The 138,986-nt window shown below is 44.1% G+C and overlaps 8 protein-coding genes, 2 non-coding genes and 1 pseudogene across 10 annotated transcripts; 5 read left to right on the top strand and 6 right to left on the bottom strand.

The window, feature by feature from the left end:
- Window positions 1-15,118: 15,118 nt before the first annotated feature.
- LOC127772336 (F-box/FBD/LRR-repeat protein At5g22660-like) lies at window positions 15,119-16,746 on the bottom strand. The gene is made up of 2 exons (XM_052298366.1): window positions 15,777-16,746; window positions 15,119-15,744 (listed from the first exon to the last, which is right to left on the bottom strand). Exons 1-2 carry the CDS (start codon window positions 16,744-16,746, stop codon window positions 15,119-15,121), a joined length of 1,596 nt encoding a protein of 531 aa, XP_052154326.1.
- A 21,741-nt stretch (window positions 16,747-38,487) lies between these two features.
- On the bottom strand, window positions 38,488-40,638 carry LOC127770141 (uncharacterized). The gene is made up of 3 exons (XM_052295809.1): window positions 40,561-40,638; window positions 38,994-39,597; window positions 38,488-38,747 (listed from the first exon to the last, which is right to left on the bottom strand). The coding sequence occupies exons 1-3, from the start codon at window positions 40,636-40,638 to the stop codon at window positions 38,488-38,490; spliced, it is 942 nt and encodes a 313-aa protein (XP_052151769.1).
- A 5,908-nt stretch (window positions 40,639-46,546) lies between these two features.
- Window positions 46,547-47,914, top strand: LOC127770740 (uncharacterized; annotated as a pseudogene).
- On the bottom strand, window positions 47,699-49,541 carry LOC127771918 (F-box/LRR-repeat protein At3g03030-like). The gene has a single exon (XM_052297863.1). It carries the CDS (start codon window positions 49,503-49,505, stop codon window positions 47,928-47,930), a length of 1,578 nt encoding a protein of 525 aa, XP_052153823.1. The 5' UTR covers window positions 49,506-49,541; the 3' UTR covers window positions 47,699-47,927.
- Window positions 49,542-49,951: 410 nt separating this feature from the next.
- LOC127771799 (putative FBD-associated F-box protein At1g55030) lies at window positions 49,952-51,635 on the top strand. Its single transcript, XM_052297735.1, has one exon. It carries the CDS (start codon window positions 50,006-50,008, stop codon window positions 51,509-51,511), a length of 1,506 nt encoding a protein of 501 aa, XP_052153695.1. The 5' UTR covers window positions 49,952-50,005; the 3' UTR covers window positions 51,512-51,635.
- An 8,186-nt stretch (window positions 51,636-59,821) lies between these two features.
- Window positions 59,822-59,893, top strand: TRNAT-GGU (transfer RNA threonine (anticodon GGU)). Its single transcript has one exon. It is a non-coding gene; the product is annotated as a tRNA-Thr (tRNA).
- Window positions 59,894-60,471: 578 nt separating this feature from the next.
- On the bottom strand, window positions 60,472-60,542 carry TRNAC-GCA (transfer RNA cysteine (anticodon GCA)). Its single transcript has one exon. It is a non-coding gene; the product is annotated as a tRNA-Cys (tRNA).
- Window positions 60,543-77,073: 16,531 nt separating this feature from the next.
- LOC127771854 (putative FBD-associated F-box protein At1g55030) lies at window positions 77,074-78,774 on the top strand. The gene has a single exon (XM_052297794.1). The coding sequence runs from the start codon at window positions 77,218-77,220 to the stop codon at window positions 78,673-78,675; it is 1,458 nt and encodes a 485-aa protein (XP_052153754.1). The 5' UTR covers window positions 77,074-77,217; the 3' UTR covers window positions 78,676-78,774.
- A 743-nt stretch (window positions 78,775-79,517) lies between these two features.
- LOC127771853 (transketolase, chloroplastic-like) lies at window positions 79,518-85,425 on the bottom strand. The gene is made up of 7 exons (XM_052297793.1): window positions 84,977-85,425; window positions 83,157-83,247; window positions 82,954-83,059; window positions 82,590-82,872; window positions 82,356-82,504; window positions 80,830-80,983; window positions 79,518-80,728 (listed from the first exon to the last, which is right to left on the bottom strand). Exons 1-7 carry the CDS (start codon window positions 85,379-85,381, stop codon window positions 79,772-79,774), a joined length of 2,145 nt encoding a protein of 714 aa, XP_052153753.1. The 5' UTR covers window positions 85,382-85,425; the 3' UTR covers window positions 79,518-79,771.
- A 5,598-nt stretch (window positions 85,426-91,023) lies between these two features.
- LOC127771019 (uncharacterized) lies at window positions 91,024-102,623 on the top strand. The gene is made up of 10 exons (XM_052296817.1): window positions 91,024-91,409; window positions 92,506-92,728; window positions 92,845-92,970; window positions 93,055-93,132; window positions 94,544-94,669; window positions 94,749-94,847; window positions 94,948-95,094; window positions 95,959-96,067; window positions 98,802-99,002; window positions 101,949-102,623. Exons 1-10 carry the CDS (start codon window positions 91,024-91,026, stop codon window positions 102,404-102,406), a joined length of 1,953 nt encoding a protein of 650 aa, XP_052152777.1. The 3' UTR covers window positions 102,407-102,623.
- A 22,885-nt stretch (window positions 102,624-125,508) lies between these two features.
- LOC127770143 (uncharacterized) lies at window positions 125,509-126,166 on the bottom strand. The gene is made up of 3 exons (XM_052295810.1): window positions 125,993-126,166; window positions 125,719-125,841; window positions 125,509-125,637 (listed from the first exon to the last, which is right to left on the bottom strand). The coding sequence occupies exons 1-3, from the start codon at window positions 126,164-126,166 to the stop codon at window positions 125,509-125,511; spliced, it is 426 nt and encodes a 141-aa protein (XP_052151770.1).
- Window positions 126,167-138,986: the final 12,820 nt, after the last annotated feature.

Genomic DNA, 138,986 nt, shown 5'->3' with positions numbered 1-138,986 from the left:
CCTTAAAGGTACAAACAGTAGAACAATAGTCAAGATGTCTATCTCCAACTGCACACTTGGGGACATATCACTATCATGAGCATTGGGTGCTTCAAGTAGTAGCTGAATAGGACTAGAAGGGGCATTTTCTGAGATCTGAACTTCACTCTTAATGGTTAATGGTTTTGGATCAGAGGTGGAAGCTACTTTCTGAGACTTGGTTGACCTTTCCCACAAAGACTTCAAATTTATTGTCTTCTTCTTCTTCATTTTTCAAATTTCAAGACCTACAGTTCAAATTTGTGACTAATTTAACTTCTAAGCAATAGCAATTAAGCAATGGCCAATCGCTTGGGGAATTTGACAAGAGGATTTATTTTACCAGTGCCAGTCCACTGTCCAGCTGTCTAGGGACCAAGGGGACGCGCCGACGCGGGGGTGCGTCACCGCAACCGGCTGCCGCCGTGCGCCGCAGCGCCACCGCCGTCCGTGCGAACCTCAGCTGCTCAGCGTCGCCTGTCCCCGAGGAGGCGGCGGCGTCGTCGCAGGCCACGCCGCCTCCGCAGCAGCAGGCCCAGGGACCAGGGTCCAGGGAGATGAGGCTGGTGGCGATTCTGGCGACGCACCGAGCCGGCGGCCGGCGCCGCCGAGCGTCGAGCTCTCGATGCCCCGTCGCCCGTTGGTGGGGATGAGTGGAGGCGCGGCGGATTGGGGCTGGGACGACAGAAGGGGTGAGGACTGGCTGACCGGGGGATAGGGACTAGGGTTTTGTTCGTTTTTGGGCCAATGGGCCTATTCGTTGGGCCAAGATGGGGAGGAATGTATGGTCTGCTGCGAATAAATGAGCTTCTTTTCATTTGGGTATACATGCTGTACTTCCTTCTAATTTCTCATGTTTATATGCATAACATACCTATATATAGTTATTTTCTTTTAAATTCTATGGGTATTCAGGTGAATACCCATGAATCACATGGGATTCGCCCCTGGCGTGGGTTATAGTGTGGTGTACTCATAATAGATCCGTCTCTATACCAGTTTGAGCGTACACGCACGGATGTGTGATGGTGTATGCATATTCGTATTTATTTATGTAATTTTTAACTTAGAAAGGAAGACAGGAGACTACATAGTGGTCTACAGCTACAAAATTAACACTATATAAGAGTACTTTCAAATGAGAATATAATGATATATATTAAATGCGTCACACTAAATATATATATTATTTATTAGTTCAATTACTGGTCAAAATTACATTTGTTAATTAGAAATCTGCATGATGGAAGGCTTAAAAATCTGTCACATGATGTATAAGCAGTTCCTTGTTAATTTTACATAGAACATCAGTTAAGGACACATTATATTTTGGGCGGGATAGAGCAAGTATAATCTCTATTATTTTGGTAAAAATATATGATATGGGTGATAAAAGAAAGATTGGGAGCCTCGATTATTTTACATTAATTACGTTAGACCAACAAAAACGTGCATACTTACAGCTGCAATTTCATTTTTCTATGTAAAATTTATACTTTCGGAAATTAAGATAACTGATTAATATTCTATTTCCGGACTGTCATGCACTTCGGTTTCTTTTTGACTTTAGATATGGCCGTGCCTTCGCTTTCAACTGAATGTATAATTTTCGTGCTAAAGGTCAACCCTTCCGAAAGTAGGATAAAAAATTATCCGCATATATATTAACAAAGTCAGATACAAGAGTTCGACGTTCAACTGACTAAGAAAACAATCTTCTGCCAAGTTTTCCCTATAATTTGCCTTTTCCGCATTTTCTCGCGCAGATTATATCTTCGTTTGACCTTACGAACCCGATTTGTTCCAAACAGTTATATGTACGTATCAATTTTCGATGAAACTTATGAAGCATATATATATATATATATAATAGTATGGTCCAAATTAAGAAAGATGAACTACTGTTCAGACACCTTTCTGTGAACATTGTTTGTTTATATACTATAAAGGCTGTGAGGTTTAGAATCTCTACCTAATTAACCAGCTTCCAGATGGATATATTTTGTACTTTCCACGGACCAAACTTTTGACCGTCGATTTTACCAACTACCTGCACTGAAACTGAAGATGGCTGTGAAACTGAAGAAACAGGAAGCCAATGAGGGCAGAGAGAGAGAGAAATGCCCAGGGGTTTTTCGGCTAGCTCCACAAGGTGGTGGGCTAGACGACCTGGGTTCAAAGCCTCACCCCTTCTAATTATTTGATATTAGATCCTTCCCTAATATTCGAGTTTTAACGAGGGCAGAGAGGGGACAACAATGGAAACTCTTTCAATCACCCAGGAAAACGTCCACCCTTTTATTGTAAATATATCATCTAAATCTCTACTATTATAAAAATTGAAGATGTTTTTACCGGTGTTTTGGTAGGCCATCCGTATACGAGAAGGTTTTAAGTTCGTTCGCTTTTGGAAATACAGATCCGTATTTGAGTTGGGTTTTAAATCCGTTCGCTTTTGGAAATATAGAAGGAGCCGTATCAGAAATCTCTTTAAAAAAATTGCATACTAACTTGATATGATTTTCTGGAAAAATATATATCCAAGCGAATTCTCACAGTGAACAATAATAATAAGATTAAAACAGCCTTCACCTATTGCAACGCATAGGTATTTTTTCTAATAGTTATAAAAAGAAAAAAATAACAATAAGATGGATCAATATGTAATATATCACTCCGCAGAGATGTAGCTTAAAATTCAACTTGTATAAATTGTAACAAAAATAATAAATAAACTCAAATTATTATACTTATATTTACAGCTAAATTTATCATTTTTTTATAACTTGTACAAGTTAAATTTAAACTTTCATGTTTGTGAAGTATTATATTACATATTTATTGATCATGTTAATATTTTTTAAGAAAATTTATAACTATTTAATTAACATATAATAAACGGATGAACATCGACGTAATTAGAACCATCTTGGGGACAACAGGACGAGGAGACGCCGTCTTGTCAGCAATTCGAGTCGGCTCAAGTCACTCAACAGTCAACACATGCGAGCACAAATTGGACGAACACCTAGTCGGCTATGCGAGGAAACAAAGCAAGAACAAAGACATGGTTTATGCTGCCGAACACATCGCAGCTTGCTCCGTGCCGAACAGAGACATAGGCGTGTGAAACAAACACATAAACACGGCGGTTAAGCCACTCTAATAATCGTGCGCCATGACCGTCCATTGTCCGCACGGACCGCACAATCACAACACGCACGTATGAAAAAACAGGAAAACATGAAAAAGTTGAATTTGTTGAGATTATAGGCATATAATGATTTAATCTATTCTATAAATAAATCATGACATTACAGACGAAAACTAGCATGAACGCATCATTAGATCTACACATGTAAACTACACAGTATAACATGAACAGATCAAATATGTGCAACATATTGAACACGTACCGAGGTGGCGGAAAGACCGGCTGCTCGGTCGAAACTTTTTGCAGGCGTCTACGAAAGCACGCAGCACGCAAGCGAAGAGGAAGACGAGCCGTCGCAGACGAACAGGGAGCAGTCGCGCAAAGCGCTTCCCAAAAACCTTATTGCCACCTTCTCCCGGTGCAGGAGTCGAAGGCAGAGGTTCCGCAGACCTGCTCTCCCGATCGCAGGTGCACGAGCGACGGTGCAGCACAGAGTAGGAGGCAAACCCTAGATTGATTTCGCGTGTGTTGCGTAAAGATGGCGGGTCGGTTTATATAGAGAAGGGTCGCTTGATCAGGGCGCTCGCACGATCTTCACTGCGCGTAACCGTACCGGATAAGTCGCGCGTAACTTATCCGAACTCCACGCCCCGCGCAAGGGGAGGAACCAATTTTGGCGGTCCATTCGACGCGTACGTCGTGCACGCGCGCCGCCTGCCAGGCGAGGCGAGCGAGCGCGCGTGTGTTCCCCCTCTTCTCTCTACCACACATGCTTCAAGTGGCTAGGAGGGTATCCTCCCTTTTAAGGTGGTCCCCCTCTCCTAGAATAAGCAAGGTGGTACTAAACTCCACATGCATGCCATCCCATGAGGTGGGCTTTTGTGATTTTCCAAAGAATTAATCTTCGAGTGGGCTAAGGCCCATTCATTAATTCCAACAATCCCCCACCAAATCTCAAAACCCACTGAGATTTGCCTTTTCCAATGTACTGTTTATATACCAGCGGTTCAATGGAGACCGATTAAGGTTGAACATCCACCTAGAACTCCAAGCTACACTTACTCACAACTTGAACAATGGACTATGCCTTGAATTGCAAGTCTTGTGCAAGCAAGTTTCACTCAGAGTCTTATCTGGTACTAAACCGTCTGTAGACTACCCCTCGGGTGGAGCATATAAGTCATACTCCTAGGTCTATAGTAAGCTTCCTAGAAGATTCACCCAAAATCTCCATAGACTGCGACTAACAGACAAGCTCACAAAGGTGAGTTCTTTCAAGAATACTCTGCAGGACAACATCTTCGCTAATTAAAGCCAACAGAACTCATTAAGGCATAGCCAACCTGCCTTGTAGCTCACGAGAATACATGCATCTTCACTTAGAGAGGGTATAGATTGGTACTCTCCTTTAGTTTACTAATGGTTTGTTCTTCCCAGATTCTAATTCACGGGATCTTCGATCACATAGACTGGGTTACCACCATAATATAACTCACATGGGTCTCAAACCCATCTCCTTCGATGCATTGTCTATCACATTTCATGATAGTCCCTTCGTGAAGGGATCTGCCAGGTTTCTAGCTGTTTGGATGTAATCCAACGTTATAACTCCAGAGTTTCTTAATTTCCTGACAGACTTCAATCGTCTTTTCACATGTCTAGACGATTTCATATTATCCTTAGAACTATTCACTTTGACAATTACCGTTTGATTGTCACAGTTCATAAGGATAGCCGGCACCGGTTTTTCAACAATAGGTAGATCCATTAATAGATCATGCAGCCATTCTGCCTCAACAGTAGCAGTATCCAGTGCCATCAGCTCTGCTTCTATGGTTGACCTCGTCAAAATGGTCTGTTTGCAAGACCTCCAGTAAACAGCACCACCATCCAGTGTGAAGACATATCCACTAGTTGCTTTGATCTCATCCACATCAAACATCCAGTTAGAATCACTATAACCCTCCAGTACCGCAGGATACCCAGTATAGTGAAGCCCCAATTCCACAGTACCTTTCAGATAGCGCATTACTCGCTCAAGCGCACACCAGTGATCATCTCCCGGATTACAGGTAAATCGGTTCAACTTGCTCACAGCAAAGGAGATATCAGGCCTAGTTGCACTAGCCAAGTACATCAACGAGCCAATGATTTGGGAGTATTCCAGTTGATTCCTAGCAATTCTCTTGTTCTTGCGAAGCAACAAGCTAGGATCATCAGGTGTTGGAGAAGGCTTAGTATCAATGTAGCCAAAGCGATTCAAGATCTTCTCCACATAATGGGACTGCAAGAGTGTAATCTCATTCTCACCTCTAATTAGCTTAATGTTTAAGATAACATCAGCTACTCCCAAATCCTTCATATCAAAATTTTGAGACAAGAATGATTTAACCTCATTTATCACCTCAAGATTTGTCCCAAATATCAGTATGTCATCAACATACAAGCATAAAATAACTCCCTCACCCCCACCATGGCGATAGTACACACATCTATCTGCCTCATTGACTGCGAAGCCTGTAGATGTCAATGTTTTGTCAAATTTCTCATGCCATTGCTTAGGAGCTTGTTTCAGACCATACAAAGACTTCAACAATTTGCACACCTTGCCTTCTTGACCTTCAACTACAAACCCATCAGGCTGATCCATATATATCTCCTCATCCAGCTCTCCATTAAGAAAAGTTGTCTTAACATCCATTTGATGAACGAGAAGACCATGTGAGGCTGCTAGGGAAAGTAGCACACGAATTGTGGTCAATCTAGCAACAGGTGAGTAAGTGTCAAAGAAATCTCCGCCTTCTTTCTGAGTATAGCCCTTAGCAATAAGCCGAGCCTTGTACTTTTCAATAGTACTGTCAGGCCTAAGCTTCTTTTTGAACACCCACTTGCATCCCACAGGTTTACACCCATAGGGTCGCTCTGTCACCTCCCAAGTCCCGTTAGCGATAATAGAATCCATTTCACTACGGACAGCCTCCTTCCAGTAGTTTGCATTAGGAGATGCATATGCTTCTGAAATTGACTTAGGAGTGTCATCCACGAGGTACAAAGTAAAATCATCACCAAAAGACTTAGCCGTCCTTTGTCTCTTACTCCTTCGTGGAGCTACACTGTCATCCTCCTCAGTGACATGTTCATTTGTATGTTCAGTTTGTTCTGGTGGTGTGATTGAACTGGGAATTATTTTAGATGATTGGCTCGAACTACTATGTGTATCCTTCATTGGGAAAAAGCTTTCAAAGAAGATAGCATCACGAGACTCCATAATTGTACCAACATGCATGTCAGGTATCTCAGATTTAACTATTAAAAATCTATAGGCAATGCTGTGATAAGCATATCCCAGAAAGACACAGTCCACAGTCTTAGGTACAAGTTTGCGCTTCTTCGTTATTGGTACATTGACTTTCGCTAAGCACCCCATGTGCGCAAGTAAGAAAGTGATGGTTTTCTCCCAATCCATATCTCATATGGTGTTTTGTCCTTATTTCTGTTAGGAACTCTGTTTAACACATGATTCAAGGTCAACAATGCCTCCCCCCACCATGCCTTAGGTAGTCCCACAGTGTCCAACATGGCATTCACCAAGTCAGTCAGTATGCGGTTCTTCCTTTCAGCAATCCCATTAGACTTGGGAGAATAGGGAGGCATCCTCTCATGTATGATGCCATGTTTCTCACAGAATAAGTCAAACTCGTTTGAGAAAAACTCTCCACCACGATCAGACCTAAGTCTTTTTATTTTTCTGTCAAGTTGATTTTCAACTTCTACCTTATAAATTTTAAAATAGTCTAGAGCTTCGTCTTTCGTTTTCAACAAGTACACATAGCAAAATCTAGTAGCATCATCAATCAAAGTCATGAAATATCGTTTTCCACCCTTTGTCAACATCCCATTCATTTCACAAAGATCTGAATGTAGGAGTTCTAGTGGTGCCAAGTTTCTTTCCTCGGCAGCCTTGTGAGGCTTGCGAGGTTGCTTTGATTGCACACAACTATGGCACTTAGAACCTTTGACAATGGAAAACTTAGAAATTAAACACATGCTGGAAAGCCGAGACATCAAGCCAAAATTAATATGACATAAACGTGAGTGCCAAACATTAGCCTCATCATCCACACTGCCACAAATATGGTTCACAGACTTATTGCAGAAATCAGAAAGGAAAAGCGGAACAGGCCTCCGCACTCATAACCTTTACCAATAAAATATCCATGTTTAGACACGACTACTTTATTAGACTCAAAAACCAACTTAAATCCGTCTCTAGTCAGACGGGAGCCACTAACAAGATTTCTGTCGATAGAAGAGACATGCTGCACGTTCTTCAGCTGCACGATCTTTCCCGAAGTAAACTTCAGATCTACCGTGCCAACACCATGAACAGAAGCATGTGACCCATTCCCCATTAGGACGGTGGAACCCCGTGCGACCTGATAAGAAGAAAACAATGAGATGTCAGCACAAACATGTACATTGCCCTAGTATCAACCCACCAATTAGTAGACTGATTAACTGAAAAAACAGTAGGTAAATTACCATACCCGCTTCCATCTCTAGTGTTGCCAATAGTCACATTAGTAGACTTAGAAGTCTGCCCTGCAGGTGCCTTCATCCCCTTGCGCTGTGGACACTTACTAGCCAGATGACCAAGTTGGCCACACACAAAGCAAGTCCATTCATCCTGATTAGGATTGTTGTTGTTCTTCTTCTGCTTCTTGAAGTTGGTGGTCTGTTGAGCTTTGTATTTCCCCTTGCTATTGTTCTGGGCCTTGTGCACAACATTGGCACTGGACTACCCACCATCGCCCTTAGACGCGGCATCTTTTTCCCGAGCTTTCTCCTCAACATCAAGAGACGCTATCAACCCCTCAACGGAGTATTCCTGTCTCTTGTGTTTGAGTGCAGTACCGAAACTTCTCCAAGATGGAGTTAGTTTCGCAATAATGCACCCGGCCACAAATTTGTCGGGTAAGACACACTTAAGGAGTTCGAGTTCCTTAGCCATGGTTTGTATCTCATGAGCCTGTTCGACTACAGAACGGTTATCAGCCATCTTGTAGTCATGAAACTGCTCCATGATATACAGATCATTGTTAGCATCAGTAGCACCAAATTGCTCTATGATATAAAGAGAGTAGTGGCTTCCTCGAATTGCTTCTGTTGTTCAGCAGTAAGAACTCCTTCAGGTTTGCCAGTACTCACCCAGAAGCATTTCATAGCTGTCAGCCACAGAGTAACCCTGATCTGCCATCTCTTAAAATGCACACCGGTGAATTTATCCGTCCTCAGTGCATCGGCAAAACCAGCCATAGTAAAATCAAAGTTTTTGTATTGTTGAGATTATAAGCATATAATGATTTAATCTATTTCATAAATAAATCATGACATTACAGACGAAAACTAGCATGAACGCATCATTAGATCTACACATGTAAACTACACAGTATAACATGAACAGATCAAATATGCGCAACATATTGAACACGTACCGAGGTGGCGGAAAGACCGGCTGCTCGGTCGAAACGTTTCGCAGGCGTCTACGAAGGCACGCAGCATGCAAGAGAAGAGGAAGACGAGCCGTCGCGGACGAACAGGGAGCAGTCGCGCAAAGCGCTTCCCAAAAACCTTATTGCCACCTTCTCCCGGTGCAGGACGTCGAAGGCAGAGGTTCCGGAGACCTGCTCTCCTGATCGCAGGTGCACGCCGGCGAGCGGGATGGAGTAATCTACGAGCGACGGCGCATCACAGAGTAGGAGGCAAACCCTAGATTGATTTCACGTGTGTTGCGTGAAGACGACGGGTCGGTTTATATAGAGAAGGGTCGCTTGATCAGGGCGCCCGCACGATCTCCACTGCGCGTAACCGTACCGGATAAGTCGCACGTAACTTATCCGGACTGCACGCCGTTTGCACGCACCGGATTTTGGCGGACCATTCGACGCGTACGTCGTGCACGCGCACTGCCTGCCCTGCCCTGCCCTGCCCTGCCAGGCCAGGCGAGCGAGCGCGCGCATGTGTTCCCCCTCTTCTCTCCACCACACATGCTTCAAGTGGCTAGGAGGGCATCCTCCCTTTTAAGGAGGTCCCCCTCTCCTAGAATAAGCAAGGTGGTACTAAACTCCACATGCATGCCATCCCATGAGGTGGGCTTTTGTGATTTTCCAAAGAATTAATCTTCGAGTAGGCGAAGGCCCATTCATTAATTCCAACAGAATTAACCCCTCGTTTTTTATACACCCTTCCTCCCAAAATATAAGGCACAACCACTTTTCTCTCATGTCTCATAAATATAATGCATGCATACATTAACTAGCACCTCTTAATCCTATAAAATTGATTTATTTTAAATCCTATACCATCAAACCTCCCAATCATATTGTTTGCACGAGTCAAGGTGATCCAACCAAGAAGGCGATTAAACATTTTCTTGGTTTTTTATTACGAGTGGTTGAGCCTTCTTATATTGTAGGATAGAGAGAGTATATCTATATGTCTACTATCATAAAAATTGAAAATTATTTCGTCAAAATTTTGGTACGTCATCTGTATATAAATTGGTTTTTAGATGTTTATAAGGGCATCTCTAGTGTGAGTTCAACTGTACCATCCATTTTTAGATTATGGAAATGGGTTACATCTCCGGCCTCTGCCCGTAGGCACACAGCCAAAAAGTCCAGAAGTGAACAGAAAAGAGTTTAAAAAAAGGCGAGATGGGACAAACCCACTACTTCTGCCAATAATATGATCTAGTAAAATAATGTTTTTAAAATCACGTAGATTCTATCACAAAATTCTGTAGGTATTACGCCATCCAAACAGGAATGAAAGTTCCTTGGCTACCAATTCCAACCATAGTATCCTGTTGTTCCTGTGAAAGCATCATACATCAAGAGTGGAGCCAATTTGAACACATGAAGATAACCTACATGATGTTAGGCATTTTTTTATGATTAAAAACTATATCATTATGGCAACGCCAAATTGACCAACATAGAGCACTAGCTCCAAATAAGATTATTTTTTGTCTAGGCACTCCCCTTAGCCAGTTACCAAAAATAACATTGTGGGGAGGGGAATATTGAAGGCAAAGAAGACATATTGCTAAGTAAAACGTGCGACATGACAGTCAAAGAAAAGATGTTGGATGGTCTCTTGTGTATTAAAAAACAACATTGCTTGTTTACCCTACATCTTTTTTATGAGGTTATCTTTCGGTAGATCATTTTTTTAAGAAACCACATAAATACTTTGATTTTTAACTGTATCATCCATAAAAGCGAATTTCACTTCTACTCGGTGCATGCAGTGTTAAAAGTCGATCTGCAGGACCTATGTATAAAATTTAAAAATGGGCAAAGATCGACTTCAGCCGAGACATCGATTTTCATTCTGACAAATAACAACCGACTCTCACAACGTGCATGGTTCAGTTTTTTTTGTTGCAAGTGTCGATTTAACATCACGCTGGAGTTGCTCTAAGACGTCTCTATCTAATTCAACATGAGTCTAGAATAACTATTATGGATCCTTCTCCCATCCCAGCCCAACGGACCAACACCTTCCAATGCGCCTCCACTCCGCGCTGCACGCGCCCCTCCCCTGATCGACGTCTTTTTTTCTTTCCCTTGTTTTGTTTTCTTTTTCTTCTTTTCTTTTCTCACAGCCATACTGATCCCTTCTAATCTTCTCTCTTTTCTCTTTTTCCTTTTGAAATTATTATTGTTTAAGGTGTATATGAGACAAGTTTGTTATTTGCAATTGCTTTCCATTTACAGTAAAAAAATTCACTAACTGAATAATCAAAATTTCAATCTTTGGTCAACTTATGGAATTGTCACAGAATCGATTTGTGAAGCTATGGAAAGGTATACATAAAAATCATGTGATGATGCATGAAGTGAATGCAACTGGATTCAATGCTATATATGATTTCTGACTTTGTTTTGCCATTGTTTTGTTTTGTTTTGTTTCAATTTGTCATTTAAATTGACAGAGTTTTATCAATCATGAAAATTGTCTTCACCTGTTGCAACACACACCTATTTTTCTAGTCACCTAAAAGTCATAAAAAACTTGTAAAAAATTGGTAGGACAAATTACGTGATACATCACTACAAAAATATATAAGTGCAAATTCAACTTATATAAAAAAAATATGCACATCTCTATGGATTTGTATGACAACCACCATTGTCCACGCCATATTTCATAAAGAAGAGGTTTTCCATTACCATTCTTTTCTTACAACAAAATAACTTTTAATTATATATACTTGAGTGAAGGCAAAACTAGCGCACAAAAAATCATCAATATAATGGAAATAGAAGCATGATGCAAGGACTGAACCGAAAGTTTTAGTTGTTTACATGAGTGTGTAAATTAAATTTTCTTTTAGATTTTTAAACCCAACACAAGTTTTAATTATTTAGCAACCAAAAGCAAATCTTTAACTGGTTAATCAAATCTACTAAAAATGGCATTGCCATTTAGAACTTGGATTATCTACTGCCTGCTTTGATACCATCGTATCAATTGTAGTGCCGAGTGCTAGGGCGCTACCCAACGTAAAAATCCGGACAGAGCCTTCTAGTATATATGGGATCCATTAGTGACTGTCTACATGAATTTTAAGCACATTAGCCATAAGCAGGAAATTAATGAGTGTGTCCGCTTATTGTGAGTGCTGACGTTTGTAATATGTTTAAAAAACGGTTTGGCTATTTATATTGAGGGTACAGAGAGGGCTGAAATTTCTGAAATTTTAGATATTTTTTTTTAGGGAAGACACTGTAGGGGAAGCCCCCACACTTAAATAGCTTTATTATAGAAAATAAATTACAAAAGATATAACCAATTCAAAAGGGACTGTCTCTCAGAAACATTTAATCTAAAAACTAAAAGGGAAAGATCACTCTTAAAGAGAGCTTTTCAAGAAGAAATTGAGGGTGCTAAATTCTAGAAAATCAGAGAGTTCCTCTGTTTCCAAATATTCCAGGCTGCATAAAGAATTTGTAGCGAGGTGGTGTGGCCTTTGTGCTTGCAAGCTGGAGGTACCAAATTTTAGATATTTCAGTATGAAATAATTTGAAATGTTTTAAAAAATGGTCGAATTTGATTTTATTTAATAAATTCACAAAAATTTGAAAAAATCCTCAAATTTTGGGCAAAATAGTTTACTATCGATTTTGGAAATTCCACTCCAAAATATTGAACCTTGCCTTTTGAATGAATGAATGACCCCTGGAGGGGCAAAAATACACCTTCGATTAATGATATTGCTTTAGAGTTTCTTAAGTGTGGTTTTAATTTTGATATCTCCTCATTCTTTTCATCTCATCTAAATAGTCACTAAAAAGTTATAAAAAAAGTTAACAACATAGAATATGAGATATACCATGACACAAACATATAAGTTTAAATTCGAATTTTGATATATTAAAAAATAACAAATTAAGCTATTATATGTACTTTTTAAAATTTTTCTTAGGACTTGTAAAAAGTAAATTTTGACTTGTATGTTTGTGCAGTGATATATCTTATATTAATATATCTTTTTATTTTTTAAAATAATATATATGATTATTTATGTGACATAAATATAGAGGATATGTCTTCTTGATAGCAACACTTTTTTTTTTCAATTGTAGCATTTTGGAGCAGGCAATTGGCTCAACCATTAAAGAAAAACTAGATGATGCCACGCTCTTTAATGTGGGATATTTCGATAAATATATGTTAAATGATGGATGAATTTGCGAAACGATTACAGATCAGGCACCCGATTTTTTCCCAAAAATCGGGCGCTATTTCATGATCTTTTTATGAAAATGTTTCAATACTTGAAAAAAATGTGTCAGCATTTGAAATGATGAAACATAACCAAATCATTCTTGAAACATTGGGCTAAAACATATGAAACATTGATTTCGAACCATTGAAACATTAAAAAACCCATGTGCATCAAAGATGAAAATATGAAACACTATCAAAATATCCACTGCAACATTTAATCCAAACAAAAAGAAACATCACAAGTACAATAGCTGAAACACACAAAAAAAAATATACCCGGTCTGTACTACATCTTCCTCCCCTCTTGCTAAAACAGGCTTGCTGAGGGCCACTGGTTTTGTGCTCTCCTCCGATCTTCGCTGGAGATACACGCCGAGACGCTACAACACACTCCTGCTACGCTGAGGTGAGCAACCGCCGCTTCCCTATCGCTGCTGCTACTGGGAACTCGGTATGCCATCATTGTCGCTTGGGCAAAACGGAATCCACGCCACCACCAGATCCTCACAGGGTTCGTCATCTTCCTCCCAGCTCCTGGCCTAGCTAGAGCTATGCTGATGTGCACCGGCACGCCACTGCAACCGCGAGGAACCCTCTCCGGCCACGACAACCATGGCCTGGCCGCTGCCATGGAGCCCATGCAGTGATGCTTGGTCACCATGAGCTCGTACATGTGAGAGATAAAGGTGGCTGAGAAGGAAGCGATTACGTGGCGATATGGAATAGGTGGCTGAGAAGGCGCCTGATGTTTAGTTAGCCATCAGGCGCCCAAGCCTAATCGTTTTCGATGAATTTAGATCGTGAAAATGATGAGAAATGATGATTTAGCATGCTTATATGTTGAGCTTTAAAATGTAATAATTTGTAGATGATAGACGTAATTAAAGTTAAGTTTTTGTATGTACTATGGTGGTGTTTGAATCTCTTGAAGATAAAGATGAAGATTAAGTGTTTCACGCAAAACGATGTGGTAATAATGTGTGATTAATTGAGTTTTAATTATTACAAACTTGAAAAATGGATTAATCTGATATTTTAGAACAACTTTCATATAGAAAGTTTTCGCACCAAACACACCATTTAGCAGTTTGAAAAGCGTGCCATTTTAATCCAAAATTTAATCCACTCTTTTAAGTGGATTCAAACGGGGCGTGTTGATCTTTTAGTGCTTAGTGGGTTGATGTGACCTACTTGCATGTTACTAATTATAATTGCTATGCTTACATATTGTGTTTTACATGTTTAGTAGGTTGTAACTTCGTAGAAATGTATAAATTCACACATCAACAATCATATGCTCAAGCAGATCAATATATTTCACCAGGACAGGGGTAAATAAATTAAAACTTCACATAGATTGCTCCAACTTTAGGATGATTTCAGCGCAATTCCTAATTCGCGCATATGCGCCCGCTGCGTCCACTTCCAGCCCACATGACCCATGCGGCACCGCAGAAGCTTGGCGCTAGTTTCTTTCTTTTTTTTTCTGAAATCAGGCGCTAGTTTTTTTTTGGGAAATCGCCTCTTTTTTTCTCTCCACACTCACGCGTGTTTTGCGATATTTTATAAATTCAATATTTCACCTTCAATATCCATTTAGAGTTTTGAATTTGAGTTGAAAGTTTCTTAAATTAAAGTTGAATGTTTTGAATTTTGCGATGAAAGTTTTCAAATTTAAATTGAGTTTTTTGAATTTCGAAGTGGGAGTTTTTAAATTTGAGTTAAAAGTTTTTCAAACGTGAGTTAAGTTTTCAAATTTTGAGTTAAATGTTTTCAAATCCAAGTTGAATGTTTTTCAAGTCTGAATTGAAAGTTTTCGAATCCGAGTTGAAAGTTTTTAAATCCAAATTGAAAGTTTTTAAATCTTAACTTAAAAGTTTTCAAATTTAAGTTAACAATTTCAAAAAATCTTAACTTAAAATTTCAAACCTTTGTTGAAAGTTTATTGCAGCTAAACCTCCATACTTGTTCCAATTTTTCGCGTGCTAAAAAAATAACTGATCAGAGTAATTAACACTGATGATAGTAATTAGTGGGATCCGATCAACTAATCAGGGGGACGTGGGGAGGGGGGCACCCATTAGGAACCCCCTGATTTTAGACAAATGAGGGGACATCTCCTCGAGATATCAGATTCCCCTCCAAAATTTACAAGAACACGGCCTTCGCTGACCTGCTCATCATCCACCTTTTAATTTTCCTTTTCTTACGCATCTGCATCCCAATTCTACCCCTCGTCAGCACGACGCACACGCGTTGGAGCACTAGTGCGTTGCTGAGCAGCAGCCTGGCCACTGTCGCCTGCCCGTCATCACCCTCGTAGTGCACCAGGTTGATCTCCTTCACCCGACGCCGCAGGCACCGGATCGCCGAGAAGCTCGCGATACCAGGGGAGCTGTCTTCTTCGCTGTCGTCGCCATCTTCTTCGCTGTGGCTGTTGTAACCGATGTTGCTGCCGTAGTCATCACCGTCGGTGTCGTCGTCGTCGTCGCTGTGGCTGATGTAGCCACTGTCACTGCTGCCGTCGCTCTCGCTCTCACTATCACAGTTCGTCGGATTACATTTTTCTGGTTTCAAGAACAGGGTGAGAGACTCCAGGTTTGGGGTCATCTCCAGGATCCTCCTCATGGCGATGGCTACGCCGCAATCTGGGACGTGCCCGGTGAGTTCCAGCCGTCGGAGGTTCGTGAACGTCCGGAAGCCGGCGGCCGGGAAGAGGTCACTATCGATGCACGAACCGAGACGATCAAACTTGAGGTGGAGGTGCGTCGAGCCTGCAAACATCGCGAGAAATCTTTTTGCATACTGTCGAATTCCTCCTCCGAGGTGATGAGTTCCTCGCTGCAGAAATCCACAGTGCAGGAGGATATTGCCAGTGAGCCTTGCATCGAAAGAGTATACGACGGATCGTCCGACACGGCGCCCCTGTACGCAATTGTTGTGAGCTCCGACGCGTCGATGGCGACGTTGTCGACGTTGTGGCAGCACCGGAGGGCGAAGCTGCGGAGGCGCTTGTCAAGTAGGGAGAGGGTCAGCTGGCGGAGGGCTTCGAGCGTCAGGTCGGCGAGGCGCGGGCAGCTCGAGATCAACCGTTGGATTCTGCTCCTGGAGCCGTGGATGCCAGTCAAGCGCATTGTCTTCAACAACGACAGGTCGATGGATTCCGGCAGGTTCAGGTCGCAGTAGCTTAGGCACAGGGTCTGCAAGGCGACGCAGGAGTAGAGCGACCGTGGAAGCTCATAATGGCGCCCAGGGAAAACAGGGGGCTCGCTGTCGACGATGGTGGAGAGTCTGTCCCTTTCGCCGCCGGCGCAGATCGGGCCGATCCAGAAGCGCAGGTCGAGGTGGAGCTCCTGCGAGCTATGGCACACGACATAGGTGACCCACGCGTCGACGATGACCCTGTCCCAGACGTGGTAGCTGTCGCAGGCGAAGTGGAAGCTGCGCAGTGGCACGTGGCGGCCGGCGCAGCGGCGGCGGCAGAGGAGCGCGGCGTTCATCCGGTCGAGGAGCTTCCAGCTCATGCTCTTCTTCTCCTCGGCTTGGAAGCACATGGTTATCCAATCGTCCTCCCTCTCGCCCTCCTCCTCGAAGGAGATGGTGTGGACGTAGCCGAAGATGTATCGCCACCGGCGGGACAGCACGGCGGTGCGGGCGGCCAGGTTGTTGGGGAGGAAGGAGAGAATGTGGCCGAGCAGGTCGTCGGGGAGCTCACTGATCCGATCTTCTCCGTCCCCGCCGCCGGTGATGCGCCTCTTCTTGCTTTGAGAAGCCATCGGTCGTCGACTCGTCGGTTGTGGCCCTAGGTTCGTGTCGAAACAAGATTTCGGCAATAATAAAAGAGGGTGGCTATCAAGCTAGGAAAGTGGATGGGTTTGGAGACAAGGAATTTTATATAGGTTCAGGCCTTTTTATTCAAGAAGTAATACCCTACTCTTGTCCGGGGATGATTCCGCCGAGTGTGTTATTGATCGTTTGATTTGGGAAAAAAGAAATTGTCCCGAGAGGAACCCGGACCCCTCCTTATATAGGAGAAGAGATCCGTATTACAAAATACAGTCCATATCCCTAACGGAATATGTGATTACAGATAAAATACAATCTTACCCGACTAAGATCTCGGGTATTTCTTTGACATACAAGTTAGAAACTAACCCGAGTCCTCATAAAGATATTCTATCTATATTTGGTACCGTATATCCGACTAAATTATAACTGTCATGTAAATATGGGGTATCCATAATCTCCACAGTAGCCCCCGAGACCTTCGCAGTTGACAAAATAGCCTTCTCGAAGCAAAAAACAGTAATCCGAGTGCTTCAATTCAACTTGCTCCAGCTTGCCGAGTGTTAAAATCAAAGACTATGAAGGGCGAAAATAAAACATGGTGCATCGAGTAGATGCACCTAATTAGGTGTAGCCCCCCGACTATGTGATTAGTTGAAAAACTAAACATGTAGTCAAGAACCGAGTGGTTTTATAGCGAAGTATGCATGGTACTCAGTAAAATACCCAGCCGACAACTTCTGAACTTGAACATATCAAGGATAAAAAATACGAAAAGGGCCGAGTGATAAACACTCAAAAGGTCTAAAAATAGACATATTTGATAGGAATCTGAGTAAGAAATTCTTAAAATGATCCACCAAACATGATAAAAATCATGGTAATCAACGAGTCTAATAGCCTAAGCTATGACTCTCACCATAACCAAATTAAGCATATAACATGCTAAGAGAATGACTCTTAATAAATTAGTCATCTCGAATCAACCCAAACAGCTTTTGCAGCCTAATAAGGCTTACAAAAATAGTATAAAACCTTCCTGTCAGGCACCTTTTGTTTGCATCGTGTTAATTCCAAAGAATTATCAAACCGCATTAAAAAGGATTTTAACAGCATTAGGCCACATCATTGTGAGCACAAATTGCCAAAGCAAAAAGCACCTAAGTCCCTAGGGATCACAACGGGCCACGCTGAAAATAAAATTGGGCTGAAGTACTGTGTTTAGGCTAATAACACCGAAGTGAAATAAAACGTCTCTTTGTCTTCCCCGCCGAGACTCGCCATTTTCCCCATTTCCTGCTATAGTACAAAACTGCGCCGGCAATTCATCAATCCGCTCCAATCCATCCTCAAAAACTTCACGAAATTTCACCCCGCGTCCACCACTTCAATTCCCCATCCCTTTCCAGCCATATCTCAGATCAAATTAAACCATCCAGTTCACATTCATGGCGGAAGAAAGAGAAAGCTTCGAGAGTCAGTGGGCGCCCTCTGATGTGACGGAAGGTAATCTGAAGGAGATGGTGGCGCACGGCGTTCTTCCGGCGAAGGAGATTATCGGGTGGCGACCGGCATTCGGCGAAGCATTCCCGACCCCCGATATGCATGAAGTCGTGGTATTTGCTCATTTCTTCTATGGCGGTTTCTCCCTTCCAACCTCAACATTTTTTCGGGGAATTCTGAATTTCTATGGAATCAGCCTGCATCATCTAAACCCGAACTCCATAGTTCACATCACCAATTTTATTCATGCCTGCGAAGCTTTTCTGGGCATTAGGCCTCATTTCGCCTTGTTCCGCCGCATCTTCTTCCTCAAGCCCTAGCCAAACAAGAGCAAACCATGCGTTGTTGGGTGCGCTGGTTTCCAACTCAGGGGAACACTAAGCCAAAAATACTTCTCCATGCCCTTGAAGACCTCAAACAAAGGCTGGCATGCCAACTGGTTCTACGTTCAAAATCCTGAACCTGCCCTTCCCGAGTACTCTTGTCTCCCTCCAGTCTACCAAGACACATGGAATTCATTGCCTATAGGAGATGAAGCTGCCCAAGCAGTGGAACTGATGGAGCGCATGATAAAGCTGAAGGAGCAGGGTTTGCAGGGAGAACAAATCACTCGGCACTTCATAAAAAGCCGGTTAGCTCCAATCAAAGAGAGATCCCGCACAGCTTTTGAGTTTGACGGCAAACATGATCCAAATCGTGAAGATCCAGACTCTCTTGACTTTAAGGTCATGAAGGAAAGGATGTACAAGATCTTCTCAAATGCTATCGTCGTCAGTTATTCGCACTTGCTGCCAGTCGTGCCATTCAATGCCTTCAATCCTCCTCCACCAGTATGTAATCAAACACTTCAACCTTTCACAAAATATGGTCTTGTCTTTTTGTTGAATCAGTTAACAATGAAGGATATTACGCCTAGGAATTTGCTTTGATGAAGTCGGATCCCCCAATCACTCAACGCCGATCACCCCACCACCAAACCGGTCAAGGGAGCGGGGGTCCCAAAATCCGTTCCGAAGCCCGGCCAAATACCTCCAATCCAGCCGGCCAGCCAGATTCACGCAAAAGGAAGTTGGTGTCGAGTGACGACGAAGGCGATACCGCTAGAAAGCCTAGAGACCGAGAAACAACCAAGAAACTGCCGAAGCAGGCTACTCCAAGGAAAAAAACATCCAGTCGTCCAGTGCCAAAGATCAGGAAGTCTTCCAGGTACAAACCATATAACGATCTTCCTTGCATTGATGTGTACCCAGTGTAGTAATAATAAGGATAACCAAACTTGTAGGAAACCATCTGATATAGACCCTTCTGGAAAAGACTCTGACCCGACCAGCACAGGAACAAACTTAAAAGAAACCGAGCCAACCGTTGAGGATCATCCGAGTGATAACCAGCCAGCAACCGATAATGTAGGATCTGGTGATCAACCCCCAACCGGAAACGAGTCGGCCGAAGCTGGAGCCGGGGTTAATCAGGAGGCCCCGACTAAAAACCAGTCGGGCACTGGGCCAAGCCAAGAGATTCCAGAAGTTGGAGCTCAGGCAGACAGCCCTCGTAAACAAGACACCAGCAGTGACCCGACGCCAGGATCTCCCATTAAGACGCAAGAATCGACTCATCCCCGTCCGGAAATCATCACGGGTAAACACCTTGCCCGAAACCGTGTTGATCCAAATGACTCTAACCAATCGTCTAACCTTTATACGTGGATACATTGGGACCAATGATTGGTGATGAAGAAGAAATTCCCCGTATACAGGTGGCTGAAGACTCACGCCCTCCCATCCTAGTTAAGTGGTGGGACGATGATATGCAACCTCAAGGAATCGTGATAAGCAAGCAGAAAGAAGATGAAGAAGTATGCTTGCTGAAAAAGGCACTCAGCCAGGCCACTCGTATTGTAAATGTAAGTCCATTTGTGCATAGCTTTAATTGTCCCCTTTCATATCTTGCTGAAACGCCGATAAATTCATATTGCAGAGAATTCATCTTAGGAATGAGGCGAAAACCACAACTCTGGAGAAATTAGTTCCCCATCTTGGAACCCTCGAAGCTACTAAAAACCAGCTACATGAGGTCAAAGAGCTCGCGAGAAAAACTGAGCATGATCTGAGGAATAGAATCTCCGAGCTTCAAGAATCCAACTATGAATTGAGTGGTTCGTCCAAAGGTAAATACCATATCTGCTGACGTATTCGCGAAGCCTTCCTTGTCATATCAATTAACCGAAAAGCATTACAGTACAAGCTGCCAGGATTTTCGACCTAGAGAAGCAGGTCGAGGCCCTGGAGAAGGACAAGGCCGAATTAGCAAAGCAGAGGGACTCGACCTTAAAAGATGTTGAAGGTAATGATAATTGATTCCCCATGTTCTTATAGCCGCTCGCTGATATGAATCTATTGATGAAGATCACAAAATCAAGTCCCAGGCACAGTTTGATGTCTTAGTTGACAAGATCAATAGGCTTGAAGGGGCCAGGGATAAAGTCGCTAATGCCGCTACCCCACTCATCCAAGCCATGTTCTTCAATAACACCGGTCCAAGTGCACTTGACACTTCCGAGATCTTTGACAAGCTAAGAGTCGCTCCGGATACTTACTTCAAGAATATCAGGGAGGCTGGGAGTATGGGAGCAAGCCTGGCGTTGGCGATGACCAAGTCCTTGTACCCGAAGATTGATATTGACGCCATTGACGGCTTTGCAGACGGGACAAGTGAAGAAACAGCCCTCGACCTCATCAATGATGCGCAAAAAGCCGCTGACAAGATTGCTGCTGACGTAGTTGAGAGATTCCAAGATGTCGACCTTCGGCCGACTGGGTCTGATAATTCCAATGATGAAAGAACTGACACTGATTAGTAACAGTGATTCTGATTATGATGGAAGATCAATTTGTACAATACTGATGAATTTATACTGTGCTAGACATTTCTAACTTAGCCTCTGATTTCTTAAAAGTTTTTGTCAAACCTTATTGAGCCTAAAACTCGCAAAAGTTATTAAAAAACTTTCAGTCCTCATTGACTAAGCCAAAAAATCAAGCAGGGCAATGATAAATTAAGTAAGCAAATTGAATTGATAAAAATCATGTTCCATTATTATTATAGTAGCCCCCGACTGATAACTCAAGAAAAGGCTTGATGTTAGCAGTAAAAGAGGAAAATACAGAAGTAATGTCTAAGCATAAAAACGACGAAGATGTTCAATATTCCAAGAATTGTTGATAAGAGTACCATCTTCGCGCTTGAGTCGATAAGAACCTGGCCGAGTGACTTCAGCAATTATGAACGGTCCTTCCCACAAGGGAGATAATTTATGCCGATCCTGTGTGGTTTGAATTTTCCTCAGAACCAGGTTGCCGACTGAAAAGGCTCACGATCGTACATTGCGATTATGATAACGGCGCAACCCTTGTAAGTACCGAGCCGACTGGATTAGGGCTTCGCGGGCTTCTTCCAGTCGGTTGATATCGTCTGCTCGATCTTCCTCATAGCGCTCCTCCCGGAAGTTGCGAAATCGAAGGGATTCAAAATCTACCTCACTTGGCAACATTGCTTCTGCGCCATAAACCAAGAGAACGGCGACTGGCCGGTAGCCCGACTAGGAGTAGTGCGCAAAGACCAAAGTATGGACGGCAGCTGTTCTACCCACTTGCCAGCATAGGGACGCAGTCGGTCGAAAACTCGTGCTTTGATCCCTTGAAGTACCATGCCATTAGTGCGCTCGACTTGTCCGTTACTCATGGGGTGTGCCACGGAGGCGTAACAAATTTTAATGCCAAAGTCTTCACAAAAGTCTTTAAATACTCCGCCAGTGAATTGAGTGCCGTTATCAGTGATGATATGATTTGGTACTCCAAACCGATGTATAATATTGATGAAGAAATCTTTAGCTTTTTCTGCGGTGATTGTAATGACCAGTTTAGCTTCAATCCACTTGGAAAATTTATCCACAGCTACAAAGAGATGAGTATAACCACCGACCGCCTTTTTGAATGGGCCGACCATATCAAGCCCCTAAACTGCGAACGGCCAAGACAGCGGGATGGTTTGCAGCTCCTGAGCTGGTAAATGAGTTTGTCGGGCAAAGAATTGACAACCCTCACATGTTCGCACAATTTTGTCGGCGTCGGAGACAGCTGTGGGCCAGAAAAAACCCTGCCGATAAGCCTTGCCGACAATGGTTCGTGCGGCAGCGTGATTACCACAGATGCCTGAATGAATATCTTTTAGCAATTGTCTTCCCTCTTCCAAAGATACGCAGCGCTGCAGAATTCCTGATGGACTTTTCTTGTTCAAATCGGTCTCGTGAATGACATAGAGTCTGCTGCGCCTGGAAATCTGCTCGGCTTCATTTTTGTCTTGAGGGAGTTCTTGTTTGGTCAAAAATCTTATGAGAGGTTCTCTCCAGTCGGCTTCAATCATGCTTACGCCTTGAGTATCCATGGCTTCAATTGTTTCTTTTCTAGGCACGGTTGGTTCGTAAAGATGTTCGACGAACACATCTGAAGGAGCTGCTTCCCGTTTTGAACCAAAATTGGCCAGTCTGTCTGTTGCCTCATTATTATGTCGGAGGACATGGGTGAGCTCGAGTCCATCGATTTTATCTTCCAACTTGCGTACCTCTTGTCGATAAGCGGTCATATTATCATCTAGACAGGACCACTCTTTCATGACTTGATTAACAACCAACTGAGAGTCTCCATGGACGATTAATCGGCGAATGCCTAGAGAGATGACAATCCTTAATCCATCGAGCAGTGCCTCGTATTCCGCCACGTTATGGGACGCAGAAAAATGTATCCACAATACGTAGCTCAATCTTTCTCCAGTCGGGGAAATTAAAACAACCCCAGCTCCAGTGCCTGTAAGCCTGCTCGACCCATCAAAATGCATAGTCCAATATTCCATCTTTTCCTCTAGCATGTCTTCTTGGCACTCGGTCCACTCGGCGAGGAAATCAGCTAAAGCTTGTGACTTGATTGAAGTTCGTGGCTTGAAAGATATGTCCAAAGACATCAATTCTAAGGCCCACTTCGCAATCCGTCCGTTTGCTTCGCAGTTATGAAGTATATCCCCGAGTGGAAACGATGTGACCACCGTGACCGAGTGACTTTGAAAGTAGTGAGATAATTTCCTGACGGTAATTAAGACACCATATAGTAACTTTTGAACCTGAGGATATATTGTCTTGGAGTCGGCCAAAACCTCGCTAACGAAATAAATTGGTCGTTGAACTTTTTGAATATGGCCTTCCTCTTCACGCTCAACAACCAGTACCATGCTCACAACCTGGGAGGTCGTCGACACATATAACAGTAGCGGCTCTTGCGGATGTGGCGAGGCCAAAACTGGTGGAGTAGTAAGAAGTTTCTTGAAGTCTTCTAAGGCTTTTTGTGCTTCGGGTCCCCACTGGAAATTGTCGGTTTTCTTCAGCAGCTTGAAAAAGGGCATCCCCCGCTCGCCGAGTCATGAGACGAACCGGCTGAGCGCCACCATGCAACCAATCAGCTTTTGGACAACTTTCTAGGAGCTTGGCGGTTTCATGTTGAGGATGGCGTTGATTTTCTCCGGGTTGGCCTGTATGCCTCTACGAGACACCATAAATCCAAGCAGCTTCCCTGACGGTACTCCGAAGATGCACTTTTCAGGGTTTAGTTTCATCCTGAAAGCGCGGATGCTCGCAAAAGTTTCTTCTAAGTCCGCAATCAGATCATCCTTCTGCTTGGTCTTGATGACTACATCATCAACATAAGCTTCAACATTGTGGCCGATCTGAGTTGAAAAACACCTCTGAATCATGCGTTGGTAGGTTGCTCCTGCGTTCTTTAGTCCAAAGGGCATGGTGATGTAGTAGTAGGCCCCAAAAGGCGTAATAAATGAGGTCTTCAAGCAGTCAAATTCTTTTAGTCGGATCTGATGATATCCCGAGTAGCAGTCCAAAAAACTGAGTAGCTCGCAGCCGGCCGTTGAGTCAACTACCTGCTCAATGCGAGGTAACCCAAAAGGATCTTTGGGACAAGACTTGTTGAGGTCGGTATAATCGACACACATGCGTCATTGCCCCGTCTTTTTCCGAACCAGGACTGGGTTAGCCAGCCAGTCGGGATGAAGAACTTCTTTAATGAAGCCCGCTGCTAACAGCTTGGTTAATTCCTCCTTGATCGCATCCTTCCTGTCCTGTGCAAAATGGCAGAGTCGTTGCTTGATGGGTTTGGCGTCTTCCTTAACATGTAAAGAGTGCTCAATCACCTCTCTAGGAATACCAGGCATATCGGATGGTTTCCATGCAAAGATATCTTTATTATTTTGAAGAAAGGTGATGAGCGCGCTTTCCTATTTACAATCTAACTCAGCGCCTATTACAACAGTCTTATTAGGATCAGAGGGATCTAAAGGAATCTTTTTGGTCTTGGCATCGCTTTCTCCGCTTTTGGGCATCTTGGTTGCGGGCACTTCTCCTTCGCTTGCCATGGTCGCAGCCAGTCGGATCTCTTCTTGGGCGAGTGTGATCTCGCGGGTCTGGGCCATCTCGCAACTTTCTTTATCACATGTGACGGCTTGCTTGATGTCGCTCCGTAGGGATATGACTCCTCGAGGACCAGGCATCTTCATCATCATGTAGGTGTAGTGTGGGACAGCCATGAATTTGGCTAGGGCTGGTCATCCGAGTATGGCATGATACGCTGTCTCAAAATCAGCAACATCGAAACAAACGTTTTCTGTGCGAAAATTCTCCCGAGTGCCGAAAGTAACCGGAAGAGTGATCTGGCCGAGTGGTGTAGCGGATAATCCTGGGATGACACCGTGGAAGGGTGCATTACTCGGCTTTAATTCCGTTCGAGGAATCTGCATAACATCCAGGGTCTTGGCGAAAAGAATGTTGAGTGCACTGCCACCATCGATGAGAGTTCTTCAGAGCTTGACGTTACGAACCACTGGGTCTAGTACCAGGGGGTACCGCCCCGGGTGGACCACTGGGTCTATCTCTGACCACCGAAGGTATTGGGGAGTGTTAGGCTGAACCGCATTGATCTCCCGTTCTGTTAACTTCTGCTTTCTCTTAGATTCATAAGCCAGGGGTCCGCCAAAGATGTGATTGAGTTCTTTGCGATGGTCTTGAAAGCCAGTCGGGGCATCGTCTTCGTCATCTTTCTTCTTTGATGTGCCTTGATCTCCGTCTGAAGGCTTACGTGCATTCTTAGCATATTGTTCCGCAAATTGCTTGTAGACGAAGCAATCTTTGGCCGCATGGTTGGAGTTGGGATGATGCGGACATTGGGAGTTCATTATCTTGTCGAAGGTGTTGACGCGGGAACGTTGTCGGGAAGATGGAGTAGTTGTCGCCACAAGTTCTTCGGGCTTACGCTTGCGATCCTTGTGATTGTTACTTCCACACTCTCCTGCGGCCGGCATGTCTTTCTTCGGTTTCCAAGTTGTGCCCGACTGTTTGGATGCAGTAATAGCATCTTCAGCTTTGGCATAGTCGTTGGCTTTTTCAAACATCTGCTTAACCGTCTTGGGAGGTTTGTGTCCGAACTTGCCGACTAGGTCCTCGTGGCGAATGCCTTTAGTAAAGGCGGCGATGATGACGTCGTCGGTTATGTCGGAGATCTTGTTGCGTTGCTCGGAGAAGCGTCGGATGTAATCTCGAAGGGATTCTCCAGACTTCTGAATGACGTTGTAGAGATCAAACTGTGTGCCGGGGCGTTCAAAGGTGCCCTGGAAGTTGGCGATGAAGTGATCACGAAGTTTTGCCCATGATCCGATCGTGCCACGGGGTAGTCCATGGAGCCAGGATCGGGCGGAATCTGCTAGGGCCACAGGTAGATAGTTTGCCATGGCCTTGCTGTCTCCTCCTGCTGCACGGATTGCGAGTCCGTAGACGGTGAGCCAAGACTCCGGATTAGTGGTGCCGTCATACTTCTCGATTCCAGTCGGCTTGAAGCCGGCTGGCCAATCCACTCGACGCAGGTCATTAGTGAAGGCAGCTACTCCATCCACGTCGTCGTCGTAGCGATCTGGTGAATTGCGGTGACCTCATGCTGCACGGCGCTAGTTGATCATGTCGCGAAGATCGACGGGACGCTGGCGAGGTGGAGAGCGAGGCCGTTCGACTCGGCGTTCCCTGTGACATTCGAGAGGCGAGTGAACAGATCGTTCGTCGTGGCCCCTGCTCCTGCGACTGGATCCTGTGCCGATGATGCTGAGGCTTGGCTGATGATAATCATGAGATCGGAGATGGGGAACCCGGCTACCAGTCGGCATGCGAACGCTGCCGGAGTTAACCGGAACTCAAGCGGCGATCATGGTCTTGGTCTGGTTCAAGATGTTGACGACGTGATCGGCTTGATTGAGTGCGTCTTCCTTGAGGAGGGTGTCGAGAAGGGTGATCGCAGCGACAGCGTTCTGTTGGGGGGTGCGGAAGACCGCTGTCCCCTCAACGTCTTCTTGCCCGATGAGTTCTCTCGCTCGTCGCCCGGATTCCAAGGCGCGCTGCCGTCGATCTTCAGCCTCCTTTGCAATCCGTTCGCGATCTTGTTGCTCACGCTGTAGTCGTTCTCGCTCCTGTCGTTGTCATTCTTCTTCCAGTCAGCGACGTTCAGTTTCTTGCCATGTGCGCTCTTCCTCCACTTCTCGGGCTCGGCGCTGTTCCTCCGTTTCGTTGTCAGCCATGAATACGCCGAAAAAGAGAGGCGTGTAGTTATCTTCGTAGCTGTCGTCGAAGTCGTCGAAGTCGCCGTGGTCGTAGTGGTAGCCGAAGTCGTCGTAGTCGAGGATCTTGGTTGGTCGTGAACTGACGCTAGGGGAGCTGAGGTAGCCATCCAATTCTTCCGTCGAGACTGTCCCAAGAGGTTGGAGTATAACGCCAACCTCCCTAGAGCTAGATTGGATCGGGGCCGAAGCCGGATCTCGCCTAGATCGTCGGGTGGGGAGATGCCTTGGTGGTGAAGACAGCGGCTAGATCATCAGGAAGTCTCATCAGGATTGAGGGATAGGACCCGTCGTCTTGATCTGGTCGCGGAGGAGTAGATTGGATCTCGTCCGAGTGGTTTGAAGCCGACTCGGGAGAGATGATCTTGGAGTAGGCCTCGGCCGAGTTCGGAATACCGAACGGCGCGGGGACCTGGTCTCTCCCCAACTGGTTCGAATCCGAGTCAAGGAGAGAGATCCTGCCAAGGTCGTTGGTGATGAAGTTGAGGCTGCTGAACCAGAACGCCTGCCCGGGAGGGAAGGCGAAGTCGTCGATGCCGGAGACGAAACCCATCGCACTTAGTCGGCAAAAACTTGATGCTGCCCCTACCTGGCGTGCCAACTGCCGAAACAAGATTTCGGCAATAATAAAAGGGGGTGGCTATCAAGCTAGGAAAGTGGATGGGTTTGGAGACAAGAAATTTTATACAGGTTCAGGCCTTCTTATTCAAGAAGTAATACCCTACTCCTATTCGGGGATGATTCCGCCGAGTGTGTTATTGATCGTATGATCTGGGAAAAAAGAAATTGTCCTGAGAGGAACCCGGACCCCTCCTTATATAGGGGAAGAGATCCGTATTACAAAATACAGTCCATATCCCTAACGGAATATGTGATTACAGATAAAATACAATCGTAACCGAGTAAGATCTCGGGTATTTCCTTGACATACATGTTAGAAACTAACCCGAGTCCTCATAAAGATATTCTATCTATATTTGGTACCGTATATCCGACTAAATTATAACTGTCATGTAGATATGGGGTATCCATAATCTCCACAGTTCGTGTGATATGGCGTGTTATGACGAGCAGAAGGGTTTTGTTTGTATACCCGAATCCATAGTGGATTACCCTTGTCGCGCGCGGAAAAGGAAAAGCTAGTTAGCTTTTTGGGAGTTAACGTAGTTAGTTACTCAGTTAAGGATAATGACAAAATTAAGAGAATACTTCCTTTTTTTTGAGTTTTTTTACTAACAAATTGAAAACTTTCAAGTTAGATTTGAAAATTTTCGACTTAAAATTTAAACTTTAAAGTCAAATTTTGAAAACTTTCAACTCAAACTTTGAAAATATTCAACTCAAAATTTAAATTTGTAAGACATTTTGAAAATTTTCAACTCAAGATTTGAAAACTTTCAACTTGAGATTTGAAAACTTTTACCTCAGATTTGAAAATTTTCAACTCAAGATTTGAAAACTTTTGACTCCAGATTTAAAAACTTTCAACCCAAAGATTTGAAAATACGTGGGTTGAAGATTAAAAAAAAAACGAAAAAAGAAAAAATGACAAAAAATAAGAAAATCGCAAAAAGAAAAAAAAACAGCGCTGGAGGTGCTAGCTGGCGCGTGCGACAGCAACGGAGGTCGCACGCGCCAATTAGCAATCCCCGATAACAATACGTATGTTTGGCCGTTTGTTCAGCCTTGCCCCGTCCGGGTAGGAGAACTGTACCGATGACTCGTGGTGCTATAGCTCTGCTTAATGCTCATGGCTACTTCCTCCGTTTTATAATGTAAGACTTTCTAGCATTGCCCACATTCAAATAGATGTTAAATGATATCATTTAACATCTATTTGAATGTGGGCAATGCTAGAAAGTCTTACATTATGAAACGGAGGGAGTATTAGCTAATTTAAATATTCTCCTAGTTGTGTAAGTATTTTCCATTGCCAAATGACAATTTGAATGTGCTGCTCGTAGTGTGTAGAATACTAATCCCTCATGCTTAATAATACTTGTTGTTTACATAAGACTAATATGAAACTTTAAAATCTTTAACCATAGATAATTTTCAAAATATCTTTTCATAAATATAGAGATCATATGTAAAGTTTAGTCTTAAAAAATACTTTAATAAAACCATATATTTGTGAGAATTACTGTACAACGTGTTGTTTACTAAACAACGCTTTTCACCGCCCTATTCCCTTGCCCCGTGCGGTACCACCAGTTGTCGAAGTGACAACCGCGCACGTCGAAGGACGTGGTTACTCAACAGTGTTGGAAACAGTAAATGTATTTAGTAGTTAAAATTTTTCGGGATCCCCCTTTACACGGCCCTAGGGGGCTATTTATAATCCTATTACATAGGGGGCTATTTATAATCCTATTACAGGTTCCCCATTAGGGTTTAGGTTTTACAGGGAAATTTACATGGTTGCCCTTATGAAAACGATGTTTATACGGGTACACAGTGTAATTTGGATACATAGGCCTTCTATGGGCCGACTGGCGAACGTTAGTGAAACGACCCACATATTCCACAACAAGAGTAGAATATAAGTCTATAGCATATATCTTCATAAACATCGTTTACTCAGAGATATGCACATCAGAGTTGCATAGCAGAAACATCGCATTGGTTTCAGTTATTACAGTACCATAGATACAGCTCAAGACAAGCCTCGAGCGATAACAGCAAAATAATATACAAACCCCAAAAGCTCAGCAAATATACAACACACTAGAAAATTCACAAGTACCGCTACAGATATTACTTCTATTCATATTAATGTTACTGCTACTAGTACAAATACTACCGCTGCCACTGCTACTACCATCACCACTACAGCAACTATATGAACCATGCATATTATACACTAATTATCATAGTCAATCTCAGCATCATCGTAGAGTCCTTCTGGTTGTCATCCATAACATGAGTTCCTTCACTTCCAGCCATATATTCTTGTTCAACAGATTCTAATGATTCAACATCTATATACAAGGAATTAACATAGGGGATGAGTACAAATGGTACTCAACAAGCCCATCAATAGCAAGAAAATGTGTGAATGCAACTATCTCTAGAATCCAAGATTCTTCAAAGAATTCATAATGTTTTTGACAAATATTTGTTGCAAAAATTCAAATTTTAATTATAAAACACTACTGCATATAAAGTACCACAGGGTAGAATCTCCGATAGATCCCTTTCCTGCCGCGTTCGCAATTTCTATCCGAAACAGGGAGTGACATATCACAATTCATACACTCTGCAGAGGTGTGTCGCTGTACCCACTGACGCCTTAAACCTTTTAATGCCCACGCCCGTCGGCGCTTGAAGCACACTTCATGGTGTATGCCGGCAAGGCTAAGGTCACAAGCTTTTCATCAATCCCATCTGTTAATTATCTCTGCGGGTGATTCCCGCAACAACAGCGAATCATTGGATCCTGCAACAATGGCGATCCACATCATCTAATCGGATTCTGCAACAACAGCAACCCTCATCGCTAGGCCACGCTCACGGGATTCGCAGAAGTCCTTATGCCCGCAGGATAAAGCCATTAAGAAAGAACTAATAAGCTAGCACGTCCCATTCCAAGTCATATGGTCGACACGATCGCTAGGCGCTTGCATACCTTACAGCAGTTGTTAATTAACCTTATGATGTTAAGCATATACAGCTGACTACACAATAACCAAGTTCAGACTGCCAATTATTAAGATCACCAAAGAACTGATCCACAGATCCACATGCACAATATTAACATTCAGAAATAAATTTCTGGTTTACTATGCAATGGTGAGAGTCATATAGGTTGCAAATATTTGAAATAACTAAGCAATATGATCAAGAGATGGACTTGCCTGGATAAAAAACACCACGAATACCCTCAGATTCAATCGAAATGAATGATTCCTCAGGAACTCGAACTTCTGAAAAAAAAATACGAAAGTCCGAATAAGGACATATTCCGAACGCATAATTTACCGCATGCAATGCATATGAATGATGTATTATGAATGGCAAATATAATGATCAGGTGCTGCTTTATAAATTTATTTTGCTCTGTTCAGATTTTATTTTAACACTCATATCAAGAATTTAGAATCATCAATTTATATGACATAAAAACTTGCTCACATTCTGTTCTAAATCTAAATCTAATTTCCTGGAGACTATATATGATCAATTTAGTCCAGCCCACAAAACCAAAGCCCAACCAGCCCACTTTCTTTCTTCTCATCTTCTTCTGTCGCTATCTCCTTCTCTCCCTCACGCCTTCTCTCCTGTGCCGCCATCCCCAAACAGCGCCGCCAACACCGACGCTCTCCCTCAGGCCGGCTGCCACGCCCCACTCCGGCGATCTCCCTAGCAACTACCCCTGCAGTGATTTGATCCCCCTAGTTCCCACGAACTCATATCCTGCTTCACCTCTATCCTCTACTACCACCTCTCCTCTCTCAAGTAATTTGAGCATTGCTGTCCTCCATGGCTATTGGTACCCAACTCCTGTGATGGTCGCTGCGGAGACGGCCAATGCCTCCAATGGCAACTCTGCCGGCCACAACCCTCACCAGTAACTCCATATCCCTTTTCCCCCTTCTATTTCTCTGTTCTATTTCTCATAATGTCTCACAATAGAAGTATTGGTTAGATGTGTGCCACTGTAACCTTGTAATGCAAATAATATGGTCTCTAGATTCTTGATTTGTAAATAATCTGACTTCTAATCATGATTATATGCCATGGATGATGCTCTTAATCTAGTTTACCTCTTTGTTGATTATTCAGTGGTTGTGAAAATATCTAGTTGAACTCCTCTTTTGCTTCTACTGCAGCTTCTATTGGTTGGTTGATTCTACTGAATCAGCGTCTCCTCCTTGAGCTGGGGTACCTGCTCCTAATGGGCTGGAGCCCCTGCTCCACCTGATGTTGGGTGATTTTGCCCTCTTGTATTTTTCTTTTCTTCTCTAACTCTCTGGTTATGGTGGTTCTTCTTGCTAACTGGTTTTGGTCTCTACGAGGAAAATGAGGCTCGGTCAGGATGGAGTTCACACTGATATGGTTTTTGTGACAGGACATGGTTGACTACTAGGTGACTCACCTACCTAAGCATGGTTTATTCGGTGGAGGCTCAGCATAATTTTTCACAGATTTGCAATTAAATAAAAACCTAGTGAAAAATATAATATTTGTAACTTTTGCATTATAGTACCATAGACTTTAAAAATATGGAGATTACTTTGAGTTTAGGGACTGATTTTCAATTGCCCAAAAACTCAGAGTTTACCTAAGAAATAAACAGTTTTGGAAGCTACTAAGAGATGGCTAATGTTACTAATTTTGTGCCCCGAAATGGTTTGGTTGCAAAATATGTGACATCAAGCAACTCTAAATTTTCTCTTTTGCCTAAATCTTATATTTGAAATCTCCTAAAGCAATTAGGTGTGGTCACAGATCACACCAATATTTTTATTTAATTTTCACTATTTCTATTTTAGATGAATAATGTATGAGATGCATTATTTGATGTATGCAACAACACTGTATAATGTATATGTGAAGAAATAAAGAATTTACTTATGTGTCTAATTTGTGTTTTCATCTGTGATATATGCATATGAATCGATCCTCTAATGCAAAAAAAAAAATCCAAGCCAATCGCGTGACACGACTAGTCGTTCAGCTCAACACAGTGAGCATACTATAACTAGGTTGCCAACGGCGCGGCGAAGCAAATTAAAATTTTAGGGTCGTTACAGTTAGCCCATTAGCGAATAACCCTAAGAGGCCGGGATGGCCCATTGGGCTTCCCTGGTGCCGAACCTGCTAAACCGAAGTCTACACCCTTCGCCACATATGACTGGTCCTGCGAGGTACCCACACAGCTTTTTGGCCTTAGCCGTCTTTGTTCCACAGCCTTCGCCATGGAGGCTTCGCCTAGGTACACTTGACGTCTTTGGCTTGAATCCTTGTTGGTATCATGGTTTCGGTAGGTCTGGTCGAAGGGTCTCATGCCATACCGCCAACAAGCCCCTCACAGGCGAGGGTGAGTAAGGAGCTTCGGCCGAGACCGTGCAAATTATGTGCTATGGTATGAGGTGCCCCCATTCCGATGTTCCTGCCGAAACCCATAGTGGAGTCCTGCAAGAAATTTTGAACGCATTCATTTATATTTTTATGGTTAGCATTGTTTTGAATAGCTTTCGCCATTTGCCCGCGTCAAAGCCCTTTTTTCTTTTTTGGTGGGCTGCTGTGAACAGAGATGGGCTTCTCTCTGTGGGCCTAGCGCTGTGCGGCCCGAGCCAATGGGAATTTACCGTTTTGCCTGGCCCTAGGACACGTGGCGGCTTATGATTGGGCGGGGAGGTAAATCGTCGCCTGGGTGGGTTATATATACCCCCCACCCGGTTTTTACCACCACCCCCCAGTCATTTTCACCGCGAGCTCTCTCTTTCTCTCTCTCTTTTGTGCGCTTTCGATCTGCTAGTCTTTTCAGCCATATTCCTTCGACAGATCTCTCACTTTTTGACATAGCCCATCGCAAGCCAGACCCGGCCTCCGTGACAGGCCCTAATCCCGGCAAGATCGATGATGACACCACCAATCTGGTAAATCAAGAAATGAAGAGGTATTGGTATATCAATGAACACACTCCATAGAGTTTCTGCTCAAATCAGAGTGTTGGAAATTAAGAAACAGCTGCTTATCTGGGGACTTCGCTTGTCGACGAAGATGAGCTTGCGAAGCTGGTTGACTCCGGCGTGCTGACGGAAAAGCAAGCCTCTGCCCCGGGAAAGGCTGTGGTGCCAAAGCCCGCCGACAACCGGACGATGGTCTTCGCTGTGTTCTTCGAGGCAGGCCTTCGGTTTCCATGCAACGTCTTGCTGCCGGAGATCCTTCGCCTGTTTTAGGTGGAGCTCCCCCAACTGAGCCGATCAGCTCTCATCCGGATCGTTATCTTTGACTGGGCATGTCGGACTGGTAGGTTCGAACCGAGTGCCGAGCTTTTCGGTGCCATTTTCTATGCCACCGTAAACTCGAAGACGAAGAAGACAGCGTTCGGGAGCGTGAACTTCAATGTTCGCCCCGAGCGTTCCGATCTCTGGCCGGTTAACGCTTCTATGTCCAAGTGGGATCGCCACTGGATGTCGAAGTGGTTCTACCACTCCATCCCCTTCGAGGCCAGGTCAGACGCAACGAAAGCTCTCCGATGATGGCGCAAAGCGATCGCACCGATCAGGAAACCGAAGGTTGCTGGCATCATGGAGGCCCGTTTCTCCCTGCTTCGCAAAGTCTGCCTCCGCCTTAGCTGTCGTGACTTCGTGGAGGAGTTTTGCGTGCTTCAGATCTTCCCCCTCTCCCAGTCATTGCAAATCGAGGTGGACCGGGACAAGGAGGCCGATGGCCTGCCGAAGCTTGTCATGCCAAAGGGGGGGGCGAAAAGTAGGCTTCTGCTTCCCTACATGTATTTGTATTTCGCTCTTTTTCCTTGCTTGGCGCCTGATATGATAAGACGTTTTGTTTTTGTAGTGTTAACTCTTGTTCAGGCCGAAGCTGAAGCTCGGAAGGTGATCGGCGATGTGTCGATCACAGAATACAGCCAGCTACTTACGCGACAGGCGGCTGGCCGGGCGAATCACGGGTGCGATGGCGATCTTCCCTCCCGGGCGAAGCCCTCCAAGGTCGATGGCGATGAAGGGACCTCCAAGAAGCGCAAACGTGGGCAAGTCAAATCGGCCCCTCGGAAGCGAAAGGCCCCTGCCTCCACCGACTCTGATGCTAACGATGAGGACACCGTCGACGACTAGGACAGTGAAGAGGAGGGGGAGGATGAGGTGGAGACAGAAGTTGCGATCGAAACGGCCGCGAACGAGCTCGCCGACAACCGCATCGAGATGCGCGGCTACACCCCAACCCCAAGTCCAGACCATGTCGAAACTGGGGTGGAGTCGAACAGTTCCCCCTTCCGCCGGAAGGATTTGGAAGGGGCAAAGGCACTGGTTTCGATTGCGGCGGCCAAGGTGGCGAAGGGAGGGCAGGTTAAGAAAACCTCCAAGAAGAAGGGGCTCGTCGATGTCGCTTGTGTTTTCAGCGATGACGAGTCTTCGGATGAGACCCCTACTTCGCCCGCTAGGTGGAGCCATGGTCTTTCGACCGCTCTCGGTGCTACGGCCGACACGGGCGAAGCGCGAGGGAGCGCTGCGGCCGGTACTTCAGCTTCTGCTGACCGGGTTGTGAACGCCGCTGCCAGGCTCTTCGGAAGCCCTCCGCGCGATCCAGTTGCTTCGCCGCCCGCCATCCAGAAGGGGAAGAAGGCGGCCATTGAGACGTCTGCTTCGGAGTATTCGCTTGCGGAGCCTCGCTTCGCCCCTGGGGATTTAGAGACCCGGGCGGATCTTATCCCCTTCGTCGAGGGGGTAAGTCATCTCGTTTCTCCGGCTGGGAGCCCGAGCCTGTTCACTGAGTTGAACGAGTTCGATGAAGGCTGTACCGCCATCAAGAGCTTAGCCATCCAAGTATGTTATTCATTTTTTTCTTTCTCTTTAATTGTTGTTTTTCCACGACTTATGTTAACGACGATCGCTTTCGCCCCCTCTCCCCCCTTTTTTTTGACCCAGATTCTTGTGGCTCATTGTTCGACTGAGCGAACCATGAGGGCTCGCTTTGACGGCTTCAAGAACCGTCTTCGAGCTAAGGACGACGAACTGGGCCGCAAGAGCCTACAAATGGAAAGCCTCGCCAACACCCTTAAGGAGGCGAAGGCTGAGAACAGGCGGCTCCAAGCTGAGCTGGAGAAGGGGAGCGAGGCGAAGGCCGAGATCGAGCGTCTCAAGGCCGAGCTTAAAAAGGAACAAGACCAGTCCGCCGCCTTGACTGAGGGTGCGCTCGTTTGTGCATATTGTAGTATCGAATTAAATCTGAGTGTAATTATTACTATAGGCTGTTAGTAGTAAATATGGTTGGTGGCTGAATAGTAGGTAGCAAGGGTTGGATGGAGTTTGACGCCGGCTGGAGCAGCTCCATGAGATTGCCGACGGAGCAGTGATGAAAGCGACGCGACAGGACGGGCAGGGCTGTCAGTGCGCAGGCAGCAGTAAAGGCGCTGCAGCCGCAGCTGCTAGTGTCGGCGTGACTTGGGAGAGGGTGGGGGTTTTTCCTCCTTGCTCAGCTAGGCCTGCGCGCATGGAGCCGACAGTGAAAGGCGCACAAAAAAAGAATAAATGTGATCAGTAGGATGATTAGTTGCATATTAATGTACACAATTAATTGCTCGATAAAATTGTAATGAATGTGAAATGCGTGATTGACAATACCGAAGTTCACATAGATAGCAATATAATAGCGTCACACAAATTCGAGTAGAACAACAGGACAGTAGTTTCTCATACCGATAACACACATAAAATAGGATAAATTGAGAAAGACATGAGCAAGGAGTACAAATTTATTAAGGATGGAAAGTGATGCAGGACTAGTTGTAAACTTCATTTGCAATGGCGTCACGAACAGCTCTCATCCCAGCGGCACTGTTAGGTGCGTCGTACCAAGTCGCGCAGCGGTGGTGCCTGTGGGATGGGAGGGTACCTGTTGTACAACCAGTTCTGTGTCATGAAATGGGGGTCTGCACTGTCAAGCCTGAAGTTGTGGAGAGCAAAAATGCAGTGTATGATCTTCGTTTGGGTGTTTGGCCTAGGGAAAAGAGGTATCTCCCTAAGAATCCTCCACTGACTCTTCATAACTCCAAAAGCTCTCTCAACTGAAGTACGCAGGGAGGAGTGCGTATAGTTGAATGTTTCTTCCCTCCCTTGCGGTTGACCAGCAAATTCATTCAAATGGTAGCGTACATGCGGGTACGGTGGCAAGAAACCGCACCGGCATGCGTACCCAGAATCCACTAGTAGATATTTACCTGGACAGTGAACATGAGAAATTTCAGATGAAAATTGCATGGGGGAGTAATATGATGGTGCTGTGTACTAACTGTATTAAAAAAACCTTCAACATTATGTACTTACCCCACGGCAGCCTTGGAAAATTATGGGGATAGTTCCGGACAGCTTCTGTTAGCACCCTCTGGTCGTGCACAGCTCCAGGCCATCCGGCATCTGCAAATATAACACGATCATCCCATCCAATTACAACTAATACATTCCTTGATGTGATATGATGACGATTGCGGTGCAAATTAGCTTCTTCAACTGCAACACGAACTGGGATGTGGGTCCCGTCTACAGCTCCCGCAGCCCTAGCAAAAGGCAGGAAATTTTCATCTCGTGCGAACCGGTTATGCACTCTTCGAAAACTTGGATCCACAGGCTTGTTGATATCAGCTGCCATGGAGTAAACTGCATCAAGCACTTTATGGAAGTACTTGCATATGGTTGATCCCGACCGGGCCATCCTATTATTTGTTGCCCTTTGCGAGTGCCCACCTGCCATGATGTATAGAAAAAGCCCTAGTGCTTCCATAGGGCAAACCTCGTTACTTCCATTAAGATGGTAACGATTAGTTAAAATTGCGAATAAAGCATGAATTTGGTCAGCCCTCATGCGAAAGACATTATGGCACTGAGTAGCATTGGCCATTGTCTCCATCATCCACTGCATCCATGCCTGTTGTGGCGCCTGCCTTGCAGCTCTACCTTGCACTTGGGCTTCCAAATCAGCTACCAACATATCGATTATGTAGTCTTCCTCATCTGTGTAGTTTCCAGCCGATGACCCACTCGTGATATCTGAAGAAGTGCTCATGGTCCTGAACATAATACATATACAAATAACTTAGTGGTTACTGCACTTTCGAAGTGGACAACATATATAGTAAACATGAATGCTCCATGCAATGTACATATTAGTGCAGTAAGTTAACAATAAGTTTTGTTAGTGCATTAAGCTGACACCTGCACAGCGAAGACACAACCATGTTAGAACTGTTAGTGCTACAAAAATACTAAAAGTTAAATTAGCGAAGAAAATTATGAACCCAAAAGTTAACAACAACCTAACATTAGATAGTGATACGCATGAGCAATAATTAATGGCCCTATATGCACGTCAAACATAAATACGGGAAGTGCATGCTGCAAGTAGTCACTGATGTACTGTAGTTCATTAAATACTTCATTTAATTCGGTTCCTGCAAAAAAAGCATCATCAATTAGCACTTGAATGAAGTGCTCAGTCGCTTTTCACCAGGCAGTACAACCTGCATGTCAGTCAACCTGCATGTCGCCAACCTGCATGTCAATATAGAATGCAACACACAATAATAGGTAGAATAACAAGATAACTAGGGACTAAGCAAACTTATTGAAAAGCTACATCAAACGAAATGTGCCGATATTGTTTTCACCTACACACTCAACATAATACCACAGTTACGTTGCTCGAGACGAAGTCGAGCAAAAATTATTCGAGACAGACAACACGTTCGAAAAAAGAAGTGCTCATGGTCTGGCACACTCATCGTTCGATAGGAACTCCCAGACGGATCGATTATCAGATAGTGTCATGCAATGTTAAAACATTGCATATCCGGAAAGATCATAGCTTCCAGGGACGCCCCCGTAGAGAGCACCCCCATAACCAGATCCCCCATAGCCGGCAGCACCACCATTTCCATCATCGCCGTCGCCATCACCACCTTTACCATGACCACCTTGTCCTCCCTTGTTGTCCCCAACTCCCTCGCCGTCATCATCTGCACCGTCCTCATCATCTCCAGCTCCAGCTCTTTCAGCTTCGGCAGCATAACCAGAACCCTCTCCAACCACAGTACCTAGAGGTGACAATCAATAACTGTAATAACAACTGATTATGTATTGTAAATGTAACAACAACTTTATGTGACAACAACTTGCGCAATATTGATCAACACTTTATGTAACTAGGGGTTTTGTTATTGTGTAGCACTTTATGTAACTAGAACCTAGAGGTGACTTCCAGTAATGGTAATAAACCTTAAATAGTAGGTTGCCATCATTGCAAATTATGTCTTCCAACAAGCTGCATGCAACATACATACCGGGAGGAGCTGACTGGAGGTATCCTCCAAAACCAGGCGGGGGTAGTGGCTGGTACTGGGCCATGTCCTGATACTGGGACTGGATGAAGTAGAGCCTCCCCTCCGGTGTGGGGCAGTCATCAAGGAAAAACTCGCGCAGGAAGCCATCACGAAATACCCGGAGGGCCATGTGGTATATTGGGTCCCTGGAGCTGACTCCGTCTGCCTTCAACAGCTCCATGCAGGCCCTAGCACTCTTTGCTTGCTTGAGCTCTTTGCGCCTGGCCCTGCTCTCATTTGACTGAATGCGGAGGTTCGCCAAACGGTTCAGTGCGTCACTGGCATAAGATCCCCTTGACCGCTTCGAGCTGCTGCCAGAGGATGTTCCTCCAGTGAGTGTTCTCTTGCCACGCCGTGGAGTTTGCTCCTCGGGTTCTTGCAGCGCTTGCTCAGTCAAATCCTCGATGTCGAGGATTTCAGCCTGTTGAGGAGCTGCAGAGATGGCGCGTGGGCTCATAGGGACCCCAGAGCGGTTTAGGGTACATACCCTACCCCTAAACACCGTGTGGTTCTCTGGAGTGAAGAGAAGGGGACCGTTGCGGAAGGCACGGGCACCTCTCCTCATCTGCACAGGAATAAGCACAAAAGGGTTAATGAGTACGGTATTCATAAAAATCATACTAAACAGTATGCAAGGCATATGTACTTGTAATCAAATGATATGTAATACTACCTTTAGTACTCTTAAAAGTAGACTAAATGAGCTATACATTACAATAAACTAGTACAGCTACAACCTTATCTTAATTTAGTCGTAACTAATTAAGTAGGTTGGTTTATGTCAAATAATAGTGGTGCAAGTTTTTATAAGATCAGTCCTTACTGACTGATGCCATGGTTGGTTAGAACATAATAAGAGGAAACGACGTTATGTAATTCTAAACATATTATTCATAAATGTACCTTTAGTACACATAAATGCAGCCTAAATGAACTCTACATTTCAGTTCACTTCTACAGCTAGAACTACTTAAATAGCTAATTAGCCGATGGCATGGTTGGTTCCAACTAAATTCGAAAATGCTACCTTATGTACTTGCAAACAAGTAATTTGTAATACTACCATTACTACTCATTCATTGTACAGTAAATGACCTTTACATTACAGTAAACTACTACAGCTACAACCATGACTACCAATAGTCCTAACTAATTAAATACCTTGGTTAAAGTCACATAAAGCTAGTAATAGTGATTCTGAAAGTACTCCTAAACAGAAGCATGCTCAGTCATAAAACAATAGCGCTACCTCTGTACAACACTAACTGAAGAGTATGAGCCTACATGAACATGACAACACAGAGAAGTACTAGAGCAAAAGGTATTTCTATCTAATTACTTCCAACTAATTAAATAGCTTCGTTAAACTCAGCATACTAGTATTACATGTAATCAAACGGTGTGCAGTACTTACATTAACAGTAGTCTCTAATGCTACACCTGTTCAGCATACATTTTGATTTGCTAATTACTAAAATGTATATGAACCTATATTGATGACAAGAACAGGAATGAAATGAACACATACCTGGTCCATCCTTGTCCACCACTCAGGGCTTGCAAGGATGTTTCCCGTGAATGGGCAGAGCCCAAGGCCAGTTGCCATCGACTCCAACCAGCACCATGTTTGGAAGCGTCGGCGACAAGTGTCCCAAAAGTTCTTCAATTGAGTGCGGTTCACAACCTTCTGGGCCTTCTGGTACATCTTGACCTCAAGGTTGGCGTAGCGTAGCCTTGGCGGTTTGGGCAGGTGCTCGTGATGGTTCGATCTCTTCCATGCAAGCCTCGAGGAAAGCTTGCAGCTCCGCCTCGTTCCAAGTGGTGTGCCCAGCAGCCATCTATGAACCAAAGTCATGCAAGCAAAAAAATGGGGAATAAATCACAAAATGTTGGGCTGTACCTTCTGAAGGTGATCGGAGTCGAGGAGGTCCCAATCGAGCGCCGCAGCAACGTTCCCCGGGGTGAGCTGGCGCACCAACTGGCAGATGGCTTCAGGGAACTTCAAGGCGATGTGGATGACGGCGCGAGCTACAGCTTGCACATCTTCTTCGGTGGTGGCGGTGTAAGCAGCGTCCGAACGGAAAGATGTGAAGAAACCCTCAGAGGATTCCAGATCTGAAGGTAGCCCCCTCCTTCTAAGCAAAGCGATGGGCGACGGAGGCGAATGGAGGAGGTGATGGGTGGGGGATTTGTCGACGATGAGTTTGCGCTTCACGCCTACCGCAGCCATGCCCTTATATAGAGCTAGATCCCCTTTCCGCAATGGCGATGCAAGGGCGCCTAATCCCCTTCAACTGTGCAGCACGAGATCAGAGATGACCGGTCTCTGCAATGGCCGCAGCGATTCCGGAATCGGGCAGCTGATGCCTTCCCTCTGCACGAAGCGCCGATGCCCCTGCGAACGGCACCTTTCTCCTCCTCCGATGCACCACACCAATGTGGGCTTGTGGATGCTTCCTTTTTAGGCCAAGCAGCCTATGCCATGCGCGTGGTCTGCCAGGCTTGCCCGGACTGGCGACGACGAAGATGATGCAGACGACGACTGCCCTCTGTGCTTGCTGCCACGATTCGAGATTCGATGACCGCCGGTCTTCATACTCCTGCAGGCGACCTCGAGATGTCCTCTGTGCAATACGATGCGGCGGCGCAAGGAGGAAGAACAATGGGGAGGGCACAGCAGTATATTTTGGGCAATAGGTGAGCTCGAGCTTGGACATGCAACAATGGTGGTGCGGTGCTCTGGAAGGAACGATGAATGGCAAAACACAACACGCAAGCTTTTGGGGAAAGTTCAGCTCACTGCGAAAACTGATGGGTAATAAGGTGTCTGGACCAGACGGAAAGGCAGACGGCCACCTAACTCTCGTCACCACCGTCACCATTACATCTGTGTCCATGTTACTGACTAGCGCCCCCTCCTCCACGCCTGATGCCTGTCTGTACGCGCAGCACAGCCAAACCTACACTAATGAGCGCACCCTGAATAATACAACCTTACCGAGCCGAAGATGGAGGCTCTTCGCCTGGAGGCCCGCAAGGCAAAAGCAACTGCTGAGAAAGACGCACAAAGGTTTGCGCGGGAGATGGCGAAGGCCACTGAGTCCGTAAAGACCGCGTGCCACACGCTTTGCCTCGCCCTTACTGACATGGGGGAGAAGGTGCGAGTAATCCCTGGCGAAGGTGCTTCTGCCTTCGACTTCTCGGAGTGGACCCAATAGGCCGGCGGTGCGGTCTCCGATTCCACCACCGCGTACGGCGATTGTTGCGCGTGTGTATCAGCGGCCTTAACCATGGGCCTACTGCAACAAAATGAGTGCGAGCACATCGCCGAGTTCCCCAAGCTTACGAAGGGGGATTGGGAAGTCAGCTCTCAGGACGTTTCGCCCGCCTTACGCGCCTGGCGCAAGCAGTTCTGGCAAAAGGAGGGCCGATCTACCGCTAAGGCGCGCCTGCTCGAGCACTTGGCGAAGGTAGAGGCAGCAGAGCAAGGCAAGGAGCCAGCGACCGAAGAAGGTGGAGCGGATACGAGTGCAGGGGCGGACGTCGACCAATATCATCCAGAGGTGTGAGGACCTCCGCCCGTTTTTCAGATTTTAGATTTCTTTTGGCGTTGACTGCGGAAGGCGAACGATGTAAATTTGGCCGATGGCCCTCCCCCTTTCGCATTGTAGCTGAAAATGGCCCTTTTGATATATGAAATAGATGAACCGGGTTTAGCTAAATGTCCCGTTTTGATGGCTTTGATGTGTATGCTTGCATCATTTTGTACACGAAAAAGGGGCGACGCTTTTTGCCCACTTTATGTGCTCCGCCCTCTCTTAACCTTGCACTTTGCCATTTGTCATTTTTATGCTGTCTCAGCAGGGTTTTCACCGAAAGTTGTGTGATCAGCCTCTTTTTGGGGATCGGTGGAACAAAAATGAGAAATTCGTCGCGGTTAAAGGCCTGCCAAAAATTAAGTATTCATGTCGCGAGATGATAATAAATGGCAATAGTTACAAGGTTTTGAAAGTTGCCAGCTAGATGCGAGCGCACCCCGGGCGAACCCTAGACGACTATGACCGTGTCCATCTGGAACGTCGGGAGGACATGGCCCGCTTTTGGCGAAATCATCGGAGGACTGATCGTCAGGAAGCGATCGCCCATCGCCGTTATGGTCTAGTTTGTGTTTCGCCTCCTTCTCCTCTTAGGGTAGTGTATAATATTAGTAGTGATGACGAACCAAGTTCGCCAGATCACACCTTAGGGAGAGGAGGGTGCTTTGGGGGCGAAGATGTAATTTTTTTGTAAGTTAGGCTATAAAGCCAGCTACCTTCTTTCACCTGTACCATGTTGTATGGCATATATTTTTTGAAGTTAATACAGATGTGTTATATTTCCTTTTCGCTATTGTACGCATAGTCACCTTTCGTGCTTTTGTTAGGTCGAAACATGTCGGCCCCCTTGCGTATATTAGCGAAATAGGTCTGCTGACTTTTCAGCTTTCGACTTCTGTTTTCGACTTGTAGTATTCCGCGTTAAAGAAACGCTCGTGTTTTTTTACATAGATCAAATATGATGGTGCTCGGTTATTCATTTCCCGAATCAAGTTGTCGCGGTTTCAACGTTCGGCGAGCGATGCTTCAGCCGATTCGTTTTGCCCCCTAGCGCTTTCGCTGATCAGACATTTGCCTTGGGGTTTTTCCACGAATTATCACACACAAGTAAAAAAGGCGAAAGACACAAGGATTTTATACTGGTTTGGGCCTCCAGGATGGATAATAGCCCTACATCCAGTTTTTTTTCATTTTCCTCTTTTTTTTTGTATTTTTGTGCCGAAGGGCTTACATAATAAGAGATGCCGAAAGGCCTATATGATAGTATGTACATTTTTAAAAGTTGGCAAATGGGGTGCCACCCCTTCTAGACATAGAAACGGTTAAGAGAAGCAGCATTCCAGGAGTAGTTGAACTCTTCGCCTTCCAGCGTCGCCAAGCGAAAAGAGCCAGTCCTGGACCTATGCTTGATGAGGTATGGCCCTTCTCACTTCGATTCAAGCTTTCCGACCGCCACTAGGTTTGCCTTCTTCCTTAGGACTAGATGGCCAGGCAACAGCTCTGTCGGTCGAACCTTTTTGTTGTAAGTTGCCGAAGTGCTCTTGGCGTATTCGTGCATGTGTTCTAGTGCTTCGACTCTCACCCCTTCGAGGAGTTCGAGCGACACCTCGCGCCCATCTTCGCCTCCAGAGAACATTACCCTTGATGAGTTAGCCCCTAGCTCTGTTGGGGTCATTGCTTCGTCACTATAAAGAAGCATGAACGAGCTAAACTTGGTTGGCCTTGTGGGGGTCGTCCGAAAGGCCCAGAGAACAGATAACATTTCGTCTAGCCATTTTCCGTTCGCCGCCCCTTCAAGCCTCTTCTTGAGCGCCTCAAGGATCTTGCAATTTGCTCATTCGGCCGCCCCGTTCGATTGTGGGTGTGCGACCGAAGCAAACTTGATTTGCAGGTCTAGGCCTTCGCACATCTCTCTGAACTTGTCAGAATCGAACTGCTTGCCATTGTCAGTGATGAATTCTTTCAGCACTCCGAAACAGCAAACAATATTCTTCCATACAAATTTCTGTACTGCTACCAAAGTGATCGTACCGAGCTATTCGGCTTCGATCCAATGGGAGAAGTATTCAATTGCTACAATTGCAAACTTGTACCCATTTCGTGCCACCGGGAAAGGGCCAATGATGTCCAGCCCCCATCTGGCGAAAGGCCTGACTGGTGCGATAGGTTGCAGCTCGTACTGGGGTGCTTTCTGGTTTCGGCCATGCCGCTGGCAGCTTTCGCATTTCTTGGCTTGCTCCACACAAACTTTCAGCACAGTGGGCCAATATACGCCCTAGCGAAACACTTTGGAGGCAACCGTTCTTGTGGCTTGATGCGCACCGCACAACCCCTGGTGTATTTCTTTCGCTATTTCCTCGCCTTCGGTAAAGGATATGCAGCGAAGCAAGGGTTGGAGCACCCCGGAGCGACACAACTGCCCCGAAGTCAGCTTGATCTTGCGGCTCTGAGCTGTAGGTGCTTTGCTTCTGCTTACCATTCTTGAGGTACTTCACGAACGGTGTTCGCCAGTCCTCTGGGTCTTCGCCCCAGTTCTGCCTGGTCAAATGCCATGATGTCCAGGCTCTCTGTGGGCACACTTGGTGCATACAAGACTTCAAAAAATATGGCTGGCGAATGTGGGCCTCCACTAGCAGCGGATTTCGCCAGGGCGCCTGCTTCCTCATTCCGGTCTCTAGGTAAATGTTCGACCGTTATGCCGGCGAAACACTTTTCCATAGATCGAACAGCCTCTAGATACCTCTTCATGCCTTCTTCTTTTGCCTCAAAAGATTTGTCAACATGACTTGCCACCAGTTTGGAGTCTATTCGGATGAGCAAGCGCCAAACCCCAATGCTTTTCCATCCAAGAGGTTTTCATACATCAGGGTTGCTTAGTGTGTCCGCCTGAAAAAAATAACTTTCACATGCATTTAATTGCAGTGGAACTTTTAGCCGCCTGAAAAAAAAAACTGTTTGTTGCTGCATAGCAAGGGAGCAAATATCATTTACCTATATGGCAGCATAGCACGGCGAGAAAAAAAAATCAATGTTTATTCTTCTTGTCGTTTTCTTTTGTTGATGTTCTGTGAAACCAAGGTCTAAGCACTTGTGATATTTAGCTGTATATATCCACTGGTGATATATTTGCATAGTTTCTATCCGTTTTATTTTTTAAAAGAATTGGATCAAAATCTGATGACCGATAAATAGCAAAATATTTCTTTATAGGAAAAAGTACGAATTACCCCCCAAACTATTGCAGTCGTCCGAATTACCCCCTGATCCCGAAAACCAGACATTCTTCACCCTCAACTTTTAATACCGGACAAATTACCCCCCTCGACCCAATCCAGACCGGTTTTGTCCTACGCGGCGTACACGTGGCAGTCCAGTCATCATTTTATTTATTAAAAAAATATGGGACCCACCTGTCATACTCCCCTCTCTCTCCTCTCTCTCCTCTCACACTCTTCCTCTCGCTTTCTCGCTGGTCGGCGCGACTCGACGGCAGGCGGGGGACGCAGCGACGATGGCGGGGGACGAGGAGGTGGCGGCGGCCACGGCCATGACGAGCAGCCGCCCCTCGGCACGAGGATGGATGGAGGCGGGTGTGGGCGGCGGCGCGGGACACGGAGACGGAGGTGGCGGTGGCCACGACGAGCAGCCGCCCCCTCGGCGCGGACCCCCTCGCCTTCCACGTCGCCGCCGCCTCCTTCCTCGCTGACGTGGCCGCCGCCGCTGCCACCACCACCACCACCAGTCCCCACCTCGCCGCGTGCCCTCGTGACCTCCTCCTTGATCCCCCGCCTATTTATACTCGTCTCGTCACCCGCCTCATCATCAACAGCAGAAGCAGCAAAAGAAGAAAAAGAAAAAAGAGTGATCTAGCTAGCTCGCCTGAGTTCATCAGCTGTGTAATTTGAGTTATTAGCAACAATGGCGGCTGCTACCATGGCGCTGAGCTCCTCCTTCGCCGCTGCCGCCGCTGGTGGCGCGCCATGGAGTGGTTTCGTCGGCGCTGGCCGCGCCGCGGTTGGCTTCCCGCCTCGCCGGCGTGCTGTCGCGTTCGTCGTTAGGGCCCAAGCCGAGGTGAGCTGAGCGTTCTTGATTGGTTTCACTGTGCGTGTTCTGGTGATTTGCTCCGTGTGCTAACTTGGGGCGACTTCGTCGTCGTCGTTCGATCCATCTACAGCCGGAGGTGGAGCCGACGAAGGAGGAGACGACCACTTCGTCGACCCCGACCCCGACTCCGAGCCCCGCGGCGGCGGTGCCCAAGGCGAAGTCGGCGGCGAGCACGGGGCTATGGAACGTGCTGGCGTTCAGCGGGCCGGCGCCGGAGCCGATCAACAGGCGGCTGGCGATGGTGGGGTTCGTGTCGGCGCTCGCCGTGGAGGCGTCGCGCGGCGGTGAGCTCCTGGAGGAGGCCAGCAGCGGGGGCGGGCTCGCGTGGTTTGCCGCTACCGCCGCCGTTCGTCCGTCCCACCCGTCGCGCCACCGCTTACGCGTCCCCCGCCGCCGCTGCCTCTGTCCGACTCCGCGCCGAGGGGGCAGCTGATCGTCGTGGCCGCCGCCGCCGCCTCCGTCTCTGCGTCCCGCGCCGCCGCCCGCAACCGCCTCCATCTGTCCCCGCGACGAGGGGTGCCTGCTCGTCGTGGCCACGGCCGACACCGCCGCCTCGTCCCCCGCCGCCGCAGCCGCCGCGTCCGCGTCACCCGCTACCGCCTCCGCCGCCGCATCCCCGTCTGCACCGCCGGCGATAAAGCGAGAGGAAGAGTGAGAGACAGAGAGTGAGAGAGAGAAGAGAGAGGAAGAGAGAGGGGAGTATGACATGTGGGTCCCATATTTTTTAATAAATAAAATACTGACTGAACTGCCACGCGTACGCCACGTAGGACAAAACCGCTTAGGATTGGGTCGAGGGGGGTAATTTGTCCGGTATTGAAAGTTGAGGGTGAAAGATGTTTGGTTTTCGGGTTTAGGGGGTAATTCGGACGACCGCGATAGTTCGAGGGGGTAATTCGTACTTTTTCCTTCTTTATATGTCAAAAGGATATATAGTAGTTGAAAAAGACATGCATAGGCATTCTTTGGAAAACAAAAAAATATAACTAATACGTGCTGAAATAACTAGGGCGAAAAACACAAAACACCTTTAGTGGCGTATCCACTATCAGAGCTATAGGGTCTCGAGCCCCCACTAAAAATTTTTGTTATACATCCATTAGAATAGAGGTTATAGTTTTGTGTAGTTTATTTAGCCCCTCTTGATAGCCCTTCCTATATCCGCCCACCAGCTTGTTGTAGACTTGAGACTCTACTACGTGAACGTCGCCTTTGCTGACTTGCTGACAAACCAACCCTGGATATCGTGCTTTTGCTTAAGCTGCCACGCTAATTTTTGCTTGACCAGCTTAACGCACACTCGTTCAAGGACGAGCGCGTTGCTCAGCAGCAGCCTGGCCAGCAGCCTCTGCGTCAACTCGTCGCCGCTGTAGCCCACCAGGTAAATCGTCGTCACGCGACGTCGGAGGCACTCGATCGAAGAGAACATGGACTCGTCCTCGGTGGTGAACAGATCGTCGCCGTCGCGCTCACGGCGCTTCTCGTCCACGTCCTCTTCCTGTAGGCCGTAGTAGTCCGGCTCCTTCGGTACCGGCACCAGGAACAGCGTCAGGCACTCCAATTTTGGTGTCTGCTCCAGGATCCTCCTCACAGCGTTGGCGGCGCCATCACTTGGGAGGCATCCGGTGAGGTCCAGCCGCGTAAGTCCGGCGAACGTCAGGGACGAAGTGAAGTGCTTGCTCTCCATGGATGCGCCCATGCGGGCCGACTCGACGTGGAGGTGCGTCGTGCCGGCGAACAGGTCGAGGAATCTGCCGAGCCTGCCGATCTCCTCCGCCGAGAGGTTTTTGCTGCAGAGTTGGACGGTGCAAGACGAGATCCTCTGCACGCCGCCGTGGAGGGACAGAAGCGACTCTGGCGGCACGGCGCCGCTGTACGCCAGAGTAGTCAGCTCCGTCGAGTCAATGGCGACGCTCTTGACGTTCTGGCAGCACCGGAGGGCGAAGCTACGAAGGCGCTTGTCGAGGATGGAGAGCGTCCTTAGGTTGGGGGCGCCTTCGATCTTCAGGTCGGTGAGACGGGGGCAGCCGGAGATGAGCCGCTGGATGTCTCTCCCGGAGTTGCCGGGGCCCGTCAGACGCATCGTCTCGAGGAGCGGCAGGTTGATGGATTCTGGCACGTTGAGCCAAGCGTAGCTGATGCATAGCGTCTTCAGGGCAACGCAGGAGTAGAGCTTTCTTGGAAGAATGTACCCACACCTGGTGGAATACAGGTGCCCCTCTTCATCGTCGTCGGACTTCTCCGGCGTCTCTCTCCTACTCTTCACCTTCGCCTTCCGCTTCCTGCAGCCGCCTCTCTCGCAGATTGGGCAGATGAAGAAGCGGAGGTCGAGATGGAGTTCCTTGGAGGCATGCCGAAGGACGTGGTGGAGGCACATGTCGACGAAGACAACGTCCCACCCGGTGATGCTGTCGAAGGCGAAGCCGAAGCGGCGGAGCGGCAAGTTCCGGCCGTTGCACCGTCGGCGGCTGAGCAGCGCGGCGCTGAGGCCGTCGAGGAGATGGCCGCTGCAGCTCTTCCGCTCCTCTGCCTCGTAGAAGAAGGTCTCCCAGTCGTTGCTCCTCTGGCCCTCGTACTCCTCCAACGAGATGGTGTCGACGCAGCCGAAGACGTCGCGCCACCGCCGGGACAGCACCGCCGTGCGGCCGGCCTCCACGTTCGGGAGGAACGACAAGATGTGGCCCAGCAGCTCGTCCGGGAGATCGCTCAGCCGGTCTCTGCCGTCGTCGGTATGCATCGCCGGGGATGACGACGACTCCTCGCTAGACGCCATAATATCGGTTGGTCGATCGATCTCGATCTCCGCCGTAGGCGGTTCGCATTTTCGCAACAATGTCTGCGGTTGTCTTGGGATTTATATTGAAAAAAATAATGCAGTAGGTTCGTTTGATCGATCCGTACGTTGATCGTGGAGAACCAGGGCTCGTTCAACAGTACGCATCCGAGGATTCAGCGATCTCGAATCTGTTATAAGGAATTTATCTAAATCAAAAAATAGTAACTATAGATATCTTTTCAATTTTTTGGATTTGCTGAAACAATGTTGATAAGAGTTCTTAAAATGCGCTCCACGAAAATCGAGACGGAATCGAGTTGGTTTCTGCCGCGATTTTGTCTCGCATTGACTTGACCCGGCTCGACCGAAAACGATATAGGGCTGGCACAGCGTCGCGATCATCATAAATACACACACCTACGTTACCAGTTCACCACGACGAAGACGACGCCAAGATCGAATAATATGAGGAGCCGAGATCGAATACGGCAAAGACGATGACCATTATGCAGCGCCGCGACCGGCTGAGCGATCTCCCGGATGCGACGCTGGCGCGGGTGCTCTACCACCTCGGCTCCGTCAACGCGACCGTCACGTCCGCGCTGTCCCGGCGGTGGCGCAACGTCCACGCCGCCGTCCCCGTCGTCGACCTCGTCGACCCCAAGAAGGGCGAACGGTGGGGAAACGTCTCGAGACAGAAGACCTGCTTCGATCATCAGGTTACCGCCGTCATCCTCGGCAAGGACTTGCCGACCCGCAAGTTCCGGCTCGACGCGTTCTACCCGCCTTACGACCTGCGCGACCAGTGGTTCGCCATCGTCTCCGTCTCCGGCCTCGAGGAGTTCGACGTCAAGCTCCGGTACTGGGACCACTCCAGGCGCAACCTCTGTCCGTTTGGCACCCACCCCAAGGCCTCCGCCGACTTCGACGAGGAGATGCGCCACTCGTTCACCGCAACGCCGCCGCACATCTTCCGGTGCGACACGCTGCGCCGTCTGCTGCTCACCAACTGGACGCTCGACGTGCCGGCGGGCGGCGTCTCCATGCCGTCGCTGGAGACCCTATTCCTCAAGAGGATCATGGCGGAGGACGGGGCGGTGCAGCGTCTCATCTCTGGCTGCCCGAACATCGCCGACCTGACGCTGGAGCAGTGCCCCAGCGTGAAGAGGCTCGTCGTCGCCAGCCCGCGCCTCGACAGCTTCGCCATGATCTGCTGCCACCACGCCAGCCACGTCGTGCTCCAAGCCGAGCGCCTCCGGACGCTGCGCTACAAGGGCGGCCTCCCCGGTGAGAACTTCTTCTCCATCGCCAACTGCGGTGACGTACTGGCCCTGACCATCGACATCTGCGAAAGCCTCCTCGGGAAATCGGCATCGGCTGTCGTCCCCATCACAAAGGTCATCACCCGGTGCACCAACGTCACCTTCCTCCACCTCCACCTTCGCCCGACAATGGCGTTCCACAGCGGGGCTTTCACACGCGCCCTCCGCCATCTTCCCCACCTCCGGCAGCTCGCTCTCAAGGGCCTCCTCGACAATGACGAAACCGCCCTATCAGTCTCCACGTTGCTTCGCAACACGCCGAACCTCGACGTGCTCTCGCTGATCCCTCTCCGTCCTCGCCCCCCAAAGCCTGACTATCTTTACATGTTCGATGGCTCCGACGATGACTCCTCGCAGAACGGCTACGAGGAAAACAAGAAGGACAAGAGCGCCTTGGACGGTGAAGACACCTATGTTCATGTGCCGAAGATCTTGTGGGGGACTCGAGTAGAGTGCTTGCACAGGCTGAGGAAGATCAAGCTGCTCAACTACAAAGGGACGCCCAACGAGAGGATGCTTGCAAAGTATCTCCTCTCCAAGGCATCAGCTTTGGAGCAATGCTCCATTACCCTGCCAGCTAATAAAACATCAACAGAAGATCGTCGACGGAAGTTGACGAAGGAGCTGTCATACTGGCGAGCGAACAAGCGGACAAGAATCTCTTATAAGAGTCACGTCTAGATTATGAAATCTTTGCTTCAATTCTTTGGGTAAAAATCTGTATATTGGTTGAGTCACTATTGGATGACGAAAGTTTAATTGCTTCGAGCATATCGATTCAAAGGTTATGTTGTCGAAATAAAGAGAGACAAAATTTCGGAATCTACCATTACTTTCGTCAAACTTTCATAAATATAGTACATACAGTACATCACACTACGAATTTAGCATTAAATGTATCATTGAACTAAAGAATATGGAGCAAGGAGTATAACAAAACTATAAAATTTATAACTCCCAGAAAATATATAATGCTAAAGATCTAATCTCATTACAAAATATGTAGTTTGATGTTAAATTATAGATTTAAAATAATCTTGTCAAAGCACATGTAGTTTCGTAAAGTTTACTATAAGGAAATACTTCAAAAATACAGATTTTTTTCTCCTAAACCCAACCCCCACCCCCACCCCCACAACCATTTCCCCATCCATCTTCTTCCTCTTCCTCTTTCTCTTTTCTCCCTTTTCTTTTGTTTCCTCAAATCTAGTTGGGCGGATGTGCGCTACGTTGTGCAGGAACTGGCGGAGGGCTGACACCCACTTCTTGCTGACTTGTGGGGCAGCGGGGCAGGGCACCATGTCAGGTGTTGGTTGCGGCAGTCAGCGGTGACATGCTAATCGCAGCCACCCTGAAGGAGGATGGCATTGTCGTCACTGCGTCGGTCTTTCTGCCTTGTCTTGTGTTTGTCGTCCTCAGCGAGAACGACCATCTTGGCAAGGGCGACGAACGGAGCATCAAGGCAGTGATCACCGGTCAACCAACTTTGGCTCAAGATGGTAACCTAGGATGACGAGGGAATTTCAGATAGTGCTGGTGGTATCCGGGATATATGAATCTAGCATAATGGCTAGATTCAGTGTTCTCCTGTTGATAAAAGGTGGCTGTAGTGAGAAGAGAAGACGGTGAGATCATTAGCGATGTCGGTGGCAACCGGGTTGGTTGGATCAGACCAAATAGCTAGATTTGGTATGCTTTTAGAATGCATGGTAGCTACAGCGAGGAGTGGTATCGACAAAACGATGATGAGCTGGTTGGTAATGCAAGTGATGGATGGGGTGATGTTAGATCTATGGCCTAAGTGCCACAGGATCTAAGGACTAAGGTGGTTGTGCCCGAATCTATTTGTGCAGTAACAAACTACAATTGAGGGGCGTCTACTCTACCTCCTATGGATGGCATCAGCAAGCAAAGAAATTAGCATCCGGGGGTTAGTGAATCTGTATCACTTGGATCTGGCCAACGGTTGGGGTAGGGTGATGAAAGAGACAATCATGGATGGAACACGGATAAGGGCTGCTGCAGGAGCTCTGACTATATTTTAAGATCGTCTTATGATTTTTGCTGTGGCACGGATTGTTAGGCAACAAAAGATCAAAGCTAGTCTTCTAGTGTTTTTGTTTTTAGTTATTGTTCTTTCTCAGTTACGAGACTTGGAATTATTCTTTTAACACTTGGTTGTGCATGGATATAGAGACTGGATTTCTATCCAATGTCTCAAAAACATACAGATTTTTTGTTTTAGTAAAATAATGAGCGTGACATGATTGATATGCATGGTGAGATGTTTTTTCTTTGCTGTCCATTATTGTCTACTGCATGTTCATCATTTTTAGCAAACAACAGTAGACTTCACAAAAGAGTTCTCTTACTACATAGTAAATGTTACCTGTTTCAGTTGCGGCTCTGTCGGTTGATGTATCCTTTCACTAACACTAACATTAGTTGATCCTCGTACCGCTGCCCTGTTCTTGAATTGTCGGCAAGAGTGCAACCCTGCACAGAAGGATTCAGGAAACCTGTTATTCACAAGTCAGATCATACTAGAATTCAGAACTGATTTAAAATTTGGTTAACTCCTATTTGCCAACTCACCCCCACCCCTCCTCAAACCCAGAGTGGTTTTAGTTATAATCAGCTTCATAGGCACACACATCATCCTCTACCCTCTTCTTCTTCCATTGCACTTTACCTCTAGCCCCTGCCTCTTAATCGACATTGCAAGGTCAAGCTATAAGTTGTTCCCGCTGCAGCCGACTGAGGAAGAAGGCGGCCGGCCATGGGAAAGGGCAACCTCTCCCAAGCTGGCCGACTCCTTCGAGCCCTTTTCAGGACACCACGACAAGTTCTTGCAGAAGCACAAGCCAATGGGAACTCAGCAACGATGACCTAACTTCATAGGAGCACTAGCAGCGGTGTTGACTTAAGAGGAGACGAACTGAAAATTTGGATTCTAAAATTGGAACAATCAAAAACCTTTTTTCAAAGTTTCATCATGCCGGTATTTATTGGATTTAGTAGCATGACTAAGGAGGTCATGGTTGCGGCGAAGAGAGCCACTTGGAAGGCGAGATTGCTATTGCGCGATCAGTCGCGCGCCCCCTCCCAGCGCGACTGGACACATGTCGCGCGCGGAGAGGGAGCAGCGGAGGCGCCGCGAGGGAGTGGAGCGAATTTTCCCTTTTTTTTCTCTCTCTTTATTTTCTGTTTCTGTTCATTTGGTTTTTTTCCTCCGGTTTTTTCGTTTGTTCGGTTTTTTTTCCTGTTTCTCTTTTGTTCGGTTTTTTACAGTTTTTCTAAAGATGTATAAATACCAAGTTTGTATTCGTATGTATACCAAATTTATATTCATATGTATAGAAAGTTTATATACGCGTATACAAACTTTCTATATGTGTATACAAACTTTCTATACGCGTATACGAAGTTTGTGTACGCGTATACGAAGTTTGTATATGTGTATACCAAGTTTGTATACGCGTATACAAAGTTTATATATGCGTATACAAACTTTCTATACGTGATGTATTTTCTATTTTTTTTAATTTTTTAGTGCGTATACAAACTTTCTGTATGTGTGTATATATTTTTTATGCATTGAAATATAATAAAATATATATATATATATATACATATGTATATACTTATATATACACTTGTATATATAGTATATACATACGTATATACATATAATGTATACAGTACGTATGAGAGAGTCTATAGGGGGTGACTGACCGCGCGCGCGGAGCCGCGCGGCTGATCGCGTATCAGCACCCTCCCTGGAAGGTGGCAATCTCGTGGGCTGCACCCATGGCTTTGGTCACAACATCGTCAGCCTAATCAACAAGAGGAGAGGAGAGAGCTGTTGTGATACACTAGTACAGATCCTTCTATCTGTGATGGCCTTTAACATGCCTAGAATTAGCGGATCGTCACAAGGAAGTCATCTCATGCCTAGAATTAGCGGATCGTCACAAGGAAGTCATCTCAATCGGACCGAAAAAGCACCCGATTGAGATATGGTCGCACAGACATATTAGATTGGTGTAAAACTCAGGCCCGTCACAGATAACACCTATCCATGACGGGCCATAGTATAGGCCCGATTGAGATAATAACTAGGCCCGTCCCAGTTATAGATGACTCATCCGTGACAGGCTCTATACTAATGCCCGATTGAGATGACTTAATCTTTTTCGGGCTTTAACTAATGCCCGTCACCGATGAGTATTTTTCCATGTTTCATATGAAATGTTTATATTTGTAAGTTGTCCTGTAGCAAAATAATTAACTGCAGTATAATAATTCATTTTATTAGTTAAAATAATTTTTCGGGTACTAAATAATTTAAAATGGAAAATTTGTCAACAACAAAGTTGTATAACTTATCAATATTTATAACTTTTAGTTTGCTCATTTTCTACATAACTTTTTTTGAACAGTTTGAATTTGAATTTGAAAATATGACAACTTCAAAACAATATTTTCAAATACTAAATAATTTTGAATGGAAAAATTGTCAACAACAAAGTTGTATAGCTTATCAAGATTTACAACTTTTAGTTTGGTCATTTTTCTATATAACTTTTTTTTAACAGTTTGAATTTAATTTGAAAATATGACAACTTCAAAATAACATTTTCAAATACTAAATGATTTCAACTAAAAAAGTCATCAACAACAAAGTTGTATAACTCATGAAGATCTATAACTTCTATTTTTTTCATTCTTCATCCGACAAAGTATTAGTAACATTGTTCACAAAAATTACATATATATATGTGTTATAGTTTATAAAAGCAGATAAGAGATATGTGAATTTTGTGAACAATGTTACTATCACTTTGTTGGATGAACAAAATGACGAAAATAAAAGTTATAGATCTTAATGGGTTATACAACTTTGTTGTTGATGACTTTTTCAGTTGAAATCATTTAGTATTTGAAAATGTTGTTTGAAGTTGTCATATTTTCAAATTCAAATTCAAAATATTCAAAAAATGTTATATAGAAAAATGACTAAAATAAAAGTTGTAAATCTTGATAAGTTATACAAGTTTGTTGTTACATTTTTTCCATTTGAAATCATTTTCTACCCGAAAAATTATTTGAATTTCTTATATTTTAAAATTCAAATTTTGTAGAGTTTAATCAAACTCGGATGGAGAAATGACCAAAATAAAATTGGTAGATCTCAATGAGTTCTACAACTTTTTTTTTGACAACTTTTTCATGTGAGTTCATTTAGTATCATAAAATTCAATTCGAAATTCATTTTTGCCTAGAAGTCTGATTTACCTCCTCCTTCCCTCTCCACCACTTCAAAATTTCGGCAACCTTATCTTCTCTTCTCACTCAGTCCTCTCTCTCTCCATGTTATCTTCTCCTCTTCCTTCTCTCACTCAGGCGGTGGCCGGGCGGTGGTTTGGCGGGGGACGGCGGGAGTAGCGGTTGCAGTAGGGAGGCGTGGCGACGGTGGGGAGGGTTAGCGACGCCGGCCTTGGGGCAGCCGGATCCGGGGTCGGTGGCCCTGGAGCCGCCGGATCCGACGACGCTCAGCAGCGCGAGGCGACGGCGATGAGCGGATACGGTGGCGCCAGCCTCGGGGCGGCCGAGTCACGACGACGGCGTGGCAGCGCGCAGCGGCGGGTGGGAGCGGATCCGGTGCCGGCGGCGCCCTCCCGCACGACAACGATGGCCCTGGGCGGCGCCGCCATCCCCTCCTCACCGTCCCTCCCCTCCTCACCGCTGCGGCGGCGGGGCGGCTCTGCCGCCTCCGGCTGCCCCGCCCCACGCGGATCTGGCGCCAAGGGTGGCAGGAGCGACCGATCCGATGTCGGCAACGACGGTGGGCAGCGAGGGCGACGGATCCGGTTCGGGCGACGACGGCAGGTGACGGGAGCGACGGATCCGGTGGCAGCGACGACGGCGGGCAGCGGGGGCGATGAATCCGGCGCTAGCGACGGGAGCGGGGGCAGGTGGCGGCGCAAGCGGCTGGCGAGCTTGGGCTGCGGTGCTGCCGCATGCGGCTAGGTTTTCTTTTTTTTTGGAATTTTATTTTTTTTGCGATTTTTTCTCAACCGTGATGGGCTATAATTTAGGCCCGATTGAGATGAGAGTCATCCGTGATGGGTTATAGTTTAGGCCCGTTTGAGATGAGAGTTATCCGTGATGGGATTTTGTGTTGGCCCGATTGTGATGTGTGTCATCCGTGACGGCCGGATACCTGAGTGAGATACTTTACCACATCAGTGACCTTTGCTCCGTGACGGGGGCTCTACCCGATAGAGATGAGACTTGCCGCCTATTACAGATAACTGAACCCGTGCTAGTGATAGCATCCTCAGTCGTAGTGGAGAAGGTGCTATGCGAGGCAATGGGAAGGGAGAGTCACCATGGTAGAGGCAAAGGCTAGGGTTAGGGCTAAAATTCCACGTCACATACCGTTTCAATTTTAAGCTTCACAATATGCAATCTCATGTGACTGAACTTTGTTAATTTTTAGACGCCTAAAATCTAGCAAATACAAAACTTAGAAGTCATAAAAAATTACAAAATTATACAAAAATTCAGCCCTTGAGCATGAACTGCCGGAGGTGGGGAACATGCAAGAGGGCACGCGTGAAAGCGCCACCATGGTAGTATGGTACGCCAACGCCGGGCGGAGGTGGAGGTGGAGGAAGATGAGGCTGGCGCACCGATGGCACTGCGTCATCGCGCCCTCCCTGCATTGCCCCGCCGCCCCCAACGTACACCACCTCCATGCCGCCGCGCCCCGCCGGCTTCGGCTTGAGGGTCGGCTACCCGCGCCGAGGAGGCCAGATACAGGTGTAGAGGGCCGAATCTGGCAACCGCCCCACCACCTCCATGTCGTCACGCTACTTCCATGCAGCCAAGCCCTAAACGCCTCGCTGCCACCGCTGGCGGTGGCTCGGGGACGGCTCACGCCCCGGGGAGGCCAGAGCCGGATGGGAGGGTGCCGGGTCTGTTCAGTGGCATCGCCTCGCCATCATCGCATTGCCCCGGATCTGGTCGGGGCCGTGGGCTTTGATGCCGTGACCTTGGGGGAAGGGAAGGCCCAGCGGCCACCGTCCTTGTAGCCGCACGGTTTCCGGTGGCCCGTTCAGGCAGTGGCGAGGTAGAGGGGGAGAGAGGTGGGGGTGGTGGCGCGGCGGCTGGGGCCGACTTTGTGTTGCCCTGCCCTAGGAGCAGCCCGGGGGGGGGGGGGGGGCGGGTGCAGGGATTTAACTAGCATTATTATGGTGTTCTAGAGAAATCTGACATATTTTTTGTAACCAGCAAGTAGACTGCATTTTCTGTTGAAGCAGCTTCCATTGGTTTGTTGAAGCTTTTTTCAGATGTTTCAGTTCTTAGGTGAGGATAGCCAAGGAGGGCGACCATTTTATTCTTGTGCATTTTGTTAATTTTCAAGCTAGTTCATCCTAGCTATCAATTCAAATAAGTGAAGTTAATCTTTTTATGCTTTTGCAAGAAACTTATTTTAGGGCTATTTGGTACATGTGCTGGAAATTTCTCTCTAGGTATTTTATATTTTTGTGATTTTCAAAAAGCACAAAAATGCAATCATGTGTAAATTCAGTTATAAATATAAGCATCTTCTGTTACAAATTTGTGCAACTTTAGTTAAAATCGAATATGTACAACTTCAGGCTGCATGCGCAAATGTAGCCACAATGACGTGCAACTCATAATATAAATATATGCAACTTTTTTATAAATATGTGCGACCTCAGTTATAAACTTGTGCAACTAATTTCTTGATTTTTTTTTTATGTTTGTGCATGCTTTGAAATTTTGATGCATGCATGGTCTTACAAAGTAATTCTGAACTGCCAAGAAGAAAGAGAAACAAACAGCCATGCTTTTACAGGCAAATTGCACCCTTCCCCTATGTTTACTCATGTGCAACATTATCCCTTTTTTTTTGTTGTTATTTTCAACAGTTTGCCTTGAGAGGCATGCAGATTACACAAGTGCAGATTGCAATTTTTTTTTTTTGGGGGGGGGGGGGTAATTCTGTAGTGACTACCTTTTGTGCAAATCTATGAATATTTTGCTAAGTTTGTACTACCTTACTTTTGTGAATGTAATTTGTCTGATTTTGTGAGTTCTTTTTTGAACTAAACTAATGTTTGTGAATTTCAAAGTCAGGAACTAACAATTGACCCTTATATGCAAATTGCACTCCCCATTTAAAGTAGTTGCCATTTCTCAATAATGTGCAACTTTAGCTACAAATTTGCCCACCAACTTCAGTTATACATCTGTGCAACTATTGAGTTTCTTCTATACATTTGGTTTGGAACACTAGCTAGGGCCATTTCTGTCTTGATGATGCAAAGTAGAACAAGTAGCTGTTTGATGTGAATATGCTACTTCCCGATTTTGGTAACACTTTCTAATAATTTATTAAATTTGACTGCCTTGCCATGCTAACTACTAGTACTTGCTAATCCCAGTTTTTCGAAGCACACACTGATAATGAACCGGAAGTGCACTCATATGAACAAGTTACAGATAAAGAAAACAAGGATCCGTCAAAAACAAGTCATCAAATTTATTGGGCAGAAACCCACTTAGCTGAAAATTGATGAATGTTTTGTCAGACAAATGTATCAAACAATACATGATATGACTTATGTTTTTACTCTTCCAATTGCTATGCTATGCCTTTCTTTGAAAACAAAATTAGTGTACACTAAATTTTCAATCTGGCCTCCTCTGTTCCTTTTTTCCCTCCAATATATTAATTTGACTAGCAAACATGCAACTGTGGTACAACAGGTGAAGTCAGTTTTCACGATTGATAAAAACTCAGACAATTCAAACGACAAACCGAAAAAAGACAAATAAAATAAAGTCAGAAATCATATATATATATATATATATATATATATATATATATATGTACATTATGGAGTAGACCTATAATGGGAAATGAAAGTGGCTAATTTTAGAATTGAATAAGAAGCCCTTTTAACTCAGTGGTAGAGTAATGCCATGGTAAGGCATAAGTCATCGGTTCAAATCCGATAAAGGGCTTTTTTTACTTAGTGGTAGAGTAATGCCGCGGTAAGACGTGAGTCAGTGGTTCAAATCCGATACAGTACTTTTCTACTAAATTCATTCACTTTCTTTCTTTTTGAAATTTTCTCTTTTTTTATTGAATTTGATAACTTAGTGCAAGATGCATGCATTTTTAGTTTAAACACTAAGCGAAGCAGGGGGGGTGTAAATTGCAACTATTGATGGATAATCATAGTAGAATCAAGGGTACAGAGTCAAAAAGAGGTTCTGACCTAAGGCTATGGATGAATCAGTTCAAAGAATTTACTCTTAACAAATTCTTAGAGTATTTCTGGTAGAATTGGGGAGCATTAAGTATAAATATGATACATAGCCCTTTCTTATTAATAAAAGAATAAGGAACCGCTATCTCATCCCTATTGGTATCGGTTTGGTTGGGCCACTACTGCTAAAACAAACCCCAGTTTGAGGAAAGAACGGTGGGTTCTCAAAATCCAGTATCGCCGAGCCTTGTTATTCTCTTGCCCCAACTTATGCGGGGTGCAAATTTGTCGATTTGGATCAGTACTATAAGCCTAAGTATTTTATTGATCAGGCGGCACCCAGATTTGAACTGGGGATAAAGGATTTGCAGTCCCCTGCCTTACCGCTTGGCCATGCTGCCAAAAAATACGATCTAAATTCGAGAAAAGAGCAAGTATTCATCCATGTTTCTTACTAAAACTAACTTTCTTTTATCTTAAATCTAATTCTACTTACTTTTTTCCAATCTTTTTCAAAAAATCTATTCATGCTTTTTTTGATCCAGTTTCGATTATTGTCCTAAAAGGATTCTATCTTAAAACACACATTGCTAACACTAGAAAACTTCCCTTTTCTTTCTATTGAAATGAAAAAGGAGAAAAGTGGATTTCTAGTCACAAGCTACGAAATAAGAACAAATTGGAACCATTAACTAGAATTCTCTTTTTATTTTGAATTTCGGTATTCTCTCCCGCCTGCCATTTAATGGCATAATAAAAGACAATGGATTTATGCCATATATATATATATATATATATATATATATATATATATATATATATATATATATATTGTCGACGGGGGATACCCGTAGACCGGATATAGAGGGTATTGGGGTACGCCGGTACGAGGATCTACGTAGTACGACATCAAGCAAACAGGAAACATGGATTATACTGGTTCAGGCCCCTTGATAGGTAATAGCCCTAATCCAGTTGATGTAGGATTATATGACGACAACCACAGATTACAAAGGGAATAGCAGAACTTGATGATACCGACGTGATCGTAGTCGAGTTGGTTCAACTAGATCACCCGGCGACTTGGCTCCTGTAGGCTCCGGCTTCGTAGGCTGTGGTGGGTGTGTTGACGGTAAAACTCGATGCCTTAAGCCGTTCCCGGGGGGTCCCTTTTATACCACGGGTCAGTCGATCTCCAAGTAGGACTCGAAGGTGGCAGACCCCACACGGTATAGTAACGACCCAGTTCTATCTGAGTAGGACTCCTTCCATTGGTGAACTCTGTTTCCCTCACGTGATAGGTTTCCTTAACATATACAGGAATTACTCGTATACACGCAGGTATACCGTATCGGTATACAACATATATCCAAGGGTAGAGGGTATACCTTATCCGTAACCCTGACAGTAGACCCCGACTTCGGCTTAAATGAACTCAATGCGACCGGTTGCGACTTCTGATATCGGAATCGTTGTCGTTCTCATCTAATCGATCTCGGTGTGAGAACCGTAGAGACAAAGAGTTATCGACAACGCCGTTTGAAGTTCAACGGTCATGAGTGAATTTAAATTGAAGTCCAGAAACTGCTGCACGTAACGGACCCAGAATTTTCCGGCGGCAATCTCTCTCTTTTCCTTGGAATGCGCACTGTCAGTAGTGCGTTAATTTAAAGGAGTTTTGGGGATCCCTTTTGAAGTCCGTTTGCGGCAGAACTCACCAGCCCTCACACGCCCTTGGTCTTCTCCGCTCCCGCAGAAAAACCCTAGCTTGTCCATCTCGTTTTGTTCTCCGGCAATCTTCCAACGGCGATGGATCTCGACAAGTCCACCTCCACCACCACGTCCCTGAAGAAGCTGCAGGACGACGACGCCCTCCCTGGTTGCGGGACCATGGAGCGGGAATCAGGAGGTACTGAACCCGAACCCATCTTGGGCCGCATGGTTGCGGTTGAAGATTACATTTCTTGCGGTTTTCTTCCTCCGCCTTCTGAATTTCTTCTTCTCGTCTTGAATTTCTATGGTCTTTCCTTGCTTCATCTCAACCCCAATTCCATCGCGTTCCTCAGTATCTTTTCTTATCTTTGTGAGGCCTACATTGGGGTAGAGCCATTCCTTGATCTTTTTCGCTTTTACTACGAGCTGCGCTGGATGGAATCCAACAGGGTATCTGGATGTGTCGGATTCTGACTTCGGGATGGTCTGAAGTCGCACTACATCCCCTTCAAGTGCCCTTCCTCTCACAGTAAATGGCGGGCGAGGTGGTTCTATCTTCAGATAGAAGACTCAGATCCTGTCCTTGTTGTCCCCGAGGAGCAACCAGACAAGATTCTAGAGTGGACTGCCAAACCCACCCTAACTCCCTCCCTCCAGTCTTTCATCGACATTGTCGATGACCTCCGAGTACGAGGGTTGTCGGGGTACGAAGTCGCTGCCGACTTCGTTGGTAGGCGGATCCAACCGCTCCAGGCACGTGCCCACCCAGCCTTTGACTACTCTGGCCCGAGGACGCGACCCGGATTTCTCCTCGGGGTATTTTCCTTGTGTTCCAAATTTTGTTCTGGATGTGCATGTTTCCCCTAACTTATCGAGTTCTTGTTTTCGATCTACCGGTTTAAACAGCGACACCGTGACCCGCCGCGTCAGCCAGATTACGATCAGCGGTCCTACGACGACGAGCAACATCCCCGTCCCCCTTTGCGAGAAGGAGCCGGCCGAGCGCGAAGCCGCGATCAACATGAGTGCACTTGATGACTCCTTTACTTCTGTCTTCCCAGGATCGCATCGTGACTTCATATACGCAGGCACTCCCTCTGACGGATGTCATCGGGCCGCTTGCGGATCATCAGGCGGCGGCGTCGCTAAAGGAGGGCGTCGCCAAGGAGGCATCCGACATTGCTTTTGCTGCTGCCACGACAAGTGGCAGCAACGTTCCGAAGGGAGGGAGGAAGTTCTCCTCCATGCTTGGGACTCGTCGGAAGGCGCCTGCCCCATCGGTAAGCCTCTCTTGTCCTTTAACGCGTAGTCGGAAAATCTTGACCTCACACCATGTTTATCTTACTTAGGCCTCGGACGCGTCTCCCCCGCCTCAGCGACGGCAAAAGCTGGTGACGCTTGGCGAAAAGTAAGTAGATGAATTTGAGGTCTTTTAATTCACAAAACTTTGGTAGCCTGACTTTATAAAAATCACGGAAATCCTTCACTGGGCGGCGCGGGCGAAGGCGGCGCAAGATGGGTTTGGAGCGACCTCTAGTGCGTCTCCTGCAGCGGCCTCGACAGATGTCGTGGTCGTGCCCAGGGACCGGGAGGCGACGCCCAGTGGCCCTGCCGGTGGCATTGTGCCTACTCGGGGCCCGCCCGCTGATGTCCTCACCTTGGGGGAGCTCCAAGCTGAGATGGAGCGCATCCTCCAGGCCGGTGCTCGCGGCATAGGACGCGAGATCGAGGAGGCCAGGGCGGCGGCGGCGTCGTCGGCGAATGAACGCGCCGACAAGCTAGCGTGTGACCTAGCGGAGGTCCGCGAGGACCTCTAGGAAATGAGGGAGCTGGTGGCCGGCAACGAGAGGCAGCGGCAGGGGCTCGAGCACCGCATGTCGGAGCTCGAGAACAACTTGTCGGAGATCCGTGGCTCACTGCGGGTTACCTACACTGGCCTGCACCAGCTCGCCGGGGAGTGCGGCGTCACGACTACCATCCCGGCGAATCCCGATGAGTTCTCGCTGACGTCCTCGCTCGCAGAACTGGCCACGGCGATGGAGGAGATTCCCTCCAAGCATGCGGCCAGGATCGGGGAGGAGACGTCTAACGGGATCTACACCGGGGCGTGCCACATCCTCGCGTGCGTAAGGTTGACGCACCCTGATCTCAACCTCCGGAGGATCCTAGATCAGGGGGCTGCTAATGACGCGCATAAGGGCGTGATGGAGGAAGTCGGTGACTTGGGGGAGTCTATTCTCCCCCTTTTTCAAGAGTAGGATTTCAGTCCCCTTTTACTCCTTAATCAATCGTGCTTGTAAAACTTTCATAGGTTCAAACTGCCTTTGTGTATGCAGTTGCCACCTTCGTTTTCTTTAGCATGTTGATTCCGAGTACTTTGTTGTCATTGTAGAGATGTCGATGTCGAGGATGTCCAGCAGCGCAGGCAGCCTGAGACGTCGGTAATCGTTCCGGCACTTGTGCTCGAGCCATACATGCCGCAGGACGATGTCGATCAAAGACTATCCGTGGGGGCGGACATGGCGATGACGTCCCTAGGTTAGTGCTTTGGTCTTCACTTCCTTTACTCTTTTGTTTGGATTGACTTAATTTGTTGTGTTCTCGAGAGAGAAGAACAACTTGACTTAGCCATTTCCGTGTTGGGCAGACCTCGAGAGCACGTTGGCCGATCGAGATCGTCGAATCCAGTACTGAAGGACGAAGTTCGAGGTGGCCGAACTCGAGAGGACTATGGTAGAAGTGAAGAAGGAGCAGGCCGTGGAAGCTCTCCGAGGTCGCGAGGTGTGGTTCAACTCGGACCTCAAGAGTTGCTGCACAGCGATGGCTGAAATCTACAGGGAGCTCTGAGTACCTCGCGGGAATCCCGAGGAGTCGGCGGCCTGATACATCTATGAAAGTGCATTAATCCTCCTAGTGGGTTTTGATGATTAATGACAAATCTGGTTAAGGGACTAATGAGTTTATTGAGCTACTTTCAAACGGATTAGTCCAAGATGTGGAAGATGGATGCTTGGAGACCCCCCCCAAAAGTATAAAATCAAGCGGACCGGAACTCAAAAAGTGCATAGGATAGTTTATTTATTGCAATCGAGTTTTTAGGAAAAACTGTACTATTAAGAGGGATTCCAGGTGATGCTCTGAGATATATCAAGTGCTCTTAGTGTGAACCAAGTGTCAAAGTTTCCCTAGGAGTTATTTTTGCAAATACTCCATTTGTCCAAAAATACAAGTCCGGAACTTCCTGTCTTCCAGGTCCGGAAGTTCCGGTCTGATGAAAGAAATTTTCCGAAGTGTTATCCAGAACTTCCTGTCTTCCAGGTCCGGAAGTTCCGGTCTGATGAAAGAAATTTTCCTAAGTGTTATCCGGAAGTTCCTGTCTTCCAGGTCCGGAATTTCCTGTCTAGTTTCCAGTTCAAAATTGAGTAACAGCTAGATGACGTCACCTAGCAGTTATACATACACAGCTCGTTTCCAGCTCGGTTCTTGGCTATTCCACTTTCACTTTTCAAACCTAGAGCTGTTGCTAGCTTCTCCCAAGTGTTTCTTGCCTTCTCCACTCAATCTAGAGCCTAATTCTTGTGAGAAAGTGAGATTGAGAGTGAGAGAAGAAGATTTGGAGAGGTGTGAAGACTAGGATCTTGGGTGAGCACTTGGAATATCTTGTGGGCTGTCATCTCGGTGCTTATTACTCTTGGAGATGATCTCCTAGACGGTTAGGTGTCGCCCGCGAGAATCCGCTGCATATTGTGGATGTCCCGGGTAAGTTTGTGAAGGATCAACTCTCCTCTGAAAGGGAACGAGGTAAGTTAATGAAGTTCTTGTGCTAAGATTCTAGAGGTTTTCCAAGTAGAGCAACCTACACTTGTGGAAAATTTCTAGAAGTAGTTTGAGTTGGATCTTGGTGGTCACTCAATTCTAGAAGTTTGCCTAGGGGTGTTTGTGGTTGAAGGCTGTGGATTTCCTCTGGGGTTTTTGCAGAAGTGAGGCAAGGGGTTAATTGAGACCCAGCTCTTTGGAGCTCCTCAACGGAGAGTAGGATCGCAAGATCCGAACTTCGGGAAAAAATCGCTCTTGTCTCTTTCTGTGTTGTTTCTGTGGATGATTCTGTGATTTATCTCCTACTTAGAATACCTGTGCTTCATCTTGTGAAGATTGGCTTAGTCTCCTATTTCGAAATTTGAATTTCATCTCTTATCTATTACCTAGAAGTTCCTGTCCTAAGAACACCGGAAGTTCCGGGCCTAGCAAGCCGGAATTTCCGGAGTTCCTTACCAGGAAGTTTCGGGTCTGTTTGAATTTTACCGCTGCGATTTGTTTTTAAGTTTTCAGGGACAGCCTATACACCCCCCCCCCCCTCTAGGCTTCATCAGCACGTTCAATCTCATGGTTGAATGGGGCCTGTACACAGCTCGAAGGGGTCGGCAGACGTATCGACGAGGCCCTGAAGCAGGAGTGTCGTCGATCAAGCCACTATGCCGGAGGGCATGTGTCGGCCTGCATCTGAGATCATCGCCCACAGCTGCACCTCGAGTTCCTCCACGAAGGGTTTTTCACGTTCTCGGAGGACTCCTGCAAAGATAAACAATCTGGCGAAGTCGATGGCGCCGCTCGCCGAGAAGGTCTTTCAGTCCATGGATTGGCGTTGGCCGTCCTGGTAGTCTCTGTATCCTGTAAAAGATATCTCAAGGAGACATGTAATATATTTTGGAATATTTACGAATTGTATGAAGTACTTGTGAAATAGAAAAGAAATTTATCTAACTAAGTTTTCTTACTCTGGATGTGCTGTGTATGAGTGTTTTCTCACTTCGCGACTTCGATCAGTCACTTGAGTCATACACTCTCCCTAGCCCCTAGCCTTGTCCTCGGAGAATCGTTCTCGGAGGATAAGGCTCTTGGACCCTTGACCTGCCTTAGTTGAACAAGCACTGATCCTAGCCCCCAGCCGTGAAGTTGGAAAACCCAATTTCCGATTACACGGCTTCGTTAATACGCACGGCGAGAACTCTTACATGACCAGATCTTACATGGTCGTTTGTCTCTACATGATCCGACAAGGCCTTATCCGCTCTGGGTGTCCCCAGCCGAAGTTCCCTTAGGTTCCTCAGAGGCCTTGTCAAGACGGCGTAAAGGGACATTAGGATAGGTTTCAACGCTAGGTGTCGTCGTGGTAAGGGATCACATTGACCGTCATCTTTACCTGAAAATAAGCTTTATTGAAGCTGTAAGATGTCTTTCAAGTATGGATACTATTGATTTATACATAGAATTTACATAATTGATCAATGTTCCAAGAATTTGCTAACTCGCGACCATCGCCGTCTGCAATCTTGAATGCACCTGGCCGCAAGACTTGCGTGATCGTGTACAGTCCTTCCCACTTGGGTGAGAGCTTGTTACGCCATGCTTGGCTTTGAACCCGTCGGAGGAAGTAGTCGCTGATCGAAAGCGTTCGTGCTCTGATGCGCTTCTCGTGGTATCGGCGAAGGGCCTGTTGGTAGCTGGCTGCTCTGATGACAACTCTTTCTCGATGTTCGTCGAGTAGATTCACATCGTCGTTTCGCTGCTCCTCCTGGTCCTCGTCGGAGTACTTCTGTACTCGTGTACTCTGATGTCGTAGCTCAGTGGGGAGCATGGCCTCTGAGCCGTACACGAGGAAGAATGGTGTCTCCTTGTTGGACGTTGTCGGTGTGGTACGCACGGCCCATAGTACAGAGGGGAGTTCTTCAACCCATTTCCTGTCATGTGACATCAGTTTGTCATAGACACGGGTCTTGATTCCTTGTAGTACTATGCCGTTTGCCCTCTCGACCTGTCCATTGCTCTGAGGGTGAGAAACCGAGGCGAAGCAGATCTTGACTCCCAATCCAATACAGTAGTCCTGGAAGTCGGCACTGATGAACTGGGAGCCGTTGTCTGTTATGATGCGGTGAGGCAATCCATATCTGCAGAATATCCCTTTAATGAATTTGATGGTGTTGTCGGCCTTAATTTCCCCCATGGGTGTCGCTTCGATCCACTTGGTGAATTTATCGATCGCCACGAATAGGAACCTATAGCCGCCCTGTCCTCGTGGGAATGGTCCGAGTATGTCGAGCCCCCAGCACGAGAATGGCCAAATAAGAGGGATAGTTTGGAGCGCTTGCGCTGGTAGCTTTGTGTGTTTACTGTGAAATTGACAGGCTTCACACCGCTGAACCATGTCGCAAGCGTCTTTGAGGGCGGTCAGCCAGAAAAACCCTTGTCGAAAAGCTTTTTCGACCAATGTGCGACCGGAGGCGGTGACCCACAGATCCTTTCGTGTATGTCGAGGAGGAGATGTTTGCCATCGTCGGACGAGACGTATTTGAGAAGTACCCCGTTTGGCGCCTTCTTGTATAGATCGTTGCCGATCATACAATAGATTTTGGCTTGACGGGTTATTTTCTCGGCTTCTGCATCGTCCTCGGGCAACTCGTCGCTAGTTATAAATTTAATGAGTGGGATCCTCCAGTCATTTGTGGTCTCGATGTCGGCCGGCGTGTTCTGCCTCTGTAGCCCCCGAGCTGATGTCGGGGGTGACTGTGCTATCTTCGTTGTTTGCCTCTTTTACCGATGGCTTTGTCAGGACGTCTAGGAAGGTGCCGGGTTCGAGTGGCTCCCGTCTGGATGCGCGGCCGTGCTAGGTCGTCCGGTTCGATGTTGTCCTTGCGGTATACGTGTCGGACCTCGATTCCATCAAACCTTTTCTCCAACTTCCTGACTTCTGCGAGATACTTGGATAACTCAGGACTAGAGCACTTCTAGTCTTTGTGCACGTGGTTTGGGAATAGTTCGGAGTCCCCTTTCACGATCAATCGCTTGACTCCAAGTGCGGCTGCTGCTCTTATCCCAGCAAGTAGTCCTTCGTACTCGGCTGTATTGTTGGTCGCCCTGAAGTCGAGGTGAATTGCATGCTTGAACTGATCTCCCGAAGGTGATGTCAAGATGAACCCTGCTCCTGCTCCTTGGTTGTTGAGTGTGCCGTCGAACGCCATTGTCCATGTTTCGCTGTCGGTTTGACCGTCCGACCTGTTTTCAGGCATAGTCCAGTCAGCTACGAAATCGGCGAGGACCTGGGACTTGATGGTTGTTCGTGGCACAAAGTGGACATCAAACTAGCTTAGCTAGACTACCCATTTCGTGATGCGGCTGACAACGTCTCTGTTTCTTACGACTTCACCAAGAGGGAAGGAGGAAACAACTGTGACCCTGTGGGCTTAGAAGTAGTGGCGTAGCTTTCTTGATGTCATGATTACTACATAGAGCAGCTTTTGGATCTGTGGGTATCTTGTCTTCGTGTCGTGGAGAGCTTCACTGATGTAGTAGACTGGTCTTTCACCTTATCTCTCTCGACAACAATGACAGTACTCACAGAATATGGCATGGCGGCAACATAGAGGAATAATTCTTCATTAGATTAGGGGGCAACAAGTACAGGGGGATATGACAGGTAGCGCTTGAGTGTGATGAACGCCTCTTCGGCTTCCTGTGTCTATACAAATTTGTCTTGTTTCTTCAGTAGAGCGAAGAAAGGTTGTCCACGCTCTCCCATCCTAGCGACGAACCTGCTCAGTGCCGCCATGCATCCAGTTAGCTTCTGGACTTCCTTGAGTCTTGTGGGCGACTTCATATTTTCGATTGCCTTGATCTTCTCGGGGTTTTCTTCGATCCCTCTTCCAAAAACGAGGAACCCGAGTAGCTTGCCCGATGGTACTACGAACGTGCACTTCTCTGGATTGAGCATGAGGCGATATCGTCGGAGGTTGTCGAACGTTTCCCGGAGATCGTCAATCAATGAGTCGCTTGTCTTGGTCTTGACAACAATGTCATCGACGTAGGCCTAGACATTGTTCCCAAGCTGATCGTTAAGTGCCCCTTGGACCGTGCGTTGGAAAGTATTTCCTGCAGTTATCAGTCCAAACGGCATCTTAACGTAACAGTTACACCGAACAGCGTGATGAATGCTATCTTCTCCTCGTCCTCTTTCGCCATGCTGATCTGGTGGTAGCCGGAGTAGGCGTCAAGAACGCTCAACAACTCACAACCAGCTGTTGAGTCCACCAATTGGTCTATTCGAGGAAGAGGGAAGTGATCCTTGGGACACACCTTGTTGAGGTCGGTGAAGTCGACACACATCCTCCACTTCCCGTTAGCCTTCCGCACCATGACTTGATTGGCTAGCCACTCTGGATGGAGTACTTCTCTGATGAAACCAGCTTTGAGAAGCTTGTCGAGCTCTTCTCGTATGGCTTGTTTCCGGTCTGGTGCAAATCTTCGCAGTTTTTGTTTTACTGGCTTGGCATCGGGTCGCACCATGAGTTTGTGCTCAATCACCTCCCTGGGGACCCCCGGCATGTCGAACGGCTGCCAAGCGAACACGTCTGCATTGTCGCGGAGGAAGGTGATGAGCGCGAGTTCCTATTTCTCGTCTAGTAATGCCCCGATCTTGACGGTCTTGTCGGGGTTGGCACTGGAGAGCGGAACGATCTTAATTGAGCCATCTGGCTTCGGCGTTATGTTTGTTTTGCTCACTTTCTTGGGTGGCTCAGCTGTGGCGGGTGGGTTGGGCGTGTTCTCGACCATGTCGAGGCTTCGCTTGTCGCGCTGCACTGCCAGCTTTGCGTTACCCTAAATGATGATTGTTCCCTTCGGCCCGGGCATCTTGAGCACTTGATACGCGTAGTGAGATGCGGCCATAAACTTCGCGAGTGCCGTCCTCCCGATGATGGCATTATATGCTGTGTCAAACTCAGCAACATCAAAGGTGATCTGCTCTGTTCGAAAGTTGTTTGCTTGGCCGAAAGTCACAGGAAGTGTGATCTTGCCCAATGGCTTGGACGACGACTGAGGGGTAATTCCATGGAAGGGTTGATCAGTGGGCGTCAACTCACTTCGTAGGATCCCCATCGCGTCCAAGGTGTTGGCAAAGAGTAGGTTGATGGAGTTGCCGCCGTCGATGAGAACCCGTGCAACTTTGATATTCCGGATAGTAGGCTCGACCACGATCGGATATCGCCCTAGGGTGACAACAGTCTTGGGGTGGTCTGCTTCTGAGAATTCGATTTTCTACTCTGACCACTTCATCTTGGGTGCAGCCCCCTTCCATGTCGAACAAACTTCACGCTCCACTGTCTTGTACTCTCGCTTTGAGGAGTACGCCGTGGAACCTCCGAAGATGTATGAGACATGGAGATCAGAGTTTGGGTATGCCGAGTCCGAGTCCTGAGTAGCTGCTTCAGTGGCCTTCTCGACTACACGTACTCGCTTGCCTTTCTCCAATGCCAGTTGCTTCGTGAGCGACTTTTTGAAGACGAAGCAATCCTCCAGAGAGTGCATGTCCGACTTGTGTATAGGGCACCATATTTTCTTCGTGTCGTTGCCTTGTGGGCTAGGTGCTTGGGCGAGTCCGCGTACTCTGCTGCGAGCACTTCCGTTTGAGCTTTCCTTTTCCCACTCTTGTGACTTTTCTTCTTACTTGACTCAGGTGCGTCCTTGGCTAGTTTCTTATCTCCCGTCGTCTTTGGCTTGTCGTTCTTGCGTCTCAATGCGTCGTTCGCGTGAGCACATCGATCGACAATCTCGAATAGTTTTCGAGCAGTCGTGATCCGCCTTGTCGCCAACTCCTGGGTGGTGTAGCGATCTCTGACACCAGTCTTGAAAGCGCAGATCACAGAAGCGTCGGTGATTTCGGGGATCGTATTTCTGCACTCATTAAAGCGCCGAACGTAGTCCCTCAATGATTCGCCCGGATTCTGTGTCAACGTGTGTAGGTCGTCTTTGATCGCGTGGCACTTGTAAGTTCCTTGGAAGTTAGCGACGAACTGCTGCCACAGGTCTGCCCATGAAGAAATCGAGTATGGTGGGAGGTGAACTAGCCATGAACGTGCAGATCCTTTCAACGCCGCCGGCAAATAATTCACCAACACGTTATCGTCTGCTCCGGTAGCGTAGAGTACTTTGGAATAGACCTGAAGGAATTCTTTTGGGTCGGTGCTCCGATCGTACTTCTCTATTGCTCCTGGTCAGAATCTCTTAGGCCATCGGACATCACGTAGGGCACGACTGAAAGCTCTACACCCGTCGCCGGGGGCGGTGGGTTGTCGGCGATCGTATGTCCTCCGTGGATGTCTATCTGATGACGAGGATGATGAGGATGATGACGATGACGATGAGTGACTTGGTTCTGGGGTACGATTACGAGGATGACATACGGGTTCTTGAGAATCCTGTCGTCACCCACCGTTGTTGTCCCGGCGCCGATCCCCGTCATCATCATCATTATGGCGGCGTCCTCCACCAGTATCGCCCAGCATCCACTGTTCGCGATCGTTGCGATCATGGCGGTTGTGGCGGTTATCACAGTCTTGGTTTTCGCTCGGGTGTCCTCCTCGCTCTTCGTTCTCGCGACGTCGCGAGGAGTCACGATGTCAGGAATGGTTTTCGTTGTCACGAGCGTGTCGTGCTTCTCGGCGGCCATTCAGATGGTCACGGAGATCGCTGGTGCCGCGAGGTGGAGGGGTGGCTTGACGAGGTGACGCCCGCTGCTCAGGTAGTTCGCCATTAGCGTCGCCGGTTGGCGGTTGTTCTGGCAGTACCCTGGCAGCGGCCTCCTCGAACGCGTTGCTGAGGTTGGCCACCGATTCCCGTAGTCATTCTATCCACTGTGCGAGATCATCGTTCAGAACGGGATCATAAGGGGTCTCCCTCAGTATTGCGTCGATGGCCCTGATGTGCTGGGCCAGTGTAACCACTTGATCCTCCACTTCTGCGTTAGCGCGCGCAGACGTACTGGTCCCATCGATAGCGAACACATCGCGTGGTGTACTCGTTGACGACGAGGCCTGGTCTTCGAGCAAGTGTAGAACTGACGGCTCGTAGGGATCGATGTCGATTACCCCAACGAATCGATCTGAGATAACTGTCGCTCCTCGTTCCTTGTCTGTATCTCTAAGAGAGATTTGTGACTGCTGGACCTTAGGAGGTGACGTCTTCATGGCGCTGAGAAGAACTTTGTAGCTTGAGAGGTCGTGATTCTTTGTCTTGTGAATAGGACAATAGACATCACGGGTTGGAGAAGTACGTTGGATTCCACGCTCTTTGCAGGCACGGATCTCAGCTTGTACGTCGAGAAAAACCCAACAAGCTTGCAAGGTATGTTTCCTGGTTTTGTGGATAGGACACCAGGACCTCGTCGCTTCGGAAGTTGTCCTTGTCGGCTCGTGATTCACGTCGGAAGGACAAGATTTGGCCGCACTAGGATCCTTCTCGGGCTCAGATATCGTTGATGTTCCGTTCTCCACTTCTGCAGGAGGATCCTTCGACATGGAGTCATCCAGGGTTGTAACCACGACGTTCTCGCTTCTAGTCATTGATAGACCAGTAGAGATCGGCACCGTGGTGTAAACCGGGAAGACGATTTCGCCGACTTGAGTCCACACCAGCATTGTCGAGGTAGAAATTCCTTGGTTGATGCCGGGGTTGACGCTGTTGTTGACGAAGCTTGATGACATAGTAGTAGAACCTTGAGCACCAAGTCCCCCTACCTAGCGCGCCACTGTCGACGGGGGATACCCGTAGACCGGATATAGAGGGTATTGGGGTACGCTGGTACGAGGATCTACGTAGTACGACATCAAGCAAACAGGAAACAGGGATTATACTGGTTCAGGCCCCTTGATAGGTAATAGCCCTAATCCAGTTGATATGGGATTATATGACGACAACCACAGATTACAAAGGGAATAGCAGAACTTGATGATACCGATGAGACCGTAGTCGAGTTGGTTCGACTAGATTACCCAGCGACTTGGCTCCTGTAGGCTCCGGCTTCGTAGGCTGTGGTGGGTGTGTTGACGGTAAGACTCGATGCCTTAAGCCCTTCCTGGGGGGTCCCTTTTATACCGCGGGTCAGTCAATCTTCAAGTAGGACTCGGAGGTGGCAAACCCCACATGGTATAGTAACGACCCAGTTCTATCTGAGTAGGACTCCTTCCATTGGTGAACTCTATTTCCCTCACGTGATAGGTTTCCTTAGCATATACAGGAACTACTCGTATACGCGTAGGTATACCGTATCGGTATACAACGTATATCAAAGGGTAGAGGGTATACCTTATCCGTAACCCTGACATATATATATATATATATATATATATATATATATATATATATATATATATATATATATATATATATATATATAGCATTCAACCCGGTTGTGCTCGCTTCATGCATCGTCACACAAAGAATGTCTTATGTACACCTTTTTATAGTCTCATAAATTGATTTGGTGACTATTCTCCATAAGTTGACGCATGGGTCGTTTGCTCATTGATCAAAGATTGAAATTTTGATTATTCAATTTGTGAAACTTTACTTATAGATGAAAAGTATTTGCAGAGTAATTGTTAACAATGAAATTTGATAAGCCCTGAAGTCATCATCGGCCTAGAGTCAGTATCGGCTTCAGAGTCCTAGAATCAGCCGATGGGAATTATCAAGTCGCCATTAGTCAGATTCTTGCTATATTCGGTTAAGGAAATTAATCAACTAAAAGAAGTTTATCCAGAAGAGACAGAGTTCAAGGAGTATGCGGCATGGCAATGTATCTTTTAATTAGAAATAATATGTTAGTTTCCTTTTATCTTTAGAAAAGTGTGTTTAGTGTCCGATAAGGACTTCATGTTTTTCTTTTATCCCTAGGAAAGTTTCTTTCTTGTCTAACAAGGACTAGTATCTACCCATGGGTATAAATATGTATACCCGGGGTCATTGTAAACTATCTCCACGATCTACAATTCGGCGCATCGCCACCCTTTTTTTACTTTTCTACTTTTTCGACGAGTTTATACTTGTCATGGTTGTTTGCATCGGCGGAGCTAGGGCTTTGATACTCTGATCTTGTCAATGTAAGCACTACTATCATATATCTTTGCTAATCTAGCTTGGTAGTTCGATTTACCTATATCGGTTGAGATTCGTTTTAGGGTTTATGCCGATATCGGCTAAATCGCTTTACCATATTAGATTAGCTAAGATATCGACCACCCTGAAATTCAGTCAAGGGCTTGATTGTCGAGATATTTTGTTTATTTTCATACCTAGTACTGCATCAGTACACTCGACCTACTAAGTCGTGCTTAGAACCATAATCTTTAGCCTGCTTTTTAATTGTCAATAAGGGTTTCACCGGAGTTTCAGCCAATGAGTTATATATATGGACGTTGTATCAGCTTACAAGAATTACATACAAGTTGCATTTAGCCCATCGCAACAAAGGTTTCATTGTTTATCTAATCATTTGGATTCCATGACATCGGACCTCCAGCCGATGTATGCTTTAACCTTCGGATCAGTGCCTATTCTATTATATTATTGTTAGACGATTGGTTTCTATTGGATTATATTATTGTTTTATCATATTATCATTAGCCGATTGTCTTTATTTACATCAAGTGTCAGATTCTACATCAAATATAGAGCTGATAGCTCAAAATCCTATCGCTACCAGCTGGTATCGGCATCGGCTGAAATTACTCCATCGGCTTATCAGCCGATCGGCTCTTTGATATGTTATTTGTATATCTTATCAGTTGATGGATCAAACCGGCATGCCCATATCTCACCAAGATTTGGACCTGCACTGGAACTAAACAGATCTCCTAGGCCATTGTTTCTGTCAACTTAGTTCGTCCACAACACAGTTCTGGCACCATCAGCCAAGCGTGGATTTCTAGTCAATAGTATTAACCGTACCGCATACACACCTTAAACAATGATAATTGTATAAGCAAAATATTTTTGAGTTGAGAAATTTGGAAGAGAAAAGAAGAAGAAGAAAACAGGAGGAGGAAAAGAGAGAGGATTGGGAGGAGAATGAGAGGATCTGGATTGGGAGAAAAGAAAAGGAGAAAAATAAAAAAAAAGGGGGAGAGAAAAATAAAGACCAATCAGGAAAGACGCGTGTGGGGCACCGAGTGGATTCACGTGGGACAAAGCGGTGGGATGGTGTAGGTCGATTGGGTTGGGCTAGGAGAGGGAGGGGTTGAGCTGGGAGGAGGGTGTATAGTAGTTATGCTAGACTCACATCTTAAAAACCAATTTAAACACAGATGATGTATAAAAATTCTGGTAGAAATATTTTTCAGTTTTTCTAATATATATGGTAGAGATAGAGATTTGATCTCACCTATCCCTATTTCTCTTGGGATATTTTTATTTTGATTTGTCTTGACTTTCAAGTCAAATTGCAACGAACACTTTTTGACCAAAATATGCAAAACTTATCAAAGTTCAGAAAGAAAAAAAGTTAAGCAAAAAGAAGCATAGATCCCATGGGTCATTATTGGGCAATGTCCAAAGCAAATATAGGTTACTAGAAATAAAAACAGATCTGAAATCCGTTAAAAGCCCGTTAAACCAACAGACCTCTTTTATGACAGTCATAAGCCCATTAACTTGTTCTGTGGTCAGTTTCTTGGGCTTCCGTTGGATTTAAATCCAATGGTCCACAAGATCAATGGATGGATTCGGAAATTTAAGGTGATTATTGCTTAATTAGCGGAATCTGGATTTGCTGAAACATACTCCCTCTCCGTCCTAAATAAACCAATCTTATATAAGATGTGAACATTATAGTATTATAAATCTGAACACGTAAATTTATAGTACGACGATACCGTACGAGATTGGTTTATTCATATCCAGTACTACTACTGTACTACGGATCTAAATACGTATATATTTTTAGTATTAGAATCTCGTACGAGATTGAGGTGGTGTTTGGATCCAGAGACTTAACTTTAGTCTCTGTATTTAAATACTAATTTAGAGTATTAAATATAGACTACTTACAAAACTAATTACATAAATGAAAGCTAATTTGCGAGACAATTTTTTTAAGCCTAATTAATCCATAATTAGAGAATGTTTACTGTAGCATCATATAGGTTAATTATGGATTAATTAGGCTCAATAGATTCGTCTCGTAAATTAGTCCAAGATTATGGATGAGTTTTATTAATAGTCTACGTTTAATATTTATAATTAGTGTCACAAACATCTTATGTGATTAAAAAACATCTGATGTGATTAAAAATTTTAGTACCATCTGGGTCTTATTTAATTTGGAATGAGGGAGTCCCGTTGAAATACGCTCCCCAATGATCGAGACGGAATCGAGGTGGTACCTGCCCCGATTTTTGCTAAAACCGACTAGAACTATAAAGGAAGAAACAAACTCGGGCACGGGCGGCGCCTAATCGGCATAAATAGCACCTAACTGCGACGACAGCCGACGCCACAAACCAATCTACGACGCCGTCAAGAGACGACGCCGACAATATGGCGACGACGACCGGCAGGCACCGACACGACCGGCTGAGCGCTCTCCCGGACGGAATACTAGTGCGCGTCCTCTCTCACCTCGGCTCCGTCGACGCGGCTAGCACCGCCGCGCTGTCCCACCGGTGGCGCCACATCCACGCAGCCGTCCCCGTCGTCGACCTCGTCGACCCCGAGAGCGACCAGATCTCAAGCGCCATCGTCGCCAAGAACTCGGCGGCGCCCATCCGCACGCTCCGGCTCGTCGATCTCTGGCCGCCGCACGACGCGCTCCACCAGGCGGTCGCCACCGCCACCGCCGCCGGCCTCCAGGAGTTCGACGTCAAGCTCAGGCACGGGGACTGCTCCAACCGCAAGCTCTGCCCCTTCCGCCGCCACCCCGATGCCTCCGCCGACTTCGACGACTCCATGCGCGGCTCGTTCACCGCCACGCCGCCACACATCTTCCGGTGCGACACGCTGCGCCGCCTGCGGCTCACCAACTTCCAGCTCGACGTGCCGGAGGGCGGCGTCTCCATGCCGTCGCTGGAGATCCTCTCCCTCAAGAGGATCATGGCGACGACGGACGAGGCGGTGCAGCAGCTCGTCTCCGGCTGCCCGAACCTCGCCGACCTGACGCTGGAGCAGTGCCCCAGCGTGGCGGACCTCGTCGTTGCCAGCCCGCGCCTCGAGAGCTTCGCCATGATCTGCTGCCACAACGCCGCCCACGTCGTGCTCCACACCCAACGCCTCCGGACACTGCGCTACAAGGGCGGCCTTCCCGCCGGCGAGAACTTCTTGATGATCGCCGACTGCACCAACGTCCTGGCCATGACGATCGACATCTGCGAGAGCCTCGTCGGGAAATCCGCCCCCGCCGTCGTGCCCATCACGAAGCTCATCACCCGGTGCGCCATCCTCACCTTCCTCCACCTCCACCTCCGCCCGGCGATGGCGTACCACAGCGGCGCCTTCACGCGCGCCCTCCGCCACCATCCCCACCTCCGGCAGCTCGCGCTCAAGGGCCTCCTCAAGGACGACCAGACCATCCGCTCAGTCTCCACATTGCTCCGCAACACGCCGGAGCTCGACGTGCTCTCGCTGTTCCCTCTCCGTCCTCAGCCTGCAAAGCCATACTACCTCGGCGTCGACTCCGACGACGACTACGACTCCGAGGAGGAGGAGGAGGAGGACGGCGGCGCCTCGGATGATAACCAAGGTGTGCGTGTGCCGCTGAGCTTGTGGGAGAGCAACATCGAGTGCTTGCACAAGCTGAGGAAGATCAAATTGCACAACTACAAAGGGAAGCCCAACGAGAGATTGCTCGCAAAGTATCTTCTATCCAAGGCAACATCTTTGGAGCAATTCTTCGTTACCCTACCAGCTAAAACCACGGCAGATCGTCAATTGAAGTTGACCAACGAGCTTAAATACTGGCGTGCCAACAAACGCGCTATAGTCTCTTGTACATTATTATGATTTTTTTTTTGCTTCAGTTTAAAAGGTCGGTACTGATCATTTAGATGGTGAAAATTTGCTTTCAATTTTGTAAGGTTTTGTGCCTGAGGAAATAAAGAATAACTGCGTTTTTATATACAATAATGACGTGCACGACATGATTGACGATGTTGTGTTACTTTGATCTGCATTATAATCTGTATTTTAACATCGTCTACTGGAATGTTCCTACTGCTCATGTATAAAGCATGGTGCCAATTACAGTATCATGTTTAGAATACGGCAGAAGACCTTACAGAAAATAGAGTACATGGATAAATGTTGCCGCTTTGTTCGTTGATTCATCCCTTTCAACTATTCCATTGCCTGTTCTTGAATACTCTGCAAAACTGCGAGTCTTGCAGAACAGCAGAAGGATTCAGAAAATCTACGCGGTCAGGTCATATCGAGAATAATCCCCTAAAAATACTTACGTTCATCCATGCCATTGCATGTTCTTCAATTCTCCGCAAACTGCAAGCCTTGCAGAACAGCAGAAGGATTCAGAAACCGTGCAACGTAAGGCTCTATTTAGTTCCCAAATCTATCACATCGTATGTTTAGACACATGCATGAGATATTAAATATAGAAAAAAATTAATTACACAAATTACGTGTAAATTGCGAGACGAATCTTTGACAAATCTTTTAAGCCTAATTGCGTCATAATTTGATAATGTGATGCTACAGTAAACATTTATTAATAACGGATTAACTAGGCTTAATAAATTAGAAAAATCGGAACCATACCATTATAACTTGATAAAAAGCCGATAATGAATCTGATAATGCCATCAACATTTTATTCTGCAACAACATAGTAATGGCAGTTCATGGGCCGGCCCCGACTAATAAACTCTCAATGCTCCCAAGTGCAACGGCAAAATTCAAGAGTGAATTGAAACAGCATGTAAAGTGCCTTACACTGACTGGTTCGTTCAAAAAAAAAGTACACTCAGAAAGCCTAAACACGGACTCCTCAAGCACAAACTACTTGAAAGCCTGCCGCTTTATTCAAATCCAATATATTATTGAAACTGGCATTCCTATATATATGCTCATTAAAGCAAACGATACTTCACAGTGACTTGGCCGTTGCAATGACATTTTCCACTGTCAAACCAAGCTCCTTGTATATTTTCCCAGCAGGCGCACTAGAACCAAAACGGTCAACACCAATAGCTTTACCTTTTTCTCCGATATATTTCTCCCATCCAAATGTGACCCCAGCCTCGACGCTGATCCTAGAAGTTACTTCACTTGGAAAAACACTCTCCTTGTATTTCTCCGACTGCTCCTCAAACAATTCCCAGCAAACCAGTGAAACTACTCGTACAGTCTTCCCATCTTTCCTCAGCTCATCTGCGGCTTTTTCTACAATCTCAAGTTCAGAACCAGTGCCGATGAGAATGATATCTGGTTTGTTTCCTGATGAATTATCAGAAATAATGTATCCTCCCTTGGCAACGCCTTCCGCTGATGTTCCTTTCAGCTGTTGAAGCTTCTGCCTAGAAAGGGCAAGGACAGAGGGCCTTTGCCTATTAAGAACTGCAATCTTGTAAGCTCCAGAAGTCTCGTTTCCATCTGCAGGTCGAAGCATTAGTATGTTTGGCATGGCGCGGAGGCTGAATAACTGTTCAACAGGCTGATGTGTTGGCCCATCTTCTCCAAGGCCAATTGAATCATGAGTCATTACAAAGATCACCCTTGATCCACATAAGGCCGAAAGACGTATGGCAGCTCTCATATAGTCAGTAAACACAAAGAATGTTGCACAGTAAGGTATTAGTCCAGGACTGTGCAATGCAATGCCGTTGGAAATGGCACCCATTGCATGCTCTCTCACACCAAAACGGATGTTTCTTTCTTCAGGTGTGTCTTTTTGAAAATCACCAAACATTTTTAGTAATGTCATATTTGATGTTGCGAGATCGGCACTACCTCCAAGAAATCCAGGTATTGCTTTAGCAAGAGCATTCAAGCATTGTTGAGATAAGTTCCTTGTAGCATCAGCAGGATTTTCAGGAGTATATTTCTGCAAAACAGATAAAAGAACAGTGAAAAGAAAAACATATGCATCATTTTTACACCTGCTATTTGAACAGACATGGCATTTGAATTCAGGGAAGCACTTACTGGAAGAGAATTGTCCCACCCGGAAGGCAGTTCTCCTGAAATTATGCTCTTTAACTCAGCAGCCTCCTGGCGATATTTCTTTTCATATTCAACAATTTTTTTATTCCATTCAGCTTCCAGAGAAGCACCCTCATCAATATGGTGACTCCAGTGCCTGTGAGGAATAATTTTATTAACCAAACTATCGTGCAGAACAAAGTTTGTTTGAACAAAAAAATGGAAATTGAAACATAAATTTCACAAAACTGCATTATCAGTCTCCTTTTTCCTCAAAAACATTATCAGTCTCCTTGAACTTTAGCAGCACAGGTTGTTGTGGTCTTCCCCACACGGAATAAGTCTGAATGTCTGGGTGGTGATTGCTATAGGGGGTAGTTGCATTACAAGCAGGAACGTTCTTGCCTTCTCCGCCTGTTGGCGTTGGCCCATATTTGCTGCTTAAAGCATAAACCCTAGATTAGGGTATTTGTAAGATATGTGATATAGATTACTTTTGTGCAGCTGTGCATTAGTTTTGTACCGAATTATTATCTTCAAAATTTTTGGATTTATTTGTTGATATTTTCTTCTCACATATTGGAGAAATTGTATAAGGCTGAAGCATTTTTGCTAGGATTGCTCTCATTGTCTTTTTAGGGGTTACTTTCTCAGTTAATTTCAGGAACACAAAAAATCATCATTGAAGCCTTCTCTTGAAATATTGCTTCTAGAGTTCTAGTTAGCAAGAAGAAACCTTTTTTTATAGCTCAACTGAAGCAGCCTCTCCAGATGGTGGTGCATGGCAAGTCTAGTGCTGCAGCAAGTAGGCAATACTGAAGCAGGAAAGAGGCAGTGCAGGGCAACTATGACACTGAGGAATGCAGTAAGCCTGCACACACCCTGGAGCTCGCAATGAACTGATGTGGCATGCTTTACGTATCAGCCTGCTTGTGCACCCCTGACAGTTTACTGAGAACAAGTGGTTTTGTGATGGAAAAAAAATAAAATATGTCGTTTTGTTTTATTAATGCCACAAAACAAAGGGTCTGAAATTTACTGATAAAGAGCAGTTCAAGATTGATCACACATATGATGCTCCCGATTTATACATCTGAAAAATAATTCTCGATTTTAACTATTACATATAGGAAGTTTGCAACACACCAAAGAAATCATGGATGGGAAGCATTGCTGTTGATTTTATTATTTTACTACTCTTGTTCTGTGGTATTAATGTATTCTAGTAGAAATAGGGCATTGATCCCATGGCAATGCTTACAGTGTACCACCAAATGTTGAGGAAGATAAATTTGAATTCATCTTGACCTTGCAATTGATCAGTTAAACCACTACTTTCTTATTAAACCATCTTATTTGAATTGCCTGAAGACTGGCTACATTGTTAAACTACGATGGTTGCTCAAAAATAAAAGATTGCTAAAAAGATATTTAAATTATGAATTATGATTACTTTTCCTTCGAAAATGTGCAGCACTGCAGCCTAAATCCAACAGTGGCTTAAGCGTAGAGTAGTGAATAATATGTACCTTTTCACCTCATCAGGAACATGGAAAGGTTCATGATGCCAAGAAAGATTGTTTTTGGTTGCCTCTACTTCTTTGGTACCTAGAGCGCTACCATGAACACTATAAGTGTTTGCTTTGTTTGGGGATCCATAACCAATAGTAGTAGTCACCTATATGGAAGATCAACACCTTCTGTCTGGTAAAACTGAATCGAGATGATAAGCAAAGAAATTAAAGTGGCAAACTAGCTGTCACCTTGATAAGAGTTGGCTTGTCTTTGACTGCCTTTGCTTCCTTAATTGCAGCACGGATGTCATCATACCCTGTGTTACCATTTTTCACCCAGATAGTATGCCAACCTAGTGCCTCATATCGGGCAAGTGCATCTTCAGTGAAAGCAATGCCTGTGCTACCATCAATTGATATATGATTGTCATCGTAGAAGGCAATTAGTTTCCCGAGACCCCAGTGACCAGCAAGGGAGGATGCCTCATTTGACACACCTTCCATTTGGCAGCCATCCCCAAGTATAACATACCTAAGACCATCAAGTACCAATATTGTATTAGAACTTACCACTGTCCCTATTGTGCATTAGGTCAAGAAAGGAATAACTTACGTGTGATGATCCACGATTTTCAAATCAGGCTTATTGAAACGGGCAGCTAGATGTTTCTCAGCAAGCGCTAGGCCAACAGCATTTGCAAAACCCTGCCCCAGAGGACCTGCATAACATCAGAAGGTTTTAGAGATAGGTAATTTTTCCGGAAGAACACCAGAAGGGGATAAAGCAAACTTTAAAAATTAGTACAAGAGGCAAACCAGTAGTGACTTCAACACCAGGTGTTTCGAAGTTTTCTGGGTGACCAGGAGTTCTGCTTCCCCACTGCCGGAAAGCTTTCAGATCATCCATCTGCACAAACAAATATGATCCTCTAATAAAAAAAATTAAGAAGGAATTAATGGAACAATATTAATATCTTACTGACTAAACAAATAAAGATGATAATTCATCACCAAAAATATAACATCTAATTTGAAAACCATATAAAATCTCAATTTTTTTTAAGATACTGTTTTAGGGTGTTGGTTTTGTTCTTAAAGAAATAATGTTTCATCTCTTTGAGATAATTTCCCCAATATATCCTAACTCAAGTTCATATCTCTTGTCAATGAACTGTTTGCAAGACCATTTATGGGCTGATGTTAAGGTGTAGAGGCATGGGATTGAACGAGCTAGGTGAAATGGCAAGGTAATTTGGATGCTATTAATTACAAGTAAAGGTAATCAATAGGGGGTAAAAATGTCACAAAACCTAGAGTTAACTACAACCTTGTTTTATGTGTGCTAAGCTACAACAACTAAAATATGAAAGTATGACCTATAATGTACTGCTTTCTTTTATATTCGTTTGCATCAAAACAAATAATGTTGCTGCCATGGCATGTATGGAGCTTGGTGTCATCAGCTGATGGGATAACAACTGCTCCAACTTACCAGCAGTCTAGAGAATAAGGATTGAAAATGCTCAGCAGAACATAAAAGAGTGGAAGGCCAGAATATACTGTGATGAATGATGTGGATGTTTAATCTGCTAGCCATCGCACATCCAATAAGAAAGTAAACAAAGCAACAGAACAAAAACAGGTGAAGACAGCCAAAACCGCATAATGCAGAGAAGATTTATTTCATTTGTTATGCTTAGTGAGTCAGTTGCTAGAGAACATGTTAAAATGACTTATCACTGTTGGACACCTCAACATTAGAGATAGTCTAACTCTCTAGATATACATGTCTGGAACTTGTTTCTTGTCCAACTTGTGATGGCACTGCTGCTTTGGTGCAATCATGATACGTGTACAAAGGAGAAATAGAGAACCAAACGAAATATAAGACTACAAATTTATCAATATTACATTTAGTGCACAAGATCAACATGCACTCCCTCTGGTCAGGTTTATCTGACATTTCCGACAGCTAAATACAACTAGGTGCAAGCATTTGCACAGTCCAAACCGTCCAGTAATTTCATCCGAAGGGAGTATATACAATTGGAATATATTCTTATTACAGATTATGACAATTCTCATCTGGATTTATGTTATCCATTTTTTTAGATAATGGAAATGGATTACATCTCCGGCTTTGTCATAAGACACACAGCTAAGATATGTTATCCATTTACCTCTGAAACTTAATTTAGAAATGAACAAACAATCATGCTGATATAAGTTTGCCCTGCCTGCTTACCAATTGTCAAAATTACTGTGCGCAGAAAATTACATGATTCCTCAGATCATCCCAAGAAAGCTTTCATGCCGGAATTGAGAAGCCGAAATAGCACCACAACTACCGGTAGAAAACCGGACCATGAAAGCAGAGAGGGGACTGGGATAAGCATACCCCATCTTCTAAGAAGCAGTACAAGAATTGAAACAGATTGCCGATAGGATCAAAGATCTCTCTGCAACCTTTGATGCCTTTCGCATTTGGTTCAACTTATTTCAATTTAAATCCCAAAACAACCAACATTAGTTTCATATTTCCAGGGCAATCGATTTCCATTTACAAACTGCTCCAAAAATTCGACCAAAAAACCCTCCTAAAGCCCCACAAAAAATTCAAGAAAAGAGGAGCTCACCGTGACGCTGTCGTATCCGGCGAGGTGAAGCAGTGCGTACTGGAGCATGCATCCATGGCCGGCGGAGAGGATGAAGCGGTCGCGGTCGAACCAGTAGGGGTTCTTGGGGTTGAACCGGAGGAACTCGTCGAATAGGACGTGGCCCAGCGGCGCGCACCCCATGGGGAGTCCCGGGTGGCCGGACTTGGCCTTCTCCACGGAGTCCACGGCGAGGAACCGGATGGTGTTCACCGACTGCTCCACCACCTCCGCCGCCCCCGGCGGCTGCGCGCGGAGGGCGGTCTGCCGTCGCCGGCCAACGGCGAGGCGGACGCGGGTGGAGGGGCGGCCACGTAGGAGGGGGAGAACGGAGCCACGCCCGGACGCGGCGGCGGGCGAGGTGGGAGCTTGCGTCGCCGTCGCCATGGCCGCGAGGCTTCTCGGTCACGCGTGGCTTGCTGCTACGAAAGTCGAGGAGTGTGGAGTGCCATCAGCATGGCCACCTGCCTGTACAGAAGTAAACAGTGGTGGGCCCCAGCAATTGGAAGAACTGAAGTGACACGTGTTCCTGTGCTCGACACGTTGCTGCGGTAGTTGGAGAGCGCACAGTTTTTTTCTTTTTACTTTAAGTAAAGTGCACGGTTCATAGTGTGTTTGATCGCATTAAAATTGTAAGTTTGGTTGAAATTAGAATAATGTGAAGAAAAATTTAGAAGTTTATGTGTATGGAAGTTTTGATGTAATGGAAAAGTTGGAAGTTTGAAGAATAAGGCCTTGTTTAGTTTCAAAGTTTTTTTCCAAACTTTCAACTTTCCATCACACCAAGCCTTTTATATAGACACAACTTTTCTATCACATCGTACCAATTTCAACCAAACTTTTAAACTTCAGTATAAACTAAACACAACCTAATTTTGGAACTAAACTTGGCCTTAATTTTGTAGCGTGTGTCATATACGTCCCTAAACTCTCAAAATGCATATATAGGTCTCAGAATTTGTCAAAGTGTATCATTTAGATCCCAAATTAACACATCTCCTCCAGGATCCTACGTGGCGCTAATGCGGCAATGCCACATGGATATGACGTGTCCTTTTCTTTCTTTTTCTCTTCTTTTCTTTTTCTTTTTCGTTTTCTTCTCATTCTTCTTTTTCCTTTTTCTTTTTCTGCACGGGTCACAGAGAAATGAGAAGAAAGGGAAAAAAGAAGAAAAAATAGAAAATGAAAAAATTTAAATGGGTCCCATTGTCGGTCAAAATAATGCCATGTCATATCCGTGTGGCATGTCTAAAGGGATTGTGGTGATTTGGGAACTAGATGACACACTATGACAAGTTCTAGAACTTGGATATGCATTTTGAGAGTTTAGGGACCTAGATGATATACCCTACAAGTTTAAGAACCGCCCGTACACTTTACTCTTTTTTTAAAAAACATGTTTAGTTGTTTTGGCAAAAAAAAATTTAACATATATGTACACACATTTAAACTACTAAACGTAGATTAATAACAAAACAAAGTACAGATTTCGCCTATAAACTGCGAGACGAATCTATTTAACCTAATTAATCTGTCGTTAGCAAATGTTTACTGTAGCACCATATTATCAAATCATGGTGTAATTAGGTTCAAAAGATTCGTCTCGTAATTTATATGCAAACTGTGCAATTGGTTTTTTTTTTCGTCCACATTTAATGCTTCATGCATGTATCTAAATATTTGATGTGATGGAAAAGTTTAAAGTTTGAAGGAAACTAAACACAGTCTTGAAGACTAGGCTGCGTTTGTTCGTTGGGTTATAGGAGAGAAAGCACATTTTTTCCGCGTGTCCCAAACTAGTTTAGTGCTTTTTAAAAAAATATATAGGAAAGTTGTTTAAAAAATCATATTAATCTATTTTTGAAATTTAAAATAGTTAATAGTCAATTAAACATGTGGTAATGGCTCACCTCATTTTGCATATCTTCTCAATTTTAGCTATCACATTCTCCTCAAACTCAGCCTAAGGCCTTGTTTAGTTCCCAAAACAAAAACTTTCACCCATCACATCGAATGTTGGGACACATGCATAGAGTATTAAATATAGAAAAAAATAAAGCCAATTTAACAGTTTGCATGTAAATTGCGAGACCAATCTTTTAAGCCTAATTACGCCATGATTTGATAATGTGGTGCTACATTAAATATTTGCTAATGACGGATTAATTAGGCTTAATAAATTCGTCTCGCAGTTTTCAGGCGGAATCTGTAATTTGTTTTGTTATTAGACTACGTTTAATACTTCAAAACGACTTCAAATGTGTGTCTGTATATCCGATATGACAACCAAACCTAAAAATTTTCCCCAACTAAACAAGGCCTAACAATAATGCTCGTGCGTTGCAACGGGTTCTAAATAATATTCATTGACATAAATTAAAATCCTAAACCATATAGTATAGTTGGACATAAATGATGAAGGAAATATAAACATATAAATAACAATATGAAACTACAAATAACTTTATCCGGAACGATAATTCAAAATCAGAAAAGTTATATAACTTAATCATGAATATTTTTAAATTTAGCTATAAATAATTTAATATAGAGAAAATTATAAGTTACAATTTTTAGTGGATCATATAGTGCTAAAACTAATAATGTAAATGAAAAAAACTGAAATTAGTTAAAAATTGGAAAAACTTTATTAGCCCACATATAAAAATATGTTTCATTAATCCTAAATCCTAAATGAATGCCCGTTTCATTGATATAAATTAGAATTTTCATGCTCTATTCATACTCCTATAGAACATAGTGATCAGCATATATAAATATCCTATTTATAGGATTATATGCTATGCTTAAGAGGTTCTCTAATGGTTGTCTGATTTAATTGTAAAGCTAGAGTACAACCATCCAAATAGATCATAGAGTACAACCATTCAAATGGATTATATCCAATCAAGGTGTTTAAAAAGTGTGCGCACAAATTATGTTAGCCTAGGAAAAACAGGGCCTAGTGCCCTAGCTATATTATTTAACATTTCCTAGCATTAATCAGACCATCAACCCACTTAGAACCATGTATCCATTACATTTATAGATTTTGATTACATGTTTTCTCTGTTCGATCACCATCTTTCTGACAGCAAGTTTAATAGTAGAGCTAACTAGTATCATCTATAGACTTACCTTAGAGCTAATTTGCATAATATATGCACTATAAGGTTTTGTCTATTTTTTCTTTTCTATCTTTTTCTCTAATTAATACATTTATTTTGAATCTTATGCAAATCTAGCACTTTCTATTTATGTTATTCTCTCTTCTCAACATAATTTTATAATTGGTTTATAGCATACTATTAAACTTGCGTTACTACCACACACTATTGTATATAGTATAAATAAATAAATGCCATTAATACCGTGGGACATCATATACACAGGAGCCTTCCTGTGCACACTCCATACACACCAACTAACAAATATCATAAAAAAATTTAGAAAAAATGTATATGTAGTTTCAATAGTAGTAGGTGATTCCCCGCGCTTTGTTGTGAGAATTACTAAACAATTTTTAATATATTTTTTCGATAATCGAGCTAGGAGTAAAAAGAAAAAAGTAATGAAATATGAGGACCCACGATTTAATGTGGAATATATTGATAAGTATATATTAAATATTATAAAAAGATATATAGATTTGTTAAAGTATTGTGGAATGAGTTGAGTGGTGATGATTAGGGGCCTGTTCAGATTGTTGCCAAAATAAACCTTACCCAATTTTGGCAAGATGACAATATTGTCAAAATTTTAGCAGGATTTCTTATGTATTTACTAAATTTGGCAACAAAATAAACGCGTTTTTTTGCAACTTTGCAAAAAAAAAAAGGTATGGTTGAAAATGAATCAATCTAAACAGCCCCTAGATATACTTGCATGTTGATTTGCAGAATTAAATAAATTATAGATGATGTTGTATACTTGTATGAGGTTAAATATGTAATTATTGCTAGTAGGTGATGATGTGGCATGTTTGCATGTTGAATGTTGAGTTTTAAGAGTTAGTGGGTATGAACTTTATAGGAGAGATAGGATTACATTTACGTGTAAAGTTTCATCTTCAAATTAATCATATATAAAGAGAAAAATACAAAATTCTAACATATTTGTAAGGAAAAGTACGAATTACCTCCTGAACTATCACGATCGACTGAATTATCCCTTCAAACTCGAAACCAAACATCATTTACCCTGAACTTTTAATACTGGATAAATTACCCCCTAATCCAATCTAGAGCGGTTTTATCCTACGTACACGTGGCAATCTAATCAGTATTTTTATTTTTTAAAATGGTGGGGCCCCACTGTCACACTCTCTCACCTCCTCTGTCCCCTCTTCCTCTCTCTCACTCACTCTTCCTCTCTCGAGCGGCGGCGGGCGTTCCCTCGTAGCCGGCGAGGCGCACGGAGAAGGTGCCGAGGTCGTGGTCGCGGAACCTCTCGCACAGCGTCGTCGTCGTGGCCGGCCTCGTGGATAGCAGCAGCAGGAGCAGCGGAACCTCCCGCGCAGCGTCGTCGTCGTGGCCGGCCTCGTACTGGATAGCAGCAGCATGAGCAGCAGCACAGTTAGCCCCAGCAAGCCCAGTGTCCACAGGAGGCAAGCTTGCGAACGACAACGACGACCACCAGGCGATTCGTGTTCGTGCAGATCGGCGGCGTCGCCAGCGTCATCCTTCTCTCCGACGGCCAGGACACGTACAATCTGAAGGACTGGTGGGCGCCTCGAACTCGAAGAACTACAGTCTGCTCGTGCCGCCTTCCTTCAAGCGCTCCGGCGGCCGGTGCGTGCCGGTCCACACGTTCGGCTTCGGCACCGACCACGACGCGGCGGCGATGCACACCATCGCGGAGGAAACCGGCGGCACGCTCTCCTTCATCGAGAACCAGGCCGTCGTCCAGGACGCGTTCTCCTGCATCGGCGGGCTCCTCTCGGTCACCGTGCAGGAGGCGCGCCTCGCCATCACCTGCCCTCACCACGGCGTGCGCGTCAGGTCTGTCAACTCCGGCTGCTACGACAGCGTCATTGACGGGGACGGCAGGGCAGCGTCGGTGGACGTCGGCGAGCTCTACGCCGACGAGGAGAGGCGTTTCTTGGTGTTCGTGGACGTGCCAGCAGCCGGCACCGTAGAAGACGCCACATAACTGATCAAGGTCAGCTGCACTTACCGCGACACGGCGAGTCGGCAGTCGATGGTCGTCGACGGTGAGGACGCCGTTGTGCAAAGGCCAGTGGAGGTGAGCACCAGCACGGAGCCGTCCATGGAGGTGGAGCGGGAGCGTTTCCGTGTGGAGGCAACCGAAGACATCGCGGCGGCGCGAGAAGCAGCCGAGCGCGGCGCGTACGCGGCGGAGCGTTTCCGCCGCTTGACCTGTGCCCGCCCACCTCAATTCTCTGCCACGGCCCCGCCTCGCCTGCCTCTCCCGCCCGCCATGCGCGCAAGAGAGAGAAGAGAGAGAGAGGAAGATGGGAATAGGAGCACGACATGTGGTCCCACATTTATTTTAATAAATAAAATGCTAACTAGATTATCACGCGTACGTAACGTAGAACAAAACCGCTTTAGATTGGGTTGATGGAGTAATTCGTCCGGTAATAAAAGTTCAGGATGAACAATGTCTGGTTTTTAAGTTAGGGGTACATCGATCGACCACAATAGTTTAAGGGGGTAATTCGTACTTTTTCATATTTATAACCTTAAAACTAACCGTTGGACCTTTTGTTTTTCTACTATAAAATACAATGGATTTAAAATAACACATAGGTATAATAACATTAAAAATATGTGCACAATTTTTAAATTTTTTTATGACATTTGTTAATTGATATTCACGGAATACATACGTGAAGTTTCTTTGCACAGGATATGTGCCCCCCAACAACGGCCCTGGCCCCGTGGCTTATTTATTTATTTTCGTCTGTCTAGGTTTGGTCGACACCTCCTTGACCGGAGTAACTGAGTGAGAGTGATGCCGGGCTCCTTTGCTGTACAGGGTGGACTGCACCATACGAGCGCCGTCCGATGCCAGCTTCGCTCTCCTCATATCAATTCAAGCCGACGGATCGCACTGCCAGCTCTCCAGTACAGGAATCTCGAGAGTCGAGGGCTCCTCCATGTCGTTGTGGTGGGCCCCACCACCAGCGTCCGAGAATTGAGACGCGCACCGATTCCTTCCTGCCTCACACGCTGCTCTCGCTGCCAGTCCGCCACCCACCGCCGCCCACCGCCGAGCGGCCTCCCCGCGCGGCGAGGCCAAACCCTCCCATGTCCACCCCGGCCGGCGTGGCGCCCCGCCGCTCCTCCAGGCTGGCCTCCAGCGCTCCTCCGCTCGGAGCCGGCCAGCCTTCCTCCTCCCCACTTCCTCGGCGGCGGCGCCGCCGCCGCGCTTCGCCGTCTGGCTGCGCCAGGTTCGTCCCTCTTCTCTCCCAGAGAGTGATGCTCTCTGGGTGAACTTGTGATTCTAGTTTGCTATGCGTGAGCTTGACTGATAATCACATGAGCAGTTGTGAAAAGTGGGGAGTCAAACTAGACAGACCCTGTTCTTATGTACTCTATTGGGCGATTCGTGTGAACCATACTCCTATTTTGGTTCTAGGAGCCGATTTCTGGCATTAATATTGATTCTTCTGGTGTAGTGCAACTAGCTCTCTGTCCTGAATGAATTGATTGTGTATTTTGGGATGGATACACGGGAACGTATCTTATGCACACAAGTTTTTTTTCGTGTACACACCATGGACACCAACTAAAACATATCACCAAAAAAATCTATAAAAAAATATACATATACTTTTAGTAGTATTACATCTATATGTAAAGTCTCATATTCAAATTCATTATATATAGGGAGCAACGAAAAAAACAAATTTCTAACAGTGTCATACTCTTAAAACTGTTAGAATTTTTATCTTTTTTTGTTACAGCTCAAATATAATGAATTTGAGGTTAAGACTTTACACATAAGTGTAATACTATTGAAAGTACTTGTACAATTCTTTCTAGATTGTTTGGTGCAATTTGTTAGTTGGTGTACACGGTGTGCAAACGAGAATGCCTGTGTGCACAGGATATGTTCCCTAGATACACTCATATGGTGATTGCAAACAGTTGATTTATACCCAGTAGAGGTAGATTTTTGTAGCTATTTCGGGTTTTTCGTATCTGAGCAGTGTATGATTAGAGGTAATTAGGGCGAAGCCAGCCGAAAATATTGTCAGGGTCAGCTCCATTGCATAGCACAGTAAACGATGATCGAAACAACATTTTACTAAAGGATTTCAAATTTCTTCAGGGTTGGCTAACCCTCATGAACAGGGCTAGCTTCGCCCCTGAGAGGTATACTCCCATTATTCGGTGCGATCTCTCAGTTTCTATTTTCCTACAACTGTGTTTTTGGTCACATTTGGTCAGCATTTCCTTCCTTACTAAGGATGGCGGTTACTGGTTAGTCTCAACATTTCAAAGAAAAGTCATTGCACTAAGGATTTGCTTCTTCTGCTACAGAGAGGTTGACAACTCGCCTCCTCCGGTGGTCATCTTAGATGACAACGAAATGGAGCAGCATGTTGAGGCAGAAGAAATGAAGAAGCAAGGGGAAGAGAGTGTGGAGGCAAATGAAGCAGAGGAGAAGGACAAGGATGCGGAGGTCTTAGAGGAACTACCTGATTGGCTTCCTGATGGTTGGATCATGGAGGTACGTTGTGGTGACAACGGCAACATCTACCGGGTATTCACTCTAACATATGCCCATACCTATATATCTCTGTGTGATATTTGATATTTGTAAGATCATTTGGGTCGAGACGTTACAGGTTTGGTCGCTTCCTGATCATTTATGTGCAGTATTACACTTCCCCGGTGTCAGGATACACATTCTCTACAAAGATGGAGACACTACATTATCTTTTTTCGGAGATGGATGAGCGTGTGCTGGAGTCTCAGGCGTGCGCCGATGACAATGAGCTTCATGTAAGTTGTACTCATGATGATGTGATTTTTTTTGTACTACTGTTGATTCCATTTGTGTTGTGCTTTCCTGCTTTTCACATGCAGAGAATGCACACATGGCTTCCAGATGGGTGGGCAATTGAAGTCAGAGCTGGGGGTAAGAAGATGGAAAAAATGTACAAGGTAATTTTGGACCTTGTCCTTCAATTAACATCAGGTGTATTCTGCTAAAAAAATCGGTTGTGGAAGCTACTGCCCAATTATTTAAGAGTGATGGAAAATCCTACTCCGTGTTACATTAAGAAAAACAGATAACAAAGTTCTCACAAGTACACCACATGCATCTTTCATAGAGTTCAAAGCAAAGTGCTGCATTCGAGAACCGATCTCATCTGGCCACAAACCATAAGATGAAGAAGACATCATGCAATCAAGGTCATACAGACTTTTATTACGTAAACATGATCGATACACCATGCCAACTTTCTTTAACAGGAGGATCATCCAAACAAAGAACATTGTCCACAGTCTTGAGTGACAACACTAATTCCTGCAGTTGTGCTGCTCCAGCCCTCATCTTCTCCTTGCAGTCATCCCTTCAGCGAATCTGTCCAAAATATTCAAAATAATTCTTGAGCCGACAGACATTTTCTTCTTAAAGCAGACTATATCTGGACTTTCATGCAGACCAGCAAAAAGCAGCTAAACCAAAAGAATGTAAATGTCAAGCAACTGGCTATGCCACCTGAATCCAGTTAGAATACCGAGTCCTGTTCTTTTGTTTGTCTGAACTATCCCGAGTTTTAGATGAGAACGAACAACTTATACAAGAATTGTCAAAATTCGAATCAAGCGTTATTACTCATAACACCGCCAATGACTCTCACATGAAACCGAGGGGAGACGCAGAATAACAGTTGTGAAAACAAACCGTAGAAAACACCGAAAAAGTTTGGAGTGAAGAACATCCTGAACAACACCGTTGTGTTCTAGGATAGAAAAAGAATCCCCGAGATCACAGGGGGGTTCGAACAGAACCGTGATCATTTCAGGCACAACGATTCGCGACCTATTTTACATAATGATACAATATTAGCCAGTTGCACTCCACAATTCTACATAGGTCAGGTGAGAGGGCAGCCAAATAGAAGGCGTGTTAAAAAATCCATCAGTTTGAATAGACAAGGCAGGGTTTATCATCCTACCAGTTTATGTGGCCTATTTTGTTTTGCGTAAGAATAGAAATATTGTAAAGTAGCCACAAAAAACATTTGATTGTGACTTGTGAAGGAAATCCTTGCCTTCCACAATGATACAATATTAGCCACATTGGAGCAAAAAACAAATTTCCTGTAATAGGTTTTAACTGTAAATAAGAGTCTTTATATCTCCACGATACAATATTAGCCACTTTGGAACTTTTCATGATCGTTTGCACCATGCTTTAGATAAAATACATGTGGTGCAACATAGGATGGAATTGCTGGTAGTGCCCTTCAGGGTGGAGGCTGAGAGTTTGACAAATGATTTTTATCTGATATGATTATTTTTCAATTACATGTGACTAAAAATCCATGGAAATATGTTGTTGCAGTTCTATGTTCATCTGCCTACTGGAATGCGGTTCTTGTCGAAAGAAAATGTACTGCTCTATTCTAATGAGGGGAAGATTTCCAGATGTGATGTAAAGGGTTTGTGTGATACAAGCTCTGAAGATAATGTATGGTATTTGCTGTAAATATTTATGTTATTAGGCAAGTAATGCTTTTTTTAGAGCTAATTGTTAGACTTATTTACAGATTCTTGCAATGGTAGAATTTAATCCAGATGGGCTTCCAGAAGGATGGGTGAAGGAAATAATATTTAGAAAGTGCAATGATGGAATTAGGAAAGACCCGGTACATTACAATATAGCATGCGATTCTTTTGATATAATATGCTGGCATATGGGAACACATTGATTAATGTTTTCTGAAGAAACATTATCTTCTTGTGCAGTATTATACTGATCCTGTTAGTCGTCATGTATTCCGCACACTCAAGTCTGTAATCAACTACCTTGAAACTGGACAAATCACTAAACATGCCTATATTCCGAGGAGAAGCGTTACTGATATGTACTCTTTTGACAGGTGCACAGATCTGGTAATTACTTTTTTGTATTGTTTTTTCCTTATCAAAATTATGTTATTATCCTTCAAAACCTCTAACTCTCAAAGAAAAATCTGCATTACTTGCTTTTTAATGTTCTTAGTTCTTACACAGTTGAGCATGCAATTTTGATAAATATACGCAGTTTACTATCTGGTCCAGTTATTTCTCATTTAATTCAAGAGACCATAGAAGCTTTTGAAATGAGCAATACAGTGCTCTTCATGATACTGAAAATTGTTTTTTTGAGGGAAGATGCTGGAAATTCTTGTCAGCTTTCCCAAAGAGTCCACAATAAATCAAGTTAATATTGAGAATTGCTTGTGTCTTAGAGCCTTTGGCCATGCATAACCAATGTTTTGACAGTTTCTCTTTCACTGCCCTTGTACGACTCTTTGTTTTATCCTATGCCATTCTTTTCGATTGTCCATGTATCAGCTATTCCGCTTCAGCCTTCGAGCATAAAAAAGGGTAAAGTTGGGTCTATAAGTTTTGTTGACCTTATCGGCTCATTGTCCATCAAGTTGTAACTCGATTCTACTTCCTATTTTCATGCTTTCTGGCACAAACCAAATGGTTTTCTTTGAGCCTAAGTTTTAGAACTGAAATGTCAATTGATTTCTCATGACATTCCTGCAAATTTACATACATGGAATTTACTACAGAATTGGTTGAAAATATTATTTTAATACTTTACATGCCATTTCCAATCTAACAGTAGTTATCAATAACATTGACTGTAGTGTGAGTTGCTCTTAAATGTTTTTCTTTCATGGCTATTTGTGCTACCTTTATGGCCATTTCTGAGAAGTGTCAGGGCTTCTTTGAATAGAATTTGGTAATTGTTTTCAATTGCAGCCTCAAAGTATGCTGAAAAGACTGAAAATACAAGGAAAAGCAAAGAAAAAGTCTGTAGGAGCATCGGTCAAAGGCAAGAAACTATCTAATGGCCTGGCATCAAATAACTGTAAGTTCATGTAGCTATTAGTTATGTGTGGTAATCACATTAGTACATTTCCTACAGTTATTGACTTTGCCTTTGGCAGTTATGTTACTTTCTGTTGAACACTAATTTGTAATACAACCTATCTCATAGAATCTGTACTCTGTCAGCGTCAAGTTACACATGCGACAAATGAAATACTTGGTATTAGTAAAAGGGTATTTTAGGTTATAGGTATTAAGTTTTTGTAGATGTGGATAATTATAACTACCACAGAAATTGGCACAAGATCATGGACAAGGGAGCATCATCTATGACAAATAAGTTGTCTAGAGATAATCATAAGCAGAAATAATAAAAAAAAAACAACAAACAAGCAAACAATAAAACAGGGGAAATTTGCAGTGTCGAGATCAAAGGTGCTGCTGTGCTGGACATGGCCGCAGATGTGGAGTCCTAAACTTTTGTTTCAGTCATATGTCGAATCAGGTGACATGAGTCCTTGGGTTTGGTTTTAAACTAATAAGGAATTCAAATAATATGCGAGCTGCTTGATGTGCTTATCACAAGTAACATATCCTATATATTTATATAGTTCATCCCCACTAAGTGTAGTTAATGCTATTTCTCTCTTCTCTCATGAAGCCACATCATCCCAATTATTTTTAGCCTTTGGATGATAGATCTATGGTACAAATAATTTCTTCTTTCTTCTCTCATAAAACCATACAATCTCAATTGTTTTTTAGTTCAAAATTCATAAGTATCAATTACATAAAATATGTTCACCTTGCATTATATTTGCAATCATGTGTTAATTATATAAAACATAGGAAGCCATTTTATTTTGGTTTACAAAATATAATATAGCTTATTTTTACATACTATACAACTTAATTTACCGCAGCAACGGGGCGGAGTATTCATCTAGTATATAATGTTGTCACAGAAACCATCCACAATTGTCATGGCTTCACAAATAGCACTGCCCGTCATCCAATGTTTCTGTATTCGAATGAGATTACAATTTCCTGCAGTTATTTTTGTGTGTAGCTTTTCTCTATATTTTCAGAATTGATATCTGAATTATATTTAGTTTCCGAATGTCAGATTATCACCAGTAAACAGTTCACATAACCTGGAAATGTAGGCGAAAAATCTAGGCTGTAATATGCACACTACATTTTGGTTATGCCTATACCACTAAACATTCTTTAGGCTTATTTTATTTCTAATGGCCAAGGCATTGCTCCTGCCAGCTGATTTATAAATATATACATATATTGTTTTTATTTCCCTTGGAAACTGATATAATGACACTCAACACTTGATGCTGTAGTTATTGTTTTTTTCTGTTCTCAGTGAACTGGCTACTATACTAATCGATATGTTCTGGGCAAAATTCCTGGTTGTAAATGTTTAATAATTTGGGTGAAAGTTTGACTGCGATAGTTCCATACTTCTAGAGCACTTTACAACCATTAAATGAAGGAAATATTTGCTTTTGTACCAATAAAATTCACCTCGTTTTGTTTTATACCACCAAAGTCTTGCTGTTAAATGTATACCTCCAAATTTTTATTCTGTTTAGTTCTATACGACTTCAGCCAGTATGGGCCTTTATATTTTTGAATTTTTATATCTTTTTGGCAAGAAAAACATGTGGAATACCAGATCTAGCCTGTCGTGGCTCTGTCTGGATCAACGTGATGCGTGCAGAATACACCATTGTGGACAACTCGACTCCCTGGCACATCACCCTATGTGTGCTCAGCAAACTATGTTGCGTCCTCTGCCTCGTTACGCTTCACCACCTTTCCTGCTAGTCAGTTAAGGCATATGAACACCGTTCATCCACAAGATCTAAAGCTCTGCCTGGTTCATGCTGTGCTCAATTCATTCATTAGAGATGGGAGGAAAAGGAGAGATCCTGGACGAGCTCACTGTAGAAGTGCTGACTGGACCGTTTCGTGATGCGGTGCTGCTTGGCTGCCTGAGTCAGATAGCAATGACACACAGGTTCTGTTATGAAAATAGATGCACAACGGAGACACGAATTTTACGTGGAAAACTCTTGCGGGAAAAAACCACAGGCACCGACCGGCAATGATCACTATCGAGAAGTTGATTACAAACGTAGGGGAATAACAATGGGAACGTCACCACCCCTTCCAGTACGGCTTAGAAGAGTATATATAGGAGATAAAAGAAAGACACCTAATAGGAAAATACATGGAGTCCTACTAGGAAACTAATCCGAATATATTGTAGGTCTAAAATTCGGATCACATATTTAACAGGTTCTGAGTGGCATCACTTGTAGCAATGTGCCAATGGCTGAGGTATGGCCATACGGGGGAGTGTAGAGAAGAGGAGAAGAGGGTGGGGGTGGACAGCACCGGTGGTGGGCTTGCCAATGGTTCACCGGCGAGAGGTAGGCGTGATGGCATACCACAACTCAGCATAAGGACAAGGATGAATGAGTAGGATGAGGAAGGTAAAGGTGTCAGGGCTATCTGTAGAATACACAATGTGGATGGCAGTGGTATAAAAATTAATGGAGAACAATTTTGATGGTATAAAAAGTAAAAGAGATATTTTGGTGGTATGAAATTAAACCTCCCAAATTTTGGTGTTCTAAAACCAACATTTCCTTAAATAAAACACAACTCGTTTTCACAATTTAGATTGCTTTATATAATTTGTATTGTTTTGTCCTCCATCTACCTGATTTCTAATTGCCACATCATATCTGAAGGTATGTCTTCTGGGTTGGATCCTGAAATCGGGCCAGAAGAAAGGAAACTTGGAACTGTTAAATCCATAACCAAAGAAGCAGTTAACTCAGATACTATCAAGCGATCAAGAGGAAGGCCACCGAAAATCTTGATGCCAACTATTGAAAGCACCAAACCTGAGATTGCATTAGTCACGTCAGAGGCTATCAAGAGATCAAGAGGTAGGCCATGGGAAACCATGATACAACTTATGAAAGCATTAAAAGTATGAAGGTTATTGGTAAAACAACAATGAACTCAGGTCATAGCATGGCTAAACAGGGCTGTAAAATTTGTATAGCAAAGATAAGGACTAAAAGCAGTGAACAGCGAAGTCAAGCAAAGAAATGCCCTATACTAGAGGTAGTTAACAGGAAAAAAGTGGAGCGAATTAAATTAAGAAATATTAGATGCGAATAATAAAATGTCACTTGGTGCCTGTCCCAATGCACTTTTTATGACCAATAGAAAGTTTAAAAGCATAAGAAAATCAGAAATGTTGTGGTTTTGAAGCACATGTACATCGAGGATGCTTTATTACAACAACTATTCTGTTTGAAAGCTGACAAGTGAAATGAACATCTCTAACCAATCCCTCATTAACTAGTTATTTTTTGTCATGCTAGTGTTTCTCTGTTGTTATAATCGCCACAACATCTTTGTCTTGTGCTATTAAATATAAGCTGATTGCTGCTCTGGTCACCATGTGTGCTGCATGTGACTTGGAGATTCATATGTAGTCCTGATTATTCCATCATACATTCCTGAACTTTAGTTAGTTTCTTGCAGTACGTATCATGTTGTTGTGGAGATCACACAGAATGGTGGGATGTCGCCATTTGTTGTGTGATCTGCCAATGAATGTTTTCCTGCTTTTCTGGTTCCCTGTAGCTGAACTGAAATGTTTCTAGTAATGGATAGGGGAGGAGCTTTGCTCTTCTGTTTCCAAAAAAAAAAAAAATGTTGTTGTGACTTTCCCTTTCCTGATCAATGATGAGATGTGTAGTGGTGTTACACTCCAATAAGCTTTTATCTTTTCTGATCTACTTCATTTACTTGCCAAGGAGAATGACTACATCACAATACTGAGAAGTAAGTTATTTCCATTTTCCTTTTGAATGGGATAAGGTGTGTGTTCTGAACAAAATTGTATATTTGATTGTTTACATGGAAGATTTGTAATAATGAATGCACTAATGTGATTGAAAATTAAAGAAGGGACTGAATTCCCTAGTATTTTGTGGGAAATGTTTTCAAACGTCAGTTTAAACTTCCCACTTATGAAGATAAGATAATGAGCCCTCAAACTTATTTAATTTAGGTTTGTCAATATTACACCAACTTAATAATATGTACCATGCTTTATGATTCTGAAGTATTTTTGTTTAGGTCCCGATGCAAATCCTATTTTTTTTTTTGAAAGGAACAAATCCTTTTGATTTAATAACATGTATTGAAAGAAAAGAGGTGAGGTGTATTTAATGTTGACTAAATGTATCGATGTAGCTTGCATAGTAATGCACCACCTACTAGGCTTGGCTATAATTGCCAAAATATGAAATTAGTTAATCTCAGTCAATAGTAATATCAAAGCATACAAAAAGTCAATTTAATCATTCTGTTGAGCAATATTTGACTATTCTTTATGCTTGATTATTTCCATTCGGGAAACTATGTCCTCAACATTTTTTTTGTTGTTTTTGAATAATGTGAAGAATGTGAATTATTTTCTGTTATAACAAGTGGTATAAATATTCTAGTCATCCTATGATAATGTTTTGACATAAATAGCTCTACAAAGCATATTAATTGAATATGCAATTATGCATGCTACATTGTTTGCATTCTCTAGGGAAGTCTATATAATATATTACGCATTTCCCTTCCATTATGCCTAATGATTAGTTCGCCGGGCTGCATTTGATGATATTAATCTGTGGTCTTTTATGTAAAACAAATATTATTTAGAGCACTAAAGACTACAGGTCAAGTAGAAAAGACTGCCAAGTAACAACAAGGCCACAGTTCACTGGAAAGCAAACTAAAGGAAAAGAAACAAAAATGATGCTAACACTTGCCGTCACATTTTCCCATTTCTCAACAAGTTGTTCTTTCATTATTGGCAGCATATTAGTACTTTGTAAAAAAAATTGAAAGCATAGAAATATAGAATGTTGAAGTTTTCTTGAGCAAGAGAGTGTGTAAGGTGATAGCTGGACACGATCTGCTCTGCTATATTAGTAACAACATGAACTTACTGTCATGTTCTGCAGATATGGGGTAAGATCCTATAGCTTTCTATTGTTCATGATACTGTAGCATTACTATAGTACGCAATAAGTTTCCTTTGTTAAATGTTAGTTTGATTGCTTAGTTTTTTTTATCAAGTTTGATTGCTTAGTCAATAATATTTAATTAGTTTTCTAGGATAACAGTTCTTTCAGCTATTGATATATCTCAATTGCAAGTTTCTAAAGATATTTAGTTTTCTGTAGCCATCCTTGTTTATCTTCTATATAATGTTGAGTATTATGAGAGTGATAGTCAAGCAGAAAAAAAAGGGAATAATAGCCCCATCTAGTCTATCTCCTTTGAAAGAGCCACACTGTTCAGACTCTTCCTTTAAGGTAGCTATCCCATAATCCTGTTATATAGAATGGACCCGGAAGAATCACTGATTAAATTTAGACATCTTTTATTGCTGAAGATTAAATTTAGACATCCATAAAGTAAGTCTAACAAGGTCAAAGATCTAAAGTAACATGAAAACAAAAATGCAACATTATGTCCATAAAAATCTTTCTTGTTTTGTATCTTCTATGGAAACAGGAAGTGCTTCTGTATTGAAATATCAGACTGCAGTGACACCAAAATTTTACAGATGCACGGCACAATTTTTTTGGTGGAAGCCAAAGGGCTTCATTTGCTGTTTAGTGGGACGCTGATGCAATATAAAAGAATGGTTCATAGTTGGTCGACAGACACAAAATCCCTTAAACTTTACTGAATTTTGCCCCAAGTAGTTTAATTATAACAATATTTATTTAGCTATTGTTCAATGTAATGGATCATATTTTGTCTTTTTAGATTTAGTCCAGTCTAATGATTTAACTTTTGCACATTTGCAGCTGAAGGTGTCAATTCTTGCTTAATTCATCTCTCTGAACCAAATGAAAAGATGGTCAAATCCACCAGTGCAGTAGAACCTGCCAGTTCAAATAATGCCAAACGACATGGAGGGAGCCCGCAAAAAAAATTTAAGCACATTACTGACATCACTTTAGATTGTGCCAAGAGTTCAAATAAGGGGTCAGAGCATATTGTTACAGCAAAGAAATTGGGTATTGGAGGTGGAGAACAAGTGGCAAACGAAAATACATTGGAGCACACTAACATGAAAGAGCACCTTGGGGTAATCCAGGACTACACAAGCAACAGGAAGAAAGATAAATTGAACTTGATTACTGATCCAGATCTGCATGAGCATAAAAACGGCAAGTTTACTGAAAAACTAGCGTGCACTGCAGTTCATAAATTTTATATGAGGAGAAGTAGCAATCATACAGTGGCATTGAAAAAAGGATAATGAAAACAAGACACTCTTACCGAGTTTAGAGCCCTTCTCCAAACATAATTGGAGCAGAATAAAGAACACTTCAATTCCCTCGTAAGTAATGAAATAGCTGAATGCGATTGTACCTTGGGCAATATGAAGCAAGTGTAGTTTCCATTGAAAATGTGCCCTTTATTTGGTACATTCTTGAGAGAATAATGCGATATCAAACGACTAATTTGATTGTCTATTTGGATGTTTCCCATTTTTCTGCTAGGGTCATTTTGGAAGACTGATCTACAACCTCCGTTTCAGGTTATAAGATTTTTTAGCATTGCCCACATTCATATAGATGTTAATGAATCTAGCCATGCCCATATTTATATAGATGTTAATGAATCTGTGGCTAGATTCATTAATATCTATATGAATTTGGGCAATACTAAAAAATCTTATAATATGTAACGGAGGAAGTAGCATCTATGGGCCTCTGGAAAACGATTTTTCAACTTGCGCAAGAAGCAAGAGGTCGTTTTTGCCTTGGACATTACAAGTGGCTCCTACTACTTTTGCCAATACAATTAGGAATTAGGAATTAAAATTAAATCAGAGAAATAGTCGTCCTGTACAGGAAAGATTGTTTTTAATACGAAAGATTGCAGTTTAACTTGCTTTAGACCTTTAGTTGTGCACTGGCACCTCTAATGTACTGTTTAGAACTTTAGTAAAAATAGCTGAATATTAGTCGAAAACCAATTAAGTTCTTCGCTGTCATCCTCTTGAAACACTTAGCTATATCTACCCTTTTAAAGAAAAGGTTCGTGCGAACATGTTAACATTCCTTTTGTTCCTAGTCCATATCTGAATCAGGCCAACTTTTCCTTTGTTTCATGCACGTAGATTCTTGGGTCAAATCTAAACGGTTGAATATGGGCCATGTGGCATAAAGTAGGCCTTTTATTTATCCTTTTTGTTTTTTTATTTGAATATTTCTATTATAAACTTCCTACACTCTTGTATTCTTGTATTGGTATGGATAGAGTTCATATACTTTTATGTTTCAACTAGCAAAGTGCCCGTGCGTTGCACCCGGAACACTAAAATTTCATGAGATGATTAATTTTTGTGAATTGAACACTTTAAAAGAATGATATTTCTAAGAAAATACACAATTAGAACTCATCACTAACAAATAAATCAATCCAAAAATAGATATCGGATATACCTTTTATGACAAATCAGTAAAGCTAGGAAAGAAAATTAGAATAACCAATTCCATTGAAAGTAGGATGTTCTGAATGAATTGTTTCGTGTAATAGCACACAATCTGTAAAAGCTACGTAGCAAAATAATCAAGTTAACTCAAACAGCTCAATTAGCTCAAATCCTTAGACAAATACTTAAAAAATGAAATGAACAAAAATGCAACTCGATTAGGTCAAATCATGAGATAAAGGACATAAAAATAAAATAGAAAAGAGAAAGTTGCCGTCTCGTCGTCATCGTCACTGTGTCGTTCATACCTGAAGGGAAGTTCCTCGGGCCGGCGAAGTACTCCTCCGCCGGGTGCATCGTTGGCTTCATGCATGTATCCTGGGATACGCGTAGGCTACGATAGCATAAATCAAAATTTTCTATCGCGTAAACCAGGAACCATGCAAGTATTAGATCATAGATCGTTACCACTCGACGCGCTGTGCAGTGGAAGAAGACGCTGAGAAGTCGAAGGAACTCTCGCGAAGTAGCGCGCATCGATGTAGAGGAAGTAGTCGATCGCACCAGCTCGACCTTCTCCTCCTCGTGCGTTCTCCTCGCCGTACTCCCATGCCGATCAGCACCGCAAACCAGCGGCGCCTCTACCGGTATCCACACGTATAGGGACGGAACGCCATGCGCAGATGTGCTAGCACCCGCGCGCGGCTAGGGTTTTGCTTGGGGAGGGAAGTGATGGCTAGGGTTTCTCACGTGATGCAATGCCTCCGCCGGTCACACCCCTTACGAATATATAGGATCCATCACTCGGGCCTCCAAGGCCCGTAGGACTCCTATTCGGATCCCTATTCGAATTAAGCTCATGTTGGATCTCTATCCAATCCCCTTATTCTGGCCCATTAAGCGTGCGACCCTGTAGGTTCATATATACTCGGCTGTAACCCGAAAACTCCTTTTCGGTCCATGCGTCAACAGCGGCCCCTAGCAGAACGTATTGACCCACCGGGCATACATAAAGATCATATCGGCTAAACCTCTAGTGTATACTTGTATGAACCCCTTTGCCTCACGATATCGATTAAGCTCAAGGCTAGATATGTGCCATTCTCTAATAGCTCAATCATTCACTCGAACCTGTTGATAGATTATATAACTTGTGATTGACTCCTCAATCACCTTTGGCATGGCCATGTACTTCCATAATCTACAACATCGAGGGGCCCAGAGATATCTCTCCGTAGGAGGGGCAAATCCCATCTTGATTATTCATATCCCACTACATGTTTCATAGCATACCCGAAAACTACTTTTATAACTACCCAATTACGGAGTAGCGTTTAGCAGTCCCTAATTAAGCTACTACACATGTTGAGAACCATGATAATCTCAGGTCTAAGGATTCAACACCAACACTCAATGAGATCACTGATGACATAACACATATAGCTCTTGCAGTGCCTTATGTTGGGTCTATCCAACAACATGTTCACCAACATGTGTCCACATTATTAATTTGGTATCTCTATACCATGATCCATGAGACATGATCATCAATTAATACATGTGTTGATCATATAAACATATTTGTTCCACATATGATATTTGATCAGGGATCCTTTAGAAATAGTAACAAACAACGTAAAGAGTCTCATGAAAGAATCACATATTCATTAACCAATAAGGAGTTATCTATTTCAAGGAACAATGTCGGATAAATATGTAAATATTGTATGTGATACAATCATCTCTATTATTGCCTCTAGGGCATATCACTAACAGTGTCACCGTTGTCGAGGGGGACGACCCGACCGCCGGTGGCGACCAGGAGATCGTGGTGCTCTTCCGCTACACACGCTACTCGAGGACATGGAACAGGCGCAAGGGCATTGCGATTCGATGAGGACCAAGCTGAACTATCTCCGGTACATCGTCTCGCCCGCCATCGACCTAGCGAGCTTGTTGGCATGGGACAACTCATTGTTGGCGCTGCTGATATACCCTTACTCCCCCTGACGTTCACGCTTACTTATCCCTAACGGTGGCCCGACATGGAGCGGATGGGGGAAGATGGGGCCACACCGATCGATCTGATGGAATGAAAAGGGAAGGAAACGAAGAAATATAAGGGTCACTAACGGGTGAGCCCTACAGGATGCCTCAACAGGTTATAGCAAGTCGAAGCGCCACGTCAGCGAAACCGCCCACCAAAATCGTTGAGGGAGTCACATCGGTTTTAATAGTTGGGGTGCCAAGATATCCGGTATTGCGGATCATGGATATGAATTAGATTGGAGCTATATTTGAGGGAGTCAAAGTGGACTTATACCTTAAAAAAAAAGACCAAACAGACCGAATTTGACCCAATCGGCCCAACAAGCTAAAGCAACTCAATTGACCAACCCTAACTCCGGCTCTCTCCCACTCCACATCGCACGCCGCTTCTCTCCCACTCTGCATCACGCGTCGCCATTTTTCCTCCACATTGCTCCTCCTCTTCCACTCTGCATAGTGCGTTGTGTGTCGCCGCCGTTCATACATCGTCTCCTCATGGCCTCCTCCTCTCCGTCCTCACATAGCACCGCTGTTGCTATCGCCGATGGTCCTTATCGAGCCACCAAGGCCACATTGCCCTGTCGCTTCGGTCAAGCCTCGCGGCACGCAGTGAGGGGGTGGTTCTATGCACTAGGCTACGTCCGAGCCACCGATGGTCACCTCCTCCTCCCCGTTGCCCCGCTGCGTCGGCCAATGCTCGGTGGTTCAAGGTGAGGGCATAGACTATGAGCAGCAGTACCGTTGATGATTTTTGCCGTAATTTTTATTTTTCTTCTTTTTTCTTTTTTGAGATTATCAGTCGGTTTTCGATGTTGTGGTTTGTCCTCCATACACAATTAGGATTTTGTATCATCTCAATTTATTTATTTTTGGTTTGGCCGCCGTACACGATTATGCTCATGAGATGGAGGGCGCCGCTCAGTTTGACTTTACAGACGAAAAATTTGTGACGCACCTATAGCCCATTATAAGTGGTGACACCAATAATATTTTATACCCATTTTTTAAAAACTGGTACATATATATCTGGGATATATGTGTCCGTTTTATATAAAAAATAATACACTCGTGTAGCTAAGCATAGCCGCATGGAGCGAGGAAAAAATATAGCAGCGGCTGGTGCTCTCCCCCTCCCCTGTGCAGCGGCCGATGCCTCTTTGTCCCTCTCTCCTGTGCGGCGAGGCCTCTCCTCTCTCGTGCCCGTCTTGTCTCCATCGCCCCCTCCTCCTCTCCCTCTCGCCTCCCTCCTGCGGTGGCAGCGGGTTGGTACCAGTCATGGGTGGATCCGGCGGTGGTGGCGGCGTCGTCGTTGGTGGCTCCCTCCACCCCCTCTCACCTCCCTCCAGCGGCAGATCCGGCGGTGGTGGCGGCTTCGGTGGCAGCCACGGGTGGATCCGGCGGTGGTGGTGTTTGCTAAGGGTGGATCCGGCAGCGGCGGCTCCCTCTGCCACCTCTCTTCTCCCTCTGGCGGCGGTGGTGGCATCGGCGGCGGTTGCGAGTGGATCCGGCGGTGGTGGCGGCGGCCGAGGGTGGACCCGACGGCAGGGGCGCGAAGGTGATGCCCTCCAGGCAAGCAACTCTGGTGCTGCTCCATCTCCCCCATGTCTTTCTTTCTTCGCCGACCGTGTGTTCTGTGCTGTTGTCCGCTCCTCAGCCTCATGCTGATGGCAGCAGCTTTTGGTCTTTCCTATGAATCTTTGCGAGTATTTTGGAATTATTTGTTTGAGTCCGATTTAGTTTGTTGGGCTGTGGTGTGGATAGTTTGTTTTGGAATCACTTGTTTGATGACTACCAAATCGGACTGAAAAAATATTGGAAAGTTGTGTGGGCGAAGAAAAATCGTGCAGACGGACGAAATCGGACTGGCACAACCACTTTTTTTTAATGTTTCATAATATAAGGCATGCATGCATGTAGGCAATTAACTATGACCACTTCTCTATTAAATTATTATTTTTTTTAAAATCCTCCACTCTTATGTTTTCTAATTCTATTGGATGCATGCATTGTATTTATTAGGATGATTCAAACTATAAGATGATAATAATTATTTTCTTGGTCATTGGGTTAGGGGTGGTTATGCCTTATATTTTGGAATGGAGGGAGTATGAATTTTATATACCAAATGTTATATTTTCTATAAAGTTTATACGAATATACATAAAAAGTTTCTATACTTTGTATAAATTTTCTATAATTTATATTTCTATGTATAAAATTTATACCGGATATTTTCTATTTTTCTATGTATAAAGATTAATATACTGTATACATAAGCTTGGGTTATAAATGGACTTACATATACTTGCGGCCCAAAAGCGAAATAGGCCAACCAGCATGTGGGCCGAAAGAGGAAGTCATGAGATGGGCTAAATAAGGAGGTGGGCCGACTAGCACGTGGGCTGGCTTGTTGGAATCTGTCGTGGTCACACGTGCATGTTAGACTCGCCCACCTTTCGATAGGGTTTATAGAGTAATTTTAGGCATATTAAATCTACTATAGGATTGGAGAAATAGTGGTTTTTGGACCAGATGTAATCTGTGAGGCCAAAGAGAGTTGCTCTAATAAGGGATAGATTAAAGGTAGGCCTTATTTACATTTCGATAGGGTTTATTTAATCGCCGAAGGGATTTAACCTTTAAAAAGGAAGATTATGTGTATCTGAAGGTGACTCCAGTGAGAGGAACCAAGAGGTTTCAGGTGAAAGGAAAGCTAGCCCCCAGATATATTGGACCATTCCGGATCATTGCTCATCGAGGAGAAGTTGCATATCAGTTGGAGCTGCTGCCTTCGATGTCTGGTATTCATGATGTGTTCTACATATCTTAGTTGAAGAAATGTCTTCGCGTGCGAAAAGAGGAAACACCGTTGCAGTTAGTGGAGTTACAACCAGATTTGACATATCGTGAGGTTTCAATCAAGATTCTAGAGATTGTAGAGGGAACTACGAGGAGTAAGAGCATTTGTTTCTACAAAGTTCAGTGAAATCATACTGAAGCTGAAGCCATATGGGAGCATGAGGATGATTTGAAGGCAGAGTTTCCAAAGTTGTTCCCAAGCTAGTCCGAATCTCGGAGTCGAGATTCTATTTAAGGGAGGAAGGTTTGTCACATCCTGATTTTTTCACTTTCCTTTCTTTTCGCCTATTTGCGAAAATTCACCTTTGGTTTGCTTGCCTAAAATTAGCTTAATAAAACTTTCATTAAATCAAAAAAATTCAAAGTGATGAATTATGCTGTTGGGTTTGTGTCAGGTCCCAGAACTAATGATTCGGAAACCGACATGTTTAACTGTATCAAGCCCTAGATCAGTAGATTGATACAGGTTAAACAATCTGGATCTTTATCGCATACATTTGATCAAGGCTCCAAAGGAGATTTCTTTATGTAAAATAATAGGGTATTTACAAGGTTGTGGCTAACTATTACAGCAAAAGCTATAGAATGACTTAACTCCAATGTTTGGCTATAGACTTAAACCATCTGTCTAATCTATATTTGCGAATTAAGTTAGAATGAAACTAACTTACGTGATTGAACTCCCAGCTTCGGCAAAAACTCCAAATAGACTCTGAAAAAGAGGGGTTGAAGCAAGGGTGAGTACAACGTACTCAGCAAGCTATTATATTAATCAACAATGAATGCATGAAATGGTAACATCTGTGTAGAGCTACGTTAACTTGCAGAAAGGCTGAGAATGTAGAAGTATAAAGTCTATGATGTTTGTAATGCAACAGTATTTAATAAAATATGGAATTATGTTTCTAACCAAGATGCCATTGTGAGTCCCAATGCCCGATACCCGCGAGCACGACTATTCGAATAGTTTTTAAGAATATTCATACTGCAGTAGATGTATGCTTTACCCGCAATCCATGACGTGCCAAACACATTAGCCTTGTCATGGCAAAGCTTTTCGGTTACTAACATCAGTGGTACTTGTTCCATGAACTCTAGTCCCCATACGCTCTGAACGTAACGTTATTAGCAGCGAGAGGGGTTCTGGTGTTCCCGAGGTCTTTAAAGAGAACTGATTGTATGACACCATGTCATCGCAATCAGGGTTCACAAACAAGTTGACGTCAGTAAATCTCATATATTTACCTGCGCCTCGGTAAATATCACAATTGCCCTTCGTGGCATAAATTTGCCTCCTGCGCGAGGACTTAAGAAGAACCACTATACAGAGGTACCATCTTTGCTAGATAACTTAATCAGCTAGGTCTATGCCCATACGAGAATTGCGGTTGTACTCATATGTTCTTCACATGTACTTGGCTGTCTTATATCGGTTGGAACAGTACTAGCCACCCAGAAATCAACCATTTCTACCGTACTGTTCCAATCTAAGTTCATTATATTTTTATGCAGTCTAACTAGGCATGGCTAAGCAAAAGCTAGCATATATCTGGTTTGCTATATGTTCAGGTTATGCATTCAAAATCATGAATGACTAATGCATGAGATATTCGAGATATAGAATATAGGATAATAATGCTCAAAGGAGAGGAATAATAACTTGCCTTGCTCCAACGCAAATAAATTCAAGATAGGCAACCTGATTATCCAATGCTCGAAATACCACAGGTTACCATCCAAATATAATAGACTCTACTGAAGAAGAGGAAGAACCAAATTCAATAAAAGCCATAAAATAGCAAGAAAGCAAGAAACGGTTAGAAGGGCTAGGGTTTAGGGTATAGCCTATCTTTTTTATAGGGTCTTGGGATTATTGGGCTAGTATTGGCTGAAGTTGGGCTTTGGTAGAAGAATGGCCACGATTTACTTGTTCTCGAGTCGATGCTGAAATAGGATAGCATATCGGCTCGTATTTCATGTATAGGTTATAGGTAGTTGGAGGGTAAATGGTTGTGATGATATTCTAGCTGGCGTGGAGTCTGGATAGCAAGCTGATTGAGGTAGGATAAATATCAGCTAGGGTTTAGGTGTTTGCTGGTCGTTGCTAGAGTTGGGCAGTATAACGACTAGAATTGGTATCTTCTCTAGCCGGTGTCAACATAGAGTATAACGGCTAGAGGGATAGGAGGTTTGTGTGGGTTTAGTGGGGCGGAAGTGTTACTCCGACAACCGTGAGTGGCGGCGGAGCGGCTAGGATCATACAGAGCCCAAGAGCTAACTGTGTGGCGTGCTGTGGAGGTCGAGGGAATAGTGAAGCTCCGACCACTATACGCATCGAGGCATGGGGTGCCAGGAGCAGCACTTCGACCTTGGGTTTGGGTTTTGCCTGGCTTTACAACCAACGGTCCGATGTCGGGGATAGTAAACCGAGAACGTCGCTATGGAAGGCGTAAAGTTCCAACCGGCGGCTTTTTAGTGGCTAAAGGGTATTTTGGATTAAAAAGAAATATTTGAAAAGGCAAACATAAATTCAAACAGTATTTGAATAAATTCAAATAAAATATTAAAAGAGCAAATTTGGGGTCAAAAGATAGGGTCTGAATTTAGATAAATTTAGGTCCAAGTTTCACTGGAATCGGATCTACGGTTTAGGAGATATGGGCTTCTAAAGAATAGGATTTGAATTAAATAGGGAAAATACAAAATGTTACTGTGCAGGGGCCCACATGTCAGTCTTTCTTTTTCTTTTTCTCTTCTTTCTTCTTCTTCTTCCTCCCGTCATCTTCCTCCTTCTCTCCTTCTTCCCGTGTAACAACAGAGAGAGAGAAGGGGCGCTGGGGCTCCAGTGGCCGGGGATCAGCGACGTCGGCGGCAACTTGTGTTCCCGGACGACGCGCATCTGGGGAGGATGGTTTCCGGCAGAGGGAGATGAGGAGTTGGCCGGAACGGCAAGTAGAAGAGCTTCTCTTCGGCTGCAAAGGAGGTGGTTGTGGTGGTTGCTATGGGGTGGGGGAGAAGGGAAAAACGGGAAAAATGGGTTCGCCGGAGGGAGGGGGAGTCAGTGGTGCAAGGATTTAGCTAGGGGAACTATAGAGGAGGAGATCGACCGATGGCGGCGTCGGCCGGACTTGACAGGAGAGAGAGAAGAAGAAGAGCTCAAGGCTCGGATGGGGAAAAGAGCAGGGGTTTGCCGGCTATTTATAGGCGGTGGACGTCGGTTCATGAAAGTCGGTTCGCCGGTGGAGGACGAGGAAGGCACGGCGACGGCTGCGTAGGGGAAAAGAAAACGGCGCCGGCCTCGTCTCCTGATTGGTCGGCAACGGCGGCGCGTGCACGTGGCGGCCGCAGAGGAATTGGCGGCGGAGAAGGAGGAGCACGGCACGGCGACTGACGTCATGGATGATTCCTTGGCGACGACGGCAAGGTGGCGGCGGCGCGCACGCGCTCCGATGGCGCACGGCGGCGCCCACAGAAGGAAGGGAGGAGAGAGGAGGCGGCTCAGCTGAGGCTGGGCCGACTTGGGCCGCATGAAAGAGAGGAGGGAAAAGGGGAATTCGGCCCAATGTCAAAAAGGAAGAAGTCTAATTTTTATAGAGGTTTGGATGGCTGCAAATAATTTGAATAGGAAGGTTTGGAAGGAAATTTAGCAAAGGAGGGATTTTCCAATTTATTTGAGTGCAATGTTTTTGGAGATAGAATATAATGGACTAAATATCAAAGCACTCAAATGAGAGGGGAATTAACAATATAATTCCTCAATATATATATTCGGAGGAAAATGGTTGGAGGTAAAGATAAAAAAGGGTTTGAATCCTAGATTTTATAGCAGAAATATTTGAAGAATTATTTTTGGCTAATAGGGAATCAATTTGGAAGAGGAGGATAAAATAAAAATCTATTCTTCTTAGCACAAGAGCAATCATTCACAATATTTGCAATATTGCTATTCTTGTGCCGAATAGGAAATCAAGCCATAGAGATTAATGATGGCTAGATCAAAGGGAGGAATTTAGATATTTGAAATTTGGAAAGGGAACTAAGGATATGCTTGGAATCGAAGGATAGGTTTAAGATCAAAGGATGGGTTTAACAATTAATTCCAATAAAATTGGAATTGCTTCGGTTTAAGTTCTAGCACAAAATGGGAAGGTTGCTTGGACCATAATTCATAAAGGTAAAAAGGGTTTTCAAACTAAATTTAAATAAAGGAAGTTTTAGCGAAAGAAAGTTTTAAATCAAAATCGAATCAAGAAATACCTCAAGATAGGTTTTAAATAAAAGTCATAAAAGAGATTAAATAAAATAAGAGGTTTTATGCAAGTTAGTTTTAGGAGGTCTCTCTAATTATATTTTCCTAGGTTTAAAAAGTTATTAAGAACATAAGAATCAGCATAATGCAAGATTAGAAAATTGTAAATTTTCGGGATGTTACAGTTTGTTGTTCTTAGTTGGAGTTATTTGGATTTAATTTGTATTTCAGAAGTGGAGCTAAAATTCCTAATCAAATTATGCCCAAATCCAATATATTCCTATTCAATTCCTTAATTCATAAATCTCCTGAAAATTCCAAATATTTCACATTTGGAATTTTCCAGAAATGTCACTATCCATTTCCCTTTTTCCTTCCTTTCATTTCTCTAATTGCCCATTTTCCTTGTAGCCCCCTCCTTGTTCTTTCTTTTTCCTTTTTTCCCTTCTTCTTCTACATCCGGTCGGCCACCTCCTCTCTAGCTACAGGCCCAGGGAGGCCAATCCCGAGCCCTCATCATCGCCCTCAGCCCGACCTTCCTCCCCTCCACGTCGCCCCTGGCCTACACCGCCATCGACCCGAGCCCAACCAACGCCGCCGCCGCCTCCCATAAGAACCGGCACCACCTTCAAAAATTCATGTCATGCGCCGCCCTAATCTTAGCTCTCCCCTCCTCTGTAAATAGCCGCCGGCCGCCACCCCTTTTCCCTCCTTTCCCGAAGCCGCCGCCACCATCGCCGTTGCGAGTAGCTGCCATTGTCGTTGCTTCGTTATGCCGTCGGGAGCCGTCCCGTCGCTACCGCTGCCACCGTCCCTTTCTCTTCCCCAGCTCCAGCGTCCGCTATCCCTCGCCGAGCACCGCCTTCATGTCGCCTTGAAGTCTTGTGCTACGCCACCTGGTCCGCCTCCACCTCTTCTTGTCGACGTTGCTGTAGGATCGAGATGTCTACTAGAGGGGAGGGGGGGGGGTGAATAGGCGATTTAAAACTAAATGACACCTAATCAAAACTAACATAAGTTGCTAGGCTTGGTGAGGTACAAAGTTAACTAAGAAACTAAGTTATGTTTTGCAAACCTAGGGTGATATGGGCTCAAATATGTCTCTATGAAATTAAATTGCATACCTAAGTTAAGTTTTGCAATCCTAGGGTGATATGGGCTCAAATATGTCTCTTTGAAAGTAAATTGCACAAATGTAAATGCTATAAGTAAATGAGACAAGAGACAAGGAGTTTTTTACCTGAGGTTCGGAAACTCGCCAGTTTCCTACTCCCCGTTGTGGCAAGCCCAACTTCTCTGCTCAAAACCACGAAGCCACCACAAGCCCCTTTCGTCAAGGAGTGGGCAAGGTGGGAGCCGGCCCACGAAGTGGACTACCCAAGAATCGTTCACTAGGGGTAGTTCTTTCTTCACTCCGAAGGTTGTGAACTCCAAACCACTTACAGACGGCGCCGGGCCTTCTCCACAATCTCCTTGGAGAGGTCACTGGGCAACACCTCCACAAGCCATCTAGGAGGCGGCAACCTTCAAGAGTAACAAGCGATGACCCGGCTCAGAGATAATCAAGTACCATACTAGCTCTACAAAGAAACAAATGCACTTGAATCTTGGCTAATCATCCCTCAGTCACTCCAAATGGATGAACACAAGCACTCGAGTGTGTGAGAGAGTGTGCAAGGGGTGTATGCAAGTGAAGCAAGTGCCAAGAGAGTCCCCTTGCTGCTGGTGGGGGAGTATTTATACTCCCACCCACAAAAAGTAGCCGTTGGGGGTCAAAATCCCCAACTTAGTGCACTGCCGATCAAATTGCCATAGTGTGGGCGTTCAGACAAAACTACTTTGTATTCGCTAGAGAACTAGCCATTAAAGGGAAATCATTGAGCTAACCCCAGGGGGCTTGTCAGACCGCAATATAGCGGCCGGTCAGACCGGCCTAGGCTTGCTCAGACCGCCACCGGCTCGGTATGACTGGCTACGGCTCTAGCGGCTCGGATTTTTCACCCTAGAGTGCAACCACCAGCACACAGCCAGCTTCCAGGGGGCCGGTCAGACCGGCACCGATCCATCGGTCAGACCGGCTGATACACTCCGGCCTGACCGGTGTAGCAGCCTCGGTCAGACCGACCCTGGTCAGAATAATGCAAACGAATATAGAAGCAAACCAAGTCTAAATGTAAATGACCTAATGTGGCATTTTGATCATCTCTTTGTTTATGTCATTACCCCTCTTGATAGTATGGCAAAGCTACAAATAAAAGGAAAAAGTACGAATTACCCCCTCCCTGGAATTATCACGGTCATCCAAATTACCCCCCTGAACCACAAAACTGGACATTCCTCACCCCGAACTATGCAAACCGGATGAATTATCTTTCTCACACACTCTCTCTCCTCCCGGCGATGGCGGAGGAGGCAGCGGCAAGGTGAGGCGGCGGCGAGGCGAGATGGCGGCGGAGGCAGCGAGTGTGGGGAGGCGAGCACGGCGACGAGGCGAGCGGCAGGGTAGGGCAGTGGAGGAGGCGAGCGGCGGTGGGAGCTCACGCTGCTCGAGGTGAGGCGAGGCAGCGGCGGCGGAGGAGGCGAGCAGCGGCGGGGTGCGGCGGAGGAGGCAAGCGCGGTGGCAGAGGAGGCGAGCGTGGCGGCGGAAGAGGCGACACGGTGTGGGGTGACGGCGCGCCGACGGGGCTCGAGGCGACGACAGCGACGGGCGACAAACGACGGCGCGTGGCATGGGCGGGGCTCGAGGGGAGATGGCAACGGCGCGCAGCGCGTGCGACGATGACAGGCGACGGCGCGCGCGCATGGCGTTGGCCGTCGCGCTCGCTTCCTCCGCCGCACCCTGCCGCCGCTCGCCTCCTCTGCCGCCGCACTCGCCTCCTCCGCCGTACCCCGCCGCCGCTCGCCTCCTCCACTGCCTTGCCCCACCGCTCGCCTCGCCGCCGTGCTCGCCTCCCCGCGCTCGCTGCCTCCGCCGCCCCCTCACCTCGTCGCCGCCGCCGCCTCCTCCGCCGCGCTCGCTGCCTCCGCCGTCGCCGGGAGGAGAGAGATAGATTGTGAGAGAAAAGGGAGAGTAGTGTATGACATGTGGGTCCCACAATTTTTTTATAAATAGAATGCTGACTGGACTGCCACGTGTACGCCACGTAGTCCAAAACCACCGCGGATTGGGTCGAGGGGGGGGGGGGGGTAATTCGTCCGGTTTGCATAGTTGGGGGTTGAAGAATGTCCGGTTTTGTGGTTCAGAGGGGTAATTTGGACGACCGCGATAGTTTGGGGGGGGGGGGTAATTCGTACTTTTTCCTAAATAAAACTAGCAAATTTTTGATCGCCCAACTCCTCGATCAATTAAAAATAAACCTCTAGTTTTACCGTCTTCCTTCTTTTTACTTTGCGCCATCGAATTTAGTCCTCGGTGATCCTCCATGCATACACATTACGTGGTCCTAAATCAAAATGTATAACTCAAGGAAATAGTTAGTCCACAATTAGCGCTTGTCATTAATTACCAAAATCAATGACGGGGGCCTAGATGCTTTAGCTGCCGAATGCCGCCGCACTGCCAACGACCATGCCGCGCTGGAGCATGCCATGGCGTGGTGGGTCAAGCAGTTAAAAAACCCGCAAGCAATCTCAGCCGCTCGATCCCCTAGATCCAATCTCCACCGTTGGATTTCCAAAATCCTTTTCCTTGCCACGTCAGCCCGGCCTAGATCCATCCGCATCATCTCCCTATCATCCATAGATGCCACATGTCGACATGTGTCGCCACGTGTTTTTCCACGTTTCTATCCGCATCATCGCCCTGTCATCCATAGACGCAACGTGTAGATATGTGTCGCCACGTGTTTGTCCACGTTAGCCGATTCCTCATATACCCAATCCACTGTACTCCGAGCCACTGTCCACTGGGCCCCACAAATATTTCTTGTTAAAAGTAATTTAATTCCCAAAATTAAATATTCCTTTTCTTTTATCCTAGGATTTTTTCTGAATTTCCAACTCCAAAGGTTATAACTTTTCTGTTTGAACTCCGATTTGACCTGTTCTTCTTCCTAAATTCACCTAAAACATGCTGTACCTTCTGGTTCAGTTTGATATTTCATTTGATGTTATTTAGTTAGTATTTTATTTTGTTTATTTGTTTCTCGTTTGTGATCGTCTAGATGTTGGAGCAAAGGAGCAGTTCGCTACAGAAGATGCAGTGCATTCTTTGAACATATATTCTTTGAACATATTGAACCCAATTTATAAAATGTTTTTAATACATATATTATTTTTGTTTATAAACTATCAATGGGTAGCGTGTCCAAATTGCCATCCTGCATTTGATAATTATTGATTACCTACGATACTTTGTCACCTTAGTCTTTATGAGTTGAATATTGGGCTCAACTCAAAGTAAAGTAGTTATGCTTAGCCTTTCTGAAGCTTGTTTTACAAGCAAAATATAATTTGTATTAATCATATACTTATAATTACTTTTATATGAATTGTGTGGATGTGTGCTATCTTTTTGTAAACAACAGGTGGACAAACGTTTTGGATTGGGGTGATGGGTGGTTCTGTGTGAACCTGGTTAGGTAGTAATGTATGTGTGTGATTGTTACCTGGTATGGTCTCTGTGTGAGTCTACTGTCAAGCTGTGTGTTATTTAGTTGCTCAAAGGGCCAACTAAGTGTCCTTAAGCTGCTACCCTATGCTATTGTAGTTTTGGCATGTTGTCCTGATCAATTAAAGACTTTATTTCATAAGCGATTGATCTGAGCGTAACGTGCAACCACATGTTCTCATGGGAAGAACCTGGCCTAATAGGATTCCAAGTCTTGGCATTGTTGGCCCAGGTGGCTAGATGATAGGTGTTAAGGTTAGCGAAAAGTACTTTCTTGTTTGTGTGAGAGAAATGTGTCTTATGGCGAAAGGAAATGTTGAGGCGAAGTTTCTAAAGAGCCTTGTTACAGACTCCTTGGCTGCACATAACCTGAAGTGTGACACTTGCGCATGACCGTTAAAAGGACGATGTATCGTTTGGGTTAAGCTGTACAACCTCTGTAGGGTTAAATTAATCTATTCAAATAGCCGCATCCGCGGTCATGGATGTACTTGGTGATTTCTCATGAGGGGTAGTTTGTGAAAACTGGGAATGAGCTTTGTGCAGGTTAATGAATATAGCTGTGTGGTCCGATGTGGACATGTCTTGTGTGGATGGATGGTTGGTTACACACTATTTATAAATGTTGTTTTAAACATTTGTTTATAAATTGTTTATAAAATAGTCATTGCCTTCTTTGTCAGCCATGCATATGCATATTTCCATGTACTTTTTTTATTCCATATACTCACCTTGCAATTCCCCTAATTCTAGAAGAAATGTTTCCACTGTTTCCCAAGGAGTTTGTTGCTGAAGATGAGTAGGACATGTGTCCCAGTTGGCTGCCTGTGGCAAGTTGAATAGAACCTCTATTCGTTTATCTTATTTCTACTGCTACTTTATTATTTCCTTAGGCCCTTCGTAGCAAAATAAATGTATACACTACTAGAAAAATCATTTGTTGCCACGAAAAAAATCGTGGCATCAATACTAAAATTGTGGCAATAGATACATGTTGCCACAATTGTAAAATCGTTGCTAGCCGTGGTAATAAACAGCATGGTAATAGGTTATTGCAACGATTTTTATTTTGTGGTAATAAATTTAGATGTTGCCACGGAATGGATGTGGCAAAAATTATTGCCACCACTCCATATGTGGCATTAGTTTTACGTACCAAATTAAAAGTTCAAATATTAATCTATCATCCTATCTATTTATCTACTTATTTTTTTGATTTTGTGTCTTGGCTAGGATTCGAACCCAAGACCTATCCTTCACGCATGCTCTCCTTTACCAACTCACCTACGTATCAATTCTGTTAGAAAATGCATATCGTTCCATTTGAGCCTAGCTAACTGAGATTTGAATATCTAAAAGATTTCAAATGAAAAATTTATCACCTATAAAATTGTAGATATCGTTGAGAGCTATAATTTCCATATTAAATTTGTCTTAATCCGTGTCCATATGAAAAAATTAAGTTAAATTATGAGACGATAAATTTTTTATTGCAACGAATTTGTTGATCGTGGCAACAAAAAATAGTGAAAAGTACCATGTACTATATAAATTGCCACAAAAATTAAAATTGTGGCGATATCTCATTTTCTATTGCAACAAAAGTACTAAATAAAACAACGATTGTAGATCGTTGCAATAAAAAATAATTATTTGCCACAGAAAAATTATCATTGCAATAGTGTAATATATTGCTACGAATTATTTTTTGTTGTAATAATTTGGTGGCAATAGCTTAATTATCTAGTAGTGGTAAAATCTATCCATAAGGCTTATCGTAGTCACTTTATTAATAAATATTAGGTTTCCTTCATTATGTTGGCTGTGATATTATCTTTGTGTCTGTGTGTGCTAGCTTGATCCTAGATTAACACTTATACACGAGAGGTCCTATTTTGGGTCCTCACACCTTTTCTTTTCTTAACATGTTTCGACTAGAACATCGGCCTAAAGGTGGCACCTCATATCCTGCCAGGTGTCGAACACGGTCTCGGCTGAGGCACCATAATCACCGTTGCCTGTGAGGGGCTTGTTGGAGGCATGTCATGAGGACATTCGACTGAACCAACATCCACTGAATAGCAAAGCAGAACACGGAATAATGAAGCCGGATCGCAGTTGGCGTAGCTCAGCCAGTAGAAAGCAAAGCCGATCCACTGAGTGGCGAAGCCGGTTCGGCAACATGTGACCCCTGCTCAAGGAAGCCCAATAAGCAGCCTAGGAGTGGGCCTTCAGGGCCCACGGGTCGGTAGGTCAGGCCAAAAGATTTCTGTTGTCCTTGTAAATGTCCCTACCACAAGGGCAGTGTAAATTCATTAGTATAGAAGAACCCTAGGGTTGTAAACCCAAGGCTGTAAATAAGTAGATCCCAAGGATATGTAATAGGGGATCCAATTTTTGAGAGATTAATACATTTTCCCATTTACATTTTCCACCTGCTTGAGTGAAGCCTGCCCTTCGGCAGAAGTTTTTGTCATATGACAACAAAAGTCGAAGTCCCCCCCTCTATAAATAAGTTTGAAAAAGCCTTCGGCCTCTTATTCAACGGGGTTATTAGAGAAGCTGCTTCGTTCATTGACTTCTTTGCCTTTTATTTTGGAAGGGCTTCTTTTCTGATACCGGCTTTCTTAGTTACGTGCTCACTTTTGCTGACTTCTTCCTTTGTATAGTCTTGGTAAATACTTTAAGTCTCTGCTCCATAGCCTATTCTATATCTATAGCTGACGTACTGACGCCTTTCCCTTTCTAGACGGATATGTGAGTGTATAGCCTTCACTTTTCTCTTTTTCTGGATAGTTTTTCCAGTCTAAGGTGGTATTGAATTCACAACAGGGAATCTTCTATGGAAACCTTCACGAGCAATCGTTGTTGTTTGATGGTTTTTGTGTATATCACAGCTGGTCTTTCCACACAACCGGATATCTGGTGCCAAATCGTCGCCACTTTCCTTATATATTCTACAATCGAGTTTGCTATCTTCGTGGCATTGATTGTACAAATTTATGAAGAGGGCTGGACGAGTAGAATGAGGAGCTCGATTGATAAAAAAGAGGAGTACACTAGGCCCCCTAGAACTGAAAAAAAATCACTATCAATGAATTCCCGAGCAATTCTAAATCAACTTATGTGATTCATTCCCGTAATGATCATAAGAAACTTCAGACTCCTTGCCTTATTTTCAGGATGAGTGATACATCTAGCAAGGGCCAGTGAAGAATGCAAGCAAAGAAGGAGCTCAAGCATTGAACTATTCCATCAAGCAAGAGAAAGGAGGCGTCGGGAAAGAATAGTGGGTATGTGGTCGATAAGTGCCCGCCGGACTTAGCCACTTTAATGAGTGGGTGGTTAACCGGGGAAAAAAAGGAAGGACGCTTGGGATGGAAGGGTGTGCTCGGGACTCCCTTCACCGGTTTGATTCCGAGTTCTTTCTATCAACCGGATGAAAAGAAAATACACGCAAACACACACACACACTCTCACACTCTCCAATTTTCAATTTTGGGCATTGGGAATTTGGGAGATATATGTCAATGGTGAATGTATTGTGTATATGGATATGGATGCGGATGTTTCTACCGATGTGGGCGATGTGTCCTATGCACCCACCAACCCTGGTGCACTCATGCACTCAGGCGATGTACGCCCTTCTATCTTAATCGGACGGTTATAATGTAAGATGGACGTTTTCATATAAAACTACAAACACATACACCGGTAAATTGGCAAATAACACCTTAATTCCTTTTCTCTCCTACTTTCTAGTCCTCTCCATGATTTTTCCCCAAAATCACTCCGTGCAGCGTCGATGGCAACTAATCTCTTTGGAAATTACGCCTCTACAAGACTAATCAAGATTCCTGTATGGAGCCATCAAATCCTTGCTGATATCCATGATTCTCACTGCAGGATCTCTGGGTTTGTGGTACGGGATGTCATGCAAATCCCAGTCAAACAAAAAGTTCTAGTCGGATGCCATCGCTGCATACTTCTGCGATTCTCCCAGCAAACACTCATCCATTTCATCCCTATGGTTAAAGATCTCCATGCTCTATAGGGTCATCGATGTTATGAAAATGGACACACAACGAAGACACGAATTTTACGTGAAAAACCCTCATGGGAAAAAACCACGAACACCGATTGACAATGATCAGTATAGAGGAGTTGGATACAAACGCAGGGGATACATTGGGCTGTCGCACTCTCCCCTTGCGGCTTACAAGGGATATATACTAGAAAATAAGCGTGCCGTTTGGCGCGTTTTATTTATAACCTGTGTATTTCTGGATATGTTTATATTGTACATTTAACTATTTTTTTTATGTTTGCGTTTAAATCTACATTTGATCGTTAATCTTGTTTAAAAAATATATGGTTATCATTTGTTTTGTTTTGATTAATATTGTTACTAATGTTATTTTGAATATGACTATATTTTTACATATTTGCATAAAAATCTTAAATAAGATGAATGGTCAGACATATATTTAAATATCAACGTTATCTAACTAAATGAATAAAATAATTAATTTATGCTAATCATGTTGATGACAATTTATTGTACTTTCAATAACTTTATTAAAATTGATGGTTTCAAAAGTAATACTACAAAATAAGCATATTTTTATTGCTTATATATATATATTAAAGAGAGAATTTTGTGTATATGAGTTCGAAAGACGACTGTGTTCGTTCTGGCTCCAGCTCCCCCGCCTCGTTTTTTGCGCACACGCTTACTAAACTGCTAAAAGATGTGTTTTTATAAAAAGTTTCTATACGAAAGTTGCTTAAAAAAATCATATTGATCTATTTTTGAAAAAAATAATAGCTAATACTAGGTCCGTTCTTTTCTCCAACAAGAGTTGGATGAAGATTAAGATTTTCGTGGCACGGTTTTCAAATTGCTAAATGATACGTTTCATGCAAAAACTTTCTATATAAAAGTTACTCTAAAATATCATATTAATCTAATTTTCAAGTTTGTAATAATTAAAACACAATCTAGTATCACCTCGTTTTACGTAAAAAACTTAATATTCATCTTCAGGAGAAAAGAACATCACCTTAATTAATCACGTGCTAATGGATCGCTCCGTTTTCTGTGCACACTGTTCTAGATAGAACCTCCAGCAACAAACAGATCGTTAAGTGGCTAAAAAGGGAAAAAAATCTATGCAGACCGGATGCAAACAGCAGTCCGTGCAGCCCCGACGCGGATGCATGACGCGTGGATGGGGCGCTCATCCGACGGCCGGCCCACACAAGCGAGTCCGCATCGCACCTCAATCTCAGCTCAGCTCAAGAGCGATCTCAACACACCACAACTCGGCTCGCGCTCGCTCCGATCGGCTCGATCTAGTCCGAGATGCAGTCATCGTTCCCCTCCGCCTGTTTCTTATCCCGTCGCCCCTTTCTCATCCGCTGTTGGGCGCGTGGAGACGGAATGCGGCGGCGGCTCCCTCGGACAGCTAGGGCAGTGGTGGCGCCCTCCCGTGCCTAGAGCAGGGTAGTGGCGGTGCCCTCCCATGCCTGGAGCAGGGTAGCGACGGTGGAAGGGCCAGGCGGCACCCTCCTGTGCATTGGGAGTTTCATAGTTTGATTGCTCGGTTTTGGTTTTCATTGCGGTAGTTAATCATGGTCACTAGATTCTGGTTTGATTGCTCAGTTTTGGTTTTCATGTGATTAGGTAGTAAGCCTAGCATCTATCATTGCAGCTTGATAGTGTTAATTAGTACTAGTTTGAGACAATCGGTTTTTGTTTTGCATAAACAAAACATACATTCTATCTTGGCAATTCGCTCGGTGCCTGGCCGACCAATCATCATATCAGTAAAATTGTTGGACATTTTGCAAAGTGGGGTAGTAGGCTCACATCAAAATTGACTAGGAATAGGTCACCAGAAAACAGGCAAAAATCTGAAACTTGAGTATCACACTGAATAAATTGCATAGTGGAGGAGTAAGATATGTTGCATGTTGTATATTCAGTTGTGACACTTCCACTGAAAATAGTTGAAACAACTAGAGAAACATAAGGCTTTGGCTTCCCCCTGACAAATCTGAACTGAACCACCTGGTGGCTTCTCTTTTTCTGTCACTACAAGACAGAGCCAAATCTGAACTGAACCACATTTGGTTTCTCTCTTTTTTCTTTTATATGCACTACATGGTAGCACAATCAGTTGCAAAAATCAGATATCTGTTCTTGGCACACTTGGCAGCTGGCAACTTCCGCTTTTGTGTAGGAGGCCAATGCAGAATTGCAGGTGAGATATATGGGGTGCAGCATGAATGGCAATTGAAGATTGGAAGAGCATGAACGAGAGGATGCTGAAGAAGTGACATAGAACAATCAATGACAAGATAATGAATGTAGCCTTTCTTTGTAATTCCTACTATGTAGTATATACACTATTAGGAGTTTGTAAAGATTCAGAACACCTTGTATCCTGAGAACTAGTTTTGCCAGATGTCAAGTTATCCTGAGAACTATTGTAACCTTGTGCAAAATACAAAAGAGGAAAATTGATTGCCTAAAAGGATTGTAAATGCAGCAGGCAGAAGTGGATGGTGCTAAAAGGATTGTAGTTTGATGAATGTAGCCTTCGCTGTTAATCCATACAATGTAGTCTGTACACTCTTAGGAGTATGCAAGGATTGTAGTCCAGATGCTGTAAGTTTGGACCGCATTTTTGGTCAAATTGCAAGGAAACTCAGATCGCTATGTAATCTGTACAATGTATTTCTTTTATTTGAAATACATATGGCATGTTGGATGTTCTGAAATCTGCAATGTGATTGATGCCTTGAAAATTTTGATTATTCATCTGATTCCTTTCAAAAATAAAATGAAATATTGTGTGATCTAAAATCCTGAAGTTCAAATCTAGAATGTGATGTCTAGAAGCTGGTCTTTCAGAAACAATGTAGATAATTCATATCTCATACATAGCTACCAAATTCATGGATAGAACTGACAGCGTCAATGATAGTTTAGTGTAACACGATGCAAAATGAAAATAAAATATAGTGCAACACGGTAAAAGAGTACAGGTTCATGGATACACCAAAATCTATTCAAAAAAAGCCTACTCATTGTAGGTTGAGCCAAATGCTATTAATTGAAATGTAACTTTCTAGCAGCCATGGCTGAATCTTGCTGAACTCCAAATAAAAAACTTGTAAATCTGCCTTGGATTAAAGGAGCATCCATGGTCGAGGATTGCCCAAACCCATCATATGCAGCCATTGTCGAGGATTGCCCATACACATCATATGCAGCCATGGTCGAGGATTGCCCACACACATCATTTGCAGCCATGGTCGAAGATTGCCCACACACATCACCAACATCTTCATCTTCATCTTCTGATGCATTATTTAGATCTTCTCCTATATAGTTCAAACATACAAAATATCAGAGTATAAAAAAATTAATTATACAAGCATACAATGGGAATAAACATGCCGGAATGGGTAGGATCAGCACCTTTATTCTTAGCAGTTTTTGTTTTCTTCCGTTTCTTCTTTTCAACTGCATCTTTTGATCATCTACTCTTTGGGCCTTTGACCAATCGAGGAACTCTAATTGATATTGCACCATTTAATGTGTCCATAACACAGTCATTTGAATTTAGAGGAACCTCACATGTTTTTTCTTTCATCTTGCTTAGAGAATTATCTGCCTCCAAGTCCAAATTATTTATGGCTTTCTCCAAATCATCAAGAAGTTCTTTCGAAACTGAACATTTCAAAGCGATGGATGTTGCCTTTTGAGAGATACGTGCAGCATGTGTTTTCAAAGTTTCCTTCTCACTTCCTTGTTTATCAATATTAAATCCTTTTTTCGCATATTTTGTCCACCTGTTGAGTAGATATTGAGATGGCATAGTGAAAACTTCATTCATATTGAAGACTCTGAGGCATGCTTGCACAATATACCTATAAGATGTGGATGCCATTTTTCAGATGTTTGTATAAAAAAATTATAATGCGATTTAAAGTGTGCATACATACCAATGGACTCGTACTAAACTGAACACAAGCATCACAACTCGTCCTAGTAGTGTCTAGTGATGACTTAGTCTGTCGTTGTCCTTGGTTACTACAAACTATATATTTATGGTATATAGTTCCATCGACTCGGTGCTTTGCTTAGCTCTTTCTAATACTGAACCCAATCTTCCCGGCATAGGTGTTGTACATATCATACGCTTTCTGCTTTGAATCAAAAGCCATTCCAACTTGAGGCAAGATCAAAGTTTGTGCAACTTTATCATTGGCCTGTTGTACGATAAATGAGTTATATTACCATAGTATGAGATATTCTGTTTTCCATCTAATTTGCTATTAAATTATCGTTACCTGATTTGGTGCTTTATCTGCCATCTCTTCAGGTACTATGCGACAGAGTGTGTTGTCATCACCATTAGCGTTGGCATCGATAGCGTCGGCAACATCTTCTTCCATGGTCATAAACTCGGAGATCTGTGCAAGATGATCATGCACGATATGATCACACATCAGTACGTATTAGCCACACATCAGTATTTGTGATGAGGGCATGTAAGACGATCACTCACGATCATGCATGCATGTACTGATGAAAAAGCATGAGTCAATTAGCTAGGCAATGTACCTGCATTCTCTGCTTGCCATCGGCTCCACGATCCCCAACGATTACATCGTGTTCGTGTGAAGATTGTCCTGCCATGTCGTGCGCTACGGCAGGCAAAGGCTGCACCAGATGAGACGACGGCACCAGAAGCCCGGCGGCGCCTGTGCTCTTCTGCTGGACTCCTCGTCCTGCCATGTAGCGAATCTGTTTCGCTCTAATCGTCCGCCTCTAATCACGCCCTACCCAATGTAATCCTGAGCCGCGCAAGTCGAGCTGAGGGAGAACGACCTGAGCTGAGCCGTGCAGGATGCGGACTCGCTTGTGTGGGCCGGCCGTCGGATGAGCACCTCATCCACGCGTCATGCATCCGCGTCAGGGCTGCACGGGCTGCTGTTTGCATCTGGTCTACACCAGATTTTTTTTTTTCCAAAAAAAGAGTGCTAACTCAGTGCGATGGATCCTGCATGCATTCCACGTTTCATTACGTACTCTCTTTCTATTGTTATCCTCTCTACCCAAGTCACCAACTCACCACCATTGCTTTCTACATCGCCTCTCGTTTGGGAAGACAACTTCCACACTCCCAGCCATAGCGGCATACACGGATGCATCTAGCGCACCCATCGCAGCACCGCTACGGCGCTCCCTCATCTCGATCCTCCGACGGAGACCTGGACCGAGGAGGTGACCGTCGCCGGCGCATCCCCGGCTTCCCCGCACGAGTGCCGACTGCGCCCGTGTATCTCCCGACTCTGCTGTATTCTCTTGTCCCTCCACAGATCCACTCCCGAAGATGCTTGCTTGCTGTTGCTGAAGATACGTGCTGGTTGGTGCTGCTAATACATTCTTGATGTTCTTGTGTACCTGTATAGTGTGTCCGTGGATCCGGCCGCGTAGATCGAGCAGCCATCGCCCCCTCTTCCTCCTCATCGCCCAAAACAGGTGACACCGTGTCGGCGGCAGCCTGCGGCATTGTGAGTAGGGAGATGGAGATATTAATCTATTTTTTCTTGCAATAGTTTTCTGGGATTTTTTTCTCCAATACTTCGAACTTTTCTAGATGAGATCGCACGTTTGTACAAAAACCCTTCTCAAAACTTGTAATTTACATTTAGGTCCACAGGACGGTTTTTCACCGTCGATACGTCATCTAACGGCTGTGGATAGGTGCGTCACTTTCTACAACCAAGAATCAGGAGGAGAGCTTCACAAGAGATGCCATGTGGCCCAATTAGAAGCCTGGGATCTGACCCTGAAATCGGTTTATAAGATAGGAGAAATCTAGGGGGACAGCTAACGCGCTGTTAACAGTGAAATTTGGTAAGCCCGAAGTAGTCATCGGCTTAGAGTCAGCATCGGCTTTGAAGTCCTGAAATTAGCCGATGAGATTTGTCAAGTCGTCAGTTGTCGGATTCTTGCTATATTCGGTTAAGGAAATTGATCTACTAAAGGAAGCTTATCCAAAAGAGACCGAGTTCAAAGAGAATGCAGCATGGCAAGTTATCCATTAATTAGGAATAGTTTGTTAGTTTCCTTTTATCTTTAGGAAAGTGTGTTTAGTGTCCGATAAGGACTTTATCTTTTCCTTTTATCTTTAGGAAAGTTTCTTTCTTGTCTGATAAGGACTTGTATCAACCCATGGGTATAAATATGTACATCCAGGGTCTATGTAATCTATCTTCACGATCAATACAATTCGGCGCATCGCCACCTTTTACCTTTTTTACTTTCTTTTATCGTCCGGCAGGACTTGGCACCTGACGTGGGGCTGCATCGGTGTTCGATCTCCGGCTAAGGGGTAAGTCCAATGTTCCGCCAGCCCAGGCAATTGTATCGTTTACGTCGGCGTCGTTCAAGGCTGCATCAGTACATTCGACCTCTTGGATTGCTCTGGTTTGGATGCTATATTTGCCTAACTATTTATCATATGTCTCTGTTAATCTAGTCTTAGCATATCAGTTTAGCTCTATCGACTGCTTCTCGTTTTAGGGTTTTTGCCGGTATCGGTTAAATCGCGTTGCTAGATTAGATTAGCTTAGACATCTACCACCCTGAAAACTCAGTCAACGGCTTGATTGTCTAGATATTATGTTTCTTTTCATACTTAGTGCTGCATCAGTTAAGTTTGATCTACTAAGTCGTGCTTAGAACCATAATCTCTAGCCTGCTTCTTGATTGCCAATAAGGGTTTCATCGGGGTTTTAGCCGATGAGTTATCTGGACGTTGCATCGGCTCATAAGGATTGCATATACATATAAGTTGGATTTAGCCGATGACAACAAAGGTTTCATTGTTTAATCTAATCTTGTAGATTTCATGACATCGGACCTCCAGCCGATGTGTGTTTTAACCTTCGGATCGATGCTTATTTATTATATCACTATTTGCCGATTGGTTTATACTGGATTATATTGTTATTTTATTACATAAGCCGATTGCATTTATATCATCATCTACATTGGACATGTAGCTGATTGCTTAAACCCTATCGCTATCGGCTGGGTATCGGCATCGGCCGGAATCACTACATCGGCTTGTCAGCCGATCGGCTGTTTTGATCTACTATTTGCATATCTTGTCAGTTGCAGGATCAAACTGACTGGCACGCCCGCATCTCATCAAGATTTGGACCTGCACAGGTGCTAAGCAGATCTCCCAGGGCGGTGTGTTCGATTTTTTCGTCAACACAAATTGTATCAACCCATGGGTATAAATATGTACACCCGGGGTCTATGTAATCTATCTTCACGATCAGTACAATTCGGCGCATCGCCACCTTTTACCTTTTTTACTTTATTTTATCGTCCGGTGGGACTTGGCACCTGACACGGGGCTGTATCGGTGTTCGATCTCCGGCTAAGGGGTAAGTCCAATGTTCCGCCGACCTAGGCAATTGTATCGTTTACGTCGGCGTCGTTCAAGGCTGTATCAGTACATTCGACCTCTTGGATTGCTCTAGTTTGGATGATATATTTGCCTACCTATTTATCATATGTCTCTGTTAATCTAGTCTTAGCATATTAATTTAGCTCTATTTAGGGTTTCTGCCGGTATCGTCTAAATCGCGTTGCTAGATTAGATTAGCTTAGACATCTACCACCCTGAAAACTCAATCAACGGCTTGATTGTCTAGATATTGTGTTTCTTTTCATACTTAGTGCTGCATCAGTTAAGTTTGATCTACTAAGTCGTGCTTAGAACCATAATCTCTAGCCTGCTTCTTGATTGCCAATAAGGGTTTCAGCCGGTGAGTTATCTGGACGTTGCATCGGCTCATGAGGATTGCATATACATATAAGTTGGATTTAGCCGATGACAACAAAGGTTTCACTGTTTAATCTAATCTTGTGGATTTCATGACATTGGACCTCCAGCCGATGTGTGCTTTAACCTTCGGATCGATGCTTATTTATCATATCACTATTTGCCGATTGGTTTATACTGGATTATATTGTTATTTTATTACATCATCATCAACCGATTGCCTTTATATCATCATCTACATTGGACATATAGCCGATTGCTTAAACTCTATTGCTATCGGCTGGTATCGGCATCGGAGAGAGATAGGTGGAACTGAGGAAGAGAAGAGGGAGGAGAGAGATGACGTGGCATCCTGACATGTGGGGCCCACGTGGGTCCCACACTGATTCAGCCACCACGTAGGACAAAACCGTGGTCAAAACCACCGAAGGATCTATTGTAACCGGTTTTGATTAGTTAAGGGACGCCGGTTATCTGGTTTTGCGGTTGAGGGACGATTTTGTACCTCGATGACAAGTTGAGGGACCTTCGGTGTACTTTTTGCTTCAATTGCTGCATGGATTGGGACACCAGGGCCCAAGGATTAATGGGTTGAAATTAATTTTCCCTCAAGGTAATAGTAATATGGGCCAAATAGGGTGGCCTGGTCGAAACCTTGGCCCAAGCTTGAGTCAATCCCCTATAAACAACACATTCTAGCAACTCTAAAATCTCGTTTAATTAATGGGTTTTATGGGATCCTTGGAATTCCTTGTCAGAAAGCTCAAACAACATAAATTAACCACTTCAGAAATATAGGCATCTCTTACCATAGATAGATGCCAGGCTATAACTCATGCACGACGAATTATTAGTCTTATATATAAAAAATAAACATGATACATAATGTAACTAATCCGGATTCATATCCTGTAGTAGTTAGATTTGTTTGTTATCGGATGGATGAGAAGTACTAAAGTTGGTGGGTACATATACATACAAATTCATCATCTTTCCCGCCGCTCTTATAGTACGCATCAGAATCGTTTCCTTTTCCCGTTCACTTTGGAAATTAACTAATGTAACCACCAAATTAAGCTTTAAGTAATCAAGTGTCCTACACATATGCAGGGGACAGAGCATAAAATATAACTATATGTTGATCTCATGCATGCAAATTAAGAAAGTAAGAAACGATAACTATACGAGTAGCTATAGCTACCTTGTGCGCTGAACTAACATCATGCAAAGAAAAGCAACGAAAGCAACATGCTTTTCAAGGTCAATAAAGTGGAGCAAAAGTGCCACCGGCCAAGTAGTTTCTAGCTAGTTTTGTTTCAAAGCTATTAGTCGTGTCCGTACCGGTTTGAGGCGCCGCTAATGGGATCTCCATAGCTATTACATGCATGTATGGTGGGGTTACGTTTTCGCCTTTTCGTGACGTAGGAGATGAATATTGAACGTCGACGTAGTAGTTGGTATAAGGAAAAGTGGATCGATATCTCGTTGGATCCGGCCAGTTGCTTGTGCCCATACTTTAGGTGTTGGGTGGCTAGGTGATCTTGGTGTGCACGTCGCAGCTAGGTAGAGCGCAGCTGCTAATTACACGTTAGAGATGGAGAGTGTTCTATATTATCGTTATTGATGTAGTTCATCGATCATGCCTATCTGTCCTTGTACTTCCAATTAATGCAGGTGATGAAGTGATCCTAGTGTTATTAGAATTGCACCATGAGACAAATGAAACACTGAGCTACCTCAGTAAGAAGTTTTATTTATAGTAGAGATAATTGTTGCCTCAAATTTTATCCATATCATCTACTGTAACATATACAATACACTACCGCTACATATAATATACAACTCCAATTCACAATATAGTTTTTTTTTAATTATGCATTTGTACCCAATACAATTGCATACACAATAGTTATTTAATTATCTAATACACAAGAACTACTCTATTCATTTTCAGTTTTTGATTTTGTGTAGAGCGTGCCTCTTACATGAGAGGTGACTCTATTTCTCCCACTCCTCTCTGCTACCCTTCACCTCACCATTTAATTCTATGTGTCATGTAGGGATATGTAATTAGATGTCCACAGTACTTGCTATAAGTTTTGAGATACCAAAAGTTATTTAAAGACAAAAAAATTGTTTTGAGTTTTTAAAATATATATTTTTATCTCATTTTACCTCCAACACTACTTAAAAGTACCCCTAAACTGGGACATATATTTTTCTCCTTGATATGTTTTAAGTTGAAATTTTATAGATCCTATATGACCAAGTATCCTACATTAGAACAATATTTTTTAAAGTTGTCATGGCAGCTTGGTGTTGTTTTAGAAACCCCCGCTCCCCTTGATTTAAATAAGTCTCCTTCTAGCATGTGAAAAAAAAATGATTAAAAATCTCAAGATAAAGTTTATCCTAAAGAGAAAATTCAACTTAAAGTACAACTGAGGCAAAAAATAGTAGTTTATGAGGATATGGAAGAATATAATAGTTTGGGAGAGTACAATAAAATTTTCGGTTTTGCTAGCTAACTGTGACAGTTTTCAGGACTAAAAACTGTCGTTTTTTTTTGCCGTTGATTTCACGCTAAGATTTGTGCTGAGATATTTTGCTATCGGATCTAAATCCTCTTTTCACAAGCTAGTCCCATCATCACATGTTTATGGTAGATTTGTTCAAGTTACATCTAAGTTACATTCTAGTTACATGCTTGTTGCATTGCAGTTACACTGTAGTTACATTGTAGTTACATTGTAATTACATTGTAACTATAGTGTAACTACACTATAACTACATACTACATTGTTATCTCTATATAAATTAGATATAAAGTTGCATATATTATTTTAATATATATACAAGTTATTATTATTATAGTATAGTTGTAGTGAAATTATATACTATAGCTAGATTTGAAAGTTTCCCCTTAAAAAACACTCGACAGTTTTTTAGCTAATCCCTAAAATTTTTCCTTATACATCGTATTAAACTGGAAAGTGTAATAATAAAAGATCTTAAAAGAATTAGGCAAGCTGATGCATAATTTTTTTTAGATGTGCTGAAAATAATTGAGATAAGGACATGTTCTAAGTGAAAATCAATCTATGCACTTAAGTTTATTTTGGTGATTAATGACAATACAATTGAGACGATAAAAGACTAAAAATTAATGCACTAAAACATTTTTTATTATATTTTTTCTTTTCTCCGATCCATCGGCATGGAACAACGTTTTCTTTTATAAACACTAAGAGTCTATGTTAACCATAACATCGATATTTCTCTCTTTTTCGCTCTCTCTCATATTAGCAAATATACATTGTTAACAACTCTAAAAGCCTAGTATTAATTGCCGTTGTGCGTGCCCTAATAAAAATCAAGTTGAAAGGGGACTTGTGTGCTTAAGTACTTACACTATGCCAGATCACGCTACCTGTGACGGGCCTAAACCGTCACCTCTGATGGATTCGGCCCCTCGTCAGAGATTAGTGGTCAGTGATGACTCTGCTCACCTTTGACGGGTGAATACCCGTTAGTGGTGACCAGCCCCTGTGACGGGCCATGTATAGAACCCGTCACAGGTAACTATTATCTCAAATAGCCCATTAGTTTGTGAGCCGTCAGTGATGTCTATAACCCAGCCAAAAAAAAAAAGAAAAATAGATTGCAGCCCGTCACAGGTATGAAAACCCTAGCAAGAAAATTGGAGCACACTGCCATGGTGGTTTGCTCATCGCAGTCACAGTCGTCACCATCACAAAAACTTCAAACTGATATATCTCATCACAGTCACATTCATCACTATCACAAAAACTTCAAACTGATAGATCTCGTATAGCAATCATTCACAAAAGGGGATGGCAAGAACTTATCATACAATAATATCATCTCATTCATAGAAGGGGCACACTGGCCGACGGAGGATCTCGAAGAGGCACTCCTCTGCTGCAAGAAACCACCATTAGAGCCCACATCCTCAAACCAAACACCTCAAATCAACAACAACAACAAGAAGAAGATTTAAGTAAAAAAACAACGAGAAGAAGAAACCTCACCGAGGTGGACGGTGGGTGGGGATGGAGGAGGCGGTACCTGGTGTACAGATCTGCGCGCCCCCGGCCTCGTGGAGGCCGGATCCGGCGGCTAGCGTGGTCGGTGACGGAGGTGAGTTAGGTGTCGATGGCGTTGGCGGCCGGGAGGTGGGGGGAGGTGCCGCCGGTGCCGCCTTCGCCTTCGACCCGCGCCCCCGCCGGTGCCGCCTCCCCCTCCGGCCCGCGCACGCCGGTGCCGCCTCTCCCTCCGACCCGCTCGCCCGCGTGCACCTGCTGGTGCCACCTCCTCCTGCGGCCCGCGCGCCCGCTCAGAGAAGAAGGGTTGAGGGGGAGAGAGAGAAGAGGATAAGATCGTGATGAGCAGGGAGGAGAGGGGGGGTTAATGAGAGCGAATTTTTTTATCATCTTTGACGGGTACTCACATCACATGTGTACCTCATATGTACAGGTAAGCAGTCACCCATGAAGGGTCAAAAATATTTTTATTTGGCCCGTCATAGGTGACTTTACCTCACCTTTGACGGGTTCCATTTTTGGCCCGTCTCAGGTGACTGCTTACCTGTGACGAGTCGCCGCATGATGGCTCACCGATGACGGCATCCCGTAGGACCCGTCAAAGGTGACCCTCATCACTGACCAACACTCATGCCCGTCACATATATGCCGTCACAGGTGTGAGAATCTGGTGTAGTGTTGTTTCCAATATTACAGATTCAGCACTCGTAAATAGTTATGTGTAAAGGATTTATTAAATTTTAATTATAAAAGTTTGTCTCAGTCCTACTTGTTTTTTGAATACATTTCTTAAATTTATGTGTTTCTATAATTAGATTATTTTTGCAGGGTTTATTATTTACGGTAAGGTATAGCAACAAGCGCATAACTTGGGACGGATCATGCTCACTGTATATCAAGCTTGTATTTTGAGATGTGCAGAACATTATATAGATCAGATGTGAATTGTTATCCCGCTTATAATAAATTAATTAGGTTTGCCTAAAAAACATTTATATGCTTCGTCGGTAAGCTTGGATCAACATCAGCCGTCACTTCGTTATATAGTTGTTTTATTTGTGGTTGTTGAATGGATTTGTTCAGGAAGGCGCCTAAAGTCGAGATTCGATCTCAACTTGGTAATCATTTGATGGGCCCATCTGCTCCATTCCAAACCTATATCCCCGGGAATCTTTAAGAGACTGAAAAACCATTATTAGTCCCACATTATCTTATAATTAACTGCATCTTCTTATAATGTATATTATATTCAACCTCATCACTAACAACATCTCGTTAGATTCTACAACATTTTCTTATTGTATTCCTTGTGAAAAGGGACAGTGGCGACATATACAAAATCAGTTGAAGAAATGTAAGTTTAATTAGTTGCTACTATATACTCGTACATTGACACTAGTAAGACGGTTTGAATGGTCAAAAGAGGCTAGACCTAATTAACAACGGCCGGTGCAGTTAACAATTGTTAATTAATTAGCTAGTACTGATAACCTGTTAACCACCACATCAACCACAAGATACCAAAGAATATGTCGATCATAGCACCCTCTTAGACAGTTCACCTAATGTTATTCTTCAGGGCACATTTATAATTAACTGACTCCCTTGATCACAAAATATTTATTTATTGGCTTTATTATATGTGTTTTCCATGAGGTGGTGACTTTATTGTGTTTTTAATCGGCGATCAGACGCGAGGACATTGCGCCGTGGGTGTTGTATTACGCTAATGGTGCTAATGATTGCCAAATTGGTCGGCGCGGACATGACGTCAAAAAGAGATCGAAATTAGTATTGCAATTGCAGAGAGAGGTTCATCTTCTCTCTCTCTCTCTCTCTCTCTCCATGAAAGAAATTGGGACTGATAGATTCTTCTCGATCGGTAGGATAATGGGCCCTATTTTGTGCACAGCTTAATTATTTATCAGGCCCAAGCTACCTCCCTCTTAATTTTAGTGTCAGAAAAGAAACAGTTGGTTGTATATAACTTAATTCAATTCACTTGTGGTTCAATATGACTTCTGCAACCAATTATTTCTGTTCTTATTTGTTTGGTACATAAAACTGCATGCATACATAATTTTTGGTGTATTTTGCTGGAAAAATTCAACTTCAGGCAACCGTGACTGTTTAAACAATACCTGATCTACATTTGCATAAATACACATGACAGAGTAACAGACTGAGCTGCAAAACAATTACTCCATAAAAACCATTTCATATTCGTACTACAAATTTAATCCATATTTGTTTACGTCAGCTAAAAATATATATTTTGCATTGTTATAGATGGTGATATAAATATGTACATTATTTAATTTATTTTTTTGTCCCTTATCATTATTCACTACCTTTACCATATTTTGTTATTAATTTCTAGTTATTCATTGCCTTAGTTGCAATGCACAAACGTGTCTTCCAAATTCGTCTAGTATGCTTTGAAGAAAATATTTTAAAATGAATAAACAGATGGCACCATCAAAAGATCTGAAATGAGATCTATATTTTTTGAAAATTCGTTAACAATAGCAGAAGGAAAAAGGGGGAACTTGTAGTAGTTAATTAATTGGAAAAAGTCCAAATAACCCTCTAAATTTTGGATGGAAGTCCGTTTAGCACCCTCAACTCTGAAACCAAACATTTAACTCGCTAAACTTTACAATACCGTTTATATAACCTCCTAAGGTGGTTTTACATAGTGGATTTTATCTAATTTGTATATAAGTTAGATGAGTTTGATCATATGTTATACAGTTTGGACATATATATTAAAATTTTGACTTAAATTATTCTTTCCACTTCTTACTAGCTCTCACTTACAAACAAATACCAACATAATAATAGCATGATATCACTATATCAGGATAAATTGATGACTTATAACTGATGATATGCAAATATGTTATATTAGTTATTCAAAATTGTTCATTTAAGCTTTCAAAATATGCAAAACCATAATTCAAAACCACCTTATGGTGTAATATGGATGGTATGCCAAAGTTCAGAGGTTGGATATCCAGTTTTAAAGTTGGGGGTGCTAGATGGACTTCCATGAGAATTTAGGGGGGGGGGGGGGGGTGTTTGGACTTTTTTCCTAATTAATTTAGTCATCCAAAACATGTTGTGTTTTAGATTCAACACCCCTTTCATTAACCAGGAATACGATCCGACACTAGAAGAGATAACCACTTTCATTAGTTATCCTTAATGAACGAGGGTAGTAACTTGATTTTAATGACGCGTTTCATTTGCTGGAGGCATTTTTATATAAGCTAAAGGCATATGCTCATGAAATCGGTGAAAAAAAACCCTAAATTAAATTCGAAAATTTAAAATTAGAGCCCAAGCTGTAACTAGTAGGCATATTGAATCTTTTTTGTCTCAATTGGCAACGTACAGGTATGTTTTGAATTGCCACATTATTGAATATACTGCCATTTTGTACAAGAGTAAAATAGAATCCATGTTTTCCAAAATGTATCTCATTCAACATGATTTTTTTAAATACATTTTGGAAAACTTAATAATAATATACCCCAACATCCGACTACAGACAAACACTTAATAATAATATGGCCGTGCTTTATAACGGGTCATGCCCATATAATTAAAGATTTGTTAAGTGGTTGGATTGAGAGGAAGTACGTGATCTTATGGTGGTTACACACGAGATGAAGCGCACCACATCAAAGTTGATTGTGAGAAGGGGAGGAAAGGAGGAGGTATTTAAGATCCATTACCTTGTTAAATTTGGGTTTGAAATCGCGATCATTATTCAAAACATTTTCCTGCAGTGGAGGTATTTAAGACAACCAAACTTCTTGGTGTATATATACTAATTCTAAACTCACATTCCTGTGGGGCAGTTTAATTGAGCATATAAATATATAAAATTCATTCCTCTTTGGTGATAGGGACACAAGTAGCATTCCTTTCAAAGCTAAGATGGTACACTATTTCTCAAATATATCCACATGGTGTCTAAGCACAAATAAGATATGTCGACGATGTGACCAATTAGCTGTAAGCAATCCCAGCTTCAGTCTGAACCCGACAAAACAACAGTATATATTATTCGTAAAAAAATACTCAAGCAAAGCTATTGGCGGCTTCTGATTAGCTTGCCGACGAGGGGCAGTATATAACACTGTATGGAAAGGCACTTTACGGCAGATTAGTGTTGTTAAGTAAGCTTGGAAACTATTGGTAGCCACTTCTAGATACTCCTTTATAGTTGGTACTGTAGCCCCACTACTACCACCCATTTTTTTCTCCAGAACTACCAACCAACAACTTGCTAACATATAAGAAATTTCCATGCGTCGCAAGTACCAGTAAACAAAATGAAAGGAGCACCCTGAAATTTTCTTGGATTGATATCAAGGACATAAGGGTCTAACAGAAAGATTGGAGCAGCATATGAACGTGACTTTTTTCTCGGGGGCATTCGAACGTGATTGTTGTAAAGAAAATCCCTTATGTGTCTTGATTTTTAGTTCATTCTTTTCATGGCCTTGAGTTTTGTCTTATCTCCTATACACTTTTGAATTTATATATATATTGATATCCTCTATATTTCATTACATGAGTTGACCGACAGATTTTTCTACGTAACTATATTCCCCCTTGCTTCTTAAAAAGCGCATAATTCTGAAGGTGAAATAATTGTTTTTTAAAGAAAAACATTACTATTAGGAGCGTAGCGCGTTCCTTAGTATTCTGAGCGCCAAACATGTATTAGTCCAGGCCCACCTCACCCCACGTCCCGTCATCCTGCTCCCATCGTTATCGGAGTAAACGATTTACTTCGATAATAAAACCAACTTCCCTACTTCCGATCCCACCCCACGTCCCGTCATTCTGCTCCCACTATTATCGGAGTAAATGATTTACTTCGATAAAAATAACTTCCATAATTCCGTTATATATTCTATTTTTCCCATACGCAACCAACCACTCTCGCCCCCACTTCATTTTTCCTTTTTTTTTTTCCAGATCTGAATCAATCCACCATCCCAGCCCATAAATCGGTGACGCACCATGGAGAAGGACGACGGCACTTTAGCGGTTGATGACGGTGGCCGGTGGCGGTTGAGGCAAAGGCGCTGCTTCGGGCCTTGCTGCCGGACGTCGGGCAATAACTTAACCAGTAAGGAGGTGTTCACCTGGGCCTAGAGCAACAACCGGCAACTACTCCACATCGGCAACTTTGGCAGAACAAGCAAGTAAGGAAATGATACTTCAATTTGCATATGCATACTCTCCTTTACCGTCATGCATGAAGCCCCAATTTCTTTTTGCAAATCAAATTAACGTGCAATTCCAATATTACTTCCAATATTACTTGATCTGAATTGATGGGCTGCAAAGGTCCTATATTTGCACATCGTGCTCTATGTGGCTGGCTGCAGAGGATAGGGTGGAGTCCGCCGGTGATGGAGGTTGTTTGCTATTTTTCTTTTACTCGTCATATCTATGACATGAACGAGAATGTTTTTGTATTTTTTTTGTGCTTGCTAGATGATGGATGTCTGCTACTGCACAACATTGAGCCCATCTCTATACCATGCCGCTACACCCTTCCATGATTCCATCGTCGACTACCGCTTGCCATCCGGTTGCCCTCTTCACTACCTGTCACAAGACATGGACCAGCCTCTCCATCCTTATAGCAAGATCCAGCAAA

The sequence above is a fragment of the Oryza glaberrima genome, chromosome 4 (assembly GCF_000147395.1).
Source record: "Oryza glaberrima chromosome 4, OglaRS2, whole genome shotgun sequence".
In the NCBI taxonomy this organism is placed as follows: domain Eukaryota; kingdom Viridiplantae; phylum Streptophyta; class Magnoliopsida; order Poales; family Poaceae; genus Oryza; species Oryza glaberrima.
The sequence above is the reverse complement of the archived record's forward strand: the minus strand, read 5'-3'. Positions and strand labels throughout refer to the sequence as shown.

Excerpts from the sequence above, each read along its gene's own strand:
- LOC127772336 (XM_052298366.1), bottom strand. The coding sequence starts at position 16,746 with ATGGCTTCTCAAAGCAAGAAGAGGCGCATCACCGGCGGCGGGGACGGA. Across the intron at positions 15,745-15,776 it reads CTCGGAGGAGGAATTCGACA|GCTCGACGCACCTCCACCTC; the intron begins GTATGCAAAAAG and ends CGATGTTTGCAG.
- LOC127770141 (XM_052295809.1), bottom strand. The coding sequence starts at position 40,638 with ATGGCAACTGGCCTTGGGCTCTGCCCATTCACGGGAAACATCCTTGCA. Across the intron at positions 39,598-40,560 it reads GGTGGACAAGGATGGACCAG|ATGAGGAGAGGTGCCCGTGC; the intron begins GTATGTGTTCAT and ends ATTCCTGTGCAG. Across the intron at positions 38,748-38,993 it reads CCTCCAGTCAGCTCCTCCCG|GTACTGTGGTTGGAGAGGGT; the intron begins GTATGTATGTTG and ends TGTCACCTCTAG.
- LOC127771799 (XM_052297735.1), top strand. The coding sequence starts at position 50,006 with ATGACCATTATGCAGCGCCGCGACCGGCTGAGCGATCTCCCGGATGCG.
- LOC127771853 (XM_052297793.1), bottom strand. The coding sequence starts at position 85,381 with ATGGCGACGGCGACGCAAGCTCCCACCTCGCCCGCCGCCGCGTCCGGG. Across the intron at positions 80,984-82,355 it reads GTTCCTGATGAGGTGAAAAG|GCACTGGAGTCACCATATTG; the intron begins GTACATATTATT and ends TATTCCTCACAG. Across the intron at positions 80,729-80,829 it reads GGTGGGACAATTCTCTTCCA|AAATATACTCCTGAAAATCC; the intron begins GTAAGTGCTTCC and ends TCTGTTTTGCAG.
- LOC127771019 (XM_052296817.1), top strand. The coding sequence starts at position 91,024 with ATGCCAGCTTCGCTCTCCTCATATCAATTCAAGCCGACGGATCGCACT. Across the intron at positions 96,068-98,801 it reads TGGCCTGGCATCAAATAACT|GTATGTCTTCTGGGTTGGAT; the intron begins GTAAGTTCATGT and ends TCATATCTGAAG. Across the intron at positions 99,003-101,948 it reads GGCTATCAAGAGATCAAGAG|CTGAAGGTGTCAATTCTTGC; the intron begins GTAGGCCATGGG and ends GCACATTTGCAG.
- LOC127771854 (XM_052297794.1), top strand. The coding sequence starts at position 77,218 with ATGGCGACGACGACCGGCAGGCACCGACACGACCGGCTGAGCGCTCTC.
- LOC127771918 (XM_052297863.1), bottom strand. The coding sequence starts at position 49,505 with ATGGCGTCTAGCGAGGAGTCGTCGTCATCCCCGGCGATGCATACCGAC.
- LOC127770143 (XM_052295810.1), bottom strand. The coding sequence starts at position 126,166 with ATGGCAGGACGAGGAGTCCAGCAGAAGAGCACAGGCGCCGCCGGGCTT. Across the intron at positions 125,842-125,992 it reads ATGGCAAGCAGAGAATGCAG|ATCTCCGAGTTTATGACCAT; the intron begins GTACATTGCCTA and ends CATCTTGCACAG. Across the intron at positions 125,638-125,718 it reads CAGATAAAGCACCAAATCAG|GCCAATGATAAAGTTGCACA; the intron begins GTAACGATAATT and ends ATCGTACAACAG.